Source organism: Malus sylvestris, chromosome 10 (assembly GCF_916048215.2).
Source record: "Malus sylvestris chromosome 10, drMalSylv7.2, whole genome shotgun sequence".
NCBI classification, from domain to species: domain Eukaryota; kingdom Viridiplantae; phylum Streptophyta; class Magnoliopsida; order Rosales; family Rosaceae; genus Malus; species Malus sylvestris.
In genome coordinates this window covers 16,904,234-17,048,412 of record NC_062269.1, presented here as the reverse complement: position 1 = coordinate 17,048,412, position 144,179 = coordinate 16,904,234, and the positions used below count along the sequence as shown (strand labels likewise).

Here is a 144,179-nt window from a genome sequence, read left to right as displayed (position 1 = left end):
AGAAGAACAACTTCTTAGTCTCACTAGAGTTGTGCTTTTAATTGAAGTTTATCATCATATGAGAAACTTCCTAGCATCTTTTGTCTATTATTAGGGATTGATATAATCCAATTATATCTTGAAATCTATCATTGTAGATTTCCATCCCACATATATAGACTATGTCTCCCATATACATTCTATCATTATAGAATGTTTAAAGTCATAACTTTAACGAAGAAGTATGCTTTTCATTTCCAAAATTAATATATCATACATATATTCAAATTTAGGAATATGATTAACTCCCACTAATCTTTTGTAAACCTAGTAAACAAAAGATTCATTTACATCTTTATGAGAAATCAAACAATTTGATCTTTCTCTCATAAGACGCTTATAGCTCCCACTAGCTTGCAGAGATCCATGATGGATGGATCTCTACAACTTACATGTCATGTGATTCATGATTTTAGACATATATTATCAAGACTATCTTAATAATGGTTTCGGAAACCCATATAATGTTCAAACATTGAATCACCATTTAGTTGTAGCTAGCAATCTTCGAATTAATTGAAACCAAGACTACGTCAAAGATGGTTTCTTCAAAGTCAACCAATCTCTTTGATTGTAGTCACCTTAAGCTACCAATTAGCTATAAAGATTTCATTATTTCGGGTCAAATGGTACTTTACCATTTCCTTGAGTATATATCGTATATACACTCAATGTAATCATAAGGATTTTCATTCTTATTTCTTTCGAATTAAGAGGTCAAACTCTATGACATAGTCATAAAGTTCAAACCATTCAACTGAGACGGTTTATAAATCCTTCTCGACTACCTTGGAGCTTGTGGTGTAGGAACTAGGTTGTTATATTTGTTGATTATCATCTTGTCTCTCAAAGAACCCATTCTTTGAGTTCTATCTCTTGTTCATTTGTGCTATCTTAGGCAAATCCTAGTGTAGGATTACAATGAACTACCCAACAAACAACATTTGTTAGTTGGTTTATAGAAGTGATATCCAAATGTTAATTTAAGGATACCCACAAGATAATTTTTATACAAATATTGCTTATTAGCACACAACCCCAAATCTTAACATGATTAAGATTTGTCTTTCTTTCCAACTACATCTTATGGAGTCATGAAAAATTTTGGAAGATCTTCTAATTGACAATCATATTGTCTTAGAAGTATATATCCTATATATGGGTAATTGATAATATCCAATGAACTAAATCTTATTCAAGTTCGTTCTTCTCCTAATGGAGAAATCCATTATCTTATGATGCTTCTTTCCTTGATATCTCTCAAGGAAACTGTTCTAAAGTGTTACCTTTCCTTGGATCAAATCTGAGGAGGTAAATACTTTAGACATCTTACTCATCAACTTACATTTCTTGAATTTTTTGAAACCTTTTGCAAAGTATTCGGATTTGTGTTTATTCAAAATAAACTATAGTCCAACCGAGAGTGATCTTCGGTGAATGTCAAACAACATGAGTTAGTATTATGTTGTGGACAAGTGCCACTAACATCTAAGTGAATTAACCTCAACAACTTTGTGATTCTTTCTTCTTTCCAAAAGAATAAAGATTCGAACATTTCGCCTCTATACAATTTTAACAAGAAGGTATTGGATCCGGATCTAACGATCCAAAGCATCCATCTATGACCAACTCGTAATTTATGTTTTAGCGGTATCACAACTCAGTTGGGATTAGTCACTACCTTGCAACCTTTTGGGTTTTAAGCATCATTACATTCTAAACAGTTAACACTACCATATCATCTCTACTATAGAGACAATCAGTTAGATTACAATAATCTAATCATTCATTAATAAAGAACAATGTTTTGTCAAACAAAACATTCATCCATGCCCTATAGTGATGGAATTAAGTTCCTTAAAATTGGAATGTAAAGACAATCTTTGGTTTTTCCAATTTCTTTGGTAGTTCATATGGGGAAGTAAGTACCATCTGCTTTCGCAGAGATCTACATTTGATTCACGTTCCGTATGTGAAGTACTTTCTCTTCTCTCATTAATCTTCTACTTTTTATTAGCCATACTTTTACAACGATTATAAAACATAGTTACTAATACGGAATCAAGCATTCAAGTAGAAGAACCAACTGTTTTGAACTTTTCAAGAACAATTTACAACACCTTCGAAAGGTGTGTTCTTGACACTTGCAAGACATTTCTTGCAAATACCCCTTCCAATGTCCATCATTTCATAAAGAAAGTTTGTTCCCTTGGAGTTATTTCGCTAAACTCCCACTATCTCTCTTGAAACTTATTTCAACTGTGTTATATGTTGGAAATGTGCCTAAAACCAATCATATGATGATACTTTACGGACATTTCACATGTTAAACTAATCTAGTTTAATATCAAGGGCAAAGATTATTGTTTGAGCCGTCTCATATAAATGTTATATGCTTAAACGATAAGTCCAAGGAATATGTGATTAGGAGAATGCGATCTAAAGAAGTTAGATTCATGAGACCATTCTTTCATAGACACATCCTAAACGTTCCTGATCATAGGATTGCCAATTGGGCATTGACAGTCCGTTAAGATCAGTACATGCTGTGTCTTCTCTCAGGGAAAGTGACTAGTCTCGAGTCATTGGTGTGTGTGACATCAAGACAAGTACGTAGGTGCTCAATAGAGAATGAGTTCACTGAACACGATCAACGAAGAGTTCTCATATTCATGTCACATGAGAACTCATGGTTGGGATAATGCAAAGTAGTCATTTGACCTGAGGCATCACGTTTGTCTTGTGGTTAAGTACTTGATCTTTGATTATGTCAAAGTCACTCCATCAGGAGGGTGTCCATGGTATCGTTGGGGTTAAGCCACTTAGCTATGGAGGCAAGTGAATGTGCAACAAGGGATCTCTAACCTTCAAACCGTTTGGGGGAGAATACTCTATGATATGATTAAGAATCTCTGGCCAGAGTATGAATGAGATTTAGAAAAGTCGTTCTAAATCACATTCAAGTTAATCATATAAGCACACAAATCACATTGGATAGTAGACATGAATAAGCTATCAAACCAAACAATGTGGTCAAGAGTATTGTATTAGAGAAAGACCGTATTGCATTTGTAATCCTAAACTGAATAGGTTCTCTACCTCTTCTGATTAGCTTGGGTAACCATGATATGCTGCTAGGTGTCACTCTTGGTTTGTGGAAGCCCTAAACGTGTATAAACACTACAGGGAGAATTGAAAGTAAGTTTCAATTCACAATCGATTTCAAAGAGTTTTAATCGCCCACTACCTCGCTAAAAGGAACCTAATGGATTGTACACCGTGTAAGGTGGAGATTGAAGAAACAAAGGAGATGAGTAAGAATAATTAAATGGTTTAATTATTTATGGCAAGGATTAATTAATATGTTAAATAATCAAACGAATAAGTTCGTTAAAGACCTCGGGATAGTTTTGGACTCTAAGGCCCAATGGGCTTCGAACGTCAAGCCCATTGATTTAAGTTGTATGACAATTTAATGAATAAAGATTAACAAAGGCCCAGAAGCCGAAATCCCTTATGTGGCCGGCCATGTGTGATTGAATTAGGGTTTTTTGGTTCTTAAGTCATTTAAAGAAGTGACTATATAAAGAACTTTATAGCCTAAAATTCATTAAGGGTTCTTTTTGGAGAAAATTGGAGAGAACATGTCTCTCCTTTTCTCTCTAAAGAGGCCGGCCCCCTTGGAGGGTGAAGGATTATTTTGTGAAAACATGTTCATTTAAGCAACATCAATAACCATGCAATTAACAATTAAAGGCGGAATATGCTTGCATGCACTTAAAAACAAAACATTAACCATGAAATTCAAAGCCTAGTAGATTGGTGAAGCAAAACTCAACTCAAAACAAAGTGAGTTGAAATTTATACCTTTGTAGATTCCTCTTTGCATAAGCAAAGGCTAATCACCCAAAGAGAGGGCCTTCATTCCTTGCATCTTAAATCTATAGATTTGGATGGATGAATAGGTTTCTCCAAGTTCCCAAAATTGAGAACCTCTAAGTCTCTTCACCAAGGAGAGATTGGAGAAGAAATGAGTGACCTTGGAGTAGTGGGATTGCAAGATGCACCCCTCAAGGTGGCCGGCCTCTTTAGAGAGAAATGGAGAGACAAGTTCTCACCAATTTTCTCCAAAACAAAACCTTAATGAATTTTGGCTATAAAGTCATATTTATACCTTTATTCATTTGAGTGGCAAACTTGTAAATAAGTCCAAGTTCACTACCCTAAACAATATGGCCGGCCATTAGGATATTTTGGACTAATTGGGCCTTTGTGAATCATTATTCATTAAGTTGTCATACAACTTAAGTTAATGGGCTTGACGTTCGAAGCCCATTGGGCCTTATGGTCCAAAACTATCCCGAGGGCTTTAACGAACTTATTCGTTTGATTAATTAACATATTAATTAATCTTTGCCATAAATAAATGATTAAACCATTTAATCATTCTTACTCATCTCCATTGTTTCTTCAATCTCCTCCTTACACGGTGTGCGATCCATTAGGTGCCTTTTAGCGAGGCAGTGGGCGATTAAAACCATTTTACATTGATTGTGAATTGAAACTTACTTTCAATTCTCCCTTTAGTGATTACACACGTTTAGGGCTTCCACAAACAATGAGTGACACCTTGTAGCATATCATGGTTACCCAAGCTAATCAGAAGAGGTAGAGAAAACCTATTCAGTCTGGGATTTCAAATGCAATACGGTCTTTCTCTAATCTAATACTCCTGACCACATTGTTTGGTTTGATAGTTTATTTATTCATGTCTACTATCCAATGTGATTCGTGTGCTTATATGATTTCCTTGAATGTGATTCGGAACGCATTCCCGAATCTCATTCATACTCTGGCCAGAGATTCTAAATCATATCATAGAGTATTCTCCCTCAAACGGTTTGAAGGTTAGAGATCCCTTGTTGCGCATTCACTTGCCTCCATGACTAAGTAGCTTAACCCCAACGATGCCGTGGACACCCCGAGGGGGAGACTTTGACATAATCAAAGATCAAGTACTTAACCACAAGACAACTATGATGCCTCAGGTCAAAGGACTAATTTGCATTATCCCAACCATGAGTTCTCATGTGACATGAGTATGAGAACTCTTCGTTGATCGCGTTCAGTGAACTTATTCTCTACTGAGCACCTACGTACTTGTCTTGATGTCACACACTCCAATGACTCGAGACTAGTCACTCTCCCTAAGAGAAGACATAGCACGTACCGATCTTGACGGACTGTCAATGCCCAATTGGCAATCCTATGATCAGGAACATTTAGGATGTGTCTACGAAAGAATGGTCTCATGAATCTAACTTCATTAGATTACATTCTCCCAATCACATATTCCTTGGACTTTATTGTTTAAGCATATAACATTTATATGAGACGGCTCAAACAATAATCTTTGCCCTTTATAGTTAAACTAGATTAGTTTAACATGTGAAATGTCCGTAAAGTATCATCATATGATTGGCTTTAGGGCACATTTCCAACAATCTCCCACTTGCACTAGAGCCAATCAGCTTGTTCATCAGTGATCATACCTCTTCTGTAGTCATTTCATAAATGGCTGAGTAGTAGGCGTAGACAATGGATATCTATATGTTATCCATAGAAGCAACCTTGAGAATAACGACGTCACCATTATACATGATTCTTAATCATGTGGTTCAGTCTTTCATATGAGTTCGGATCTTGATGAGACCTTGATTCCCTGGCTTGAGCTATCGCCCCATTAGTGTCATACACTTTCTGGTTGGAATCGAATAGAGAGTTCATAAATGAACTTTCCCATCCAAACAACATTGTTGTAAGCTTCTTTATGGCAATATATTTTGCATTCACAATGGAACACACTAAAGTCATTACTTTAATGTTTCCATCCAAATATCTCTTTAGTCATAATAAAGAGATATCCGTTTATCTCTTCATTCATAATGAAGAAACATCCAATGATGGATTAGATTCATAATCTAATACATTTACGCTTCCTTTACGTTACTCTAATTCTTCCTCATTCTTTGAGGAATTTATCCTTTAGTATTTCTTAAATACTTAAAGACTCACTTGACAGTTGCCATGGTTCTGATCCTGGGCTTGCACTGATATCGTCTTGTACCGTTCTAGGTACAACTCATATCAATGTTTTTCATACAATATGAAATACATAAATCACCTTTGTGCGTATGCATAAAGGATTCTATTTACGCATTATTTCTTTGGGAGTCAAAGGGGGACGTTCCCTTTGAGAAGGGCAACTTGCTAGTCACACTAGAGTCGTCCTTCTAATTGAAGTTTATCATCATATGAGAAACTTCCTAGCATCTTTTGTCTATTATTAGGGATTGATATAATCAAATTATATCTTGAGATCTATCAATATAGATTTCCATCCCATGTATATAGACTATGTCTCCCATATACATTCTATCTTCATATAATGTTTAAAGTCATAACTTTAACGAAGAATTATTCTTTTCATTTCCAAAATTAATATATCATATGTACATTCATATATATCACATATATATTTATATATATATATATATACAAATTTAGGAATATGATTAACTCCCACTAATCTTTTGTAAACCTAGTAAACAAAAGATTCATTTACATCTTTATGAGAAATCAAACGATTTGACCTTTCTCTCATAAGACGCTTATAGCTCCCACTAGCTTGCTACGATCCATGATGGATGGATCTTTACAATTTATATGTCTTGTGATTCATAGTTTTAGACATATATTACTAAGACTATCTTAATAATGGTTTCAGAAACCCATATTATGTCCAAACATTGAATCACCATTTAGTTGTAGCTAGCTATCTTCGAATTAATTGAAACCAAGACTACGTCAAAGATGGTTTCTTCAAAGTCAACCATCCTTTTGATTGTAGTTATCTTAAGCTACCAATTAGCTTATGAAGGTTTCATTATTTCGGGTCAAATGGTACTTTACCATTTTCTTGAGTATATATCGTATATACACTCAATGTAGTCATAAGGATTTTCATTTTTATTTCTTTCGAATTAAGAGGCGCAACTCTATGACATAGTCATAAAGTTCAAACCATTCAACTTTGACGGTTTATAAATCCTTCTCGACTACCTTGGAGCTTTTGGTATAGGAACTAGGTTGTTTATATTTGTTGATTACTTTCTTGTCTCTCGAAGAACCCATTCTTTGAGTTCTATCTCTCGTTCATTTGCTTTTAGGCAAATCACATTGTAGGATTACAATGAACTATCCAACAAAACAACATTTGTTAGTTGGTTTATAGAAGCGATATCCAAAAGTTAATTTAAGGATATCCTACAAGATTGTTATCAAACAAATATTGCTTATTTGCTCACAACCCCAAATCTTAACATGCTTAAGATTTGTCTTTCTTTCCAACTACATCTTATGGAGTCATGAAAAATTTGGAAGATCTTCTAATTGACAATCATATTGTCTTAGAAGTATATATCCTATATATGGGTAATAGATAACATCTAACGAACTAAATCTTATTCGAGTTCGTTCTTCTCCTAATGGAGAAATACATTATCTTATGATGCTATTTTCCTTGATATCTTTCAAGGAAACTCATCTAAAATGTTACCTTTCCTTGGATCAAATCTAAGGAGGTAAATACTTTAGATGTCTTACTCATCTACTTTCATTTCTTGAATTCTTTGAAACATTTTGCAAAGTATTCGGACTTGTGTTTATTCAAAATAAACTATAGTCCAACCGAGAGTGATCTTCGGTGAATGTTATCCAACATGAGTAGTATTATGTTGTGGACAAGTGCCACTAACATCTAAGTGAATTAACCTCAACAACTTTGTGATTCTTTCTTCTTTCCAAAAGAATAAAGATTCAAACATTTCGCCTCTATACAATTTTAACAAGAAGGTATTGGATCCGGATCTAACGATCCAAAGCGTCCATCTATGACCAACTCGTAATTTATGTTTTAGAGGTATCACAACTTTAGTTGGGATTAGTCACTACCTTGCAACCTTTTGGGTTTTAAGCATCATTATTTTCTAAACAGTTAACACTACCATATTATCTCTACTATAGAGATAATTAATTAGATTACAATAATCTAATCATTCATTAATAAAGAACAATGTTTTGTCAAATAAAACATTTATCCATTTCACATAGTGACGGAATTTAGTTCCTTAAAATTGGAATATAAAGACAATCTACGTTTTTCCAATTTCTTTGGTAGTTCATATGAGGAAGTAAGTACCATCTGCTTTCGCAGAGATTTACATTTGATTCACGTTTCGAATATGAAGTACTTTCTCTTCTCTCATTAATCTTCTACTTCTTATTAGCCACACTTTTACAACGATTGTAAAACATAGTTACTAATACGGAATCAAGCATTCAAGTAGAAGAACCAACTGTTTTGAACTTTTCAAGAACAATTTACAACACCTTCGAAAGGTGTGTTCTTGACACTTGCAAGACATTTCTTGCAAATACCCCTTCCAATGTCCATCCTTTCATAAAGAAAGTTTGTTCCCTTGGAGTTATTTTATCTTCTTCATTTGACTTCTCCTTTGACTACAATAGTCATGGTCCCTAAACTCCCACTATCTCTCTTGAAACTTATTTCAATTGTGTTGTACACATCAAACATTTTGGAGAGCATGTGGTTATTGTTCACTACATAGTTTACAATAAACTTAGTGAACCATAAGGATAGGGACACAAAGGTGAAGTCCTTGCCTAGTTTCCGTCTCGTTAAGTGGTTTATCACTTCAACACTCAATGATTCAAAATCATCATAAGTCCATGTTAATGGCCTATTTTTGTCAACCAACCATTATGTTCTAAGCATAATTACAAACCTTCAAGAGTTGTACAAGGCAACTCTCATTTCTTCATACAACAATTTGTAAGTGAAGAATCATGGCACATAAAGTGTCCATGCCTTTGTGCTTTCTTCTAAAGTTCCTTGTTCATGTAACAAAGAAACAAGCACTAATGTTTGCATTGATTAAGGGTTGTTCAAAACAACTCTTATTTCTTTATACAACATTTTGTAATTGAAGAATTATGACATTAAAAGTGTTGTCCTCTTTATGCTAGACTTTTTCTAACATATTCTTCTAATGATACATTATCAAATAGGAAGATTGTGAGGATAAGACTACTTGGGTATATTTACAAGCCATTAAAGACAATCTATGGTTTTGTAGTACCAAGTCCGGAAACTAAAGCTTTCGTCTTTTATTTGTCAAGTGTTGGATAGCGTTTGCAAATATATTGGTAAACAAATACATAACGAATATAAATTGATTGATTTTAAGCCATTTGATTCGGGTCTTTAAATCAAATAGCACCACCCACTATTTTTGGCAAATTACATATCCCTCATTGGAATTCGAGAGTTTTGGAGGAAACTCTTAGTAGGTTATGGGAGGCTCACTATTACCAAGCCCACCTCACAATGATATGATGTTGGCTAGCATTAATAATAATGAGAGAGTACGCTTACTCATTTGCAACTAATGCAAGTACCCATCTTATTTGGCCTCTAGAGAATGTCACCTCACAATGATATGATGTTGGCTCCATTGCACTTAGTTAAGTCATTCCCACCATGCTTAGTTCGTGAAGGGGTTCAAGAATAGCCTCACGATGATACGATGTCGGCCATCCTCGTTGCCTACACTCACCTCATCGTATGTTTATGGATTCCTCCTGAGTATAAGCATGCACTTTGTACTCCCCCATGATAGGGTGAAGCCGGTGTACAAGTCATAAACGATTGGATCCCACCATGGTGGAAGGCCTACGAAAGAGTGTTTTAAGCACTCTCACGCTTATCAACTTAATAATGGTTTGGTTGAGGGTTTTAGGTCTCATCACATATAAACATACATTTTAATCTCTATTAAAACAATTTTGGTCCTATTACAACTATTGGTCCATTTGATTGTTTTAGTTGTATTTAATACTCCCACTATGCTTATAAAACGGTTTTTAAAGCAAGAGTATATGATACTACTAACATAAACTTTGCATTCATTTGATGGACTATATAGTTGCCTTAGGGCCTTAGGATGACTATGAACCTTTGTTTAGATTCAACACGAGCCTTGTGTTGAATCTCGGTCTAGGAATGGTGATTGATTTTAGTTACGCGTTTAATCACATTAAGGCGTGTTGTCTTAGGGGCGTTGGACCCAACTACTTCATTTTCATGCATATCAAATAAAGCAAGAAAGAAGTACTTCAAAGTAAAGGTGAGCTTATGCTCATTACAACATTTGCATAAAACAAATTACTTTAAAGTAAAGAAGAGCTTAAGCCCTTTTACAACATTTGATCAAATCAAATTACAACCAAAATCTAATCTACACATTCCCATAGTTCAAACAAATTTGAAACGGCCTATCACATAGCTCAATTATATTACGCTTAGGTTCATAATCACCCTTTAATTAATTAACACTTTAACTAATTAAATTGAATGCAACATTTTCATTTGGTTTTTGTATCCATAAAATTGATTTAAATGGAGCTAAACAAAATGAAAATCCAATTCTCATTTAAAGAGACAAAACAATTTTGTTCTCTACTTAATTTGGGCCATAAAGCAATTAACCTCAACTTTTGGGCTATATTGCAAAACTTTTGGGGTCACTTTGTAAAGACACAAAAGTCCACTACTTCATGTAATTACAATAGAACCCAAAATTTAATCAATGCAAAAACTTCATTAAAGGAGCAAAACAATTTGTCCTTTAGCGTTTTTGGACCTAAACGTAAAAACGTAAACTTTTGGGCCAAAGTGCAAATACACAAAAGTATCAAAACTTTATGTAATTGTATAAAAGGCCCCAAAAGTACCCCCACTAGGGGGTGGCCGGTTTTGGAAGAGGATAGAGTGATGTGTGTGTTGATTTGTGAGTTTTAGACATAAAGCAACAAGTGGTGCAAGTGATGTGTGTGAAAGGAAATTAATCCTTACACACCCATCACCATTTCCATCACCATTTCCATCACCATTCAAATAAATATCTAATGAAATAAATCATTTGAAAAACATAAAACATAAACTTTATGAAATAAATCAAAACTTTGAATCAAAACACAAACCTTTTTGTTCTTGGCAAAAATGTCAAGAACAATGAAGAATATTCATGAAAAACCCAAAATTTTTCCATGAACTTTTTCCACCCAAAAACATTCCAAAACCATTCAAACTTTAGGGAAATAACATCTAACCAAACTAGGGTACATAGGGGTTCCAAAAGCCACTTGAAAACACTTTTAACAAGTCAAACAAGAACCCAAAAATCCACCCTTTGGATTTGGCCGAATTTTCCCAAAGTCATGGCACCAAATTTTAGCTCCAATATTCATGCTCATATGAACTACATCTACAACATTTGAGATGGCAAATTTTCTAACAAAATTTACATTCAAAGAAACAAGAATAAAGCTTGTAACAATTACAACTTTTAAATCACAAACTATGAACTACAAAACACAAAAGGATTCACCAACTACTAGACCTAGGCTCTGATACCACTTGAAGGATTATTTTGTGAAAACATGTTCATTTAAGCAACATCAATAAGCATGCAATTAACAATTAAAGGCGGAATCATGCTTGCATGCACTTAAAAACAAAACATTAACCATGAAATTCAAAGCCTAGTAGATTGGTGAAGCAAAACTCAACTCAAAACAAAGTGAGTTGAAATTTATACCTTTGTAGATTCCTCTTTGCATAAGCAAAGGCTAATCACCCAAAGAGAGGGCCTTCATTCCTTGCATCTTAAATCTATAGATTTGGATGGATGAATAGGTTTCTCCAAGTTCCCAAAATTGAGAACCTCTAAGTCTCTTCACCAAGGAGAGATTGGAGAAGAAATGAGTGACCTTGGAGTAGTGGGATTGCAAGATGCACCCCCCAAGGTGGCCGGCCTCTTTAGAGAGAAATGGAGAGACAAGTTCTCACCAATTTTCTCCAAAACAAAACCTTAATGAATTTTGGCTATAAAGTCATATTTATACCTTTATTCATTTGAGTGGCAAACTTGTAAATAAGTCCAAGTTCACTACCCTAAACAATATGGCCGGCCATTAGGATATTTTGGACTAATTGGGCCTTTGTGAATCATTATTCATTAAGTTGTCATACAACTTAAGTTAATGGGCTTGACGTTCGAAGCCCATTGGGCCTTATGGTCCAAAACTATCCCGAGGGCTTTAACGAACTTATTCGTTTGATTAATTAACATATTAATTAATCCTTGCCATAAATAAATGATTAAACCATTTAATCATTCTTACTCATCTCCATTGTTTCTTCAATCTCCTCCTTACACGGTGTGCGATCCATTAGGTTCCTTTTAGCGAGGCAGTGGGCGATTAAAACCATTTTACATTGATTGTGAATTGAAACTTACTTTCAATTCTCCCTTTAGTGATTACACACGTTTAGGGCTTCCACAAACCATGAGTGACACCTTGCAGCATATCATGGTTACCCAAGCTAATCAGAAGAGGTAGAGAAAACCTATTCAGTCTGGGATTACAAATGCAATACGGTCTTTCTCTAATCTAATACTCCTGACCACATTGTTTGGTTTGATAGTTTATTTATTCATGTCTACTATCCAATGTGATTCGTGAGCTTATATGATTTCCTTGAATGTGATTCGGAACGCATTCCCGAATCTCATTCATACTCTGGCCAGAGATTCTAAATCATATCATAGAGTATTCTCCCTCAAACGGTTTGAAGGTTAGAGATCCCTTGTTGCGCATTCACTTGCCTCCATGACTAAGTGGCTTAACCCTAACGATGCCGTGGACACCCCGAGGGGGAGACTTTGACATAATCAAAGATCAAGTACTTAACCACAAGACAACTGTGATGCCTCAGGTCAAAGGACTAATTTGCATTATCCCAACCATGAGTTCTCATGTGACATGAGTATGAGAACTCTTCGTTGATCGCGTTCAGTGAACTCATTCTCTACTGAGCACCTACGTACTTGTCTTGATGTCACACACACCAATGACTCGAGACTAGTCACTCTCCCTGAAAGAAGACATAGCACATACCGATCTTGACGGACTGTCAATGCCCAATTGGCAATCCTATGATCAAGAACATTTAGGATGTGTCTACGAAAGAATGGTCTCATGAATCTAACTTCATTAGATTACATTCTCCCAATCACATATTCCTTGGACTTTATCGTTTAAGCATATAACATTTATATGAGACGGCTCAAACAATAATCTTTGCCCTTTATAGTTAAACTAGATTAGTTTAACATATGAAATGTCCGTAAAGTATCATCATATGATTGGCTTTAGGGCACATTTCCAACAGAGGGTGTATCTAGCAATCCCACTACTCCAAGGTCACTTATTTCTTCATCAATCTTACCTTGGTGTGGAGACTTAGAGGTTCTCAATTTTGGGAACTTGGAGAACCATATTCTTCCATCCAAATCCATGGATCTAAGAAGCAAGGAATGAAGGCCCTCTCCTTGGGTGATTAGCCTTTGGTTATGCAAAGAGGAATCTACAAAGGTATATATTTCTCAACTCACTTTGATTTTAGTTGAGTCTTGGTTCACCAATCTACTAGGCTTTGAATTTCTTGGTTAATGTTTTGTTTTTTGAATGCACGCAAGCATGATTCCGCCTTTTAATTGTTAAATGCATGCTATAGATGTTATTCAAATGAACATGTTTTCACAAAATCATCCTTCAAGTGGTATCAGAGCCTAGGTCTAGTAGTTGGTGAATCCTTTTGGGTTTTGTGGTTCATAGTTTGTGATTTAAAAGTTGTAATATGTTACAAGCTTTATTCTTGTTTCTTTGAATGTAAATTTTGTTAGAAAATTTGCCATCTCAAATGTTGTTGATGTAGTTCTTATGGACATGAATATTGGAGCTAAAATTTGGTGCCATGCTTTTGGGAATTTTCGGCCAAATCCAAAGGGTGGATTTTTGGGTTCTTGTTTGACTTGTTAAAAGTGTTTTCATGTAACTTTTGGAACCCCTATGTACCCTAGTTTGGTTATATGTTATTTCCCTAAAGTTTGAATGGTTTTGGGATGTTTTTGGAGTAAAAATGTTCTTGGAAATTTTTTGGGTTTTTCATGAATGTTCTTCATTGTTCTTGACAATTTTGCCAAGAACAAAAATGTTTTGTGTTTTGATTCAAAGTTTTGATTTATTTCATAAAGTTTATGTTTTATGTTTTTCAAATGATTTAACGTGTTAGATATTTGTTTAAATGGTGGTAGAATTAATGGTGGGTGTGAAAGGATTAATTCCCTTTCACACACACCATTTGCACCACTTGCATGCTTTATGTCTAACTTAGCAATCAACACACACATCACTCATTTCTCCTATCCAAAACCGGCCCTCCCTCAAGTGGGAGTACTTTTGGGGCTTTTATGCAATTACATAAAGTTTTGATACTTTTGTGTATTTGCACTTTGGCCCAAAAGTTTACGTTTTTACGTTTACGTCCAAAAACGCTAAAGGACAAATTGTTTTGTTCCTTTAATGAAGTTTTTGCATTGTTTAAATTTTGAGTTCTAGTTGTAATTACATGAAGTAGTGGACTTTTGTGTTTTTACAAAGTGACCCCAAAAGTTGAGGTTAATTGCTTTATAGCCCAAAAGGTTGTGGTTATTGCATGATGGCCCAAATTAGGTTGAGAACAAAATTGTTTTGTCTCTTTAAATGAGAATTTGATTTTCATTTTGTTTAGCTCCATTTAAATCAATTTTATGGATACAAAAACCAAATGAAAATGTTGCATTCAATTTAATTAGTTAAAGTGTTAATTAATTAAAGGGTGATTATGAACCTAAGCCTACGATAATAGAGCTATGTGATAGGCCGTTTCAAATTTGTTTGAACCATGGGAATGTGTAGATTAGATTTTGGTTGTAATTTGATTTGATCAAATGTTGTAAAAGAGCTTAAGCTCTTATTTACTTTAAAGTAACTTGATTTATGCAAATGTTGTAATGAGCATAAGCTCACCTTTACTTTGAAGTACTTCTTTCTTGCTTTATTTGATATGCATGAAAATGAAGTAGTTGGGTCCAACGCCCTAAGACAACACGCCTTAATGTGATTAAACGCGTAACTAAAATCAATCACCATTCCTAGACCGAGATTCAACACAAGGCTCGTGTTGAATCTAAACAAAGGTTCATAGTCATCTTAAGGCCCTATGGCAACTATATAGTCCATCAAATGAATGCAAAGGTTATGTTAGTAGTATCATATACTCTTGCTTTAAAAACCGTTTTATAAGCATAGTGGGAGTATTATATACAACTAAAACAATCAAATGGACCAATAGTTGTAATAGGACCAAAATTGTTTTAATAGAGATTAAAATGTATGTTTATATGTGATGAGACCTAAAACCCTCAACCAAACCATTATTAAGTTGACAAGCGTGAGAGTGCTTTGAACACTCTTTCGTGGCCTTCCACCGTGGTAGCTCCGATCGTTTATGACTTGTACACCGCCTTCACCCTATCATGGGGGAGTGCAAAGTGCATGCTTATACTCAGGAGGAGTCTATATACATACTTGATGAGGTGAGTGTAGGCAACGAGGATGGCCAACATCATATCATTGTGAGGCTATTCTTGAACCCCTTCATGAACTAAGCATGGTGGGAATGACTTAACTAAGTGCAATGGAGCCAATATCATATCATTGTGAGGTTACATTCTCTAGAGGCCAAATAAGATGGGTACTTGCAAGAGATGCAAATGAGTAAGCGTACTCTCTCATTATTATTAATGCTAGCCAATATCATATCATTGTGAGGTGGGCTTGGTAATAGTGAGTCTCCCAGACCCTACTAAGAGTTTCATCCAAAACTCTCGAATTCCAATGAGGGATATGGAATTTGCCAAAAATAGTGGGTGGTGCTATTTGATTTAAAGACCCGAATCAAATGGCTTAAAATCAATCAATTTATATTCGTTATGTATTTGTTTACCAATATATTTGCAAACGCTATCCCACACTTGACAAATAAAAACCGAAAGCTTTAGTTTCCGAACTTGGTACTACAAAACCATAGATTGTCTTTAATGGCTTGTAAATGTACCTAAGTAGTCTCATCCTCACAATCTTCCTATTGATAATGTATCATTAGAAGAATATGTTAGAAAGGTCTATCATAAAGAGGACAACACTTTTAATGTCATAATTCTTCAATTACAATTTGTTGTATGAAGAAATATGAGTTGCTTTGAACAACTCTTAGTCAATGCAAACACTTAGTGCTTGTTTCTTTGTTACATGAACAAGGAACTTGAGAAGATAGCACAAAGGCATGGACACTTAATGTGCCATGATTCTTCACTTACAAATTGTTGTATGAAGAAATGAGAGTTGCCTTGTACAACTCTTGAAAGTTTGTAATTATGTTTAGAACATAATGGTTGGTTGACAAAAATAGTCCATTAACATGGACTTATGATGATTTTGAATCATTGAGTGTTGAAGTGATAAACCACTTAACGAGACGGAAACTAGGCTAGGACTTCACCTTTATGTCCCTATCCTAATGGTTCACTAAGTTTATTGTAAACCATATAGTGAACAATAAACACATGCTCTCCAAAATGTTTGATGTGTATAACACAATTGAAAAAGGTTTCAAGAGAGATAGTGGAAGTTTAGGGACCATGACTATTGTAGTCAAAGGAGAAGTCAAATGAAGAAAGCGAAATAAACTCCAAGGGAACAAACTTTCTTTATGAAAGGATGGACATTGGAAGGGGTATTTGCAAGAAATGTCTTGCAAGTGTCAAGAACACACCTTTCGAAGGTGTTGTAAATTGTTCTTGAATAGTTCAAAACAGTTGGTTCTTCTACTTGAATGCTTGATTCCGTATTAGCAACTATGTTTTACAATCGTTGTAAAAGTGTGACTAATAAGAAGTAGAAGATATATGAGAGAAGAAAAGGTACTTCACATTCGGAACGTGAATAAAATATAGATCTCTGCGAAAGCAGATAGTACTTACTTCCTCATATGAACTACCAAAGAAATTGGAAAAACCAAAGATTGTCTTTACATTCCAATTTTAAGGAACTTAATTCCGTCACTAGAGTAGAGATGGATGAATGTTTTGTTTGACAAAACATTGTTCTTTATTAATCAATGATTGGATTATAGTAATCTAATTGATTGTCTCTATAGTAGAGATGATATGGTAGTGTTAACTGTTTAGAATATAATGATGCTTAAAACCCAAAATGTTGCAAGGTAGTGACTAATCTCAACTAAATTGTGATACCTCTAAATCATAAATTACGAGTTGGTCATAGATGGATGCTTTGGATCGTTAGATCCGGATCCAATACCTTCTTGTTAAAATTGTATAGAGGCGAAATGTTCGAATCTTTATTCTTTTGGAAAGAATAAAGAATCACAAAGTTGTTGAGGTTGATTCACTTAGATGTTAGTGGCACTTATCCACAACATAATGCTACTCATGTTGTATGACATTCACCGAAGATCACCCTCGGTTGGACTATAGTTTACTTTAAATAAACACAAGTCCGAATACTTTGCAAAAGGTTTCAAAGAATTCAAGAAATGTAAGTTGATGAGTAAGACGTCTAAAGTATTTACATCCTTAGATTTGATCCAAGGAATGGTAACACTTTAGAATAGTTTTCTTGAAAGATATCAAGGAAAGAAGCATCATATGATAATGGATTTCTCCATAAGGAGAAGAACGAACTTGAATAAGATTTAGTTCATTGGATATTATCAATTACCCATATATAGGATATATACTTCTAAAACAATATGATTGTCAATTAGAAGATCTTCCAAATTTTTCATGACTCCATAGGATGTAGTTGGAAAGAAAGACAAATCTTAAGCATGTTAAGATTTGGGGTTGTGTGCTATTAAGCAATATTTGTTTGATAACAATCTTGTGGGATATCCTTAAATTAACTTTTGGATATCACTTCTATAAATCAACTAACAAATGTTGTTTTGTTGGGTAGTTCATTGTAATCCTACAATGTGATTTGCCTAAGAGCAAATGAACGAGGGATAGAACTCAAAGAATGGTTCTTTAAGAAACAAGATAGTGATCAACAAATATAACAACCTAGTTCCTATAACACAAGCTCCAAGGTAGTCGAGAAGGATTTATAAACCGTCTCAGTTGAATGGTTTGAACTTTATGACTACGTCATAGAGTTACACCTCTTAATTCGAAACAAATAAGAATGAAAATCCTTATGACTACATTGAGTGTATATATATGATATATACTCAAGGAAATGGTAAAGTACCATTTGACCCGAAATAATGAAACCTTCATAAGCTAATTGGTAGCTTAAGGTAACTACAATCAAAAGGATGGTTGACTTTGAAGAAACCATTTTTGACGTAGTCTTGGTTTCAATTAATTCGAAGATAGCTAGCTACAACTAAATGGTGATTCAATGTTTGGACATAATATGGGTTTCCGAAACCATTATTAAGATAGTCTTGATAATATATGTCTAAAACTATGAATCACAAGACATGTAAGTTGTGTAGATCCATCCATCATGGATCTTAGCAAGCTAGTGGGAGCTATAAGCGTCTTATGAGAGAAAGATCAAATCGTTTGATTTCTCATAAAGATGTAAATGAATCTTTTGTTTACTAGGTTTACAAAAGATTAGTGGGAGTTAATCATGTTCCTAAAATTTAAATATATATGATATATTAATTTTGGAAATGAAAAGAATACTTCTTCTTTAAAGTTATGACTTTGAAACATTATATGAAGATAGAATGTATATGGGAGATATAGTCTATATACATGGGATGGAAATCTATAATGATATATTTCATGATATAATTGGATTATATCAATCCCTAATAATAGACAATGGAAGCTAGGAAGTTTCTCATATGATGATAAACTTCAATTAGAAGGACAACTCTAGTGAGACTAAGAAGTTGCTCTTCTCAAAGAGAACATACTCTTTGACTCCCAAAGAAATAATGCGTAAATAGAATCCTTTATGCATACGCATAAAGGTGATTTATGTATTTCATATTGTATGAAAAACATTCATATGAGTTGTACCTAGAACGGTACAAGACGATATCAGTGCAGGCCCAGGATCAGAACCATGGCAACTGTCAAGTGAGTCCTTAAGTATTTAAGAAATACTAAAGGATAGATTCCTCAAAGAATGAGGAAGAATTAGAGTAACGTAAAGGAAGCGTAAATGTATTAGATTATGAATCTAAACCATCATTGGATGTTTCTTCATTATGAATGAAGAGATAATCAGATATCTCTTTATTATGACTAAAGAGATATTTGGATGGAAACATTAAAAGTAATGACTTTAGTGTGTTCCATTATGAATGCAAATTATATTGCCATATAGAAGCTTACAACAATGTTGTTTGGATGGGAAAGTTCATTTATGAACTCTCTATTCGGTTCCAACCAGAAAGTGTATCTAGTGTACTGACACTATGACACTAATGGGGCAATAGCTCAAGCCAGGGATTCAAGGTCTCATCAAGGTCCGAACTCAAATGACAGATTGAACCACATGATTGAGAATCATGTATAATGGTGACGTCGTTATTCTCATGGTTGCTTCTATGGATAACATATAGATATCCATTGTCTAGGCCTACTATTCAGCCATTTATGAAATGACTACAGAAGAGGTATCATCACTGATGACTAAGCTGATTGGCTCTAGTGCAAGTGGGAGATTGTTGGAAATGTGCCCTAAAACCAATCATATGATGATACTTTACGGACATTTCACATGTTAAACTAATCTAGTTTAATATCAAGGGCAGAGATTATTGCTTGAGCCGTCTCATATAAATGTTATATGCTTAAACGATAAGTCCAAGGAATATGTGATTAGGAGAATGCGATCTAAAGAAGTTAGATTCATGAGACCATTCTTTCATAGACACATCCTAAACGTTCCTGATAATAGGATTGCTAATTGGGCATTGACAGTCCGTTAAGATCAGTACATGCTGTGTCTTCTCTCAGGGAAAATGACTAGTCTCGAGTCATTGGTGTGTGTGACATCAAGACAGGTACGTAGGTGCTCAATAGAGAATGAGTTCACTGAACACGATCAACGAAGAGTTCTCATATTCATGTCACATGAGAACTCATGGTTGGGATAATGCAAAGTAGTCCTTTGACCAGAGGCATCACGTTTGTCTTGTGGTTAAGTACTTGATCTTTGATTATGTCAAAGTCACTCCATCAGGAGGGTGTCCATGACATCGTTGGGGTTAAGGCACTTAGCTATAGAGGCAAGTGAATGCGCAACAAGGGATCTCTAACCTTTAAACCGTTTGGGGGAGAATACTCTATGATATGATTAAGAATCTCTGGGCAGAGTATGAATGAGATTTAGAAAAGTAATCATATAAGCACACGAATCACATTGGATAGTAGACATGAATAAACTATCAAACCAAACAATGTGGTCAAGAGTATTGTATTAGAGAAAGACCGTATTGCATTTGTAATCCTAAACTGAATAGGTTCTCTACCTCTTCTGATTAGCTTGGGTAACCATGATATGCTGCTAGGTGTCACTCTTGGTTTGTGGAAGCCCTAAACGTGTATAAACACTAAAGGGAGAATTGAAAGTAAGTTTCAATTCACAATCGATTTGAAAGAGTTTTAATCGCCCACTACCTCGCTAAAAGGAACCTAATGGATCGTACACCGTGTAAGGTGGAGATTGAAGAAACAATGGAGATGAGTAAGAATAATTAAATGGTTTAATTATTTATGGCAAGGATTAATTAATATGTTAATTAGTCAAACGAATAAGTTCGTTAAAGACCTCGGGATAGTTTTGGACCTTAAGGCCCAATGGGCTTCGAACGTCAAGCCCATTGACTTAAGTTGTATGACAATTTAATGAATAAAGATTCACAAAGGCCCAAAAGCCCAAATCCCTTATGTGGTCGGCCATGTGTGATTGAATTAGGGTTTTTTGGTTCTTAAGTCATTTAAAGAAGTGACTATATAAAGAACTTTATAGCCTTAAATTCATTAAGGGTTCTTTTTGGAGAAAATTGGAGAGAACATGTCTCTCCTTTTCTCTCTAAAGAGGCCGGCCCCCTTGGAGGGTGTATCTAGCAATCCCACTACTCCAAGGTCACTCATTTCTTCATCAATCTTACCTTGGTGTGGAGACTTAGAGGTTCTCAATTTTGGGAACTTGGAGAACCATATTCTTCCATCCAAATCCATGGATCTAAGAAGCAAGGAATGAAGGCCCTCTCCTTGGGTGATTAGCCTTTGCTTATGCAAAGAGGAATCTACAAAGGTATATATTTCTCAACTCACTTTGATTTGAGTTGAGTCTTGGTTCACCAATCTACTAGGCCTTGAATTTCTTGGTTAATGTTTTGTTTTTTGAATGCATGCAAGCATGATTCCGCCTTTTAATTGTTAAATGCATGCTATAGATGTTATTCAAATGAACATGTTTTCACAAAATCATCCTTCATAAATGGCCGGCCATAGGGTTCCATTGGGCTTTTTGGGCCTTTGTGAATTAAGTTGTCATACAACTTAAGTTAATGGGCTTGACGTTCGAAGCCCATTGAGCCTTGAGGCCCAAAACTAACCCGTGGTCTTTTAACGAACTTTATTCGTTTGATTAATTAACATATTAATTAATCCTTTCCATAAATAAATAATCAAACCATTTAATTATTCTTACTCATCTCCTTTGTTTCTTCAATCTCTACCTTACACAGTGTATGATCCATTAGGTTCCTTTTAGCGAGGCAGTGGGCGATTAGAACTTTTTCAAATCGATTGTGAATTGAAACTTACTTTCAATTCTCCCTTTAGTGATTATACACGTTTAGGGCTTCCACAAACCATGAGTGACACCTAGCAGTATGTCATGGTTACCCAAGCTAATAAGAAGAGGTGGAGAACCTATTCAGTTTAGGATTACAATGCAATACGGTCCTTCTCTAATATAATACTCTTGATCACATTGTTTGGTTTGATAGTTTATTCATGTCTACTATCCAATGTGATTCATTTACTTATATGATTACCTTGAATGTGATTTGGAACGACTTCCTAAATCTCATTCATACTCTGGCTAGAGATTCTTAATCATATCATAGAGTATTCTCCCTCAAACGGTTTGAAGGTTGGAGATCCCTTGTTGCGCATTCACTTGCCTCCATGGCTAAGTAGCTTAGCCCCAACTATGCCGTGGACACCCTCTGACGGGGTGACTTTGACATAGTCAAAGATCAAGGACCTAACCACAAGACAACTATGATGCCTCAGGTCAAAGGACTACTTTGCATTATCCCAACCATGAGTTCTCATGTGACATGAGTATGAGAACTCCTCGTTGATCGTGTTCAGTAGACTCATTCGTTATTGAGCACCTACATGCTTGTCTTGATGTCACACACACCAGTGACTCGAGACTAGTCACTCTCCTTGGGAGAAGACACAGCACGTACTGATCTTAACGGACTGTCAATGCCCAATTGGCAATCCCATGATCAGGAACGTTTAGGATGTGTCTACGAAAGAATGGTCTCATAAATCTAACTTCTTTAGATCGCATTCTCCCAATCACATATTCCTTGGACTTATTGTTTAAGCGTATAACACTTATATGAGACGGCTCAAACAATAATCTTTGCCCTTGATATTAAACTAGATTAGTTTAACATGTGAAATGTCTGTAAAGTATCATCATATGATTGGTTTTAGGGCACATTTCCAACAACATTTCCAACATTCAAGGTTTGGATGATGGAAACATGACTTTCTAGAGGCTATCAAGATAATAGGGAGAACCTTTGACATCACAGTTAATAATTATCCAAAGATAATCCCAAAAATATCATGAAAGTATGACAATTAAGATAAGCATATAGAGAGACAAAACGTAAGTATCTGATGAGCATGCTGACAAGACAAATCGAACCTGGAAGTGTAGCTATTTAAACAATTTAGTTCATAGTAGAAAATACCAATAAACCGCTGAAGATCTTCATACCTTGGATTATCTAGGGCTTTAGTGAATATGTTAGCTAGTTGTTTTTTAGTTGGCACAAAGTTTGGGGTAAGTATCTTACCTTCCACTAGACCTTTAATGAAGTGATGCCTGATGTTAATATGTTTGGTTCTTAAATGTTGGACTGGGTTCTTAGAAATATCAATTGCATTCATGTTATCACAATAAACAAGAAAAATAGATTGAGATATACCATAGTCACTGAGCATTTGTTTCATCCACATCAGTTTAGTTCAACATCTCCCATAACCACATATTCTGCCTCGACAGTGACAAAGAGACACATTTTTGCTTCTTGTTGTGCCAAGCAACCAAATTGTTCCCAACATAAAAGGCTCCCCTGAGGTACTTTTTCGATCATCAATTCACTTAGCCCAATCAGCATCACTGAACCCAACCAAGTTTCTGTTGGTGTCATAAGTATATTGAAGTCCATAACCAATGGCGCAATACACATACTTGATAATCGTTTTGACTGCTTGTAAATAAGACTCCTTGAGATAGTTTTGAAATCGTGCACATACCTTAATAGCAAATGTGATGTCAGGTCTGCTGGCAGTCAGGTAGAGTAAGCTTCTAATCATGCTTCTATATAGAGTTTGATCAACATCCTTGCCACTTGAGTCCTTGTGAATTTTGGCACATGTGCTCATTGGAGCTCTAGCAGCTTTTGAACCCTCGAGACCAAACTTCTTCACTAAATTCTTGGCATACTTTGTTTGAGAGATGAAGATGCCATCATTTTCTTGTTTCACTTGAAGTCCAAGGAAGTAGTTTAACTCACCAACCAAGCTCATCTCAAATTAACTTATCATCATGTCGATAAATTATTTCACTAGAGAATCAGAAGCAGATCCAACTACTATGTCATCAACATACACTTGAGCAATCACAACATGAGATTTAACCTTCTTAATAAAAAAGGTTTTATCAACAGAGCCTCAAGTATGACCATGAGTAAGAAGATGAAAAGACAAACTATCATACCAAGCACGTGAGGCTTATTAAAGACCATAGAAAGCCTTCCTCAGTTGTACACCTCATCTAGCTTGTGCGGATCCTCAAAGCCCTTAAGTTGTTCAATGTAGACCTCCTCATTAAGGTATCCATTAAGGAATGAGGTTTTGACGTCCATTTGAAAAAGCTTGAACTTTAAATAACATGCAATAGCATAAAGAAGTTTAACTAATTCAAGACGAGCAACATGAGCGAAGGTTTTATCAAAATCAACACCTTCAAGTTGAGAGTATCTTTGAGCAACAAGCCTAGCCTTATTTCTGATTACATTTCCTGACTTATCAGACTTGTTCTTGTAAACCCATTTTCTGCCAATAACATTAGTGTTCGATGGATGATCAACAAGGGACTAGACTTCAGTTTTCTCAAATTGATTTAGCTCGTCTTGCATAGCTAAGATCCATTTTTCATTAGTTAAAGCATCTTTCATATTCTTGGGCTCAATCTGAGAGACATGGCAAACATTTGCAACTTCATTAGCTATTTGTCTTCGAGTTATAATGCCTTTGTCAATCGGACCCACAATTTCCTCATCATGATGATCATTGGCCCACTTCGGTTTGTCCTTGAATATGACTCGAGAAACTTGAACAGTGCTTGATTCACTCTTATTGTCACTTTCTGATACCACACTTTACTCACTAGAAGCATCACTGTTATCATTAGAAGAGGGAAATAACACATCATCATTTTTATTTGCCAAAGAGGGAGGGACATTAATGTCATCAATCTTGACATGTATGGACTCCATGATGGTTTTTGTTCTTAGATTTAAAACCCTTTAAGCCCGACTTGTGTTGGAGTACCCTAAGAAGATTCCTTCATCACTCTTAGTATCAAACTTTGCTAGATGTTCACGATCACGCATAATTTAGCAAACACTCCCAAAAACTTTGAAATACTTTGACATTGGCCTCTTACCATGCTAGAGTTCATAACTTGTCACATTAGTGCCAGGATGGAGAAACACTTAATTTGACATATAGCAAGCAGTGTTCATGGCCTCTACCCAAAAATGCTTTGCCAAGTTTTTGCTGTTAAGTAGCACCCTAGTCATCTCTATCAAAACACAAATTTTCCTTTCCATTACACCATTTTGTTAAGGGGTGATTAGAGCAGAAAACTCATGCTTGATGCCATTGGTTGAACATAAATCATCAAAGTGAGTATTCTCAAATTCAGTTCCATGATCAATTCTGATTCTAACTAGAGCAGAATGGCTAGACAGAAATTCATTCAACATTACTTTGTACACAGTGAGGAACTGTTGAAAGGTATAAGGATTTTCCCTTAAAAAGCATACCCAAGTGAATCTAGAGTAGTCATCCACATTTACCAAGATGTACTTCTTGCCACCAAGAGATAAAGATTGAATTGGTCCAACAAGATCCATATGAATCAATTGAAGAGACTTAGTTGTTCTAATGTCAATCACTTTCTTGTGTGCCACCCTAGATTGCTTTCCTAATTGAAATGATCCACAAACATAAGAGTCAGAAACAAAAAGAAGTGGCATCCCTCTCACTACCTTATGTTTGGACAACTTCTTGAGGTCTTTGAAGTTCACATGCCCAAGTCTCTTATGCCACAATACACTAGTTTCATCAATAGCTATGTGGCATATGGAGTATTTAGCAAGTTTAGAGACATCAAGAATGTAGCAATTGTCCTCAGATCTCGAGAGTACAAGTAAGTTATTTCCCATGTTCATCCATAATTTGACACCTTTTTCTTTTAGAAGCACACTTTATCAGCCACATCATTACACAGCTGGCTAATGCTAATGAAATTTGAATTCAACCCATCAACATATCTAACATTTTCAAGCTTAGGTAATCTAGGGATCTTGACCATCAACTGTGATCTAAGACTTGTCTCCACCACCAAACACAAACCACGACCAATAAAAGGAGCAAGAGATGTGAAAGCTTCCTTGTCTCTAGTCATGTGACGAGAGCACCCACTATTAAGATACCACACATTTGGTTTGGTAGTAGATATAGCATTTAGAACAACAAGGCACTTTTTTGAGTCTTTCCGAACCCACTTCAAACTTTGCATAATATTTTTAGATGACGAAGAATGAAAAAGTTGAGCAATTATGTTGACTTTGATGACCGGACGATCCACCTAATCCGTCAACAAATTAGTCTTTCCTAAGTACAATTTTCTACATTTTGGACAAATGTGCCCAACTTCACCACAGTAATGACACGTAGGAATAGATCTTGTCTTTGGACATGGTTTGATTTTCTGAGATACAAGCCTAGATTTTCTCACAAATTTTGTTTTGGTGGGGATAGAACTTGAGCCACTTTCTACAATACCAAAACCACTTTTGTCACCGTGTAATTTCAAATACTTAGCATCTTGTCAATTTTTCAGCCCCAATAGTAAGGCAAATAACTTTATCATTTACCTCATTCAGCTCAAGTAGTTGTTTCCTATTAGCCTCATGATACATCACATTATTATTCTTCAACACATGAATTTGATTCGTCAAGTTTTCTTGAGATTCTAGCAAGTTTTGAACCTAAGTTTCAAGAGTAGTGATGACATCATTATCTTCAACTTTGTCATTGCAATTAGGAGCCTTCTCATTTAGCTCCTCAACATGGGCCTCAAGATAACCAATCTTTTCATCCAATTCAATTCTGACTAGACGAAGAGACTTGTTTTCCTTCTGTAAATCAACAACTTTCATAGTTAGTTCAATCTTCTCCACTTTTGTAGAGCAAGTCTCATTAAAGAGTGTATCATACTTAATGCACAATTCATCATCAGTCATCTCCTCATTGCCATTCAGAACATAATCATCATCACCTAGAGACATTTCCTCAATTGGAGCAACAAAAGCAACAACCTTTGCTTCATCATTCCATGACTCATCAGAATGCATAGAACCTTGATCATTGTTATCACTCCAAGCAACCATCATTGCCTTTCTTCCACTTTTGACCAAAGAGTTTGGTGTTAGCACAATCAGCAGCACGGTGCCCATTTCCACCACATGCAAAGCAGGGAAAAGTACCTTTTAACAAACCTTTGTCTCCTTTTCTAGTGAACCCTTTATGCTTCACTCCATTAGATTGTTTCCCCCTGCTATTTGATGACTCGCTAAACCATTTAGAATCATTTCCTTTATTTTTGAGAATTATTGTAAATTGTTTGACGAATAGGGCAAGATCATCTTCTAAGGCATGTTTACACATATCATTAACACTCTCACAGTACTCAACACTTTGAAGGGCTACTTCTTTTCTCTTCTTGGAGTCAATTTCATCCATGTCAAGCTTCATCTCATAGGTAAGGAGTTTCCCAACCAATTTTCCAAGCTTGATCTCATTTAGGTCCTGAAGCTCTTGAATGGCAACCTTCCTTGCTTGAAATCTTTTAGGCAAGCATCTCAAAATCTTTTGAACAACTATTGTTTCATCAATAGGCTTCCCTAACCCCAAGGCTTCATTTGTTAACATTTCAACTTTCTCAAAGAAGACCGAGAAAGTCTCAAACTCGAGCATTCTCAAGTCCTCAAATTTGGAAAAGGTCATTTGGAACTTTAAATCTCTTACTTGTTTATCACCTTCATGAAGAATTCAGAGTTTGCCCCAAGCTTGCTTGGTAATTCTGCAATATCAAACATGAGCAAACTGATTAAACGAAATGGCAAAACAATAGCATTTTTTGTTTTCCCATTAGCCATGGCCGCATCAATTTCTCCTTGAGTCCAGTCACCTTTTGGCTTAATCATAGACTCTTCATTGACTAGCCTTGATGGAGCCTTCTACTCAAGAGTGAGATAATTAATAATTATAAGATCTTGAGCCTTAAGGAATATCTAAAACTTCTCGTTCCAAGCGGTATAATTTGTACCATCAAAGAATAGAGGTGTATTACATGAGCTACCGACACGATTATGGTCCATGGTGAGATTGCACCCTATACCAGCAAATCCCAGAGATCACTCTATGTATATTCAGAGTAAGGCTTTGATACCAATTAAAATTAGTACCAGGTGGAATATCCTGTATATAGAAATTATAATCAACTGGACTGGCTTGTTAAACCCAATAGTCAACTAAGATAGATTTGTTAGTCAATAAATCGAAGATTAAAATACCAATTTTAATTCTCAAAAACTATCCTAGTTAACAAGGCTGTAGTTCATTGCAAGTTGTTAATGTGTTAAGTGAGCATGGCTATGAGCACATACCATTTATATGTTCAACAAATATATGTATCATGTATGTGTACGTGAGATGTGTGACACAATAAAAATAACTGGAACACAAGATATTTTTGGCCAGAAAAACCCACCTCTAGGTTGAAAAACCAAGGACTCTCCACTGAGTCCAATCCACTAGTCTAAACAAAGGTTCATACAAAGATCACACAAGCTCAATTCCTAGATCCATATCTACATAACAGCTTTACCTTTGTGCAACCTTACCTTACATGAGATGGACTCCTTCGATCTTCACAAAGTGGTAGGTCCTCCTGAGCTCATCACCTTGTGGCACTGAGATCAACACAATCAATGATATGATATGATTTTATGATATGCATATGAAATCTAGAATCAAATGACCAGTCAGATTCTCCAATCAAACTGTTGAAGGAATAATCTAACTTGAATCCCAAAGCTTGGTCTAAAAACTGGATTTAAAGCTTAAAACTAGACCAAAACTTTAATGCAAAACTTTAAAAAAATGCAACCGTAATGCACAATGATTAGGTGTTTAATGCATGACGAAGGTTTGGTAGTTAGGGTTTCATAAATGGAGATGATGCAAGCTCAAGGCCTTTAAGGCAACTTTCTCTGTCTAAAAATAAATTCTAAACCCCCAAGTTCAAATATACCCAAGGAAATCAAATTTTGCATTAGCCAAATTGTCCAAGACACTTGTTGACTACAAAAGAGATCTAGGCAGATCAATGGCTAGAAACTGACTACCAATAGAAAGGTGTCAGTTGTCTTAATTTGTGTGCCTGGACAGCTGGAAGTCAGCTCTCAAAACTGACTAGACAATCAAACTAGACAGAATGCAACACAAATATAGATATGAAATGCACACGCATGAACAAACCTTTGAAGTGATGTGAGGCACGTCCTTGAACGTTTAATCCCAGTAGCAACATCCCATAATCAGAGAATGTAGTCTAAAACTAAATTGAGTATGTGGTACACAAACACAATATTTGACAAGGAAAAGCAAACACTTAAGACTAGACTTTACAATTTGCAAGTATTTTTTAGTGTTTTTATCCCTACTTTTTTTCAGGTGGTAAAAATCCTATCACCTTTCCTTCTCCTAAACCATTTTAGATTAAAATATGTGGTACACAAACAAAATATTTGACAAGGAAAACCAAACACTTAAGACTAGACTTTACAATTTGCAAGTATTTTTTAGTGTTTTTATCCCTACTTTTTTGCAGGTGGTAAAAATCCTATCACCTTCCCTTCTCCTAAACCATTTTAGATTAAAAAGGTATTAAATCTAAATTTGGGCATTTGATCAATTAGGCATTGAAGGTAAAACAAGAAAACTTGAACCAACTACTAGATTTGGATAAAAAAATAATAGTTTTAGGTACAAGAATATAATTTTTCCAAAGAAGATAGCATTTAATAATCCCTCATTTTAAGGGTAATCAGAAAACCGAGGAGAACAAGGTATTGATCTAGCAAGTGTTTGGTCCTTGGTATTTGGCATAACAGTCTTAACAAATCCCACTTCTTTGTGAGTCTTTGTTTTTGTATTTTGTTTTTATCTATCTATCTATATATATAAAGTGAGAAGTCCAAATAGGTGGAACATTCTAAAATCCCTAAAATGCCCTTTTATTTCCTTCACACTCAAAACCCAAAAATTTAAATAATAAGGACAAACTGGTAAAAAACTATAACTGATATAAAACTACATTGAAAAAAACCAAATTAAAAAAAAATATAATAATTATCTTCTTAAACTTAGTTATGCGATTAAAACTCAGTTATGCGGTTAACCACTCCGCAGACACACGTATAATAACAATGCAGCGGTTGTATAGAGTGGAGGACGATGGAAACCGCCTTCCACACGTTATGGAGAGGAGAATGGGCAGCACATACACTCATCCCGACTGCTTGCATACCCACTTTCCTTCTTAATATTCACTCTCTCTCACTCTATCTTGACATCCTCCCGAGCATATTGTTCTTCATAATTGCCGTTGGATCAGTTTATGCTATTTGATTTCGACTCAACCCTAAAGTACGAAGAAGTGGAGATTTAAGGTAGCCTGATGCGTAAAATAAGTTAACACACAAATTAAACCCTCTTTTTGACAATTGTAGTATAGATGTAAGTAGGGTATCGTTCTAGGCCGGGGATTAGGAGGGATTGCTAATCTATTAAAAATATTAAATAATACTCAAGGACACAAAACTAGGCTAAAAACTCTAATAACTCGAAACACACTTAGAATGACTCAACATAATGAAAACAATCAATTTAGACACTAGGAATTGAAATGGACGGAAATTGAATTAAAAGACTAACAACAATGAAAACTAACTAAATAATATAATTTAATAATGGGGGGGGTTTGGTTTTGACGAGAAGTAAATTAAACTTAAATAAATTACAGAATTGACAAAAGCATGAAATTAAGGTGAAAGGATAGGTGATGGACTAGCTAGAGGGTTCTTCTCCACACATGACACATATGCAACCTAAATTGATTTTCAGTTGTTCTTTCAATAAATTGTGAATGACAATGTTCCAAGTTAATTAGGTCCGCTTAAATTAACTCTTAGATTTCCCTAGATTCATTGGATTGAATGGAATACGCATTACAACCAAATTATTCCTCATCAAAGTCCCTAACTATGGAATACGCATGATAGAGACATTCAACAAAGATCATTAAGTTCAACGGAAATCATAAACATTGACTAGGCATTCATAACTATGGAATACGCATGTTAATCCAGCCTAGAATTCACTTAACACGATTGTGGATAACAACCTTCACTACTTGTGAATATAAGTTCATAACGATTAGGTGAAATTCACTTATATTCTAGCATCAAATTCATGCATGTAAATTAAGTATGCATTCTTAATCAACATACAAAAATAAGTTATCAATCAAGCAGTTAAGCAAATTAAATCACAACTCAGAAATCACAACTGAAGGTAATCAATTCATATTACAAATATATTCATGGCTTTGAGTTAACCTCTAGCCAAAATAAATTTAGTTACACATTATTAAAACAGAAATAAAATATAAGTTTGGAAAGATTTAACCGAGAGAAGAAGATCTGCCTAGCTCCTGACTTCCCTGCACCTGCTGCTGTGCTCTGCTGCGCTGCTCCCGCCTTCTCTCTGATGCGAAATAGATAAGCACACAAATTAAACCCTCTTTTTGTCAAATTGTAGTAAAGATGTAAGTAGGGATCGTTCTAGACCGGGGATTAGGAGGGATTGCTAAACACTTGAAAACTGACTTAAAAACATAAAAACAAAGTTTAAAACACTAAACTAGACTCAAAGAATGCAAAACTAAAGGTTAAAACACTTAAACAAACCTAAAACTCAAAACAGCAACTAGAAGGCTCAAAACTGCCTAAAAACCACTTTCTGGGCAGTTTTGAGCACCTACACTAATTTGGACGAAATTTGATGAAAACTTGAGTCAAAATACTTAGAACACAAATCAAAACACTTTCTAACTAATCTAAGACTTCAAATTAAAGGGGGATTTGTTTTGGACGAAAATTTAACAGAAAACAGAAACTTAAAACTAAACAGGTTGTAAAAACGATTTTGGTGAAAAAGGATGGATAAAAGGCTAGTTAAGAGGTTCTTCTCCACACATGTCACACTTGCAAACAAAACGATTTTCAGTTGTTCTTCCGATAAACTATGAATACTCAACGCCCCAAGTTAACCGTGAATTGCACTAATTAACCCTCAGTTTTTCCACAAGTTATTAAGTTGGATGATTGCATACGACAACCCAAAACATTCCCTACAAGTTCCCTACATGAATTGCATAATAGAGATACAAGCAAGAATCATTACGTTCTATGAAAAACATAAGCATTGACGAAGCATTTGTTACTATGAATTGCATGAAACTTATGCTAAGAATTCATTCAACGCGATCGTTTTCAAGCGATCTTCACTACTTGTGATTATAAGATTGTAACTATTAGGTGAAACTCCCTCATAATCTAACATCATATTCTTGCATGAAAACTAAGCGTGCACTCTCAATCAACATACACAAATAAGTTATCAATCAAATAGATGAACGAATTGAATCCCTAACTTATGAAATAACAACTGAATGTAATCGAATCAAATTGCAAGCATGTACATGGTTTCGAATCACCCCCCAACTAAGGGGGTTTAGTTCCTCATACTCACAACACAAAGTTTATTGAATTGAAACATCGAAGACATAAGAAAGATTACACCTAAAATGCCAAAGAAGTCCACTTTGAAATCTGCACAGAAAGCTCCTCTTTCTTCTTCTCCTTGCTGCGGCAGTGAGGGTTTAAGGGCTGTTTGGATGTGATTTCGGTTTAGGGATGGATTTGGGATGATATGGTGGTTCGGCAAAGGGTAAGGGAGGTGTATGGTGGTGCGGCAAAGGGCAAGGGAGGTGTATGGTGGTGCGGCAAAGTGGGGTAGGTTGCTGGAATGGATGAGTGGCGGCTGGAATGGATGGATTTTGGGTGATGGTGGCTGCGGCAAAAGGTGGGGAAAAGGAGAGATGATTTTCTGATTTTTTTGGAGAGGGGAAGATGTTTGCGGCTAGGGTGTAAGGGTGGTATATATAGGCACTTAGAAACCCTAATGAAATCAGATTTTTAACAATGGGCTAGGGTTAGGTGCGGCACTTAAGTGGACTAGGGTTTAGGGTTTGTAAAATAGGGCTTCTAGGTGGAAAGGTGCGGCTTGGGTTTAGGAGAAATGGACTAGGGTTTAACATGGCAGATTTTAGATGATTAGGCCCTAGGGTTTGGCATGGGTTGAAGGTCCACAAGGAAATTTGGGTTTAGGTCATCTAAAAGCCCAACGCCAAGAATAGAAACTCTCGAAAATGGAAACCTCCAAGAATAGAAACTTCCAACTTTTAGAAACTTTGGTTGCCAATTCCGATTTAGGAAAGATTGACCCAAAATGGAAACTTTTAGGCTTAGCTTTCCTACTTCAAGTAGGAAACCTCAAATCTTCAACTCTTCAATTCCATCCCAACCTTGCGTTCCAAGCATGTCCTTTTCAATTCAAGCTCACTTTTTGCTCCAAAAGCTCCAAATTGTATCATTTCATGTAATACGTCCGCTAAACCTGAAAACACAAGAAAGTAGCTTAAAAGACTACTTTAACAAAGAAAACATAACAAAAATGCATAAGAACTAGCTAACTAAGGCGCATAAATATGCTCCTATCACTCTCTCTCTGTTTTCGCACTCTAACCTCTCACCCCTCCTGACCTCTCCTTTATTTTCTGCTTTCTGTTTTTCAAGGCTGCAAGGGCAACCTTTTCTTTCCGCTGGCAGCTTTGCTGCTTTTCAAATGGCGCTGCCTTTCAAGGCAGCTTGGCTGCTTCTTTCCGTCCCTATCTCTCTCTCCCTTTCTCACGCTGCCAAGGGCAGCTTCCTCCTGCTGTCTCTCACGCTGCCAAAGGCAGCTTCCTGTCAGTTCTCTCTTCTCCCTCCCCCCAGCTGCAAAGGCAGCTTTCTTTTATTCCTTTCCCCCGCTGCCAAAAGCAGCCCTTTGGACTCTGTGCTTTTTCTGCTGTCCAGTCGTCCCCGCCTTGTGCGCACTGATCTCCCGCACTCCTCTCTCTTTTTTTATTCAATTTCTGTTATGCCTTTCTTCCTGCCATAAAACATGAATCATGATGATGTTTCAAACATAATCATGATTTATCATTATTATTTCTTTTATTAATTTTATTTAAAAGCTGATCTACACAGACAGTTTTGACGAAGTTATTACATAAAATTTCACTTGTTCTATTTTTATTTTCTTTGCATAACAAATCCTATAAACACAAAAATGACGTAAATAGCTCAAAAATATAAGGAACTAACTAAGAAAAGACGAGTGAATTCGAAGTAAAAATATATATAAATATGATCCGATCATAGCCAACCTTCAAATTCCTCAGAATCTCCTCCAGTCCAAGTAAATTTACTATTCCTCAGAATCTCCTCTCCATATCACTTGCACTAACGCATTCGTGGAGTTTTTGTGCTAATCATTTATCTTCCCTATAAATTTATTCAAAAAGTTGACATTAATTTTGTTTTTGTATTGCAGTTAAACACGCGTACATGCTTATCGATGATGACTAAGCTAATTTTGATACAATTAGCATAATTAGGAGACATGGAAAGTGCTATGCCGATATTTCTTCCTCTCCCTGTTATTACTTTTCCTTCGTCAATGTTAGTTTCTCAATTCAGTTGTTAGTTTTAGTCTTACTAACATTAGTTTGTAGTTTGCAGTTTGTGCATACTGAATTGACATTTTATTCCAGATTTTGAGTTCTTTCTTCTCTAATTAGCGATCATTTTGTATCACGCACAGAGCATTAAGGAATTCGGGTCTCCCTAACAGATTATTTGGGACTTGCAAAACTCATCGGTATGCAACCTCAGTTATAGACTTATAGTATTTGTCCATAACAAAAGAATTAAATTTTATTGCATAAACCTGATTTTTGGTTGCGTTACTTAGGATGGATTGCTTCTTGGAATTTTTCCTGATACAATACAATGCTCTGAGGGGTGAAAATACAATGCAATTACCATTTATAGGTAATCTCGGCCTAATTTTCACCAGTTTCTCTGTAGCCATATGGACCATTCTCTCTCTCTCTGAGTTTTTTTCTTCTCTAGGTTCCATTAATAAATGGGTGATTCAATCACCATTTTAAAATTTACATTTCCTATCACAGTTCATACCATTACCCCGATACCAATAAGAGATAAAGCCAATTGGAGGAGTTAAGGCCTCTTAATTTAGATGATTTTATTCAATCAAAAGCCAAGGTAAAGAATTTAAGATTGCTAAATTTGTTATCTTTACTTTTTGTAGTACGCATACCCCTGATGCAACTCACACTACTGTTCGCTGCATTGCTACAAGGTACGTATGCAAATATGTACATATTTATTTTATTTTATTTATTTTTGTTGTGATTTTGGTGTTTGATTGTTTTGTGATTTCATTTGATTGAGTAGTCTCCGATGCACCGAATTGTTTATGCGCGAGAATGTGGTGGGGAGCTGGGGCAATTGGGGCCCCATGATGAAACGAAACAAAAAATGCTTGACATTCTGAAATGATTTCATTTTGGAGAAGAAGAAACTGATGACATGGATGATGATGATGATGCCGGTATGTTTTTATTTTATTGTTTTTTTTTTTTTTCCCGATGAAGTTTATGGATTTGAAGTTTAATGATGCTTTTGGTGAGTTTTTGGTAGCTGGGATTTTGTATGTGCATTGTGAGATATATGAGAAGTTTGTTATCGATGGATTCCTAGAGCTATATATGAGAAGTTTGTTATTGATGAATTCCTAGAGCTTATGCGCATTGTGAGATATATGAGAAGTTTGTTATCGATGGATTCCTAGAGCTATATATGAGAAGTTTGTTATTGATGAATTCCTAGAGCTTTGGACTAGGAATTAGATTTACCTGTAGAGAAAGCATGAGGTGTTCACTGCAGTTTTTCTAACAAAAGAAACCAATGGAGCGTTGTTCAGCTCATTCGTTGGGGCATGTTGGCAATCAAGACAATCAAACCCAAATTTATTTTGGTAGGTTGTGGTTTAGTTAAAAGTGCAAGGAAAAGAGGAATATGTAAAATTGGACTACCACATATTTGTGTACTCCATAGGTTATTCCTGAACTACAACATATGAGTTATTACATACTGATTGCAACCTCATGATATTTCATTTAATGTTGTTTGTTTGTAAACCCTGCAGAAGAAATCCCTTCATTTGAACTGACTTGCCTTTTTTTCCTAACATTTAGTTTCATTTTTTGTTTTTCTCAGTACTAAACTTTTAATGAAACTTACAGTTTCTTTAATTGATTGTAGAATGTTAATTATGTTGTTTTCTTAATTTCTCAGTTATAGACTTTGGTAATCTCATTGCATTTAGGTGTTGAAATTTCCAAAAAAAATAAAATAAAACAAACCAATGATGAATTATATGAGGCTATCGAAGAAAAGGACTATAGTTTTGAAGCAACACTATAAAACAAATGGTTAGAGTTGTTTGTTTTTATTTGATTTTTAAGGTGTTGATAGCCATTTTAATCAAATTTAAAACGTTTTTGCTTTGGTTAGAGTATTAGTGTTAGGTGCTTTTTTAATGATTCCATTTACTTATCTTTACATTAATTGTTTTGGATTTCTACCTTAATTGTATTACTGAAAGTTTATTACTAAATTACTTTTCAGATAGAGATTTCACAAAAGCCAAGAGAGTACGAAGGAGCAAAGACTTACGACATACATGACTTAAAACAATCTTACTATTATTGTCTTTTGTTTCTCTTCCATGTTTTGTTGCATGTATTCAACTATTATTTTGTGTTAGTAATTTGTCTAGATGCACGCACATGTAGGTACTAAGAGATTGTAGACATTGAAATTTCGGTGAAATAAATGTGGACCAATAATTACAATTTCAATGCTTACGTGTCACATAAATTTTACACGTAGCGTGTGACTAAACGAAAATCAAAATAAATCGGAAAAGTCATCAAATAAGGACACGTGTTAACACTTGGCAGAAATGATTTATTTCATCTGAATATTATATTCAAAATTAGGCCTTGAAAAATTTCTATAAATACAAGGCCATTTCATTCACTTTAGGACACCAATTCATCACCAATTCATTTTAGGACACCTGAACCCTAAGCTCCCAAGCAAATCCCAAATGATCAAGAAAGCTCCCTCCGTTCTTCGTCAAATCCTCCTTCAAGATCAGGCCCTAACGGCCCTTGAACAAAGTATTCATCGTTCATCATCCGTTCATCTTAAGATCAAGCCCCAACGACCCTTAAGATCAACAACATCAACAAATCCACACATCCGTTCTTCAAGATCAAGCCCAAAAGCCCTTGAAGATCCGTTCATCCGTTCGTCAAGATCAAGCCCAACGGCCCTTGAAGAAACCATCCGTACATCACTGTTCATCCTAAAGATCAAGCCCTGATGGCCCTATGGATTAGCAGCTCATCCATAAATCTACACAACTATACATCCTAAAGATCAAGCCCCGATGGCCCTATGGATCAGCAGCTCATCCATAAATCTACACAACTATACATCCTAAAGATCAAGCCTCGACGACCTTTTGAATCAACAACCATCCACAAATCAAGACCTTACAAAGATCAAATCAGAGGCTAAATTTGTAGAAGAGATTGTAACCACAAAATCATTAATACAAATACTATTTTGTACATGTGTTCTTGTGTCATTCATCACAGGAAAATTCGTGTTTACAAATTTGGCACGCCCAGTGGGACAATCTCTACCTCTCATCTCTTTCTCCATTCAAGGAAATCAAAGCACATCTTCGAAAATCAAATGGCATCAAGGAAGGTTCAAGCGGTTCCCGCAACCAACGTGAAAAATAAGAGCGTCATCGCCGCAAGTGGTGTCACTTCGAGCATCATAACTCAAAGCAAGGCAAGAGCTCTTTCTGCCGCTTCTTCCACCTCTGCATCAACTTTACCAAAGGAACAAAAGCACCTGAGGCACAAGCCTGTGATCACCTTGGCCTCGCTAAGGGTACCAAGGGAGGAAAGCCCAATGAAGTACTTTGATTCCATGTTTTCCGATGTCGACTCAAGCCGCAGTTCAACCATGTAAGTCATGACCACCGGAGCGACTTTAATCGATGAGCAGCTGGCTCAAATGAATAAAGTGATCACAAGGCTAACACGGATTGTGGAAGAAAAAGACTTGCAAATCGCTAAACTCATAAATCGACTAGAAGCATAGGATGACGAGAAACACGACCCAAAGTATAATCCACTAAAGAGAGAAGCTGGCGAAGAAGATAAGCCTCTGGTGGAGAAAGTCGATGTGAAGCCGGAGCTAGACCAAGAAGCGGCACTCATAGGATCTCTTTCTATGCAGCAGCTGCAGGAGATGATTGCCAGCACTATTAAGGAGCAGTACGAGGAAACCTCACACGACTCCGCACTATACTCAAAGCCCTACACCAAGAAGATTGATGCTTTGAAAATGCCAAGGGGTTATCAGCCGCCAAAATTCATGCAATTCAATGGAAAAGGAAACCCAAAGCAACATGTCGCCCATTTCATTGAAACCTGCAACAATGCTGGAACAGAGGGAGACTACCTTGTCAAGCAGTTTGTGCGCTTGCTAAAAGGTAACGCCTTTGATTGGTACATCAACCTCGAGCCCGAATATATCAATAATTGAGATCAGCTAGAAAGAGAGTTCATCAACCGCTTCTATAACACTCGCCGCACCATAAGCATGCTAAAGCTGACTAGTACAAAACAGTGTAAGGATGAACCTGTCGTCAACTACATCAATAGATGGCGTTCATTAAGTCTGGATTACAAAGATCGGCTTTTTGAAACCTCCACCATTGAGATGTGCGTTCAAAGCATGCACTGGGGGTTACATTACATCCTTCAAGGCATAAAACTGAGAACATTTGAAAAGCTGGCAACTCGTTCCCATGACATGGAGTTGAGTATCGCCAACCACGGAAAGAGGGAGCCGATCACCGACTTCAAGAAGGATAAAGCGTTCGCCCTAAATGTAGACAAGACCGGGAAGAAGCTCGCCAATGAAGCTTTTACCGTCAACACTACCCCCATCAAAACCTCATCTACGTCTATCAAGATCTTCTCCAAGAACAAAGCAAATGAGGTAAAGAGAGGTGAGCCTTCTCGAACCCAAGACAGGTACAAAAACACATTGAGGGAGCTGGAGCAAAAGACGTACTGTTTTCCTGACTCAGATATAGCTGCAATGTTAGATGACTTGCTGGAAAATAAGGTGATCGAGCTATCTGAATGTAAGCGTCCCGAAGAGATGAATCTTGTAAATGATCTTAAGTACTGCAAGTACCATCGTATCATGAGCCATCGTGTTGGCAAATGCTTATCCTCAAAGAACTCATCATGAAGCTAGCACAATAAGGGCAAATCGAGCTTGACCTTGAAGACACGACCGCAACACATACGACTACAATTATATTTGGATCCTTCGATCCCATGCTTTTCCAAGTGACACCCGACCATTCCCGTCAATGCTCAAGTTGCACGACACCTTCTGCATAACCATCACTGAGGGCAAGCAACCAAGATGCACATACCGATGATGAAGAAGAATGGACATTGGTGACCTAGAAAAAGACAAGGAAACCAAAACCACAAGCCACAAGGCCAAAGGTGGAACAAGGGAGAAAACATCGTCGTCGTAACAGTAGGAATCCCAAAAGAAACTTAAAAGCTGCTAAGTCAACGTACGATGGGGAACCTGTGGAGCAAGAGCCACGCATTCCTATCTTTTTACACGAGTACTTCCTGAAAGACTTCTTCCAACAGTGCACTATCACTGCATGTCACATGGTTGAAATAGAAATGGACAAACTTTCAAAAGGCAAAGTCATCGCCATCGAGGGAGAAATTACCCTCACACCCAAAGAAGGTCTGCCGACACACTTTAGAATCGAGGAAGCGCTACGATTGCCAAAGAAGATACGAAGAGCACTAGCAGCGATTTTGGCAAGTCCCGAAGACCATGAAGTGCAAGAAAGCAAGGACAAAGGCTTGAAACTTCAACCACATGAGTACGCCACTTGTTGTGCTACCCAGGACGCAATCCACTTCACCGACGAAGACTTGCTGCTAGGATCCAAGCCTCACAACTGTCATCTCTTCGTCTCTGGGTACGTAAGGGAGCATAAAGTCAACCGGCTTATGGATGGTGGATCGGCCATAAACATCATGCCGAAGTCAACAATGACCATAATCGATTTCAAGGTGGATGAACTATCCCTAAGCCGTCTACTAACCCAAGGTTTTAATCAAGGAGGACAAATAGTGATAGGCATGATTCAAGTAGAGATGACCATTGGTGAACTTAAATCAAGCACGATCTTTCACGTGATTGATGCAAGAACTTCCTTCAGCTTGCTCCTAGAAGGGCCTTAGATCCACGGGAATGGAGTAGTGCCATCCACCCCTCCACCAATGCTTAAAATTCTACCGGGAAGGAGTAAAGGTGATCCAAGGTGATACCAAGCCATTCACCGAAGTGGAATTACACTTTGCAGACGCCAAGTTATACACAGATGAAGACATAGTGCCTGAAGCTCTTCTAGAAGAGATCAAATCCATGGGCAAAAAAGCACCTAAAAAGCAAGAATGGCAAGCCGTGCCATTTTTAGGCAAAAACAATGATGAGCCTATTAAACCTGCAACAACCAAAGGGAGTATGATGCCTCTAGACGGATCGAACACACCCATATTCCGATACATCCCGATGTCAAGAAGAAAGAATGGTCAATCCTCGTTCGAAACAGGAGCATGCAAAGCTAACACACAGTGGCACAAGGATAATGTGAAGTTGCTCAAAACGAATGCAATTTTGCCTCTGACATAGCTAGGCGATGCTAAGGTTGCAAGACTACCATAAGGCTTCATAAAAGCTCTGCCAAAAAGGGTGGAACCAAGCTTTCTTCCAACCAGGAGGACTGAAGAAGGTTTTGATCCAAACGCCTACAAGCTCATGTCGAAAGCTGGGTACGACTTCGCTTCCTCTTCGAATCCTGGAAAAAAGGCTTCAAACACCGTCAATGACAAAGAACACAAACTCACCAAGACTCAAAAGAAGTTGAACGAGCATGGTTACAGAGTTGACAACAACAAAGCTGAGCTCGGCTTCACACCAAATGCACCCGTGAAGATTTCAAGAAAGTGAAAAACGCTAGCACTCAACACATCAGCGTGAGCGTTGAACAAAATAAAGAGGAGCCTAAGTTCACTCCTCAGATGTCAATCTTCGATAAGATGAATCGTTCAAGGCCTAGAATTTTGGCAATTGATCGTATTGGTGGTCAAGACCAAACCTCCGTTTTCAAGAGGCTTAACACACTAACATCCGAAAGCTCTTTTTTTTAAAGGTTGTCAAAACCCAAGCAACGAAGCAACACGGCTAGCTCTCCTCCATGATGGTCAGCTTTGGAAAAACTTGAAGACAACAAAAAGCCTTCTAGAAAGAGGGAAATGACGCTAAAGGAAGAAAAGCTTGACGGTCTGGCAAGAAAAGATGATGTTCGAAGCTTTATTCCTTTAATGATGAAATGCCAAGCAATCTTGGAGGTTGACACAATTGGATCACTGAAAGTGAGAAGGCGCACCATCATTCTCACCGGCCAATCTTCACGCCAACAAGTAAAAAAGGACGGCACTGAAGAGAAAGTCTAAGAAGTCTTCCACATCATGATCCAATCAGGCAGAGAAGATGAAATCCTCAAGGAAGACGTCACTGCCGCACCACCACAACTTAAGGATGAGAGGCAAACCACGGTTGATGATCTCAAGGAGCTCAACTTAGGCACAAAAGATGAGTCAAAGCCTATCTTTGTAAGTGCCCTGCTAAGTGCGGATGAGACAGAAGAGTGTTACCAACTACTACTAGAGTACAGAGACATCTTTGCTTTGACCTACAAGGAAATACCTGGCCTTGAACCTGTCATCGTTGTGCATCATCTTGCAGTCAAGCCTGGAACATGACCGATAAAGCAAACTTAAAGGCGATATCGATCGGAGCTCATCCCATAAATTGAGGCTGAGATTGACAAGCTAATTGAAGCAAGCTTCATTCGAAAAGTGCAATACTCTAAGTGGATCTCTAACATTGTCATCGTTTTTAAGAAATTTGGACAAATACGTGTTTACGTAGACTTTCAGGATCTCAACGATGCTTGCCCGAATGACGACTTCCCCTTGCCAATCATCGAAATCATGGTGGATGCAACCATTGGCCATAAAGCACTGTCATTCATGGACGACTCTTTTGGATACAATCAAATTCGCATGGCTCTCGAAGACGAGGAACTAACAGTCTTCCGCACTCCAAAAGGTATCTACTTCTACAAGGTGTGCCCTTTGGTATAAAAAACGCTGGAGCCACATATCAACGCGCAATGCAAAAAATCTTCAATGACATGCTACATAAAAACATAGAATGTTACGTAGATGATGTGGTGGTCAAGACAAAGAAAAGATCAGATCACTTGAATGATTTGCAAACAGTGTTCGAAAGGTTGCGAAAATACAAACTTAAGATGAACCCGTTAAAGTGCCCATTTTAAGTCACCTTTGGAAAGTTCCTCGACTTCATTATCAAGCATCGTGGCATTGAAGTGAACCAATCAAATATTAAGGCCATTCAAAGCATGCATGAACCAAGAAACTTGCATGAGCTGAAGAGTCTACATGGACGACTAGCCTATCGGGCATTTCATCTCCAACCTTGCAGGGTGTTGTCAACCGTTTAGTCGACTCATGAAAATGGATGTTCTGTTCGTATAGGATGAAGCATGCCACAATGCTTTTGCAAGCATAAAAAAGTATTTATCAAGTCCACCTGTCCTGGGGGCGCCTGTGCCCAAAAAACCGCTCATATTGTACATCGCCGCTCAGGAAAGTTCCGTTGGAGCACTCTTGGCACAAAAGAATGAATCCCAGAAAGAAGAAGCGCTCTACTACCTGAGCCGAACTCTCAATGGCACCGAGTTGAACTACTCCCCAATAGAAAAGATGTGCCTCGCCTTGGTGTTCACCATCCAAAAGCTCAGGCATTACATGCATGCTTACACCGTCCACCTGGTTACTAAAGCTGACCCAGTCAAATACATCATATCCAAACCAGTTTTGACAGGGCGACTAGCTAAATCGGCGTTGCTTCTCAATCAATATGAGATCATCTACGTCCCAGCTAAAGCCATCAAGGGACAAGCGCTAGTAGATTTCCGACTGGCAACTCAACTGCTACAAAAGTTCGAGACTGTGACACTAGAACATGTGCGAAGAATAGAAAATCAAATGGCAGACGCTCTTGCCAACCTAGCCTCGAATATGACACTAGGAGAAGACAAAGCTGTAGACGTGCCAGTTTGCCAAAGATGGGTGATCCCGCTCGTCACTGAAATGCTACTGGATGATACAAATGTCATCTCAGTACTTCCAGTCGATGTTAAAGAGTGCAGATTGTCGTTGATCGACTACTTGGAGCATGGAAAGCTTCCAGATGATCCTAAACACCACTTTGAAATACGTCGACGAGCACCAACCTTCCTCTACTCCAAAGGAACACTCTATCGACATTCTTTTGAAGGAGTACTTCTGAGATGCTTCTATGGAAGAATCACACTCAAGCGTATGTGGGGTGCATCAGTCTAGAACGAAGCAACATTTTCAGCTTAAAAGGATGGGTTACTACTGGCCAAGCATGGTGAAAGACTGCCTAAAACATGCTAAAAGGTGCCAAGCCTGCCAATTCCATGCCAACTTCATACATCAACCGCCTAAACCATTACACCCTACAGCTGCTTCCTGGCCATTCGATGAATGGGGATTGGACGTCGTAGGACCAATTATGCCAAAGTCATATGTAGGAGAAGCTTACATCCTAGCTGCAATAGATTACTTCTCCAAGTGGGCTGAAGGCACACAGCTAAGGGAAGTCAAGAAAGAAACTGTCGTCCGTTTCATCAAGGAGCATATCATCCATCGATATGGTGTGCCTCGCTACATTATCACTGACAACGGAAAACAGTTCTCCAACCGACTCATGGACGAGCTCTGTGAGAAATACATGTTCAAGCAGCACAAGTCCTCCATGTATCATGCTCCAGCCAACGGTCTTGCAGAAGCATTCAGTAAAACATTGTGCAACCTCCTAAAGAAGGTGATCGGCCGAGCAAAGAGAGACTAGCATGAAAGAATAAGCGAAGCACTTTGGGCATAAAGGACGACACATAGGACTCCTATCCAAGCTACGCCTTATTCTCTCGTATATGGCGTGGAAGCTATTCTACCGCTCGAGAGTCAAATCCCCTCACTAAGGATGGCTATACAAGAAGGCTTGACTGATGAAGAGAATGCAAAGTTACGCTTTCAAGAGCTGGAAGCGCTGGATGAGATAAGGCTCGAAGCTCAGCAACACTTGGAGTGATATCAAGCACGACTCTCCAAGGCCTTTAACAAGAAAGTTCGCCATCGTTCTTTTCAAATAGGAGATCTTGTCCTTACATTGCGTAGGCCTATCATCACAACTTACAAAACAAAAAGCAAGTTCACATCAAAGTGGGATGGACTTTATGTAATACAAGAAGTCTACACCAACGGTGCATACTTAATCATGGCAGAAGACAGCTTGAAGATCGACCCCATGAATGGCAGATTCTTGAAGCGCTACTACCCCTAAAACAAACAGACCATGTTCCTGCCTCGCAAGAGCATAAAATGCGTATAGTACAAAAAAAATCTAAAAAAATATGCATTTGAACTACGTTAGGACTTGATCCCTCTTCAACTAAGGGTAAGTAGGCAACTTGAAACTTCAAAACTTCAAGTATAGTCACATCATCAAGAAAAACACAAACATTTTGAGGAATAAAGAGCAAGTTCAATATGTGAATACTTTATTTCTTTAAAGGAAGGATTTGGCTACAAAGCTTTATTTACAAAAAAAAAAAATGATCAGAAGCAAAGAAGGCTTAAAGAAGACATCACTTGAGAACTATGTCCCTAAAACTACGGCAACGATCCTCAAGTAGGCCTTCCAAAGTCTTCAAAGTCTCCACATCGGTAGGAGACAAGGTGGGCGACTCCATTACCATACATGTCTCTTGTTCTAGGTGTGACATCTCGTTTTGGTATTGAGAAATTGTAGCTTCCTGCTCCGAAAGAACACCTTCAAGTCGTGATGCTTCGATTCCCAATTGCTCTCTCTCTTTCTCGCACCAACACTTCCAGATGCACTTGGACGGAAACTAAAGAGGTTCATGTGAATTGATAATCTTCTGAAGCAGCTTGCTGAGAATACCAGACTTGGGCAATTGATAAGTCTATTCCCACAAGTTGTTGAGCTCTAATATCTGGACTCAATTTTTTCAAGGAAATAGCACGCAAGGAAGAATACTTAGCCGAGGTGGCCATAAGTTCAGCAATCTGAACTCTCAAGGGTGAGGAATCAACTTTAAGGTCATCAATCGCAGAAACAAACTCCAATAAATTCTCCTTGAGCAACACAAGGTCTTTCAATGGGCACTTTGAAATCCTCTCCTCAATATGGCTTTTGACATCTATAGTCGTATGAAGTCTGATGCGACGGATAAGCTGCTCAGTTCCATGAATGTTTGGCACTCTTAAAGAGATCTCAGAGCTAGCTAGCAAAGGTATCGAATGCATGACGGGGTTAAGAGGTATCGAAAATTAACTTAACACACAAATTAAACCCTCTTTTGACAATTGTAGTAGATAAGTAAGTAGGGATCATTCTTAAATCGGGGATTAGGAGGGATTGCTAAACACTCTAAACTGACTCAAAGATACAAAAGACAAACTTAAAATGTTTGGCTAGACTAAAAAGACTCAAAACAAGCTAAAAACACTCAAAACTGCCTAAAAACATCAACTAGGCAGTTTCTTACTCTAACACAATTTTTGGACGAATTTTTGTTTTATATTGACTCAAAACACTTAAAACACAATCTAAAACAAGTTCTAACTAATATGACTGAACAAAGTAAAGGGGGATTTGGTTTTGGACGAAAATAAAGTAAAATAAAGCAAGAAAGACTTAAACAGAATTATGATGAAATTGGTTGAATTAGATGGATGATGGGCTACCTTGAGGGTTCTTCTCCACACATGACACACTTGCATTCAAATTGATTTCCAATTGTTTCTTTCAATAGCCCATGGAACTCAATACCCTAGGTTAACTGTGACAGCACTTTTTTTAACCTTTAAGTTCTCCTTAAGTTATTGAATTGGATGGGAAAGCACATACAATAATTCAAAACATTCTCTAAAAGTCCCCTACGTGAAAAGCACAATAAAGGTACAATCAAAGATCATTAAGCTTCATGAAAACTATAAGCATTGACGAGGCATTCGTAACTATGATGAGCATGATACTCTTGCCAAGAATTCACTTAACGCGATCGTTTATAAGTGACCTCCACTACTTGTAAATATAAGTTTGTAACTATTAGGTGAAACTCCCTTATATTTTAGCTTCAAATCCTTGCATGAAAACAAAGTGTGCACTCTTAATAAACATACAAGAATAAGTTATCAATCAAATGGTTAAGCAAATTGAATTCACAACTTATGAAATAACAACTGAAGGTAATCAAACATTCATAATGCAAGTATAATCATGTTATTGAATAGTCCCCTAGCCAAAAAAGGCTTAGTTCCTCATAATCGCAAAACAAAGATAAACAGATTTATATATTGGAAAAAAAGAAAGAAAACACCTAAACACTCCAATGATCCAAATTGGACAGCAAGCATGTCCAGGCACTTTCCTTCCTTTCCTTTGCTACGGCACAAGGTGTTGGTGATGGTTTGAAAGGTTGTTCGTATGGAAGAATGGATGTGAAAAGGTATGTTGGTGTTAAGAAACTTAGCTATGGAGGCAAGTGAATGCGCAACAAAGGATCTCTAACCTTCAAACTGTTTGAGGGAGAATACTCTATGATATGATTAAGAATCTCTGGCCAGAGTATGAATGAGATTTAGGAAGTCGTTCCAAATCACATTCAAGGTAATCATATAAGCACACGAATCACATTGGATAGTAGACATGAATAAACTATCAAACCAAACAATGTGGTCAAGAGTATTGTATTAGAGAAAGACCGTATTGCATTTGTAAACCTAAATTGAATAGGTTCTCCACCTCTTCTGATTAGCTTGGGTAACCATGATATGCTGCTAGGTGTCACTCATGGTTTGTGGAAGCCCTAAACGTGTATAATCACTAAAGGGAGAATTGAAAGTAAGTTTCAATTCACAATCGATTTGAAAGAGTTTTAATCGCCCACTGCCTCGCTAAAAGGAACCTAATGGATCGTACACCGTGTAAGGTGGAGATTGAAGAAACAATGGAGATGAGTAAGAATAATTAAATGGTTTAATTATTTATGCAATTACATAAAGTTTTGATACTTTTGTGTATTTGCACTTTGGCCCAAAAGTTTACGTTTTTACGTTTAGGTCCAAAAATGCTAAAGGACAAATTGTTTTGCTCCTTTAATGAAGTTTTTGAATTGTTTAAATTTTGGGTTCTAGTTGTAATTACAAGAAGTAGTGGACTTTTGTGTTTTTACAAAGTGACCCCAAAAGTTTATGTTTTTGCAATATAGCCCAAAGGTTGTGGTAATTGCATATTGGCCCAAATTAGGTAGAGAACAAAATTGTTTTGTCTCTTTAAATGAGAATTGGATTTTCATTTCATTTAGCTCCATTTAAATCAATTTTATGGATACAAAAACCAAATGAAAATTGACACACCCCATCTCGAAGGAGGGCATGCTGGCCGTCACATGAGAGTGACGTAACCATTTACACAGTTCGGAAGCTTTTAAAATACAATTATTAAAATGGAAACCCTCGAGGATGAGTCCTACTTTTGTGAATTCTGTCAGAATACCGTTGGATTCCTCGTGGCCACCAAAACTCTGCTATCAAGAACCTGGAGGGGCGAAAAACAAAATTGAGTGGGTCAGTAAAACAAATCTTTTCAAAAACATTTCGCCAAAAATAATTCTAACCCCTCACTGTAAAACCTGTATACTTTTCCCAGAAAATAATATAATAACATAATACTTTTCATAAATCTCGAATCATCAATTTTTCTTTAAAACTCGAAAGTATGCCATGTTTTAATTTCGAAAACAAAATAAATGATGCATCAATGTAACAGGTGAAAAGTTGAATTAACCGGAGACCCTGCAGTTGGTCCTGTACGGTTAATTCCATAGCTCAACATCCAATCCAACCGGAGTCACCTCGATGACCTGTACGACACTACACTGCAGATAAGTCGGAACTACCTGAAGTAGTCTGTACGACATGGATGGTGTAATAATACGCTCTAGTGCTTCTCTCATCAATCATCTGTGCACATAATCTAAGGTCACCCACTAGTCGGAATCACATCTAGTAATCTATACGACTAGCATGTCGGAACCCTCACTTGGTCTGTACGACATCCACCTACTTGGATCCAAGACGAGCGTGCGGTGTGGTGAATAATATAAGCACTAACACCATGATTGCAGGTTATGAGCTATCCACAATATACACATCAACAATGCACATGAATAATATAAAACTCACCTGATACTTACCTGTGCGTCCACAGCACCAATTCACATATATATATGCATCATATATCAATTCATGCTTTTCATATACTTCTATGCATGGCATTCCAAATCATACTTTTCATATAATTCTATCCATGGCATTTTAAATCATGCTTTCATTTAAATTCAATTTCTGGGAAAACTCAATAGTATATAGGTAATACGAAAACAAAACTGCCCACTCACCTGGAGTTCGCCCTACAACTCCCTAGCACAACACATCAAGGCGTCATGACGATCGCCGCCTAGAACAATAATCAAATCCAACCTCAGAAATCATCTCGATAGAATATAACTTATATAAAACACATCACTACGCAGTTCGATCCGAAAGATCTGCAACTCAGATTTTAAATCCATAACTTCCAGAGGCCCACAATATATCTCTAGGACAACATCCTGAAATTTCATTACCATCCAACGGTCGAATCTCCGTCAATTTCCAAAACTAAGTGACGGTTAACATTTTATTTCATGAACTTACAACTCCAATTCCGGAAGATCCGTAACTCGGATTCCCAATCCGTAAGTTCCAATAATCCTCAAATATTACGTATTACAACGTATCAAAGTTTGGTAACGATCCAACGGTCGGATCATCAATTCACATTTTCACCTAATGCGAAAACTATAAAACGTTAATCGAACACCTAACCAACAATCCTTAATAACTTTCTCATACGGTGCTCAATTTGGGTATATGAATATGCCACAGTGATCTACTCGACGTCACGGACGTTGACATATTTTTAAAATAATTTTTTGATGTGGCACGCGCCCCCACGCGCCAGGGCAAGCACGGGGACACGCGCCCCCACGCGCATCATCTTCCTCAGCCAGTCGCCGGACTGGTTTTTTCCCGGTGGCCGGTTTCCGGCCAAACTTCAAATGCCCTATTCTCCTTCGTTTTTCACCCATTTTCTTCGTATAATATATCAAATTGAAGCCCCAAACATGTAGAATCACAATACACTACTTTAAGGCTCTAAAAATCAAGAAATCTCACCGGAAAATTCCCAAGAAATTCGGCCAAAATGGAACCACGTGATCCCGACGTCCAAATCCTTCAAACGAAGTACTCCGAGCCTCCTTAGGACTTCCCTAAGCTCACTACAAGCTTAGAATTCCCTGAAACACGACATTTTACGTGCGCATGAACAGTAACTCAAAAATGGAGGTTCGGGTTCAGGGGTTTTTCGAAGGTTCTACGTCCTAAAACTAACACCAATCAACTCAGAACTTCAAGAGGGTGAAGATTCTTACCTTATTTGCTTCGATCCACGAAGTTTTGGGTGGTTTTGGTTGCCGTCCGTACGATGTGGGTGAGAGAGGGGAAGAATCGTGAGGGAGGAGAGAGAGAGTGATACGGGAAGAGGAAGAGAGAGAATAGGGAGTTTTAGGTGTGGGTGGTCCACTCAATCTCCACCATCCATTTCATCCTAACCATACAAAAATGAAAAACCCAAATTTTTTAATCCATATACAACTTTCCAAACTTTAGGAAAATATGCATAATCCATAATGTGTCACACACATACCTTAGCACCCACTAAGGGCAAACCCGTCAATTCACATTCCCGTCAAATGTACCTTCGGGACGGGTTGTGACAAAAATGTTGCATTCAATTTAATTAGTTAAAGTGTTAATTAATTAAAGGGTGATTATGAACCTAAGCCTACGATAATTCAGCTATGTGAAAGGCCGTTTCAAATTTGTTTGAACCATGGGAATGTGTAGATTAGATTTTGGTTGTAATTTGTTTGATCAAATGTTGTAAAAGAGCATAAGCTCTTCTTTACTTTAAAGTAATTTGATTTATGCAAATGTTGTAATGAGCATAAGCTCACCTTTACTTTGAAGTACTTCTTTCTTGCTTTATTTGATATGCATGAAAATGAACTAGTTGGGTCCAACGCCCCTAAGACAACACGCCTTAATGTGATTAAACGCGTAACTAAAATCAATCACCATCCCTAGACCGAGATTCAACACTAGGCTCGTGTTGAATCTAAACAAAGGTTCATAGTCATCCTAAGGCCCTAAGGCAACTATATAGTCCATCAATGAATGCAAACCTTATGTTAGTAGTATCATATACTCTTGCTTTAAAAACCGTTTTATAAGCATAGTGGGAGTATTATATACAACTAAAACAATCATATGGACCAATAGTTGTAATAGGACCAAAATTGTTTTAATATAGATTAAAATGAATGTTTATATGTGATGAGACCTAAACCCTCAACCAAACCATTATTAAGTTGATAAGCGTGAGAGTGCTTTGAACACTCTTTCGTGGCCTTCCACCGTGGTAGGCGCCAATCGTTTATGACTTGTACACCGCCTTCACCCTATCATGGGGGAGTGCAAAGTGCATGCTTACACTCAGGAGGAGTCTATATTGATGCGAAATATATAAGCACACAAATTAAACCCTCTTTTTATCAATTGTAGTAAAGTATGTAAGTAGGGATCGTTCTAGGCCGGGGATTAGGAGGGATTGCTAAATCACTTGGAAACTGACTTGAAAACATAAAAACAAAGTTTAAAACACTAACTAGACTCAAAGAATGCAAAACTATACTTTAAAACACTAAAACAAACCAAAAGACTCAAAACAGCCCCTAAACACTCAAAACTACCTTAAACACACAATCTGGGCAGTTTTGGGACTCTAACACAAACTTGGACGAATTTTGGTTTTCTAATGAACTAAAACACTTAAAAACATAATCTAAGACAAGTTCTAATTAATATGACTCAAAGAAATAAGATGGGGTTGATTTTGGACGAAAATAATTAAATTAAGACAAGAACAAAGTAAACAAATTCTTAGACAAATTTAAGTGAATCAAAACAGATTGTAAAATGAATTTGAATGAAACTTATGAATGGAAGGCTAGCTAGGAGGTTCTTCTCCACACATGTCACACTTGCATACAAAACGATTTCCAGTTGCTTTTCGATAAGTTATGAATACTCAACGCCCCAAATTAACCGTGAATTGCACTAATTAACCCTCAGTTTTTCCACAAGTTATTGGATAGGATGATTGCATACGACAACCCAAAACATTCCCTACAAGTTCCCTACATGAATTGCATAATAGAGATACAAGCAAGAATCATTAAGTTCTATGAAAAACATAAGCATTGACGAGGCACTCGTTACTATGATTTGCATGAAACTTATGCCAAGAATTTACTTAACGTGATTGTGACTAGCAACCTTCACTACTTGTGAATATAAGTTCATAACGATTAGGTGAAACTCCCTTATATTCTAGCGTTAAATTCATGCATGAAAATTAAGCGTGCACTGTCAACCAACATACACAAATCATTTTTTATACGATCGGATAAGTAAATTGAATTCACAACTTATGAATCACAACTGGATGTAATCAAATCATATTGCAAGTATGAACATGGTTTCGAATCACCCCCTAACTAAGAGGGGTTTAGTTCCTCATACTCACAAAGCAAAGATACATAAAATTAGACATTAAAATCAAAGGAAAGAAAACACCTAAAATGCTCCAACTTGGGTAGCAAGTGCATCCAAGAATTCTCCTTTGCTTGCTTGCGGCAGATTGCTTTGTGGACGGATTTTTGGGTAGTTTTATGATGTAGAATGGATGGGGAATGGTATGGAAAGGTTTAGGGTAAGTGTGGAGGAGTGTTTGAGGGTTGGAGGGTGGTGGAGAACTAGGCAAAGAGGGTGGAAGAAGGTGGAGTGGCTGTTATGTTTTCTAGGCACTAGAATGGTGTTTTTGGGGTATTTTGCTACCTAGGGTGAGTATGGACGAATTTCTGTGATGAATGGTGAATATGAGAGTGTGAACCCTTTGCCAAGGGGTGTAAACATGTATATATAGGCCCCAAAAACCTTAGAGAATCAAGTTAGGCTAGGGAGAATGCACGGCAAAGAGTGTATGTGGTGTGTAATGGTCCAAGGGTGAAAATGAAGTGATGATGCAAAGTGTGAAGGGTAAAATGGAGTGGTCTTGTAGCTAGGGAGCATGAATGATTGTGTACATTGCATAGAGATGGAAAGGGAGGTGAAAATGTGTCAATAAATGGTTCAAAGGTGCAGCAACATGTGGTACACAAGGCATGGGATTCCAAATGTGAATGATGGAGCATCAATTGGTGCATGTTATGGTTGTGAAAGTTGTATAAAATTTTGTGGGTGAAGGGAACAAGAGGTATCAAGCAATTAAGTGTAATAATTAAATGAATTGAAGCATGAAATCAGAAATTATGTAGGGGCCAAGAGTGATCAAGCATGGCATGGGAATCCAAAGGGAATTCTATGTTGTTTTGCATGGCAATGAAGGCAAGTTGGGGTGACAAATTTTTGGGCTGAGTTCTTCATCTTTTGGACCATAATTCTTCACACTCTTGGCCTCTTTAGTTCTCAAATTCGTCCATCCACTTTGGCCCAAATATGTGACATGCATTCCAAGCTCCATTTTGCTCCAAAATGCTCCAAAATGCATCTTCTTGCCTACTTTGTCCATAAAATCTGAAAACACACGAAAATGACTTTAAACATTAAAATAACTAAGGAAACACGACATAAATGCACAAGAACAAGCGAACTAAGTCGCATAAATATGCTCCTATCAAATTCCCCCACACTTAGCTTTTGCTAGTCCTCGAGCAAAACAAAGAGATAAAACAAAACAAAGTAAAAAAAAACACAACCTAAACCTTCCAACATTTGCCTCAGGTATTTCCAATGCACATGACATGTTAAAAATTATTATCCCCAAAGATTTGAGTCATCTTCACACTTAAGCACGTACTTAATCATAGTCACCACTTACTTGTTCACAATTAATCGATTAAAATAATGTTTTTGATGTAGTAACATGCCTTAGAGAAATCACTCAATTCCTTACAAGATATGCACTCAATTTTCACTCAGATTTTCTAACTACACACCCTATACTAGTTATATGTGAGAAGATTGATGTAGATATGAAAACGAACGCTCACATATATGTATCATAAAGAAAGCAATTTCTGGAGTTAATAAGCATGTTTAGATATGATCTCATGAATGGAATGCTACTACTTAGATGTGAGAACCAGTGACACCATATGCTCATATCAATTTCAAACTCCACATATTGAAACGCATGACACTCAAGATGAAGTTAAGGGTTGTAACGGGGCTTGGGGTGATGGCTAACAAATGAAGGATAAGGATAACAATCGTTCTTAAAGCAATAGCAAGTAACGTAATGAAATTGAAACTTAGAATTCACTTAGATTGCAGAAATCAGCTTTTAGAAACGAAGGGAAAATTCAAACAATATTTACGGCCGAATTCTATGTTTTGGACCCTTTCTTCAACAAGTAGCACTTTAAAACTCTTTTTCGCATATTTTATTTTTTTAATTTTTTTATTTTTTTTTATTTTTTTTTTAATTTTTTTTCTTTTCAACAAGCATAATAACTCACACTTCCCCCACACTTGTTTTCTGCCATACATTAATCAAAAGAAATTCAATTTGAATCATGCTTTACTATGCTTCAAGAAGAAGGGTATGGATGGTCCTAAACTAGGCTAGGTAAGGATAATGTGGTTTAACAAAGAATGTAGGCTATTAAGGCTCAATGGGGTTAACTTAAACATATAACGATATGGGATACATGGCAGTTTGGCTTTGGTGGTGGTAACTACACAACTTCATCTTGAATATGTGTTATGCAAATCAATATCATGCTTTGAATGAAATGGGCATGAGTTCTAGCATTTGGAACTAAATGATGAAACGCCTTCTAAGTAGTAACCAAGCAAAGAAAAATGAGATCATGCAACGACTTTAGAAAACAATAATGCACAGATTATCAACTCTCCAAATAACGTTTAGGCTCAAGTCTCACAAGGTTGTAGCGTTAGTTTGAGTTCTTTCCTTCAAGCATGTTACAAAAACTAATTTTTTTCTTTTATGATTACATGTGATTTCATAAGTTATAACCACAACCACGCATAAATAAAGAGTAAATCAAACTTTCATCCATGTTTATAACTCTCTTTAACAGTCATGCAATTACAAACCGAATCCTCATCATTGTGTTGGAAGGTACCCTAAGACACAAATAAGCACACAAAAACAACTCTTTTTTGGATTTTCAAAAACAATTTTTCAAATTTTTATGAAGTTTCGGATTTTTATGTCAAAACACACTGAAACACTCCAAAACAGCTTAAAAATACTTAAAACAACAAGGAACAACACTAGAAGTAATGGGTGATAATTTTCTACGAATTTCATGCAAAACAATGGTTACCCCCCCACACTTAAATCAAACATTGTCCTCAATGTTTCAAGCATATACTCACACCAAAAACAAGCAAATAACAAACGACAAATAAACATGACAAATATGGCAAAGTAAAAACCAGACAGAGTAGAATTTAAGAACGCAAATCTGGTTTTGGAGATAGTTGATCTTGTTGACTTTCCACAGCTTTGATCTTGAACTGGATTGGAATTGTACAGCGAAGCTTTGCTCTTTGGTGATGTTGCAGTTCCTTATTTGTTCTCCAAGCAGATGTGGCAGTTTCTCTAGTTCTTCATCTTAGACTCCTTCTGCTGGGTTGATTGTGCAAGCTGCATTCTTCTCTGCTTGTTTCTTCTGCATGACGGGCAGGTACGAGGTAAAGGTGTTGGTCTGTTTCTTTCTTCAATCTTTCCAAGTGCCCACCTCTTGCTTTCTTTCTTCTTGTCCCTAGTTGAGGATGAATCAGCACGTTGTCTCCACATGCTTCGAGGTATCATCTTCACTTCCCTTATACGTGAGAGACGAAGAGAAAACACAAGATGATGAGTACTCGAGAGCATGTGCTGGCTGGAGAAAGGACAGGGAGAAAGCATGATATGAGATACTCTTGCTCTCAACCTTTATGATATGAAATACTTGTGCTCTGGATGGGTTGTTTGCAGGGGTATCCAGGGGATGAAAAATACAGAGTGACTCGAGAGGGTTTGTTGACAAGCCATTTCAGAGAGGATGAAGGGTTAAGTGAGGCTGAAAGTTGGGTGAGACTGCTTCACTTTGAAGTTCAACATTTATAGAATTTTCTTAATGGCTGGGAAGGTATTGTTCCATTACTCGTGTCGGCAAGCCTGGGATAATTTAACAGTAGTTTTCACGTGCATTCCGCTTCTCCAAAAATTTTCGACAGATTGCGCGTGATTTACGCAACGCAGATGTGCAAATTGACAGATGCTGACACGTCTCGATAAAGCAGAGGCCTCTTTAATATCCGGAATTTACGCTTCGAGTTATGAGCTTTGTTGAGGGCAGAGATTGCATGTGACAAGTGCTGACGAGGCTGAGAGAGACAGATGGTTGAAATCGATGCTTCGACAGACTGCCCGTGATTTTCGCAAAGCTGAGTTGCGTGTGATGGGTGCTAACGAGGCTGAGACAGTTGACGCTCTTCGGTATCCCGAATTGGTGGTTTGTGAGCAAGCCCAACTTTTGAGAAAGCTGGCGCCTCTTCGATCTCCGAATGGCTTCTTTGATTTCTGAGCTCACCTCTTCGATCTCTGAAATCCCATCGCGTGCTGATTTTTATAGAGGTATGCAGGACGTTCAAAGCACTCTTGAATTTCTGCCTGTAAAAACTCCCATTTTGCACTTCTACGATCTTAACTTGTCCGATCTCCTATTTCTTTAACACCTCTGAAAAATGTCTGGCCCTTCCGACCGTCGTTTTGACTTGAACCTTGGTGAAGGAGCAGCCCCTCCTTCTCCAGACAACATATGCGCCCATCCCTCATATCCCCTACTGGTCCTCTTACCGTTGGGGATTCGGTGATGAAAAATGACATGACCGCTGCGGTGGTGGCCCGGAACCTTGTCACCCCCAGAGATAACAGACTGCTCGCTAGACGGTCTGATGAATTGGCGGTTAAGGAGTCTCTGGCTCTTAGCGTGCAGTGTGCTGGTTCTGTGTCCAACATGGCCCAACGCCTATTTGCTCGAACCCGTCACGTTGAATCGTTGGCGGCTGAAATACAGAGTCTCAAAGAGGAGATTAGAGGACTCAAGCATGAAAATAAACAATTGCACAAGCTTGCACACAATTATGCCACAAACATGAAGAGGAAAATTGACCAGCTGCAGGAAACTGATGGTCAGATTTTACTTGATCACCGGAGGTTTGTGGGTTTGTTCCAACAGCATCTGCCTTCGTTTTCTGGGGCGGCATCGCGTAGTGAAGCTTCAACTGATCAACCTCCGATACCTCATCCTTCCGTGGCCCCACTGACTGCTAAGACTCCGCCGACTACTGCGGCCTCTCCCAAGCAGCCTTTGTGAAGGCTCCCTCTTGTATTATGCTATGTGTCTTTATTTCCCAGTTTGCTGTTCATTTCCACGAAGTTTAATGTTAAAATCCTTTGCATATTTGTTAATGTTTCAAAATAGAAAGTCACAACCAAAAATAATTAAACAAGTAATAAAATTGACAATCAAGCAGAATAAATGGGTTGCCTCCCTTAAAGTGCTTGCTTTAACGTCTTCCAGCCGGACGATGAACACCTTGATCAACCTTCATGGGAACCCATGGCATAGTGGGTTGTCTCCTCCATATCTTGTTCTACAAAGCTCTCGTACATTGCATCCTTGAACGGAAATGGATAGTGATGTTTGTTGATGGGTGTGTTATGTTGCCTAAGGTTCACGTTCCTGTGCCCACCTTCGGGGATCTTCTTGGGTATCTGCACCAAAGAAGGGAACCACCTATCAACTTTAATGGGAATTGGATTTGGATTAGGTGGCTTACCTATGTGATGTGATGAAGTGGTAGCAATGTGAACATTCTTCCCCATGGTGCTTTCGGCCAATTTGAGCACTGTGAGGGCAGTGGCCGTATGGTCCTTGTACTCCACTCCAATTCCCTCGTCTTGCATGGTTATTGATGCATCCTTTGTGCTTGGTGCTGAACGGTCCAGTCCTATCTTTTCAATTTTATCAATGGCACAACAAGAATGAACAACATTAGGAGTCTCAATGGATTCAGAAATTTTAAAACTAATCATGTCACCACCAAATGCCATAGTGACTAATCATTTGGCCATATCAATCTTCGTTTGAGCCATTTTCATGAATGGCCTTCCAAGGAGGATGGGCAATGAAGGGGCATGGTCCGATTCATCCATTTCGAGGACATAGAAATCCGCCGGGAAGATAAAATAATCAACCTGCACTAAAACGTCTTCCAAAACTCCCTTTGGATAAGCGTTAGATCTATCGGCCAATTGTATGATTACACCATCATTTTTCAATGCTCCTAAGTTCATAGATGCATAAATGGAATATGGCATAACATTTATAGAAGCACCTAAATCAAGCATGGCAGATTTGAAACGGGTATTACCAATGACACACAGAATTGTAAAACTCCCCAGATCTTTGCATTTGGGGGGTAGTTTATGTTGCAAGATGGCGGAGACATTCTCACTTACATGTACCACCTCTTTCTCCCGGACACGTTTCTTTGTTGTACAAAGCTTCTTTAAACACTTGGCATACTTCGGGATTTGCTTTATGGCATCAAGGAGGGGAATGTTGACATGCACCTTTCTAAATGTTTCTAGAACATCTTTTTCCTCCTCTTCGTTCTTTGATTGCAAAAATCTGCTAGGAAAGGGGACATTCAAAGGAAAAACATTAGTCGGAATTGAATTTAACACATTCTTACCCTTATTGGATGAATTGGACAGATTTGGAGCCATGGGGGCTTGCGGCATAGGTGTGTCCACCTTTGCCGTGGGTGGGCATGCTTCCTCCTCCTTAAATTGAAGTTTTTCATCCTCTTTGTGACCTGTTTTTTATGAAGAACCTGCCCCAATCTCTTTTCCACTTCTCAAGAGTATGGCCTTTGCACTTTCAAAGCCTCCATTCAGGTTTGGAATGGTAGAACTAGGAAGCCTTCCTTGGTCTCTAATCTGCCCAACAACGTCGGCAATCTGCCCCATTTGTTTCTCTAGTTGGTCCACTCTTTTGTTTTGATTTTCCTGCCCATTAGTCAAAGTGGTTAGTAACTTAACAAGTGTATCATTATCCAAAGCATTACCTGAATTATTTGGGGCAGATTGTGGTTGGACTTGAGGGGGTGTGTATGGTTTGTTGTAGAAGCCCGGGGGTTGTTGCCTAAAGCCTCCTTGTGGTTAGGCTTGTTGTGGCTCTCTCCATTTGAAGTTTGGATGGTCTCTCCACCCCGGATTATACGTGTTGGAATATGGATCATGTCTTGGCTGATTTTGGCTTTGAAACCCAATGGCATTAGCGCTCTCCCATCCACCATTCTCAATGAGTTGAGGACACTTTTCGGATGCATGTCCTTGGATAGAACATACGCCACACACCATGGGTCCTTGAATCTTCATTCCCTCGGTCATCTGTGAAACAAGAGAAGTAAGATTAGCTAACTGAGATTGAATATTGGAAGTGGAACTTACCTCATGCACTTGTTGCCGTGGGGGTCCTCTTTGGCCTACACCCTCGTATTGTTGAGCGTTCAATGCTCGATTAGTAATCAAGATTTTTGCAGCCGTGGGCGTTTTGTCTACCAATGCTCCACCCGCCGAGGCATCGAGCATTTGACGTTCTAGTGGTAGGAGCCCTTCGTAGAAGTATTGCAAAAGCAATTCCTCCTTCATCTGATGTTGTGGACAAGAAGCAACAAGTGATTTAAATCGTTCATAATATGTAGGAAAAGACTCACCTTCATCTTGTTGAATTCCACTTATTTTTTTACGAAGAAGAATGATGCGAGAAGTTGGGAAAAACTTCTCCAGAAACGCCCTCTTCATACTCTCCCAAGATGTAACTGTACCGGGAGCCAACTCGTATAACCAATCCTTGGCTTTGTCCATTAAAGAGAATGGAAAAGCCTTCATCTTTAAAATACTTCCGTCAACGGTAACCGGAGTCATACTTGAGCACACCACTTCAAATTCTTTCAAATGTTTGTTCGGATCCTCCATGGACAGCCCATGGAACTTTGGAATGTGGTGGAGCAAACTTGACTTTAACTCGAACTCTTCGGTTTTACCTTGAGCAGCCATGGGATATTGGATACACAATGGTGCGGCATTATCCAAACCCGAGGCGGCAAGCTCCTTGAGCGTACGGTTGTCCATGGCTATACCTTGCTCTTCTCCACCCACTTGTGCCGTGGCCTTCTCTTCAACCTCAACTTCTTGCTCTTCTAATTCAGGCTCAGGACTAGGAGGATTAGACTCTTGCAATTTCTTTTTCCTTCTCAAAGTCCTCTCAAAATCACCGTCAAAGTCAGAGATATGCTCATGAACAGGTTGTGAGCTACGGGTCATAAACTAGTACATAAAAACAAAGAAAACAAAACAAATCAGCAACTTAAACAGAAACTTAAACAAAATACAATAATTCGAAAGAAAACAATCCAAGAGATTAGCAAAGTTGCTAATCCCCGGCAACGGCGCCAAAAATTTGCTGCGAAATATATAAGCACACAAATTAAACCCTCTTTTTATCAATTGTAGTAAAGTATGTAAGTAGGGATCGTTCTAGGCCGGGGATTAGGAGGGATTGCTAAATCACTTGGAAACTGACTTGAAAACGTAAAAACAAAGTTTAAAACACTAACTAGACTCAAAGAATGCAAAACTATACTTTAAAACACTAAAACAAACCAAAAGACTCAAACCAACCCCTAAACACTCAAAACTACCTTAAACACACAATCTGGGCAGTTTTGGGACTCTAACACAAACTTGGACGAATTTTGGTTTTCTAATGAACTAAAACACTTAAAAACATAATCTAAGACAAGTTCTAATTAATATGACTCAAAGAAATAAGATGGGGTTGATTTTGGACGAAAATAATTAAATTAAGACAAGAACAAAGTAAACAAATTCTTAGACAAATTTAAGTGAATCAAAACAGATTGTAAAATGAATTTGAATGAAATTTATGAATGGAAGGCTAGCTAGGAGGTTCTTCTCCACACATGTCACACTTGCATACAAAACGATTTCCAGTTGCTTTTCGATAAGTTATGAATACTCAACGCCCCAAATTAACCGTGAATTGCACTAATTAACCCTCAGTTTTTCCACAAGTTATTGGATAGGATGATTGCATACGACAACCCAAAACATTCCCTACAAGTTCCCTACATGAATTGCATAATAGAGATACAAGCAAGAATCATTAAGTTCTATGAAAAACATAAGCATTGACGAGGCACTCGTTACTATGATTTGCATGAAACTTATGCCAAGAATTTACTTAACGTGATTGTGACTAGCAACCTTCACTACTTGTGAATATAAGTTCATAACGATTAGGTGAAACTCCCTTATATTCTAGCATTAAATTCATGCATGAAAATTAAGCGTGAACTCTTAACCAACATACACAAATCATTTTTTATACGATCGGATAAGTGAATTGAATTCACAACTTATGAATCACAACTGGATGTAATCAAATCATATTGCAAGTATGAACATGGTTTCGAATCACCCCCTAACTAAGAGGGGTTTAGTTCCTCATACTCACAAAGCAAAGATACATAAAATTAGACATTAAAATCAAAGGAAAGAAAACACCTAAAATGCTCCAACTTGGGTAGCAAGTGCATCCAAGAATTCTCCTTTGCTTGCTTGCGGCAGATTGCTTTGTGGACGGATTTTTGGGTAGTTTTATGATGTAGAATGGATGGGGAACGGTATGAAAAGGTTTAGGGTAAGTGTGGAGGAGTGTTTGAGGGTTGGAGGGTGGTGGAGAACTAGGCAAAGAGGGTGGAAGAAGGTGGAGTGGCTGTTATGTTTTCTAGGCACTAGAATGGTGTTTTTGGGGTGTTTTGCTACCTAGGGTGAGTATGGACGAATTTCTGTGATGAATGGTGAATATGAGAGTGTGAACCCTTTGCCAAGGGTTGTAAACATGTATATATAGGCCCCAAAAACCTTAGAGAATCAGGTTAGGCTAGGGAGAATGCACGGCAAAGAGTGTATGTGGTGTGCAATGGTAAGGGTGAAAATGAAGTGATGATGCAAAGTGTGAAGGGTAAAATGGAGTGGTCTTGTAGCTAGGGAGCATGAATGATTGTGTACATTGCATAGAGATGGAAAGGGAGGTGAAAATGTGTCAATAAATGGGTCAAAGGTGCAGCAACATGTGGTACACAAGGCATGGGATTCCAAATGTGAATGATGGAGCATCAATTGGTGCATGTTATGGTTGTGAAAGTTGTATAAAATTTTGTGGGTGAAGGGAACAAGAGGTATCAAGCAATTAAGTGTAATAATTAAATGAATTGAAGCATGAAATCAGAAATTATGTAGGGGACAAGAGTGATCAAGCATGGCATGGGAATCCAAAGGGAATTCTATGTTGTTTTGCATGGCAATGAAGGCAAGTTAGGGTGACAAATTTTTGGGCTGAGTTCTTCATCTTTTGGACCATAATTCTTCACATTCTTGGCCTCTTTAGTTCTCAAATTCGTCCATCCACTTTGGCCCAAATATGTGACATGCATTCCAAGCTCCATTTTGCTCCAAAATGCTCCAAAATGCATCTTCTTGCCTACTTTGTCCATAAAATCTGAAAACACACGAAAATGACTTTAAACATTAAAATAACTAAGGAAACACGACATAAATGCACAAGAACAAGCCAACTAAGTCGCATAAATATTCTCCTATCATATATACATACTTGATAAGGTGAGTGTATGCAACGAGGATGGCCGATATCATATCATTGTGAGGCTATTCTTGAACCCCTTCACAAACTAAGCATGGTGGGAATGACTTAACTAAGTGCAATGGAGCCAACATCATATCATTGTGAGGTGACATTCTCTAGAGGCCAAATAAGATGGGTACTTGCAAGAGATGCAAATGAGTAAGCGTACTCTCTCATTATTATTAATGCTAGCCAATATCATATCATTGTGAGGTGGGCTTGGTAGTAGTGAGTCTCCCATACCCTACTAAGAGTTTCATCCAAAACTCTCGAATTCCAATAAGGGATATGGAATTTGCCAAAAATAGTGGGTGGTGCTATTTGATTTAAAGACCCGAATAAAATGGCTTAAAATCAATCAATTTATATTCGTTATGTATTTACTTACCATTATATTTGCAAACGCTATCCCACACTTGACAAATAAAAGCCGAAAGTTTAGTTTCCGGACTTGGTACTACAAAACCATAGATTGTCTTTAAATGGCTTGTAAATGTACCTAAGTAGTCTCATCCTCACAATCTTCCTATTGATAATGTATCATTGGAAGAACATGTTAGGTAAAGTCTATCATAAAGAGGACAACACTTTTAAATGTCATAATTCTTCAATTACAATTTGTTGTATGAAGAAATAAGAGTTGCTTTGAACAACCCTTAATCAATGCAAACATTAGTGCTTGTTTCTTTGTTACATGAACAAGGAACTTTAGAAGAAAGCACAAAGGCATGGACACTTAATGTGCCATGATTCTTCACTTACAAATTGTTGTATGAAGAAATGAGAGTTGCCTTGTACAACTCTTGAAAGTTTGTAATTATGTTTAGAACATAATGGTTGGTTGACAAAAATAGTCCATTAACATGGACTTATGATGATGTTGAATCATTGAGTGTTGAAGTGATAAACCACTTAACAAGACGGAAACTAGGCTAGGACTTCACCTTTATGTCCCTATCCTAATGGTTCACTAAGTTTATTGTAAACTATGTAGTGAACAATAAACACATACTCTCCAAAATGTTTGATGTGTATAACACAATTGAAAAAGGTTTCAAGAGAGATAGTGGGAGTTTAGGGACCATGACTATTGTAGTCAAAGGAGAAGTCAAATGAAGACGAAAAAATTAACTCCAAGGGAACAAACTTTCTTTATGAAAGGATGGACATTGGAAGGGGTATTTGCAAGAAATGTCTTGCAAGTGTCAAGAACACACCTTTCGAAGGTGCTGTAAATTGTTCTTGAATAGTTCAAAACAGTTGGTTCTTCTACTTGAATGCTTGATTCCGTATTAGTAACTATGTTTTACAATCGTTGTAAAAGTTTGACTAATAAGAAGTAGAAGATATATGAGAGAACAAAAGGTACTTCGCATTCGGAACGTGAATAAAATATAGATCTCTGCGAAGACAGATAGTACTCACTTCGTCATATGAACTACCAAAGAAATTGGAAAAACCAAAGATTGTCTTTACATTCCAATTTTAAGGAATTTAATTCCGTCACTATAGTAGAGATGGATGAATGTTTTGTTTGACAAAACATTGTTCTTTATTAATCAATGATTGGATTATAGTAATCTAATTGATTGTCTCTATAGTAGAGATGATATGGTAGTGTTAACTGTTTAGAATATAATGATGCTTAAAACCCAAAAGGTTGTAAGGTAGTGACTAATCTCAACTGAGTTGTGATACCTCTAAAACATAAATTACGAGTTAGTCATAGATGGATGCTTTGGATCGTTAGATCCGGATCCAATACCTTCTTGTTAAAATTGTATAGAGGCGAAATGTTCGAATCTTTATTCTTTTGGAAAGAAGAAAGAATCAGAAAGTTGTTGAGGTTAATTCACTTAGATGTTAGTGGCACTTGTCCACAAACATAATACTACTCATGTTGTATGACATTCATCGAAGAGCACTCTCGGTTGGACTATAGTTTATTTTGAATAAACACAAATCTGAATACTTTGCAAAAGGTTTCAAAGAATTCAAGAAATGTAAGTTGATGAGTAAGACGTCTAAAGTATTTACCTCCTTTGATTTGATCCAAGGAAAAGAAACACTTTAGACGAGTCTCCTTGAAAGATATCAAGGAAAGAAGCATCATAAGATAATAAATTTCTCCATTAAGGAGAAGAACGAACTCGAATAAGATATATACTTCTAAGACAAATCTTTCATGACTCCATAAGATGTAGTTGGAAAGAAAGACAAATCTCAAGCATGTTAAGATTTGGGGTTGTGAGCTAATAAGCAATATTTGTTTGATAACAATCTTGTGGGATATCCTTAAATTAACTTTTGGATATCGCTTCTATAAACCAATTAACAAATATTGTTTTGTTGGGTAGTTCATTGTAATCCTACAATGTGATTTGCCTAAAAGCAAATGAACAAGAGATAGAACTCAAAGAATGGGTTCTTTGAGAGACAAGAAAGTAATCAACAAATATAAACAACCTAGTTCCTATACCAAAAGCTCCAAGGTAGTCAAGAAGGATTTATAAACCGTCTCTGTAGAATGGTTTGAACTTTATGACTATGTCATAGAGTTGCACCTCTTAATTCGAAAGAAATAAGAATGAAAATCCTTATGACTACATTGAGTGTATATATGATATATACTCAAGGAAATGGTAAAGTACCATTTGACCCGAAATAATGAAACCTTCATAAGCTAATTGGTAGCTTAAGGTGACTACAATAAAAGAGAATGGTTGACTTTGAAGAAACCATCTTTGAGATAGTCTTGGTTTCAATTAATTCGAAGATTGCTAGCTACAACTAAATGGTGATTCAATGTTTGGACATAATATGGGTTTCCGAAACCATTATTAAGATAGTCTTGATAATATATGTCTAAAACTATAAATCACAAGACATGTAAGTTGTAGAGATCCATCCATCATGAATCTTAGCAAGCTAGTGGGAGCTATATGCATCTTATGAGAGAAAGGTCAAATTGTTTGATTTCTCATAAAGATGTAAATGAATCTTTTGTTTACTAAGTTTACAAAAGATTAGTGGGAGTTAATCATATTCCTAAATATAATATATATTTGATATATTAATTTTGGAAATGAAAAGAATGCTTCTTCGTTAAGTTATGACTTTAAAACATTATATGAAGATAGAATGTATATGGGAGACATAGTCTATATACATGGGATGGAAATCTATATTGATAGATTTTAGGATATAATTGGATTATATCAAGCCCTAAATATAGACAAAAGATGATAGGAAGTTTCTCATATGATGATGAACTTCAAATCAAAAGGACAACTCTAGTGAGACTAAGAAGTTGCTCTTCTCAAAGAGAACGTACTCTTTGACTCCCAAAGAAATAATGCGTAAATAGAATCCTTTATGCGTGCATAAAGGGGATTTATGTATTTCATATTGTATGAAAAACATTGATATGAGTTGTACCTAGAACGGTACAAGACGATATCAGTGCAAGCCCAGGATCAGAACCATGGCAACTGTCAAGTGAGTCCTTAAGTATTTAAGAAATACTAAAGGATAGATTCCTCAAAGAATGAGGAAGAATTAGAGTAACGTAAAGGAAGCGTAAATGTATTAGATTATGAATCTAATCCATCATTGGATGTTTCTTCATTATGAATGAAGAGATAATCAAATATCTCTTTATTATGATTAAAGAGATATTTGGATGGAAACATTAAAAGTAATGACTTTAGTGTGTTCCATTATGAATGCAAAATATATTGCCATATAGAAGCTTACAACAATGTTGTTTGAATGGGAAAGTTCATTTATGAACTCTCTATTCGGTTCCAACCAGAAAGTGTATCTAGTGTACTGACACTATGACACTAATGGGGCGATAGCTCAAGCCAGGGAATCAAGGTCTCATCAAGGTCCGAACTCAAATGAGAGACTGAACCACATGATTGAGAATCATGTATAATGGTGACGTCGTTATTCTCAAGGTTGCTTCTATGGATAACATATAGATATCCATTGTCTAGGCCTACTATTCAGCCATTTATGAAATGACTACAGAAGAGGTATCATCACTGATGACCAAGCTGATTGGCTCTAGTGCAAGTGGGAGATTGTTGGAAATGTGCCCCAAAACCAATCATATGATGATACTTTACGGACATTTCACATGTTAAACTAATCTAGTTTAATATCAAGGGCAAAGATTATTGTTTGAGCCGTCCCTTTAAAATGTTATATGCTTAAACGATAAGTCCAAGGAATATGTGATTGGGAGAATGCAATCTAAAGAAGTTAGATTCATGAGACCATTCTTTCGAAGACACATCTTAAACGTTCCTGATCATAGGATTGCCAATTGGGCATTGACACTCCGTTAAGATCAGTACGTGTTGTGTTTTCTCTTAGGGAGAGTGACTAGTCTCGAGTCATTGGTGTGTGTGACATCAAGACAAGTACGTAGGTGCTCAATAGAGAATGAGTTCACTGAACACGATCAACGAAGAGTTCTCATATTCATGTCACATGAGAACTCATGGTTGGGATAATGCAAAGTAGTCCTTTGACCTGAGGCATCATAGTTGTCTTGTGGTTAAGTCCTTGATCTTTGATTATGTCAAAAGTCACTCCAAAAGGAGGGTGTCCACGGCATAGTTGGGGTTAAGAAACTTAGCTATGGAGGCAAGTGAATGCGCAACAAAGGATCTCTAACCTTCAAACTGTTTGAGGGAGAATACTCTATGATATGATTAAGAATCTCTGGCCAGAGTATGAATGAGATTTAGGAAGTCGTTCCAAATCACATTCAAGGTAATCATATAAGCACACGAATCACATTGGATAGTAGACATGAATAAACTATCAAACCAAACAATGTGGTCAAGAGTATTGTATTAGAGAAAGACCGTATTGCATTTGTAAACCTAAATTGAATAGGTTCTCCACCTCTTCTGATTAGCTTGGGTAACCATGATATGCTGCTAGGTGTCACTCATGGTTTGTGGAAGCCCTAAACGTGTATAATCACTAAAGGGAGAATTGAAAGTAAGTTTCAATTCACAATCGATTTGAAAGAGTTTTAATCGCCCACTGCCTCGCTAAAAGGAACCTAATGGATCGTACACCGTGTAAGGTGGAGATTGAAGAAACAATGGAGATGAGTAAGAATAATTAAATGGTTTAATTATTTATGGCAAGGATTAATTAATATGTTAATTAATCAAACGAATAAATTCGTTAAAGACCTCGGGATAGTTTTGGACCTTAAGGCCCAATGGGCTTCGAACGTCAAGCCCATTGACTTAAGTTGTATGACAATTTAATGAATAAAGATTCACAAAGGCCCAAAAGCCCAAATCCCTTATATGGCCGGCCATGTGTGTTGAATTAGGGTTTTTGGTTCCTTAGGTCATTTAAAGAAGTGACTATATAAAGAACTTTATAGCCTAAAGTGGCCGGCCCCCTTGGAGGGATTAGCTAGCAATCCCACTCCTCCAAGGTCACTCATTTCTTCTCCAATCTAACCTTGGTGTAGACACTTAGAGGTTCTCAATTTTGGGAACTTGGAGAACCATATTCTTCCATCCAATTCCATGGATCTAAGAAGCAAGGAATGAAGGCCCTCTCTTTGGGTGATTAGCCTTTGCTTATGCAAAGAGGAATCTACAAAGGTATAAATTTCAACTCACTTTGTTTTGAGTTGAGTCTTGGTTCACCAATCTACTAGGCTTTGAATTTCATGGTTAATGTTTTGTTTTTAAGTGCATGCAAGCATGATTCCGCCTTTAATTGTTAATTGCATGCTTATAGATGTTGCTTAAATGAACATGTTTTTCACAAATCATCCTTCAGTTCCTACACCACAAGCTCCAAGGTAGTCGAGAAGGATTTATAAACTGTCTCAACTGAATGGTTTGAACTTTATGACTATGTCATAGATTTACACCTTCTAATTTGAAAGAAATAAGAATGAAAAATCCTTATGACTACATTGAGTGTATATACGACATATACTCAAGGAAATGGTAAAGTACCATTTGACCCGAAATAATGAAACCTTTATAGCTAACTGGTAGCTTAAGGTGACTACAATCAAAGAGAATGGTTGACTTTGAAGAAACCATCTTTGACGTAGTCTTAGTTTCAATTAATTCGAAGATTGCTAGCTACAACTAAATGGTGATTCAATGTTTGGACATTATATGGGTTTCCGAAACCATTATTAAGATAGTCTTGATAATATATATGTCTAAAACTATGAATCACAAGACATGTAAGTTGTAGAGATCCATCCATCATGGATCTTAGCAAGCTAGTGGGAGCTATAAACGTCTCATGAGAGAAAAATCAAATTGTTTGATTTCTCATAAAGATGTAAATGAATCTTTTGTTTACTAGGTTTACAAAAGATTAATGGGAGTTAATCATGTTCCTAAATTTAAATATATATATATATATATATATATATACACATATATGATATATTAATTTTGGAAATGAAAAGAATACTTCTTCGTTAAAGTTATGACTTTAAACATTCTATAACGATAGAATGGATATGGGAGACATAGTCTATATACATGGGGTGGAAATCTACAATAATAGATTTCAAGATATCATTGGATTATATCAATCCCTAATGATAGACAAAAGATGCTAGGAAGTTTCTCATATGATGATAAACTTCAATCAGAAGAACAACTCTAGTAAGACTAGGAGGTCGCTCTTCTCAAACGTACCCTTTTGACTCCTAAAGAAACATAATGCATGAATAGAATCCTTTATGCATACGCAGAAAGGTGATCTACGTATTTCATATTGTATGAAAAACATTGATATGAGTTGTACCTAGAACGGTACAAGACGATATCAGTGCAAGCCCAGGATCAGAACCATGGCAACTGTCAAGTGAATCCTTCAGTATTTAAGAAATACTAAAGGATGGATTCCTCAAAGAATGAGGAAGAATTAGAGTAACGTAAAGGAAGCGTAAATATATTAGATTATGAATCTAATCCATCATTGGATGTTTCTTCATTATGAATGAAGAGATAATCAGATATCTCTTTATTATGACTAAAGAGATATTTGGATGGAAACATTAAAAGTAATGACTTTAGTGTGTTCCATTGTGAATGCAAAATATATTGCTATATAGAAGCTTACAACAATGTTGTTTGGATGGGAAAGTTCATTTATGAACTCTCTATTCGGTTCCAACCAGAAAGTTTCTCTAGTGTACCGACACTACGACACTAATGGGGTGATAGCTCAAGCCAGGGAATCAAGGTCTCATCAAGATCCGAACTCAATTGAGAGACTGAACCACATGATTAAGAATCATGTATAATGGTGACGTCGTGATTCTCAAGGTTGCTTCTATGGATAACATATATATATCCATTGTCTAGGCCTACTATTCAGCCATATTTGAAATGACTACGGAAGAGGTATCATCACTGATGACCACGCTGATTGGCTCTAGTGCAAGTGGGAGATTGTTGGGAATGTGCCCTAAAACCAATCATATGATGATACTTTACGGACATTTCACATGTTAAACTAATGTAGTTTAATATCAAGGGCAAAGATTATTATTTTAAGTCATCTCATATAAATATTATATGCTTAAATGATAAGTCCAAGGAATATGTAATTTGGAAAATGTAATTTAAAGAAGTTAGATTCATGAGACCATTCTCTTTCGTATACATATCCTAAACGTTCCTAATCATAGGATTGCCAATTGGGCATTGACAGTCCGTTAAGATCAGTATGTTCTATGTCTTCTCTTAGTGAGAGTGACTGGTCTCGAGTTATTGGTGTGACTGACACCAAGACAAGTACGTAGGTGCTCAATAAGGAATGAGTTCACTGAACATGATCAACGAAGCATACTCATGTCACATGAAAACTCATGGTTGGGATAATGCAAAGTAGTCCTTTGACCTGAGGCATCATAGTTGTCTTGTGGTTAGGTCCTTGATCTTTGATTATGTCAAAGTCACTCCATTCGCAGGTGTCCACGGCATAGTTGGGGTTAAGCCACTTAGCCATGGAGGCAAGTGAATGCGCAACAAGGGATCTCTAACCTTCAAACCGTTTGAGGGAGAATACTCTATGATATGATTAAGAATCTCTGGCCATAGTATGAATGAGATTTAGGAAGTCATTCTAAATCACATTCAAGGTAATCATATAAGTAAATGAATCACATTGGATAGTCGACATGAATAAACTATCAAACCAAACAATGTGGTCAAGAGTATTGTATTAGAGAAAGACCGTATTGCATTGTAATCCTAAACTGAATTGGTTATCCACCTCTTCTGATTAGCTTGGGTAACCATGACATACTGCTAGGTGTCACTCATGGTTTGTGGAAGCCCTAAACGTGTATAATCACTAAAGGGAGAATTGAAAGTAAGTTTCAATTCACAATCGATTTGAAAGAGTTCTAATCACCCACTGCCTCGCTAAAAGGAACCAAATGGATCGTAGACCGTGTAAGGCAAAGATTGAAGAAACAACGGAGATGAGTAAGGATAATTAAATGGTTTAATTATTTATGGCAAGGATTAATTAATATGATTAATTAATCAAACGAATAAAGTTCGTTAAAGACCTTGGGTTAGTTTTGGGCCTTAAGGCCCAATGGGCTTCGAACGTCAAGCCCATTGACTTAAGTTGTATGACAACTTAATGACTAAATATTCACAAAGGCCCAAATAGCCCAATAACACCCTATGGCCGGCCATATTGTTAAAGGAGTGGGTTTTGGACTTAATTACAAGTTTGCCACTCAAATGAATGTAGGTATAAATATGACTTTATAGCCAAAATTCATGTAGGGTTTCTTTTGGAGAAAAGATGAGAACACAAACTCCTTTTTTCTCTCTAAAGAGGCCGGCCACCCTAAAGGAAAATAGCTAGTAATCTTACTTCCTCTAGGTCACTCATTTCTTCCTAAAATCTTACCTTGGTGTGGAGACTTAGAGGTTCTCAATTTTGAGAACTTGGAGAAACCTATTCTTCCATCCAAATCCATGGATCTAAGAAGCAAGGAATGATGGCCCTATCTCTTGGGTGATTATCCTTTGCTTATGCAAAGAGGAATCAACAAAGGTATAATTTCTCAACTCACTTTGTTTTGAGTTGAGTCTTGGTTCACCTAACTACTAGGCTTTGAATTTAATGGGTAATGTTTTGTTTTAAGTGCATGCAAGCATGATTCCGCCTTTAATTTGTTAATTGCATGCTATAGATGTTGCTCAAATGAACATGTTTTTCACAAAATTTCCTTCAGCCTTGCCATACCGAGCCCACTCTTGCCAGATGATCCATCCTCAAGCCTTCATAACTTCTAAATAGTGCTTGGGCCTGCAAATCATCAAGGCCCTTCACAGAAAACACGCCAGAATACTTCGTCATCAAAGGCCCCATCTTAACTGAAGTCGGTGAAGAAGGCCCTGACTTGTCTAAAGTTGACGAAGAAAAATGAGTGCCAAAGTACTCACCCAACCAACCATACAGGTAGTGGTAGGGAAGTACCGCACCACGATCTTCAGTGCTAGCCGAGTTTGAAACAACACCCAAGCCATTGTAAATGTTGGCTAAGACTAAAATAGCAAGGCTAAAGGATTCTCCTGCGGCCATCTTGCTAGCAACTTTGAAAACTCCGGGACGGATGAAATTGACGTCGTCTTTGGGGAAAAGGAATTTACAAAGCCAACAAGCTAAGAAAGCGGCTAGGTAAAATTCTTCCAAGTGCTCTGACGCCACGCCAAGATCCTCAAATCCCTTTAACTCGGTAGGGGTACGGTGCCCAGCTTGACCAATAACACATGACAGATTCGAGTCTCCTTTAGGCCCAGTTGTCTTGTTATGACACTTTTCTTCGAACGCCTCTGGTACTTCATGACATCCCAATACCAAAACTGAATCCATGAAGAAATCTTCATGCCTGACTTACCCGGGGCCTCTTGGGAAAGCTTATGGTATACTCAAAACAAATAGTGGCAACTCGCAGGCAATCCTCGACTGTTGCAATAAGAAAACTCCTCCATATTAGGAACAAGCTTGTCATAAAATTTTCCTTGGATCGGCAAGCCTCCTATCTTGTGAAGATCCTTACGTGAAATCGACATCTCCCCTTGAGTCGCGTGAAGTGTGTTGGTTGTTGAACACCAATGCTCAAAGAATGCATGAAGAATAGAAGGATGGCAATCATAACTGAACAAATCGTCACCACTTCTTCGAAGGCAAGAGTATCTCATATTATGCTTTCTCCCTTTCCTTTTCCTTGTCCTTATTCTTACCTGTAGGACAAGAAGAAAGAGAGCAATCAGTCAGAACTTGAAGTTAAACTCCCAGTCAGGAACCGACTGCCTAAAACCCTTCCCTGATTGCTTACCTAGCATTGCTCTGCTGGGGAAATAGACAAGGCAGCAGAAGATAACACATCTGGCTAAAGAACAAATAAGGCAAGTGAAAATGATACATTGAAGCATGTGGAAACAACCATAACAAAACACGTGTCAATTCATCTACTACTTCTTCAAAAGCAAAAGTATCTCATATCATCAAGGTTGCAATTACTCTAAATTTTGCGGACTTGTTTTAACCCTCAAATTCTTGAGTCGACTTGCTAGGCGTTGTGAGCTACACATGTCGACTCACCACCCTTGAATCAAATCCTTAAAGATCAAGTCACCAACATGAAGAAATCACGTCCGATTCAAGAACAACTGTCCACCATCCTTGAACCAAATTCAGCTCCAGATGAAAGGAGTAAATCCAGACATTTTGGTGCAAGTCTAGCAGAAGAAACCCCTCAGCCAAGTTCAAGAATAAGCTTGTAGAAAGTCAACAATTGGAGGAAATCAGAAAATCCTCCAACCCGGTTCAAGATCAAAGCTGTAAAAAGTCAACAAGCGCAACAAAATACGTGCTGATTCATCCACTACCAAAGCCAAAGATCATCTACCACGTGAAGCTCTTTGTGGTCCAATTTAATTCAAGATCAAGCGTCGACGACCCTTGAAGAAACTTTCAGCCCAATTCAAGATAAAGCCTCAACGACCCTTGAAGAAATCTCCACCCCAATTCAAGATCAAGCCTCGATGGCCCATGGATCGACATCTACAGTAAGGGACTTCAAAACGCATCTCCTACATGTGATAAGCACATGTATACGACACGCCTTGAAGTGGGGGCATTTGTAGGCATCGAAATTTCGATGAAATAAATGTTGGCCAATAATTGCAATTTCAACACTCACATGTCACATAAATTTTACATGTAGCATGTGACTAAACAAAAAATCAAAATAAATCGGAAAAGTCATCAAATAAGGACATGTGTCAACACCTGGCATAAATGATTTATTTCATCTGAATATTATATTCAAAATTAGGCCTTGAAAAAATTCTATATATACAAGGCCATTTCATTCATTTTAGAACACCAATTAATCTCCAATTCACATCACACCAAAACCTTGAAACTTTGAAACTCTAAAGCTCCCAAGCAAATCCCAAAGGATCAAGAAAGCTCCCTCCGTTCTTTGTCAAATCCTCATTCAAGATCAAGCCCCAACGGCCCTTGAAGAACATCCACCAATTCAAGATCAAGCCCCGACGGCCCTTGAACAAAGTATTCATCGTTCATCATCCGTTCATCTGAAGATCAAGCCCCAACGGCCCTTTGGATCAACAACATCAACAAATCCACACATCCGTTGATGCGAAATATATAAGCACACAAATTAAACCCTCTTTTTATCAAATGTAGTGAAGTATGTAAGTAGGGATCGTTCTAGGCCGGGGATTAGGAGGGATTGCTAAATCACTTGGAAACTGACTTGAAAACGTAAAAACAAAGTTTAAAACACTAAACTAGACTCAAAGAATGCAAAACTATACTTTAAAATACTAAGATAAACAAAAAGATTCAAAACAGCAAATAAACACTCAAAACTGCCTTAAAAACACTTTCTGGGCAGTTTTGAACACCTAACACAAACTTGGACGAATTTTGGTTTTCTAATGGACTAAAACACTTAAAAACATAATCTAAGACAAGTTCTAAGTAATATGACTCAAAGAAATAAGATGGGGTTGATTTTGGACGAAAATAATTAAATTAAGACAAGAACAAAGTAAACAGATTCTTAGACAAATTTGGGTGAATCAAAACAAATTGTAAATGAATTTGAATGAAACTTATGGATGGAAGGCTAGCTAGGAGGTTCTTCTCCACACATGTCACACTTGCATACAAAACGATTTCCAGTTGCTTTTCGATAAACTATGAATACTCAACGCCCCAAATTAACCGTGAATTGCACTAATTAACCCTCAGTTTTTCCACAAGTTATTAGGTTGGATGATTGCATACGACAACCCAAAACATTCCCTACAAGTTCCCTACATGAATTGCATAATAGAGATACAAGCAAGAATCATTAAGTTCTATGAAAAATATAAGCATTGACGAGGCACTCGTTACTATGATTTGCATGAAACTTATGCCAAGAATTTACTTAACGTGATTGTGACTAGCAACCTTCACTACTTGTGGATATAAGTTCATAACGATTAGGTGAAACTCCCTTATATTCTAGCGTCAAATTCATGCATGAAAATTAAGCGTGCACTCTCAACCAACATACATAAATCAGTTTTTATACGAACGGATAAGTAAATTGAATTCACAACTTATGAATCACAACTGGATGTAATCAAATCATATTGCAAGCATGAACATAGTTTCGAATCACCCCCTAACTAAGAGGGGTTTAGTTCCTCGTACTTACAAAGCAAAGATGTATAAATTTAGACATTAAAAACAAAGATAGAAAACACCTAGAAACACTCCAACACTCCCAAGGCTTGGGCATAGGCACGGCACAAGATGTTCCTTCTCTTTCCTTCCTTGCAAGCAGCGGCACTAGAGGTTTTGGACGGTTTTGGGTGGTTTTTATGGTGTAGAATGGATGGGGAATGGTATGGAAAGGTTTAGGATTGATGGGTGGTGTGGCTAGGGGTGGTTTTTGGCTGAATTTGGAGAGAACGGAGGTGGGAATTTTCGGCCAAACAAGGATCAAAATCTGTTGTGTTGATGAATATGAGAGGTGGTATTTATAGGCTTGAGAGAGGACCACTCCATTTCCTTTGCATGTGCATCTTGTGTGGGTGTGAGTTGTCATGTTTCCCCTTTACATTTACACACACATGCTTCATCATTTCAACCACCAAACACACACATTTTCTGCCATGTTTTCCTTTACATTTACACACACATGCTTCATCATTTCAACCACCAAACACCCACAATTCCTACCCATGTGTGTGTGTTTCCTTTGCCCATGTGTGTGTGTTTTTCCTTTGCATTTGTAGACACATGTTCTTCATTATTTCAGCCAACAATCCACCCATTTTCTGCCCATGTGTGTGTGTTTCCTTTGCCCATGTGTTGCCTTTCTCTTTTTATTAGCCAAATCTGCTTAGCCCTTTTCTGACCTTTCAGTGTTACAATGCCCATAACTTCTTCTAGAAAAATGAGATTAACAATCCGTAAATTGCTCCAGAAAATAGACATCCGTAGCTTTCTACGTATATAAGGATCATTCTCCCATTCATTCTGAGCTGTTTGTAACATGCTTCCAAAGTCAGATAATCTGCACAGGCAGTTTTGACGAATTTGTTACTTAATAATTCACTTGTGCTACTTTTCTTTTCTTTGCTTGATAAATCACACAAAACACAAAAACATAGTAAATAGGTCAAAAATATAAGGAACTAACTAAGAAAAGACAAGTGAATTTTATGTAAAATATATATAAATATGAGCTTATCATCCGTTCTTCAAGATCAAGCCCAAAAGCCCTTGAAGATCCGTTCATCCGTTCGTCAAGATCAAGCCCAACGGCCCTTGAAGAAACCATCCATACATCACTGTTCATCCTAAAGATCAAGCCCCGACGGCCTTTTGGATCAGCAGCTCATCCATAAATCTACACAACTATACATCCTAAAGATCAAGCCCCGACGACCCTTTGAATCAATAGCCTATCTAAAAATCAACACTTTACGAAGATCGAATCAGAGGCTAAATTTGTAGAAGAGATTGTAACCACAAAATCATTAATGCAAATACTATTTTGTACACGTGTTCTTGTCTTATTCATTATAGGAAAATTCGTGTTTACAGAGATACTATCTCCACTTTACCACTTGCCCAATCCGACAGGAGTAGGGTTTTATCACAAAAGGTCTTAGTGTTAATTAAAGAGGTGTATTTCTATTTAAACTGCTTTCTCTTTGGCCCTCTAGCCGATGTGGGACAATGGGTTCCAACAAATATCAAGGAAGCTTGTCTATTAGTGAGATGAAACAAAAAACTTCTTTTAAAATCGGCTGGATGTTCACGATTTTCTAGAAGTAGATCACTGGGCGGTTCTTTTAGGAATGACCATATTCCTTTTTGTACAACTTGTTTCACTTATCATGAAGGCAAATGTAGGTTAGAATTTGGATTGTTTTTTAATTGCGGTCTGCCATGACATAGGCATTAACCTAATGTGAAAGCCCGTATTTTAATCTGTATTCAGGTGTATTACTTTTTTTTTTACTACGATAAACCCGAGATGCTTAGTAAGCATTTCATTTACCAAGTTGTGGACCATTATGACTAGGATTTTGAATTGAAGGATTAAAAGTGTAGGTATCATTAATTTTACCAACTTGACACGGGCGTGTGTGACTATTGAAACCGGTTTGTATAAGATCACAAAGGATCGGTTGTATGTATGGGTTGTCATCCTTACTTTAGCTAAGTCATAGGCTAAAATGATGGTCTTAGCTTACTTTCATGACTTCCCATAACTTGGCATTCACCTTACCTTTCTTTTGTCAACCTTTCTTAGTTGCTTGTAAAAGCCGCTTTCCTTGTAATTTGGTTTTGGCTTTTCCACTTGTTAGGGCAAATTTTAGGGATTGTGTTGGGGGTAGTTAGCCTATAATCTCTTGTAGATTTCTTTTTGGCTCTCTATAAGAGTTGCCTTCACTCTCTTGTAATCTTCATAATGAAATATACAACAAATATTGAAACCAAAACTCAACATGTATCAGAGCAGGAACCATAGGGTCTTAACTATGTTCATTTTTTTTTACTTTTTTATTTGCTTATCATCGATAGAGATGGCTGAAGAAAATGCGTCCAATGCCGACAGTGCCTCATCCTCCTCCCTAAACTTAACCTAGGAGGGTGAAAACAATCCAAATCAATGACTCTGCGCGGTGCTACTGAACGAGTCCAAGTACCTTCCTTAGTCAAGAGCTGTGTCACTTGCTCTAGAAGGAAGATCGAAGCTAGGGTTTATCAATGGAAGCTTTGAGTCCCCAGAATCCACTTTACCAACCTATGATGCATGGCACGCTATTGATCAGCTGGTCATGTCCTAGATACTTAACTCCATGGAGCCAAAACTGTCTGAGCTTTTCAGCTACTTAAAGTCTTCCCTTCTCCTATAGGATTATGTCAAAGACATGTATGGCAACCAAAACAACTCAGTTCACATCTTTCAACTGAAGAATAGTGTGGCTAGTTTAAAGCAAGGTGATCAATCATTTGTTCCATACCTTGGAAGTATGAAATCCATGTGGAATGAACTCCATATGTATCGTCCACACACGAATGATTCTGCTATGCTACTGAAGAGGGCTGATGAAGACAAGGTGTTTCAACTCTTAGCAAGCTTGGGAGCTAAGTATGAAGACCTGCGTAATCATTTGTTAATGACTCAAGAGCTGCCCTCTTTTACCAGTGTGTGTCATGCAGTCCAAAGAGAGGAAACTCGACGAAGAGTGATGAAAGTTGAGCCTAAATCCAACTCTAAGGCTAGGGTTTTCACGACAAATCACAAAGCAACTGGTGATATGGTGCTCAGGAAGAAAGTAGACTAGAAATGTTCTTATTGCAACATGAAAGGACATTTAAGAGAAAAATGTTGGATTCTTCATCCAGAGCTAAAGCCTAAGTTTGATAAGGAAGGCAGGATGATCAAAGATAGGAAGGGATGAGTCACTCCAAAAACATTTCACTCAACTTGTTCCTCAACCGATGGGATGGCCAATTTCTCAACAAATCATGTGTCCTTTATCAACGAGTTTGCTGTTTTTCTTCAAAAGAAGCAAGGAAGCATTGAGCCTGATGAAATGATGCCTGAAAACCCTACTGCAATGCTAGGGAAATTTGCTGGATTCTTGGATGATTCAGAGAACACATCGAAAGACAATATTTCAGGTATTATTAATGGCATTTCCACTGCTCTTCATGCAAATGTTACACATGATTTTTGGATTATTGACTCTGGTGCCATTGATCATATAACTAATAAACCCTCTAGTCTCCATGAATTTCAAAGAACTATTGATCCAATTCATGTATCTGTTGCAAATGGGAAAGGGGAACCTATTCTTGAGAAAGGAAAGGTTAAATTGCTAAGTGAGCATACTGATTCCACTGCTCTTTATGTACCTTCTTGTCCTTTTCAGCTCTTGTCCATAGGAAAAATCACAAAAACGTTAGATTATCTTGCTATATTTTCCCCTCACAATGTTGTGTTTCTGGACAGAGTTACTCAGAAGAAGATTAGTGAAGGGTTCTTCTTGAACGGACTCTACTATCTCTCAAAGGAGTCCAATTGTGTCAAGAAGCTCAGTGTCAACTTAAGTCAAGTTCAGGAACACCAACTCTGGCATCAATGCCTTGCCCATCCCTACGAACCTGTGATGACTAAGTTGTTTCCCGTTTTTTGTAGAAACACACTTGATGTGAAACTTGTCAAATGTCAAAAGCCACTACATTTCCCTTTGTTTCCTCTAATTCTACAACTAGTAAACTTTTTGAGCTTGTTCACTTAGATATCTGGGGTCCTTCTCATGTAGAATCCTTTGATGGTATAGATATTATGTTACATTTGTTGATGACTATTCTATAGTGACCTGGTTGTATTTTTTAAAACGTAAAAGTGATTTGTTTGATGCTTTTAAGGACTTTCACAACCTAATCACCAATCAATTTTCGTCTAAGTTATATATGATATGATCAAATAATAGCACCGAGTACACTTCCAATAACATGAGTAATTACTTGATCAATCATGGAATTTTGCATCGAACTAGCTGTGTTGGTACACCATAACAAAATGGTGTGGCAGAGAGAAAGAATCGAGACTTATTGGAGAAGACTCGAACGCTTATGATCCAAATGAATATTCCTAAGAAATTTTGGTCTCAAGCTCTACTCACTGCCACTAAAATCATTAATAGACTGCCAACTCGGGTGTTGAATACTAAATCTCCTTTTGAAGTCATGAAAGGCATGCCTATAGACTTGTCTTACCTCAGAACCTTTGGTTGTACTTGTATGTGCACATTCAAGCTCTCCATCGTGACAAACTCGACCCTTGAGCTGTCAAATGTGTGTTTATGGGATATGCCAGTTCTCAAAAGGGTTACAAAATGTACAACCCTAACATGGGGAAGCTGGCAGTCTTTAGAGATGTGCGATTTGATGAATATTCACCTTATTTCCACAAAGGGTTGGAGAATAATGCTAATATGGAAGATCTTATGGACCTATTTCCACTACCTATTCCAACATAAATTCATGAAGCCATTCCTGCTCATATCAGCATTGATAGTTCTCAACTTATTGAGAGTGTAATTGATGCAGTGCTAAGCTTCTCTGGACCATCAGAAGCTCAACCAAATCAGCAAGCAATAAATGCACCAAGAAGAAATCCTACACAAGATAGACATCCACCGGTGAGATTACAAGAGTACGTTACTTACACTGCAAGGCATCCTATCTCTGCAGCCATTTCTTATCACAGATTCTTATCTTCTCATGCTTCTTTCCTTAACAAATTGTCCTATACTTTCAAACCAAGAAATTTTCATGAAGCCACATGCATGAGCGGTAAGATGCTATGACTAAAGAGCTTCAAGCTTTGAATGACAACCAGACATGGAGTCTGGTGGACCTTCCAAATGGCAAGAAGGTAGTGGGAAGTAGGTGGATATATAAGACCAATTTCAACTCCAATGGAAGCATTGAGAGACATAAGGCATGGTTAGTAGCTCAAGGCTTTACTCAAACCTATGGCATTAACTACAAGGAGACCTTTGCTCCTGTTGCCAAAATGGACACAGTGAGGGTATTGTTGTCTGTGGCAATCAATAATGCATGGCCCTTATTCCAAATGGATGTGAAGAATAGATTTCTTTATGAGGATCTTGAAGAAGAAGTGTACATGAAGTTGCCTAGCAGCATATCATGGTTACCCAAGATAATCAGAAGAGGTTAGAGAACCTATTCAGTTCGGAATTACAAATGCAATACGGTCTTTCTCTAATCTAATACTCTTGACCACATTGTTTGGTTTGATAGTTTATTTTCTCATGTCTACTATCCAATGTGTGTCTTGTGCTTATATGATTACCTTGAATGTGATTCGGAACGCATTCCCTAATCTCATTCATACTCTGGCCAGAGATTCAAATCATATCAGAGAGTATTCTCCCTCAAACGGTTTGAAGGTTAGAGATCCCTTGTTGCGCATTCACTCGTCTCCATAGCTAAGTGGCTTGACCCCAACGATGCCGTGGACACCCTCTTGATGGAGTGACTTTGACATAATCAAAGATCAAGGACTTAACCACAAGACAACTATGATGCCTCAGGTCAAAGGACTACTTTGCATTATCCCAACCATGAGTTCTCATGTGACATGGAATATGAGAACCCTTCGTTGATCGCGTTCAGTGAACTCATTCTCTATTGAGCACCTACCGTACTTGTCTTGATGTCACACACACCAATGACTCGAGACTAATCACTCTCCCTGAGAGAAGACATAGTACGTACTGATCTTAACGGACTGTCAATGCCCAATTGGCAATCCTATGATCAGGAACGTTTAGGATGTGTCTACGAAAGAATGGTCTCATGAATCTAACTTCATTAGATTACATTCTCCCAATCACATATTCATTGGACTTTATCGTTTAAGCATATAACATTTATATGAGACGGCTCAAACAATAATCTTTGCCCTTTATATGTAAAACTAAATTAGTTTAACATGTGAAATGTCCGTAAAGTATCATCACATGATTGGCTTTAGGGCACATTTCCAACAGATTGTATGTATTCAAGAATGGATCTTTCTTTGGTTGGTTTTGACTCTCAAAACCCACGGCGTTGGCAGATTACCACCCTCCGTTCTCGATCAATTGAGGGCACTTATCCGTGAGATGTCCATTCATTGAGCACACGCCACAAGCGGCTACACTTTGTTCTTTTGGTTTTTCAACCACCTGTGAAAGAAGAGTAGTAAGGTTAGCCATTTGATTTTGAAGTTCAGAAATAACACTTACCTCATTAACTTGTTGCTGCCATGGGTTGTCTCTTTGACCAACACCTTCATATTGTTGGGCATTCAATGCTCGATTAGCAATTAAAGTCTTGGCAGTCATGGGTGTTTTGTCCACCAAAGCTCCTCCACTGAGGCGTCTAACATTTGGCGTTCAATTGGTAGAAGCCCTTCGTAGAAATATTGAAGAAGAAGCTCCTCCTTCATCTGGTGATGTGGACATGAAGCAACAAGGGTTTTAAAACACTCATAGTAAGTGGGAAAGGATTCACCCTGGTTTTGCTAAATGCCACAAATGTTGGAAATGTGCCCTAAAACCAATCATGTGATGATGCTTTACGGACATTTCACATGTTAAACTAATCTAGTTTAATATAAAGGGCAAAGATTATTGTTTGAGCCGTCTCATATAAATGTTATATGCTTAAACGATAAAGTCCAAGGAATATGTGATTGGGAGAATGTAATCTAATGAAGTTAGATTCATGAGACCATTCTTTTGTAGACACATCCTAAATGTTCCTGATCATAGGATTGCCAATTGGGCATTGACAGTCCGTCAAGATCGGTACGTGCTATGTCTTCTCTCAGGGAGAGTGACTAGTCTCGAGTCGTTGGTGTGTGTGACATCAAGACAAGTACGTAGGTGCTTAGTAGAGAATGAGTTCACTGAACGCGATCAACGAAGAGTTCTCATACTCATGTCACATGAGAACTCATGGTTGGGATAATGCAAAGTAGTCCTTTGACCTGAGGCATCACAGGTGTCTTGTGGTTAAGTCCTTGATCTTTGATTATGTCAAAGTCACCCCATCGGGGTGTCCATGGCATCGTTGAGGTTAAGCCACTTAGCCATGGAGGCAAGTGAATGCGCAACAAGGGATCTCTAACCTTCAAACTGTTTGAGGGAGAATACTCTATGATATGATTTAGAATCTCTGGCCAGAGTATGAATGAGATTTAGAAAAGTCGTTCTAAATCACATTCAAAGAAATCATATAAGCACACGAATCACATTGGATAGTAGACATGAATAAATAAACTATCAAACCAAACAATGTGGTCAAGAGTATTGTATTAGAGAAATACCGTATTGCATTTGTAATCCCAAACTGAATAGGTTTTCTCTACCTCTTCTGATTAGCTTGGGTAACCATGATATGCTGCAAGGTGTCACTCATGGTTTGTGGAAGCCCTAAACGTGTGTAATCACTAAAGGGAGAATTGAAAGTAAGTTTCAATTCACAATCGATATAAAATGGTTTTAATCGCCCACTGCCTCGCTAAAAGGAACCTAATGGATCGCACACCGTGTAAGGTGGAGATTGAAGACACAATGGAGATGAGTAAGAATGATTAAATGGTTTAATCATTTATTTATGGCAAGGATTAATTAATATGTTAATTAATCAAACGAATAAGTTCGTTAAAGACCTCGGGATAGTTTTGGACATTAAGGCCCAATGGGATTCGAACGTCAAGCCCATTGACTTAAGTTGTATGACAACTTAATGAATAATGATTCACAAAGGCCTAATTAGCCCAAAAATACCGTAGGGCCGCCCATGATGCTAAGGGTAGTGAACTTGGACTTATTTACAAGTTTGCCACTCAAATGAATAAAGGTATAAATATGACTTTATAGCCTAAAATTCATAAGGGTTTGTTTTGGAGAAAATTGGTGAGAACTTGTCTCTCCATTTCTCTCTAAAGAGGCCGGCCACCTTGGCGGTGCATCTTGCAATCCCACTACTCCAAGGTCACTCATTTCTTCTCCAATCTCTCCTTGGTGAAGAGACTTAGAGGTTCTCAATTTTGGGAACTTGGAGAAACCTATTCTTCCATCCAAATCCATAGATTTTAGATGCAAGGAATGAAGGCCCTATCTCTTGGGTGATTAGCCTTTGCTTATGCAAAGAGGAATCTACAAAGGTATAAATTTCAACTCACTTTGTTTTGAGTTGATTCATGGTTCACCTAACTACTAGGCTTTGAATTTCATGGTTAATGTTTTGTTTTTTAAGTGCATGCAAGCATGATTCCGCCTTTAATTGTTAATTGCATGCTATAGATGTTGCTCAAATGAACATGTTTTCACAAAATATTCCTTCAAGTGGTATCAGAGCCTAGGTCTAGTAGTTGGTGAATCCTTTTGGGTTTTGTGGTTCATAGTTTGTGATTTAAAAGTTGTAATTGTTACAAGCTTTATTCTTGTTTCTTTGAATGTAAATTTTGTTAGAAAATTTGCCATCTCAAATGTTGTAGATGTAGTTCATATGAGCATGAATATTGGAGCTAAAATTTGGTGCCATGACTTTGGGGATTTTCGGCCAAATCCAAAGGGTGGATTTTTGGGTTCTTGTTTGACTTGTTAAAAGTGTTTTCAAGTGACTTTTGGAACCCCTATGTACCCTAGTTTGGTTATATGTTATTTCCCTAAAGTTTAAATGGTTTTGGGATGTTTTTGGGTGAAAAAAGTTCATGGAAAAATTTTGGGTTTTTTCATGAATGTTCTTCATTGTTCTTGACATTTTTGCCAAGAACAAAAAGTTTGGTGTTTTGATTCAAAGTTTTGATTAATTTCATAAAGTCTTTGTTTTGTGTTGATTGGTGTGAAATATCTATCATCAAAACATTTATATTTTATGAAAGGTGATAGAAATTGTGAACCGGCCCTCCCTCAATGGGAGTACTTTTGGGTCTTTTATGCAATTACATAAAGTTTTGATACTTTTGTGTATTTGCACTTTGGCCCAAAAGTTTACGTTTTTACGTTAAGGTCCAAAAACGCTAAAGGACAAATTGTTTTGATCCTTTAATGAAGTTTTTGAATTGATTAAATTTTGGGTTCTATTGTAATTACATGAAGTAGTGGACTTTTGTGTCTTTACAAAGTGACCCCAAAAGTTTTGCAACATAGCCCAAAAGTTGAGGTTAATTGCTTTATGGCCCAAATAAGGTAGAGAACAAAATTGTTTTGTCTCTTTAAATGAGAATTGGATTTTCATTTTGTTTAGCTCCATTTAAATCAATTTTATGGATACAAAAACCAAATGAAAATGTTGCATTCAATTTAATTAGTTAAAGTGTTAATTAATTAAAGGGTGATTATGAACCTAAGCCTAATATAATTGAGCTATGTGATAGGCCGTTTCAAATTTGTTTGAACCATGGGAATGTGTAGATTAATTTTGGTTGTAATTTGATTTGATCAAATGTTGTAAAAGGGCTTAAGCTCTTCTTTACTTTAAAGTAATTTGTATTATGCAAATGTTGTAATGAGCATAAGCTCACCTTTACTTTGAAGTACTTCTTTCTTGCTTTATTTGATATGCATGAAAATGAAGTAGTTGGGTCCAACGCCCCTAAGACAACACACCTTAATGTGATTAAACGCGTAACTAAAATCAATCACCATCCCTAGACCGAGATTCAACACAAGGCTCGTGTTGAATCTAAACAAAGGTTCATAATCATCCTAAGGCCCTAAGGCAACTATATAGTCCATCAAATGAATGCAAAGGTTATGTTAGTAGTATCATATACTCTTGCTTTAAAAACCGTTTTATAAGCATAGTGGGAGTATTATATACAACTAAAACAATCATATGGACCAATAGTTGTAATAGGACCAAAATAGTTTTAATAGAGATTAAAATGTATGTTTATGTGTGATGAGACCTAAAACCCTCAACCAAACCCTTATTAAGTTGATAAGCGTGAGAGTGCTTTGATCACTCTTTCGTGGCCTTCCATCGTGGTAGGCTTCAATCGTTTGTGACTCATACACCGTATTCGTCCAGTTCTGGGGTTGCAAAGTATGTGCTTACATTCAGGAGAAGCCTATACACATATGATGAAGTGAAAGGTAGGCAACGAGTGTGGTCAATATGATATTCTTCTGAGGCCATTCTTGATCCCCTACTTGAACTAGCATGGTGGGAATGACTTAACTAAGTGCAATGGTGCCAATATGATATTCTTCTGAGGCATCATTCTCTAGAGGCCAAACTAGATGGGTACTTGCAAGAGGTTGTTGCAAATGAGTAAGCGTACTCTCTCATTATTATTAACGCTAGCCAATATGATTTTCTTCTGAGGTGGGCTTGGTAATAGTGAGCCTCCCATACCCTACTAGGAGTTTCATCCAAAACTCTCGAATTCCAATGAGGGATATGGAATTTGCCAAAAATAGTGGGTGGTGCTTTTTGATTTAAAGACCCGAATCAAATGGCTTAAAATCAATCAATTTATATTCGTTATGTATTTGTTTACCAATATATTTGCAAACGCTATCCAAAACTTGACAAATAAAAACCGAATGTTTTAGTTTCCGGACTTGGTACCACAATCCCAAAGAATGTCTTAAAAGGATTGCATATGTATCTAAGTAGTCTCATTGGAAGAACATGTTAGAAAAGTCTATCATGAAGAGGACAACACAAACAACCAATGCTTATTCCTTCGTTATATGAACAAAGGAACTTACGAAGATTAGCATAAAGAAAAGGACACTTTTAGTGTTATTAGTTCTTCACTTACAAATCGTTGTATGAAGAAATAATGAGTTGCTTTGAACAACCCTTAGTCAATGCAAACACTTAGTGCTTGTTTCTTTGTTATATGAACAAAGAACTTGAGAAGAAAGCACAAAGGCATGGACACTTTACGTGCCATGATTCTTCACTTACAAATTGTTGTATGAAGAAATGAGAGTTGCCTTGTACAACTCTTGAAAGTTAGTAATTATGTTTAGAACATAATGGTTGGTTGACAAAAATAGTCCATTAACATGGACTTATGATGATTTTGAATCATTAAGTGTTGAAGTGATAAACCACTTAACGAGACGGAAACTAGGCAAGGACTTCACCTATGTGTCCCTATCCTAATGGTTCACTAAGTTTATTGTAAACTATGTATTGAACAATAAACACATGCTCTCCAAAATGTTTGATGTGTATAACACAATTGAAATAAGTTTCAAGAGAGATAGTGGGAGTTTAGGGACCATGACTATTGTAGTCAAAGGAGAAGTCAAATGAAGAAGATAAAATTAACTCCAAGGGAACAAACTTTCTTTATGAAATGATGGACATTGGAAAGGGTATTTGCAAGAAATGTCTTGTAAGTGTCAAGAACACACCTTTCGAAGGTGTTGTAAATTGTTCTTGAAAAGTTCAAAACAGTTGGTTCTTCTACTTGAATGCTTGATTCCGTATTAGTAACTATGTTTTACAATCGTTGTAAAAGTGTGGCTAATAAGAAGTAGAAGATTAATGAGAGAAGAGAAAGTACTTCACATTCGAAACGTGAATCAAATGTAGATCTCTGCGAAAGCAGATGGTACTTACTTCCTCATATGAACTACCAAAGAAATTGGAAAAACCAAAGATTGTCTTTACATTCCAATTTTAAGGAACTTAATTCCGTCACTATGTGAAATGGATAAATGTTTTGTTTGACAAAACATTGTTCTTTATTAATCGATGATTGGATTATGGTAATCTAATTGATTGTCTCTATAGTAGAGATGATATGGTAGTGTTAACTGTTTAGAATATAATGATGCTTAAAACCCAAAAGGTTGCAAGGTAGTGACTAATCCCAACTAAAGTTGTGATACCTCTAAAACATAAATTACGAGTTGGTCATAGATGGACGCTTTGGATCGTTAGATCCGGATCCAATACCTTCTTGTTAAAATTGTATAGAGGCGAAATGTTCTAATCTTTATTCTTTTGGAAAGAAGAAAGAATCACAAAGTTGTTGAGGTTAATTCACTTAGATGTTAGTGGCACTTGTCCACAAACATAATACTACTCATGTTATATGACATTCACCGAAGATCACTCTCGGTTGAACTATAGTTTATTTTGAATAAACACAAGTCCGAATACTTTGCAAAATGTTTCAAAGAATTCAAGTAATGTAAGTTGATGAGTAAGACGTCTAAAGTATTTACCTCCTTAGATTTGATCCAAGATAAGGTAACACTTTAGAACAGTTTCCTTGAAAGATATCAAGGAAATAAGCATCATAAGATAATGTATTTCTCCATTAGGAGAAGAAGAAAGAACTCGAATAAGATTTAGTTCGTTAGATGTTATCTATTACCCATATATAGGATATATACTTCTAAAAACAATATGATTGTCAATTAGAAGATCTTCCAAATTGTTGGGTAGTTCATTGTAATCTTACAATGTGATTGTTGGGTAGTTCATTGTAATCTTACAATGTGATTTGCCTAAGAGCAAATGAACGAGAGATAGAACTCAAAGAATGGGTTCTTTGAGAGACAAGAAAGTGATCAATAAATATAACAACCTAGTTCCTATACCAAAAGCTCCAAGGTAGTCGAGAAGGATTTATAAACCGTCTAAGTTGAATGGTTTGAACTTTATGACTATGTCATAGAGTTGCACCTCTTAATTCGAAAGAAATAAGAATGAAAATCCTTATGACTACATTGAGTGTATATATGATATATACTCAAGGAAATGGTAAAGTACCATTTGGCCCGAAATAATGAAACCTTCATAAGCTAATTGGTAGCTTAAGGTAACTACAATCAAAAGGATGGTTGACTTTGAAGAAACCATTTTTGACGTAGTCTTGGTTTCAATTAATTCGAAGATAGCTAGCTACAACTAAATGGTGATTCAATGTTTCGACATAATATGGGTTTTCGAAACCATTATTAAGATAGTCTTGATAATATATGTCTAAAACTATGAATCACAAGACATGTAAGTTGTAGAGATCCATCCATCATGAATCTTAGCAAGCTAGTGAGAGCTATAAGCGTCTTATGAGAGAAAGGTCAAATCGTTTGATTTCTCATAAAGATGTAAATGAATCTTTTGTTTACTAGGTTTACAAAAGATTAGTGGGAGTTAATCATATTCCTAAATTTGTATATATATATATATATATATATATATAAATATATATGTGATATATATGAATGTATATATGATATATTAATTTTGGAAATGAAAAGAATATTTCTTCGTTAAAGTTATGACTTTAAACATTCTATAAAGATAGAATGTATATGGGAGACATAGTCTATATACATGGGATGGAAATCTATAATGATATATTTCATGATATAATTGGATTATATCAATCCCTGAAAATAGACAATGGATGCAAGGAAGTTTCTCATATGATGATAAGCTTCAATTAGAAGGACAACTCTAGTGAGACTAAGAAGTTGCTCTTCTCAAAGGGAACGTGCCCTTTGACTCCCAAAGAAATAATGCGTAAATAGAATCCTTTATGCATACGCACAAAGGTGATTTATGCATTTCATATTGTATGAAAAACATTGATATGAGTTGTACCTAGAACGGTACAAGACGATATCAGTGCAAGCCCAGGATCAGAACCATGGCAACTGTCAAGTGAGTCCTTAAGTATTTAAGAAATACTAAAGGATAGATTCCTCAAAGAATGAGGAAGAATTAGAGTAACGTAAAGGAAGCGTAAATGTATTAGATTATGAATCTAATCCATCATTGGATGTTTCTTCATTATGAATGAAGAGATAAACGGATATCTCTTTATTATGACTAAAGAGATATTTGGATGGAAACATTAAAGTAATGACTTTAGTGTGTTCCATTATGAATGCAAGGTATATTGCCATATAGAAGTTTGCAACAATGTTGTTTGGATGGGAAAGTTCATTTATGAACTCTCTATTCGGTTCCAACCAGAAAGTGTATCTAGTGTATCAACACTATGACACTAATGGGGCGATAGCTCAAGCCAGGGAATCAAGGTCTCATCAAGGTCCGAACTCAAATGAGAGATTGAACCACATGATTGAGAATCATGTATAATGGTGACGTTGATATTCTCAAGGTTGCTTCTATGGATAACATATAGATATCCATTGTCTAGGCCTACTACTCAGCCATTTATGAAATGACTACAGAAGAGGTATCATCACTGATGACCAAGCTGATTGGCTCTAGTGCAAGTGGGAGATTGTTGGAAATGTGCCCTAAAACCAATCATGTGATGATGCTTTACGGACATTTCACATGTTAAACTAATCTAGTTTAATATAAAGGGCAAAGATTATTGTTTGAGCCGTCTCATATAAATGTTATATGCTTAAACGATAAAGTCCAAGGAATATGTGATTGGGAGAATGTAATCTAATAAAGTTAGATTCATGAGACCATTCTTTCGTAGACACATCCTAAATGTTCCTGATCATAGGATTGCCAATTGGGCATTGACAGTCCGTCAAGATCGGTACGTGCTATGTCTTCTCTCAGGGAGAGTGACTAGTCTCGAGTCGTTGGTGTGTGTGACATCAAGACAAGTACGTAGGTGCTCAGTAGAGAATGAGTTCACTGAACGCGATCAACGAAGAGTTCTCATACTCATGTCACATGAGAACTCATGGTTGGGATAATGCAAAGTAGTCCTTTGACCTGAGGCATCACAGTTGTCTTGTGGTTAAGTCCTTAATCTTTGATTATGCCAAAGTCACCCCATCGGGGTGTCCATGGCATCGTTGGGGTTAAGCCACTTAGCCATGGAGGCAAGTGAATGCGCAACAAGGGATCTCTAACCTTCAAACTGTTTGAGGGAGAATAATCTATGATATGATTTAGAATCTCTGGCCAGAGTATGAATGAGATTTAGAAAAGTCGTTCTAAATCACTGATGCGAAATATATAAGCACACAAATTTAACCCTCTTTTTGACAATTGTAGTATAGATGTAAGTAGGGATCGTTCTAAACCGGGGATTAGGAGGGATTGCTAAATCACTTGAAAACTAATTTAAAAACATAAAAACAAAGTTAAAAATGTAAACAAAAGATTTTAAAACAAGAAAGTAAAAGGGGGATTTGAGTTTGGTGAAGTTGAAAGTAAAAACGAATAAACTAAAAACTTAAATAGATTTTAAACAAATTTGGGTTGAATGGATAATGGAAGGCTAGCTAAGGGGTTCTTCTCCACACATGTCTTGCTTGCATACAAAATGATTTCCAATTGCATTTCAATAACTTATTAATTCTCAACGCCCCAAATTAACCGTGAATTGCACTAATTAACCCTCAGTTTTTCCACAAGTTATTGGGTTGGATGATTGCATACGACAACCCAAAACATTCCCTACAAGTTCCCTACATGAATTGCATAATAGAGATACAAGCAAGAATCATTAAGTTCTATGAAAAACATAAGCATTGACGAGGCACTCGTTACTATGATTTGCATGAAACTTATGCCAAGGATTTACTTAACACAATCGTGACTAGCGACTTTTACTACTCATGAATATAAGTTCATAACGATTAGGTGAAATTCCCTTATACTCTAGCATCATATTTATGCATGCAAACTAAGTATGCATCCCTAATCAACATACATAAACATGTTATCAATCAAATAGATAAGTAAATCGAATTCATAACTTATGAAACGCAATTAAAAGTAATCAAATCATATTGCAAGCATTAACATGGTTTCGAATCCCCCCCTAGCCAAGGGGGGTTTAGTTCCTCATTATTACAAAACAAAGATAAACAAATTTAAACATTGAAAAACAAAGGAAAGAAAGCACCTAAACGTTCTAACGATCCATGTTGGATAGCAAGTGCGTCTAAGGACTTTTCTCCTTCTCTTTGCCGCAACAACAAGGTTGGAATGATGTTGAAGGGTTGGTTATTTGGAGGAATGGATGGGAAGGGGTTTAGATATGTAGGAGAGGCAAGGAAAGGCTTGGAGAATGGTTAATTTCTGGATTATTTGAATGAGGTTGATGCCATGGTATTTATAGGAAGAGGATGGACTTGTTTAACACAAAATGTTGGTGGAATTGAGTAGGTGAGCATGGCAAAGAGTGGGAATTGTTGGTGGGCTAGGTATTGAGTCATCCACTCACATTTCATGGTTAGCTAAGCATTGCATCATCCACTCACATGTCATGGTGAGCTAAGCATTGCATCATCCACTCACATGTCATGGTGAGTTAAGCATTGCATCATTACTCAAATTTCTGGTGGAGGTGGAAGTAAAAGCCACGGCATTGATGTGTTTTGAGTGAAGTTTTGGCCAATCCTTCTAGAAATTTATCCCTTCTTGCAACTTGTATTTGTTTCACCAGATTTTTAGCATGTTCTTAGCCTCTTTTGTCTTCAAATTCGTCCATCCATCTTGCTCATATCATATGTAATCCATTACAAGCTCAAAACTGCTCCAAAATGCACCAAAATGCACTTTCTTGCTACCTTAGCCCTTTGGACCTACAAACACACGAAAATGGCTTAAAGTACTAAAATAACTAAGAACTAATAACGTAAATGCAAGAAAACTAGTTAACTAAGTCGCATAAATATGCGTCTATCAAATTCCCCCACACTTAGCTTTTGCTAGTCCTCGAGCAAAACAAAGAAACAAAACATAAGAACAAAACAAAACCTAAACCTTCCAACAATTACCTTAGGGATTTTCAATGCAACATGACATGCAAAAGATCATCATAACCACAGATTTTTTTTTTCCTACCCTTGAGCACATACTTAATCAAAGTCACCACATACTAGTTCACATATAACCAATTAAAACGATGTTTTGAATGTAGTAACATGCCTTAGAGAATTTGCTCAATTCCTTACAAGATACACTCTTATTTTCACTCTGATTTTCTGACTACTTACCCTACACTAGATGTATGTGAGAAGATTGATGTAAACATGAAAACGAACACTCACATATGTTTATAGCAAAGAAAGCAATTTCTGGAGTTATTAAGCATGTATAGATATGATCTCATGACTGGAATGCTACTACTTAGATGCGAGAACCAGGGACACCATATGCTCGTACCAATCCCAAACTCCACATATTGAAACCCATAACACTCAAGATTGAAGTTAAGGGTTGTAACGGGGTTAGGGGTGATTGGCTAACAATGAAAGGTAAGGAAACAAACGTTTTTAAAGCATAATAAGCAAAGTAATGAAATTGATGCTTAGAATTCCCTTTGAATGCAGCAACTAACTTTAAACACAATGGGGTTATTCATTCAACTTTTTAGGGCCGATTTCAACTACAAACAACACTTGTGAGCCTTTCCTCACTTATTACAAACTCTTTTTCTTTTTTTTTTCTTTTTTTTTTCTTTTTCTTTTCTAACCCGTGCCTTATTATTTTCTTTTGGCACACAAAACACAAAAATCTCATTCCCCCACACTTTGTTTTCTGCATAAGGACAATCAAAAGGAATTCATTTTAAGTCATGCTTCATTATGCTTTAAAAACAAGGGTATGGATAGTCCTAATCTAGGCTAGGTAAGGGAAATGTGGTTTAACAAAGAAAACAGGCTAAACAAGGCTCAACGGGGTTAAACTTAAACAAATATGCACGGGATAAGCTTTTTGGCTCTAGTTCACTACACAACTTCATCTTGAATATGTGTTATGCAAATCAATGTCATGCTTTGAATGGAACGGGCATAAGTTCTAGTATTTGGAACTAAATGATGAAACGCCTTCTAAGTAGCAACCAAGCAAAGAATGATGAGATCATGCAACGACTTTAGAAAACAAAAATGCACAGATTAATAACTCTCCAAAAAACGTATTAGGCTCAAGTCTCTCAAGGTTGTAGTGTTAGTTTGAGTTCCTTCCTTCAAGCATGTTACAAAAACTGATTTTTTTCTTTGTGATTACATGTGAATTCGTAAACTATAACTATAACCAAGCATAAATCAAGAGCATATCAAACTTCCATCCATGTTTATAACTTTCTTTAACAGTCATGCAATTAAAAACCAAATCCTCATTATTTGTGTTGGAAGGTACCCTAAGACACAAACAAACACACAAAAACAACTCTTTTTGGCTTTTTCAAAACAATTTTTTTTTCAAATTTTTGTCAAATTTTCGGATTTTTATGTCAAAACATACTAACATGCTTAAAAACACACTAAAAACACTTAAAACAGCAAGAAACAACATTGTAAGTGATAGGTGAATAAAATCCCACGAAAATCATGCAACAGCAACTTGTTTACCCCCCCACACTTAAATATAACATTGTCCTCAATGTTTCAAACATAAACTCACACAAAAGTAAACAAACAAACAACGAGGAAACATGATAAACATGGCAAAGTAAAAGCAACAGATAGGAGGGTTAAAGAACGCAAACACCTGGTTTTGGAGTCGGAAATTCCTAGGTCTTCTTTATTTCCATGGGCTGCCTCCATCACTAATGAGAACTCTAGGCATGCCAAACCTAGCAAAGATATTAGTTTTCACAAAATCTGCAACAACCTTTGAATCGTTAGTCCGGGTGGCTTTGGCTTCCACCCATTTGGAAACATAATCAACAGCTAGCAAGATATAAGTGAAACCAAAAGATGGAGGGAAAGGACCCATGAAATCTATACCCCAATGTCAGAAAACACTATAATGCAAATAAAAATAAAATAAATAAATAATAAGAAACAAAATAAAGCAATTGGACTGAAAACTTCCCTAGTTTGCAGTAAAACCAAGCGATGACCCCCCAAGCTAAAATTCTGCAATCAACTTCAAGGGTGGAAATAACCAAAAGTTCCTGCAAAGAAAAGAAATAAATCAGTTTAGTAACACAAGAAAATATATAAAAAAATTGCAAACGAAAAATTGAAAATCACGATAAAAGACAATGAATAGAACTAATAAGTGATCATTGGTCGTGCTTGTTGACTTTCCACAGCTTTCCTCTTGAACAGGGTGACACTTAGCTTTTTACTTGCAAGTGATGATTTGATGATATTGTACGGCGAAGCTTTGCTCTTTGGTGATGTTGCAGTTCCTTATTTGTTCTCCAAGCAGATGTGGCAGCTTCTCTAGTTCTTCAGCTCGGACTCCTTCCGCTGGGATGATTGTACGAGCTGCATTCTTCTCTGCTTGTTTCCTCTGCATGGCGGGCAGGCACGAGGTAGAGGTATTGGTCTGTTTCTTTCTTCAATCTTTCCAAGTGCCCACCTCTTGCTCTCTTTCTCCTTGTCCCTAGCTGAGGATGAATCAGCACGTTGTCTCCACATGCTTCGAGGTATCATCTTCACTTCCCTTATACGTGAGAGACGAAGAGGAAACATAAGATGATGAGTACTCGAGAGCAAGTGCTGGCTGGAGAAAGGACAGGGAGAAAGCATGATATGAGATACTCTTGCCTTCAACCTTCATGATATGAAATACTTTTGCTTTGGATGGGTTGTTTGCAGGGGTATCCCAGGGGATGAAAAATACAGAGTGACTTGAGAGGGTTTGTTGGAAAGCCATTTCAGAGAGGAAGAAGTGCTGAGAGGGTGTGCCTTTGCTGTGGAAGGCGAAGGTAGATACTTATGGGACTTTTCTTCACAACCGGAACTATTCCCTCACTCATTGTCGGCAGCCGGTGGATGGATGAATAGTACAAATTACGCGCTTTCTGACAAAGCTGCCCGTAATTTCCGCAAAGCAGATTCCTCATTGATATCTGGAATCGGCGCTTCGAGCTCTGAGCATCGTCGATTGTAGAGGTAGCATGTGACACGTGCGGATAAATCTGGAAAAGAAGATTTGCCCGTGGGTTGAAGCCCAGCTTTTGAGAAAGCTAGCGTGTCTTTGACTGTTGAATTTCCCTCTTCGATTTCTGAATTGGTGCTTCGACAAACTGCCCGAGATTTTCGCAAAGCAATTTGCGTGTGACAAGTGACGACACGTCTGGACAAATTGATCTTTTGAAATCCGGGGTTCGGCTCGTGGTTTCTGAGCAAGCCCAGCCTTTAAGAAATGAAACGCCTCTTTTGAAAAAAGAATCCGGCTTTTGAGAAAGGAAACTCCTCTTTTGAGAAAAGAATCAGGCGTTTGAGAACGGAGCCCCGACTCTTCGATTTGCGAGAGGACGCCTCTTCAATTTCTGAGGAGCGCCTCTTTGATTTCTTCTTTTTATAGAGGCGCTAATTTTGTTCCACAACACACTTGAGCTCCCTCCTGTAAACACTCCCTTCTTACACTTGTTTAATCTTGATCAGTCCTCCTCTCTTCTTTCTTCACCACCTCTGAAAATGTCTGGCCCTTCCGATCGTCGTTTTGACTTGAACCTTGGTGAAGAGGCAGCTCCGCCTTCACCAGACAACATATGGCGCCCATCCTTCATATCCCCTACCGGTCCCCTTACCGTGGGGGATTCGGTGATGAAAAATGATATGACAGCTGCGGTGGTGGCCCGGAACCTTGTCACCCCTAGAGATAACAGACTGCTCGCTAGACGATCTGATGAATTGGCGGTTAAGGAGTCTCTGGCTCTTAGCGTGCAGTGTGCGAGTTCTGTGTCCAACATGGCCCAACGCCTATATGCTCGAACCCGTCACGTTGAATCGTTGGTGGCTGAAATACAGAGTCTCAAAGAGGAGATTAGAGGACTTAAGCATGAAAATAAACAATTGCATAAGCTTGCACACAACTATGCCACAACCATGAAGAGGAAAATTGACCAGATACATGAATCTGATGGTCAGATTTTACTTGATCATCGGAGGTTTGTGGGTTTGTTCCAACAGCATCTGCCTTCGTCTTCTGGAGCAGCATCGCGTAGTGAAGCTCCAACTGATCAACCTCTGTTGCCTCCTCCTTCTGTGGCCCCGCCGACTGTTGAAGCACCGCCGACTACTGAAGCACCACCTGACCAATGAATGCTATTAGTTTACACATCATTGTAAAATATTTTTACTTTAATGTTTTTTTTTTTTTATTTTTTTTTTTTTTATATTTTTTTTTATTATTTTTTTTTTTTATTTTTTTTTTTTTTTTTTTTTTTTTTTTTTTTTTTTTTTTTTTTTTTAATAATTTAATATATTTTTTTTTTTTTTTTTTTTTTTTTTTTTAAAATCAATGTAAAATATGTAAATCAATGTAAAAAAAACTTTGTTTAATTATTATTATTATTATTTTTTTTTTGTGTTTTTTATTTATTTATTTATTTTTTTAAATGTAAATTAATGTAAAAAGACTTTGGTTAACCTTCCCCCACACTTAAACCAAATAACACAAACTCACATAAATCAACCAAATAACACAACTAACTAAACAAAACAAAATGAAAGCAGTAAAGATAAGGGTGTAAGAATGCAAATCTGATTGGGTTAGCGATTCCAAAGTCTCCCTTCGTTGAATGCTTGGGTTGCCTCCCAAGAAGCGCTTGATTTAACGTCTTTAGCCGGACGAATCTTTCCTTTAAACTCCACTCGGCTCCAAAGCATGGAATTTATCTTTTAATGGGAGGTGATACTTGAAATGATTCGGCAATGGTTTAAATTCAAGAGTGGGTGCCTGAATCATCAAAATCAGAAAAATGTTAGTATAAATAAAAATTAAAATTGGAGAAGATGGCTTACTTTCTTTTTCCGACACAAACTCAATGACAAACACCACATCTTTGAACATTTCTGGGATTTTGAACTTGGCCAGGTTTACTATGATGGTTGTGGCTTGTCCCGTGTCATCAAACTCAACTGCTTTGGGCTTGATTGTCTCATGCACAGCCTCTTGGATGTATTCTTGATATGCTTCAACCACTTCATTCTCTTGAATCCCTTTTCTTGGTGTGCAAGGTTCTTTGAACGTTTCAATACCATCGGGAACTTGTTTTGGTGCACCAAGAATTGGGATATCACTTTGCACCTTTGGAAGAGCTTCCACAATGTCTTTTTCACTCTCTTTGATATTTGGAATCAAAAACCTACAAGGAAAAAGGACATTTGGTGGAATAATGTTAGAATGAAGTGAATTTAGAACTTCCTCACCTGAGTTGGATGACATAGGGATTTGAGGAGCTTGCAGCAAGAATTCTTCTAAATTGCCCAGGTCGTCCTCCTCCTCTTCTGCTTGCAGCAGCAATTCATCCATGTTCGGGCTGTGTTTGGATGGTTCTGGGACAGCTTCATCCTTCATAGCACTTCCCAAAGTGATAGCATCGTGGATTTCAAAATCTTCCTTCGAATTTTCAACAATTGAGTTGGAAAGTTCACTTTGCTCTTGAATTTGTACCATGAATTCCATAATCTCTCCCATTTGACTCTTCAATTTATCCAACTTCTTGTCTTGATTTTGTTGGTCCTGCGTCAAAGAGGTTAGTACTTGAAGAATTTGATCACTATCCATGGACATACTTGAATTTGATTGGAATTGTTGTGGGGTATGCGGTGGTGGCTGTATAGGTGTGGTGTAGAACTCCTCATATGGCTGCCAATATGCATCTTGTTGAGCCTCCTTGGCTTGATTTTGTGAGCCCTGCACCAAACAATTTAATTCATTAAGAATTTGATTATAATTTATTGACGAACCTGAGTTTGATTGAGCATATTGCATAGGTTTTGAATAGAACTTCTCCTCTTGCTGCCAATATCCCTCTTGTTTGAATTGTTGAGGTTCCCCCCACATATAATTTGAATGATCTCTCCAAGCCGAATTGTAAGCGTTGGAAAACATGTTGTTGCTTGGTTGATCATAGCCTTGATAACCCCAAGCATCTTCGTTCACAGTGAATTGAGGATGTTGATATCCTTGCCCATAGGGCACATCAAATGTAGGGACACTTGGCATTGTAGTCCGTTCGGCATTATGAGTCAATTGAGCAGTGAGTTGTGCCAATTGAGCTTGAATGGTCGCAAGTGCCATGTCTTGCTCCATTTGTACCTAAAATCAAAGAAAAAAATAACTCAAATATCAAAAGTAACACAAAACAAGGAAAACAAAACTAAGTCAGAAACTAAAACAAAAACAAACTAAACAAAAAGAAAAGAACCAAGGGATTAGCAAAGTTGCTAATCCCCGGCAACGGCGCCAAAAATTTGATGCGAAATATATAAGCACACAAATTTAACCCTCTTTTTGACAATTGTAGTATAGATGTAAGTAGGGATCGTTCTAAACCGGGGATTAGGAGGGATTGCTAAATCACTTGAAAACTAATTTAAAAACATAAAAACAAAGTTAAAAATGTAAACAAAAGATTTTAAAACAAGAAAGTAAAAGGGGGATTTGAGTTTGGTGAAGTTGAAAGTAAAAACGAATAAACTAAAAACTTAAATAGATTTTAAACAAATTTGGGTTGAATGGATAATGGAAGGCTAGCTAAGGGGTTCTTCTCCACACATGTCTTGCTTGCATACAAAATGATTTCCAATTGCATTTCAATAACTTATTAATTCTCAACGCCCCAAATTAACCGTGAATTGCACTAATTAACCCTCAGTTTTTCCACAAGTTATTGGGTTGGATGATTGCATACGACAACCCAAAACATTCCCTACAAGTTCCCTACATGAATTGCATAATAGAGATACAAGCAAGAATCATTAAGTTCTATGAAAAACATAAGCATTGACGAGACACTCGCTACTATGATTTGCATGAAACTTATGCCAAGGATTTACTTAACACAATCGTGACTAGCGACTTTTACTACTCATGAATATAAGTTCATAACGATTAGGTGAAATTCCCTTATACTCTAGCATCATATTTATGCATGCAAACTAAGTATGCATCCCTAATCAACATACATAAACATGTTATCAATCAAATAGATAAGTAAATCGAATTCATAACTTATGAAACGCAATTAAAAGTAATCAAATCATATTGCAAGCATTAACATGGTTTCGAATCCCCCCTAGCCAAGGGGGGTTTAGTTCCTCATTATTACAAAACAAAGATAAACAAATTTAAACATTGAAAAACAAAGGAAAGAAAGCACCTAAACGTTCCAACGATCCATGTTGGATAGCAAGTGCGTCTAAGGACTTTTCTCCTTCTCTTTGCCGCAACAACAAGGTTGGAATGATGTTGAAGGGTTGGTTATTTGGAGGAATGGATGGGAAGGGGTTTAGATATGTAGGAGAGGCAAGGAAAGGCTTGGAGAATGGTTAATTTCTGGATTATTTGAATGAGGTTGATGCCATGGTATTTATAGGAAGAGGATGGACTTGTTTAACACAAAATGTTGGTGGAATTGAGTAGGTGAGCATGGCAAAGAGTGGGAATTGTTGGTGGGTTAGGTATTGAGTCATCCACTCACATGTCATGGTTAGCTAAGCATTGCATCATCCACTCACATGTCATGGTGAGCTAAGCATTGCATCATCCACTCACATGTCATGGTGAGTTAAGCATTGCATCATTACTCAAATTTCTGGTGGAGGTGGAAGTAAAAACCACGGCATTGATGTGTTTTGAGTGAAGTTTTGGCCAATCCTTCTAGAAATTTATCCCTTCTTGCAACTTGTATTTGTTTCACCAGATTTTTAGCATGTTCTTAGCCTCTTTTGTCTTCAAATTCGGCCATCCATCTTGCTCATATCATATGTAATCCATTACAAGCTCAAAACTGCTCCAAAATGCACCAAAATGCACTTTCTTGCTACCTTAGCCCTTTGGACCTACAAACACACGAAAATGGCTTAAAGTACTAAAATAACTAAGAACTAATAACGTAAATGCAAGAAAACTAGTTAACTAAGTCGCATAAATATGCGTCTATCAATCACATTCAAGGAAATCATATAAGCACACGAATCACATTGGATAGTAGACATGAATAAATAAACTATCAAACCAAACAATGTGGTCAAGAGTATTGTATTAGAGAAAGACCGTATTGCATTTGTAATCCCAAACTGAATAGGTTTTCTCTACCTCTTCTGATTAGCTTGGGTAACCATGATATGCTGCAAGGTGTCACTCATGGTTTGTGGAAGCCCTAAACGTGTGTAATCACTAAAGGGAGAATTGAAAGTAAGTTTCAATTCACAATCGATATAAAATGGTTTTAATCGCCCACTGCCTCGCTAAAAGGAACCTAATGGATCGCACACCGTGTAAGGTGGAGATTGAAGAAACAATGGAGATGAGTAAGAATGATTAAACGGTTTAATCATTTATTTATGGCAAGGATTAATTAATATGTTAATTAATCAAACGAATAAGTTCGTTAAAGACCTCGGGATAGTTTTGGACATTAAGGCCCAATGGGCTTCGAACGTCTAGCCCATTGACTTAAGTTGTATGACAACTTAATGAATAATGATTCACAAAGGCCTAATTAGCCCAAAAATACCCTAGGGCCGCCCATGATGCTAAGGGTAGTGAACTTGGACTTATTTACAAGTTTGCCACTCAAATGAATAAAGGTATAAATATGACTTTATAGCCTAAAATTCATAAGGGTTTGTTTTGGAGAAAATTGGTGGGAACTTGTCTCTCCATTTCTCTCACCTTGGGGGTGCATCTTGCAATCCCACTACTCCAAGGTCACTCATTTCTTCTCCAATCTCTCCTTGGTGAAGAGACTTAGAGGTTCTCAATTTTGGGAACTTGGAGAAACCTATTCTTCCATCCAAATCCATAGATTTGAGATGCAAGGAATGAAGGCCCTCTCTTTGGGTGATTAGCCTTTGCTTATGCAAAGAGGAATCTACAAAGGTATAAATTTCAACTCACTTTGTTTTGAGTTGATTCATGGTTCACCAATCTACTAGGCTTTGAATTTCATGGTTAATGTTTTGTTTTTTAAGTGCATGCAAGCATGATTCCGCCTTTAATTGTTAATTGCATGCTTATTGATGTTGCTTAAATGAACATGTTTTCACAAAATATTCCTTCAACTAATCCTTTTGCGTAGTAGAATGACTTGAGAAGTTGGGAAAAACTTCTCCAAAAATGCCCATTTCATACTCTCTCATGATGTGACAGTTCCGGGGGCTAGCTCATACAACCAATCTTTAGCCTTTTCCAAGAGAGAAAAGGGAAAAGCCTTCATTTTCAGAATGCTCCCATTAACATTCACAAGGGTCATGCTCGAACAAACAACCTCGAACTCCTTCAAATGTTTATTAGGATCTTCCATGGACAACCCATGGAACTTAGGAATATGGTGCAATAAACTGGACTTTAATTCAAACTCGTCTGTCTTGTTTTGGGCCGCCCTTGGATATTGAATGCATAAAGGCAGAGCATTGTCCAATCCCAAAGCGGAAAGCTCCTTGATTGTTCGATTGTCTACTGCCATATCTTGGACTTCTTCAAAAGTCCTTGCCGTGGCCTCCTCTTGCTCTTCTACTTTGTCTTCTTCAAGATCTAGTGCAGGTTGAGATGGTTGGGGATCTTGTTGATTCCTTGCTCGTCTCAAAGTTCGTTCAAAATCGTCGTCAAAGTCAAAGATGTACTTATGAACAGGTGGAGAACTTCGAGTCATAAACCACCTAAAACAAGAAAATAAGTAAAATCAGCAACTAGGAACAAAAACACATGAAAATAAACAAAAAGAAATAACAAGGGATTAGCAAAGTTGCTAATCCCTGGCAACGGCGCCAAAAACTTGGTGCGAAAATTATCTTAACACATAAATTTAACCCTCTTTTGACAATTGTAGTACAACTATAAGTAGGGATTGTTCTGGACCAGGGATTAGGAGGGCTTGCTAATAACCTTTGTACTAACTCAAAAACATAAAACTAAACTTAAAAACGCTTAACAAGACTCACAAGACTCAAAGCAAACTTAAAATACTCAAAACAGCTTAAAACAACCAAATAAACTTAAACTAGATACTAGGAATGACTTTGGACGAAAATTGACTTTTACTTGAATCAAAACACTTAAAAACACAAACTAAAACAGATTTGAAACACTTTGAAACAAGAAACTAAAAGACGGGTTTTGATTTGGATGAAGTTGAAACAAACAAACAAGTATGAAAAACTAGACCGACTGTAAAACTAATGTGAGAAATAAGATGATGGATGGGATAGCTAGAGGATTTTTCTCCACACATGACATGTATGCAAATAACTCGATTTCCAGTTACTAATTCATTGAATTATGAACGACAATGCTCCAAATTAACCGTGACATCACTAGTTAACTCTCAGATTTTCATTGTTTTATTGGATTGGATGACATCATTCGACAACCCAAAACATTCTTCTAAAGTTCCCTACATGACATCATAATAGAGATACAATCAAAGATCATTACATTTAATGAAAATCATAAGCATTGACAAAGCACTTGCAACTATGACATCATGTCACTCATGCTAGGAATTGAACTTAACACGATCGTTTATAAGCGACCTTCACTACATGTGAATATAAGTTTATAACGATTATGTGAAACTTCCTTATATTCTAGCAACAGATTTATGCATGCCAATTAAGTGTCGACCCTTAATTAACAAATACAAATAAGTTATCAATCAAATAGTTAAGCCAATTGCATTCACGATTCAAGAGTTCATAACTGGAATTTATCAAATTCTATTGCACACATAATCATGGCTTTGAAATCACCCCTAGCCAAGAGGGGTTTAACCACTCATATTTACAACAAAACGAAAGGAAATGAATTTAAACATTAGAAAAAAAAGAAAGAAAACACCTAAATGCTCCAACGATCCAAGTTGGACAGCAAGCACGTCCAAGCACTTTCCTTCCCTTCCTTTGCTACGGCACAAGGTGTTGGTAAGTGTTTGAAGGTTTGTTTGTATGGAGGAATGGATGTGAAGATGAATGGATGTGTTTGGATGAAGGTTGTGTTGAAATGGGAGTGAATGATCTAACCAAGTATGAACTAAATTTATGTTACACACACTTCCTTTTATGGAGGAAGTGCATGGCAATGGAGGGGAACATGGAGTGGTGTAGCAATTGAGTGCAATGATGCATGAAATCTGAAATGGTGGAGGGAACAAGGAATGGTGTAGCAATTGAGTGCAATGATTCAATGTAATGATGCATGAAATCTGAAATGATGGAGGGAACAAAGAATGGTGTAGCAATTGAGTGCAATGATTCAATGTAATGATGCATGAATTTGAAATGATGGAGGGACAAGGAATGATGTAGCAATTGAGTGCAATGATTCAATGTAATGATGCATGAAATCTGAAATGATGGAGGGAACAAGGAATGGTGTAGCAATTGAGTGCAATGAGTGGTATTTGAAATGATTCAAAGGTGAAAGTGAAGTGATGATGCAAAGCATGGGGGTAAAATTGAGTGGTGTTGCAGCTAGTGAACATGAATAATTGTGCACATGGTAGAGAAAGGAAAGGGAGGTGGAATGATGTAACAAATGAGTCAATGGAGGGAACATGGATGATGATGCACGGCATAGGAATCCAAAGGGAGTGCAATGATGGTGCATGACAATGATGGAAAGGTGAATGGTGGAGTGACACTCCTTTGTTGCTGAGCTCTTTGTTCTTTTTACATTAATTCTTCTTTCTCTTTAACACATTCCTAGCCTCTTTAGTCTTCAATTTCGTCCATCCACCTTGCTGCATGCATGTGCCATTCATTCCAAGCCCAAAACTGCTTCAAAATGCACCAAAATGCATCTTATTGCTTCATAAGGCCTATGGACCTACAAACACACGAAAATAGCTTAAAATACATAATTAACTAAGAAATAACAACATAAATGCATGAGAACAAGCTAACTCAGTCGCATAAACATGCTCTTATCAGTTAGCCTATAATCTCTTATAGCTTTCTTTTTTGCTCTCTATAAGAGTTGCCTTCATTCTCTTGTAATCTTCATAATGAAATATACAACAAATATTGAAACCAAAACTCAACAGTGGCTGGTGTTTTTGATGTAGGAGCTATCATTTGCTTATCATGCAAGCAGGAGGTGTTATTATGAGTCATCCTTTATATAGTAGAAGGGGTTGAATTGGGAAATGCATCAGGATTCTTTGATTGGTGGCGTTAATAGTCGAGTATGAGGCGACTCATGCCATACCGACTTTGGACACCTATAAATAGCATTCCACGTCTCTATTTCATTCACATATTTAGTCACACTTTCCCTTTCTTTTTACGTTGCATGCAAGTAGCACGCGGAAAGCCATGCATGTCCATATATATGTGTATATATATTATATATACAGACAGAGAGAGAGAGAGAGAGATGTTGAGGTTTGTTGAGATGTTAGTAAGGTTGTCTTGTCAAAGCTCGAATTGTCGAGGTGAGGGGTTTATGTAATGTGTTGTCAAAATGTTTTTATTTTCTAATAACTGAAAACCATGAGTTATTATGTGATTTTACACTATTTCAAATATCTCTTTATTTTAAGTCAATAATGTTGGATCTTGTGTAAATGTTTTATGATAGATATATTTACAATTTATGTGGAATTACTTAAGATTGTTCATGGAGCATGTGAACTCTAGTGTTGCATTAATCCGAGGATAAATGCATTTCTAATCCCTAAACCCTCAATCCTCTTTTCTCTATTTCCTTTCCAATCCCTTCCCGCTTATATCCACCATAGCCACCACATCTATCCTTCTCCCTCCGGCCAAGACAAATCGATCTCTCCCGCCTCTTCAATCCTCTCTTCTCTGTTGCCTCTTCAATCTTATCTCTTCTCACTTGCATCCACCATAGCACCATAGCCACCACATCTTTCCTATGGTCATTGGTTGGTTTGAGACCGCCAATGTCAACGCGAGTTTGGAGTAAGGAGTTGGTAAATATCCAAAGGAGTCACCGATAGGGAAGTGAGGGATGCGGTGGTCGGGAAATTGGTCTTTCGCCGCTGGGGATAGGAGGGATGCAGTGGTCGGGTAATTGCTTGGGCTGGGCATTTGACTTTTTCTGTTTGGATTAGTTTTGAGAAAATGCATGCCAAACAAGGTTTTGAATTTAAAATTTTTAAATCAAAACATTTTTTTCTTAAAAAAATAAAAATTTTTAGTTTTGTTCTCAAGTTACATACCAAACAGGCCCTTACTTTTTTGTATTTATTTTTCCTTTCACTAGTGCGCCAAGTCCAGGGCGTTACACCTAAGCAGAATTTGGGTATGTCTTTTAGCATGACCCAGCAACCAGATTATGGTATGACAAATTTGCAACCTACTTATCAGCACTATAAGCCAATTTATTAGCATCGCAAACAACTTTATCAGCCTAGTCATCCGACTTACATGTCAGTCGACTTATCAGCCTAATCAGCAGACTTATCCCTAGGCTCAACAGATTTATCAACAGAGACGGGCAAATAGTGCAGCCTGTTGTCGTGAGGGGTTTTTGTAAAAAGGGCATATAAATATATTGTAAATATTAGGAATCCTTTATTAGGAAGGATTTGTGAGTCCTTTATTATTACTTTGTAGATCAGGGGTTGTCTCTTGTAAATATTTTCCCTTTATGCAATACAATGGAAATTAAGCCGTAAAATTCTATTTGGCATGAGATCCAGATTTCCTGTAACCCTAGAAATTGTAAATGATATTTACTGATGCTGTGCTCGGCCGACCTATTCCTGCTTCTTCTTCTTGCAGCAATAAGTCAGGCCGTGTGTGTGGTCTTGCTATGTGTGCATTATGCAGTGTCATACTGCTGTGTGTTTAGCAGTACCGTGTGTGTGGAGTTCAATTGCAAGGCCATGAAGAATGTGCTTAAGCAATTAAAGGAATATTCTATCTAAAAGTAGGTCCCGTGTGGGTATAATTGTGTTATTGCCGTCTGCATCCCGGGTAAGAGAGTTATTTGCAGTGCGGCTACTGCTGCTGTCCGTGTGTGGTTTGACATTCTGTCTGCCAAAACAACAAGGGAAAAAAAATAGGGATTGGCTGCTACTGGAGCTGCATCCAGTATTTTTTTCCCGCCTTTTATTACTGCTGTTTGTGTTTTTTGCAGTGTGGAAAGTCGTGTACAATTGTTGTGGTTCTGCAATTGACCCTGTAAGTGTGGTTTTTCGCTGTTGCCTTGGATTGCAGCGTGAGATATTGAGTTATCAACTAGTTGATTGGTTACTTGTCGTGCAAGAGGATTGTACCACTGTTTGTGCTACAATTGTTGTGTATTGGTGTGATTTCATGTATCACTGTCTCGTATGTTGTTATAATGGCAAACTCAGGGTGGATTTTGGATTCCGATGCAACAGATCATATGACGTATGATAAAACCTTATTTCAATTTATGACATGTCCTCATAGAAAGTGTGTGGCAACTGCCAATGGTTCCACTGCTGCTGTTGTTGGAGCGAGAACAGTGTCTTTTACACCCTCTCTTCTCTTACATAATTGTTTATTGGTTCCATCATTGTCCTATCACTTATTGTCGGTACCTCAAGTCACTAAACAATTGGATTGTGTTGTATTAATGTATCCTTCATTTTGCTTGCTTCAGGATATTCAGACAAATGAGATCATTAGGCGTGGCACTAAGAGAGAAAGGCTATTTATGTGGATGATGTGGTTCCTGGAAGAGCTAATTTGGTTCATGCGTCACGTAATAGTAGTCTACAGAAGGTATTGTTATTGCATCGTCGTTTGGGGCATGCATCGTTTGGTTATTTGAAACATATATTACCTGATTTGTTTAGTGGTATTGAAGACTCAGAATTGAAATGTGAAGTATGTATTTTAGCCAAAAGTCATCGTGCTTCATTCCCTCCAAGTATGAATAGAACATCTTCTCCATTTGCACTAGTACACTCTAATGTGTGGGGGCCTTCCCCTATTAGTACTACTTCGGGAATTAAATGGTTTATTTCATTTGTTGATGATTGCACTCGTATGACGTGGGTTTATCTGTTGAAACATACAAGTGATGTTAGTATGATCATTCAATCTTTCTCTCAAATGGTGGCTATGATGCGTAAAATAAGTTAACACACAAAATTAAACCCTCTTTTTATCAAATGTAGTAAAGTATGTAAGTAGGGATCGTTCTAGGCCGGGGATTAGGAGGGATTGCTAAACACTTGAAAACTGACTTAAAAACATAAAAACAAAATTTAAAACACTAAACTAGACTCAAAGAATGCAAAACTATACTTTAAAATACTTAAACAAACATAAAACTCAAAACAGCAACCTAATGACTCAAAACTGCCTAAAAACCACTTTCTGGGCAGTTTTGAGAACCTAACAAGAACTTGGACGAAGTTGGATGAAAACTTGAATCAAAACACTTAGAAACACAAATAAAAAAACTTTCTAACTAATCTAAGACTTCAAAATAAAGGGGGATTTGTTTTGGACGAAAATTGAAAACAAAACAGAAACTTTAAAACAAAACAGATTGTAAAACGTTTTTGGATGAAAAGGATGGATAAAAGGCTAGTTAGGAGGTTCTTCTCCACACATGACACACTTGCAAACAAAATGATTTTCAGTTGTTCTTTCAATAAATTATGAAACTCAACACCCCAAGTTAATTAGATACGCTTAAATTAACCTTCAAGTTCTCCTTAAGTTAATGAATTGGATGGAAAAGCGCATACAACAATTCAAAGCATTCCTCAAAGGTTCCTTACGTGATGAGCACAATAAAGATACAATCAAGAATCATGAAGCACAATGAGAACTATAAGTGTTGACGAGGCATTCGTTACTATGATGAGCATGAAACTAGTGCCAAGAATTCATTCAACGCGATCGTTTTCAAGCGACCTTGACTACTTGTGATTATAAGATTGTAACTATTAGGTGAAACTCCCTCATAATCTAGCATTATATTCATGCATGAAAACTAAGCGTGCACTCTCAATCAACATACACAAATAAGTTATCAATCAAGTAGATGAACGAATTGAATCCGCAACTTTTTAAATAACAACTGAATGTAATCAAATCATATTGCAAGCATGTACATGGTTTCGAATCACCCCCCAACTAAGGGGGTTTAGTTCCTCATTCTTGCAATACAAAGATACATAAAATTAGACATTAAAATCAAAGGAAAGAAAACACCTAAAATGCTCCAACTTGGAAAGCAAGTGCATCAATGGATCTCCCTTCCTCCTTGTTACGGCATGAAGCTTGTGGACAGATTTTTGGGTGGATTTATGGTGTAGAATGGATGGGGAATGATATGGAGGGGTTTAGGGTGAGTGTGGAAGAGTGTTTGATGGTTGGAAGGTGGTGGAGAACTAGGCAAAGAGGGTGGAAGAAGGTGGAGTGGCTGTTATGTTTTCTAGGCACTAGAATGGTGTTTTTGGGGTGTTTTGCTTCCTAGGGTGTGTATGGACGAATTTCTGTGATAAAATGATGAATATGGGGGATTATTCTTTGGCCAAGGGGTGTAAACATGTATTTATAGGCCCCAAAAACCTTAGAAAATCAGGTTAGGTTAAGGATGAAATGCATGGCAATTTGTGTGTGTGGTGTGCAATGGTCCAAGGGTGAAAATGAAGTGATGATGCAAAGTGTGAAGGGTAAAATGGAGTGGTCTTGTAGCTAGGGGGCATGAATGATTGTGTACATTGCATAGAGATGGAAAGGGAGGTGAAAATGTGTCAATAAATGGGTCAAAGGTGCAGCAACATGTGGTACACAAGGCATGGGATTCCAAATGTGAATGATGGAGCATCAATTGGTGCATGTAATGGATGTAAATGTTGTCTAAAATCTAATGAGTGAAGGGAACAAGAGGTATCAAGCAATTGAGTGTAATAATTAAATGAATTGAAGCATGAAATTAGAAATTATGTAGGGGACAAGAGTGATCAAGCATGGCATGGAATCCAAAGGGAATTCTATGTGGTTTGCATGGCAAGGAATGCAAGTTGGGGTGACAGATTTTTGGGCTGTTTTCTTCATCTTTTGGACCATAATTCTTCATATTCTTGGCCTCTTTAGTTCTCAAATTCGTCCATCCACTTGGCCCATGCATTTGCTATCCATTCCAAGCCCGAAACATGCTCCAAAGGCCTCCAAAATGCATCTTCTTGCATACTTTGTACTTAGAGTCTGAAAACACACGAAAATGACTTTAAACATTAAAATAACTAAGGAAACACGACATAAATGCACAAGAACAAGCCAACTAAGTCGCATAAATATGCTCCTATCAGGCTACACAATATTCCTCCATTATTAAGGTTCTTCGTACTGATAATGGGGGAGAATATGTTAACTCTGAGCTATCTACTTTTTTTCGTGATCAAGGAATTCTTCATGAGACAACGTGTTCGTATACCCCACAACAGAATGGGGTAGCTGAGCGAAAAAAACGTCATATTTTGGAAACTGCTCGTGCATTGCTTATTGGTGGATCCGTGCCTAAAAGTTTTTGGCCAGACGCCATCACCTATGCCATGTATGTTATAAATCGCATGCCATCCCGAGTTGTAGAATTTCGTACTCCACTCCAAGTGTTGACAGAACATGTTCCGGTTGTTTCTACCAATATTCTCACTCTCGAGTGTTTAGATGCGTTGCTTATGTTCATATTCACAAGATTAATCGTAGTAAATTGGATCCTTTTGCTCTTCCGTATGTCTTTGTGGGTTTTTCATCTCACCAGAAAGGGTACAAGTGTTACCACCCTGCAACTCGCCACATGTATATAACCATGGATGTAACTTTCTCTGAGTCAGAATATTTTTATACTCCCGTATCACCACCCTTCGATCACAAGGGGGAGAGTTCTAGTTGTGATCTTGATGGTGTTTTTGAATGGTTAGATGTACAAGAGGTAATGGTTTCAGGGGGAGTGCAAGGTGCCATGCCGAGTGATGCAGTTGATGCTCAGTCTCCTCCTGTCGAATAGCCTGTTGTGAATGGTCAGCAGCTTTTCACCGAAGAAGAGGCTACCAGTCCGTGTGTTGGTGTTGCCGAAGAGGAGTGTACTGATGGTCAGCCAGCTGTTACCGAAGCAGCTTTCTCTCCTCTCTCTAGCCCAATAGTGCCGTTGTCCAATACATCTTCTCTGGATATCCCTAAGGTAAGCACTAGTGATACTCATGTAACTAATGATGTTATAAGTACATATAAATTGCCACTAAGGCAAAATCGTGGTGTACCTCTTGACAGGTTCTCTCTGGAGGGAAAAGTAAAGTATCCCATAACCAATTATGTGTCCTGTAAAAACCTTTAATCTGAACGCCAGGCTTGGGTGAATAATGTGGATTCGATTCAAGTACCAACTCGAGTAGAAGACGTTTTGAAGAATCTAGAATGGATCGAAGCAATGGATGAAGAGATGAGGGCAGTGCAGAAAAATAATACATGGGAAGTAGTTGAGCTACCAAAAGGAAAAAAGCCAATTGGGTGCCGATGGGTTTTTACAGTTAAATACAAGGCTAATGGATCACTCGATAGGTATAAAGCAAGGTTGGTGGCGAAAGGGTATACTCAAACATACGGAGTTGATTATCAGGAAACTTTCTCTCCCGTGGCTAAGATGAATACGGTACGAGTGAAGGAATTATTTTGGGAAAACATGTTCATTTGAGCAACATCATATAGCATGCAATTAACAATTAAAGGCGGAATCATGCTTGTATGCACTCAAAAACAAAACATTACCATGAAATTCAAAGCCTAGTAGATTGGTGAACCAATAATCAACTCAAAACAAAGTGAGTTGAAATTAATACCTTTGTAGATTCCTCTTTGCATAAGCAAAGGCTAATCACCCAAAGAGATAGGGCCTTCATTCCTTGCTTCTTAGATCCATGGATTTGGATGGAAGAATAGGTTCTCCAAGTTCCCAAAATTGAGAACCTCTAAGTCTCTTCACCAAGGTTAGATTGTAGAAGAAATGAGTGACCTTGGAGTAGTAGGATTGCTAGATGTACCCTCCAAGGTGTTGGCCTCTTTAGAGAGAAAATGGAGAGACAATTCTCACCAATTTTCCCCAAAAATAAACCCTTTTAATCCTTAATGAATATTTGGCTATAAAGTCATTTATATAGTCACTTCTTTAAGTGACCTAAATAACCAAAACCCTAATTCATTCCATATGGCCGCCCATTTAGGGATTTTTGGGCTTTTGGGCTTTAATGAATCTTTATTCATTAAATTGTCATACAACTTAAGTTAATGGGCTTGACGTTCGAAGCCCATTGGGCCTTAAGGTCCAAAACTATCCCGAAGTCATTTAACGAACTTATTCGTTTGATTAATTAACATATTAATTAATCCTTGCCATAAATAAATGATTAAACCATTTAATCATTCTTACTCATTTCCGTTTAATCTCCAATCTCTACCTTTTATGGTGTGCGATCCATTAGGTTCCTTTTAGCGAGGTAGTGGGCGATTAAAACCATTTTACATCGATTGTGAATTGAAACTATTTTCAATTCTCCCTTTAGTGATTACACACGTTTAGGGCTTCCACAAACCATGAGTGACACCTAGCAGCATATCATGGTTACCCAAGCTAATCAGAAGAGGTTAGAGAACCTATTCAGTTCGGGATTACAAATGCAATACGGTCTTTCTCTAATCTAATACTCTTGACCACATTGTTTGGTTTGATAGTTTATTTGCTCATGTCTACTATCCAATGTGTGTCTTGTGCTTATATGATTACCTTGAATGTGATTTGGAACGCATTCCCCAATCTCATTCATACTCTGGCCAGAGATTCAAATCATATCATAGAGTATTCTCCCTCAAACGGTTTGAAGGTTAGAGATCCCTTGTTGCGCATTCACTTGTCTCCATAGCTAAGTGGCTTGACCCCAACGATGCCGTGGACACCCTCCTGATGGAGTGACTTTGACATAATCAAAGATCAAGGACTTAACCACAAGACAACTATGATGCCTCAGGTCAAAGGACTACTTTGCATTATCCCAACCATGAGTTCTCATGTGACATGGAATATGAGAACTCTTCGTTAATCGCGTTCAGTGAACTCATTCTCTATTGAGCACCTACCGTACTTGTCTTGATGTCACACACACCAATGACTCGAGACTAATCACTCTCCCTGAGAGAAGACATAGTACGTACCGATCTTAACGGACTGTCAATGCCCAATTGGCAATCCTATGATCAGGAACATTTAGGATGTGTCTACGAAAGAATGGTCTCATGAATCTAACTTCATTAGATTACATTCTCCCAATCACATATTCCTTGGACTTTATCGTTTAAGCATATAACATTTATATGAGACGGCTCAAACAATAATCTTTGCCCTTTATATGTAAAACTAGATTAGTTTAACATGTGAAATGTCCGTAAAGTATCATCACATGATTGGCTTTAGGGCACATTTCCAACAACGAGTCCTTATCTCACTAGCTGCAAATTTGAATTGGCCACTGAAACAGTTTGATGTAAAAAATGTGTTTCTTCATGGACATCTAGAAGAAGAAGTGTATATGGATTTTCCTCCAGGGTATAGCAATGGAGGAAAAATAGGAGTGTGCCGACTACGGAAGTCCCTTTATGGGCTTAAACAGTCACCATGTGCATGGTTTGGGAGGTTCACTCAGGCCATGAGAAAAAATTGGTATTTTTAGAGTCATTCTGATCATACTTTATTTGTGAAGCGGAGGAACGGTAAAGTAATAGCCTTGATTATTTATGTAGATGATATGATAAAAACAGGTGATGATTCAGATAAAATTATCAAGCTGGAGAAGAACCTTTCTGCTGAGTTTGAGATGAAAAATTTGTGTGACTTAAAGTATTTCCTTGGTGTTGAAGTTGCTCGTTCGTCCATAGGTATTTTCTTGTCTCAACGAAAATATGTTATAGATTTATTGAAGGAAACGGGTATGCTTGGGTGTAAACCAGTGGATACTCCTATTGTGGAGAAACATTACTTGGGAATTTATCCGGATCAAGAACCAGTGGATAAAGGCAGATATCAGAGACTGGTAGGAAGACTAATTTATTTAGCTCATACTCGTCCAGATATAGCCTATGCAGTAAGTGTGGTGAGTTAGTTTATGCACTCACCGAGTGTGGATCATATGGCAACTGTTATGTAAATTTTGGCTTATTTGAAGTCGGTTCCAGGAAAAGAAATTTTGTATAAAAATTCAGGTCATCTGAGGGTTGAGGGATTTACTGACGCTGATTGGGCAGATGATGTGACTGATAGGCGCTTTACTTCTGGATACTTTACGTTTGTTGGTGGAAATCTAGTTACTTGGAGAAGTAAGAAGCAAAATGTGGTGTCAAGGTCTTCAACCGAGGCCGAATTCAGAGGTATGGCACATGGGATATGTGAAGTTCTTTGGTTACGTAAGTTACTTGGCGGTCTAGGTTTCAAAGCAAAGGAGGCAATAAGCTTGTATTGTGATAATAAGTCCGCACGGGAGATTGCAGAGAACCCGGTACAACATGATAGAACAAAACATATGGAGGTTGACCGTCACTTTATTAAGGAAAAGCTTGAGAAGAAAATTGTGTCAATACCGTTTGTGAACTCAGAAGAGCAACTCATAGATATCCTCACTCATGCCGTGTGTTGTAGGTTGTTTGGTGACTTACTTGTCAATTTGGGCATGTGTGATATCTATGCTCCAACTTGAGGGGGAGTGTTGTCGTGAGGGGTTTTTGTAAAAAGGGCATATAAATATATTGTAAATATTAGGAATCCTTTATTAGGAAGGATTTGTGAGTCCTTTATTGTTACCTTGTAGAACAGGGGTTGTCTCTTGTATATATTTTCCCTTTATGCAATACAATGGAAATTAAGCCGTAAAATTCTATTCAGCCTCGGGAGGTCGTCGCCAGGGTAACAACCAAGGTAGAGGAAACAAAAGTTAGCGTAACCAAGGTGGTCGTAGTAGTGATAGAGCTAGTACTTCTGGAAGAGCAGCCCAAGGTTGTGTTTTTGCTATGAATCAGCAGCATGCAAATGAGGATCCAAATGTCATTATTGGTACGTTAAATGCTTTTGGTTATTTAGCTAGAGTATTAATTGATCTTGGAGCTATACATTCTTGTACTTCACTACATTCTCACAAATGGAAAATACCTATCCTACACCGCTTGATCAAGAATTTGGGTTAGCTATTCCCATTGTGATGTTTTTAGTATCCAATGGGAGTACGAGAATTGTCCAGTCCTTATGGTTGAAGAACTTATGGAAGCAGATATTCTTCCCTTACTTCTTGTTGATTTTGACATAATTTTGGTAATGAATTGGCTTTCGAAATATCATGTTGTTATCAATTGTCATGTGATGTGAAAATTACTTGACACACAAATTAAACTCTCTTTTTGACAATTGTAGTATAGATGTAAGTAGGGTATCGTTCTAGGCCGGGGATTAGGAGGGATTGCTAATCTATTCAAAATATTAAATAAGACTCAAGGACACAAAACTAGGCTAAAAACTCTAATAACTCGAAACACACTTAGAATGACTCAAAATAATGAAAACAATCAAATTAGACACTAGGAACTGAAATGGACGGAAATTGAATTAAAAGACTAACAACAATGAAAACTAACTAAATAATATAATTTAATAATGGGGGGGGGTTTGGTTTTGACGAGAAGTAAATTAAACTTAAATAAATTACAGAATTGACAAAAGCATGAAATTAAGGTGAAAGGATAGGTGACGGACTAGCTAGAGGGTTCTTCTCCACACATGATACATATGCAACCTAAATTGATTTTCAGTTGTTCTTTCAATAAATTGTGAATGACAATGTTCCAAGTTAATTAGGTCCGCTTAAATTAACTCTTAGATTTCCCTAGATTCATTGGATTGAATGGAATACGCATTACAACCAAATTATTCCTCATCAAAGTCCCTAACTATGGGATACGCATGATAGAGACATTCAACAAAGATCATTAAGTTCAACGGAAATCATAAACATTGACTAGGCATTCATAACTATGAAATACGCATGTTAATCCAGCCTAGAATTCACTTAACACGATTGTGGATAACAACTTTCACTACTTGTGAATATAAGTTCATAACGATTAGGTGAAATTCACTTATATTCTAGCATCAAATTCATGCATGTAAATTAAGTATGCATTCTTAATCGACATACAAAAATAAGTTATCAATCAAGCAGTTAAGCAAATTAAATCACAACTCAGAAATCACAACTGAAGGTAATCAATTCATATTACAAATATATTCATGGCTTTGAATTAACCTCTAGCCAAAATAAATTTAGTTACACATTATTTTCAAATTAAACCAAAAGTAAAACATAGGTTTGAGAAGATAAAACCAAGAAAAGAAGATCTGCCAAAATTTGATGCGTCTGCCCTCCTGCTCCGCGTCTATCTCCCCTGCTTCTCCTCGTCACCCTGCTGCGTCTCTCTGCCTTCTGACAGTCTCTCTTCTCTCTTCCCGTTCTCACGCTGCCAAAGGCAGCTTCCTATCAGTTCTCTCCGCCCTTGACTTCTGCTAATCTCTGCCTTGCTCACGCTGCTAGGCAGCTTTTTGCTTCCAGTCTCTCACGCTGCCAAAGGCAGCCTGTATTCCCCCCCCCCCGTGTCATGCCTTATGTTTCTTCTTTTATTTATTTTTTATTTCCTTTTCCCTGGTCTCTTCCCTCTCCCCGCTTCTATGCTATATCCCTCTCTCTTTATTTTTCTGTTTTCTTTTTGGCAGCCTCGCTGCCTTCCACTTCTCCCCCATTATTTTATATTCTTTTTCTGCTGTCCAGTCCTCTCCCTTAAACAACTCTGCACGTCCTCCTCTCTCTAGTGCACCATCCACTTCTTCTTATTCTTCTTTTCTTGCTTTTATGCCACTCCTCGTGTCTCTTGCCTGTCACAACATGAATTATGATGATGTTTCAAACATCATCATGACTTATCATTATTATTTTTTTTAATTTAATTTAAAAGCTGATCTACACAGACAGTTTTGACGAATTTATTACATAAAATTTCACTTGTTCTATTTTTATTTTCTTTGCATAACAAATCCTATAAACACAAAAATAACGTAAATAGCTCAAAAATATAAGGAACTAACTAAGAAAAGACGAGTGAATTCGACGTAAAAATATATATAAATATGATCCGATCAAATACCCCCACACTTAACTTTTGCTAGTCCTCGAGCAAAACAAAGAAAACAAGAACAAAAAGTAACAAGAAAAACATTAGCTTCCCCCTATGTGACCCTCATAGAATTTCATTCGAGAACACAAATCAACAAGAACCATAGCTAGCACCAAACAAACTAATCCAAGTTCATCTTCCTTATTCAAATATTAGCAGTAATCTTTGAATCATCCTTGAAGTGTAGTGTGTGAGATAGCCATGCTAATGCAATTTCAAAATTTTTATATTTTTAAAATCATCATATGCAAACTAGCAACCTTCTCACGGGATATACACTCAATCACACATGTGTTTAGTTTAAATGTGTTTCGCTCAAAGAATCAAATGTGAAAGTTCTACCATAAGCTTGCATAAAGATCACTTCTCCACAGTCATAATTGCAAAACTTAAATCAAGAGGACTTTTATTGGATGTAATGAGGTTTAGGGAGAGGGTTATTGAAATAAAAGAATAGGTAAACACAAGTTCCAAGCTACATTGCAAGCAATTCTTTTGTTTAGATTTATAAGAACTCAATCTTTCCAGCGATTCTTCTAGCACCTCCAACCACACCCTTAAACTGAAACTTTAAAAACTTTTTATTTCATTTGTATACAATCTTTCTTTTTCTTCTCTTTTCTCTCTTTTTTTTTTTTTTTTTTTTTTTAATACAAACATGAAATACCCCCACACTTATTCTTTTGCCAAACACCTTCAAAGTACTTCATAAACGTTTCTCATAAGACAATCTCGCATTGCTCGCTTGGAAAGGGTAAGGAAAAATGTTTCAGGTATAAGGGTAGACATATCTGGTGATAAGAAATAAAAGGCTCAACATACACGGCTCAAATTGGCAATCTAATGATATCATTTTTCTTTGGGAAACATGGTTATTTGGGCCATAGTGGTAAACCTAATGCCTCTATCATTTCCAAATTCATGCAATCAATGACAAACATTTCGAAAGATCGTTACGCAAGTTCTAGAGATGTATCTCACATAAGTTCATCACACATGAAAGAATAGGAGTGTATGAAAAATGCACACACTTTCAATAGGCTCAAAAACTCACATAGGATATATATGGTCACTAAATTCACATATGAAGCTTTAATTCATACTTTAGTTTCACATTAACAAGGCTATGTGCATTTGGTTTTTCAAAGATGGTCAAACATGTACAAAACTAACAAGAGAATTAGGAATTTCACAAAACACATGTTAACTAAGTTCTTGATAATCATGATTCAAATTTGATCTTAATTATATCATTGGGTCGGGAAACTAACAAAAATCTAAATCAAAACAATAAGGGAAACAAGACAATATTTTTGGATTTTTTTTTTTTTTTTTTTTAAATTTCCGATTTTTTTTTTTTTTTTAATTTTTAAGGAAAACAAAACTAATAGAGAAAACAAAAAGCAACAACACGGAAACAAATGAAATTCTAGAGATAACTACCCCCACACTTAAACTGGACATTGTCCCCAATGTCAGAAAACACTATAATGCAAATAAAAATGAAATAAATAAATAATAAGAAACAAAATAAAGCAATTGGACTGAAAACTTCCCTAGTTTGCAGTAAAATCAAGCGATGACCCCCCCAAGCTAAAATTCTGCAATCAACTTCAAGGGTGGAAATAACCAAAAATTCCTGCAAAGAAAAGAAATAATTCAGTTAAGTAACGCAAGAAAATGTAAAAAAAATTGCAAACGAAAAATTGAAAATCACGAAAAAAGACAATGAATAGAACTAATAAGTGATCATTGGTCGTGCTTGTTGACTTTCCACAGCTTTCCTCTTGAACGGGGTGATACTTAGCTTTTTACTTGCAAGTGATGATTTGATGATATTGTACGGCGAAGCTTTGCTCTTTGGTGATGTTGCAGTTCCTTATTTGTTCTCCAAGCTGATGTGGCAGCTTCTCTAGTTCTTCATCTCAGACTCCTTCTGCTGGGATGATTGTGCAAGCTGCATTCTTCTCTGCTTGTTTCTTCTGCACGACGGGCGGGCACGAGGGAGAGGTGTTGGTCTGTTTCTTTCTTCAATCTTTCCAAGTGCCCACCTCTTGCTCTCTTTCTCCTTGTCCTTAGTTGAGGATGAATCAGCACGTTGTCTCCACATGCTTCGAGGTATCATCTTCACTTCCCTTATACGTGAGAGACGAAGCGAAAGCATAAGATGATGAGTACTCGAGAGCAGGTGCTGACTGGAGAAAGGACAGGGAGAAAGCATGATATGAGATACTCGTGCTCTCAACCTTTATGATATGAAATACTTGTGCTCTGGATGGGTTGTTTGCAGGGGTATCCCAGGGGATGAAAAATACAGAGTGACTTGAGAGGGTTTGTTGGAAAGCCATTTTCGGAGATGAAGAAGCGCTGAGAGGGTGTGCCTTTGCTGTAGAAGGCGAAGGTAGACACTTATAGGACTTTTCTTCACAACCGGAACTATTCTCTCACTCATTATCGGCAGCCGGTGGATGGATGAATAGTACAAATTACGCGCTTTCTGACAAAGCTGCCCGTAATTTCCGCAAAGCTGCCAGTTGCATGTGACGAGTGACGACACGTCTGGACAACTTGATCTTTTGAAATCCGGGGTTCGGCTCGTGGTTTCTGAGCAAGCCCAGCCTTTAAGAAATGAAACGCCTCTTTTGAGAAAAGAATCCGACTTTTGAGAAAGGAGCCCCGACTCTTCGATTTGCGAGAGGACGCTTCTTCGATTTCTGAGGAGCGCCTCTTTGATTTCTTCTTTTTATAGAGGCGTTAATTTTGTTCCACAACACACTTGAGCTCTCTCCTGTAAACACTCTCTTCTTGCACTTCCAAAATCTTAATCTGTCCGATCTCTTCTTTCTTTACCATTCTGAAAAATGTCTGGCCCTTCCGATCGTCGTTTTGACTTGAACATTGGTGAAGAGGCAGCTCCGCCTTCACCAGACAACATATGGCGCCCATCCTTCATATCCCCTACCGGTCCCCTTACCGTGGGGAATTTGGTGATGAAAAATGAAATGACAGCTGCGGTGGTGGCCCAGAACCTTGTCACCCCAAGAGATAACAGACTGTTTGCTAGACGGTCTGATGAATTGGCGGTTAAGGATTCTCTGGCTCTTAGCGTACAGTGTGCGGGTTCTGTGTCCAACATGGCCCAACGCCTATTTGCTCGAACCCGTCACGTTGAATCGTTGGTGGCTGAAATACAGAGTCTCAAAGAGGAGATTAGAGGACTCAAGCATGAAAATAAACAATTGCACAAGCTTGCACACAATTATGCCACAAACATGAAGAGGAAAATTGACCAGCTGCAGGAAAATGATGGTCAGATTTTACTTGATCACCGGAGGTTTGTGGGTTTGTTTCAACCGCATCTACCTTCGTCTCCTGGGGCGGCACCGCGTAGTGAAGCTCCAACTGATCAACCTCCGATACCTCCTCCTTCCGTGGCCCCGCCGACTGCTGAAGCTTCGCCGACTACTGAAGCACCACCTGACCAATGAATGCTATTAGTTTACACATCATTGTAAAATATTTTTACTTTTATGTTTTTTTTTTATTTATTTATTTATTTATTTATTTTATTTATTTATTTATTTATTTATTATTATTTTTTTTTTTTAGGTGTGTTTTGTTTTGTTTTTTTTTTTTTTTTTTTTTTTTAAATCAATGTAAAAAGACTTTGTTTAACCTTCCCCCACACTTAAACTAAATAACACAAACTCACAGAAATCAACCAAATAACACAACTAACTGAACAAAACAAAATGAAAGCAGTAAAGATAAGGGTGTAAGAATGCAAATCTGATTTGGTTAGCGATTCCAAAGTCTCCCTTCGTTGAATGCTTGGGTTGCCTCCCAAGAAGCGCTTGATTTAACGTCTTTAGCGGGACGAATCTTTCCTTTAAATTCCCCTCGGCTCCAAAGCATGGAATTTATCTTTTAATGGGAGGTGATACTTGAAATGATTCGGCAATGGTTTAAATTCAAGAGTGGGTGCCTGAATCATCAAAATCAGATTTTTTCTTGGAGTTGTTAGGGATACACTACTAAATTCAACACTTTGCACGACGAGGGACATTTTGTCGTACAAAGCATTCTTAGGTCACACAAAAACTATGGTGACCAAAAAAACTGTCGCGCAGATTTTGTCGCGCAAAAGGTCATGAAAAAAGACATTGCGCAACGAAAAGTTCAAATTCGTCGCACGTCTAAACAATTGCACGACGCTTTAGTACTCGTCGTGCAAAAGTTATACGAACGAAGGTTTCCGTCGTATGATATAAAAGGGTACAAGTGCGCTTTGGACTAGTTTGTCTCGAAATTGTTTGCGCGACAAAAAATTAAGAGTCGCGTCGTGATGCGCAACAAAGTGATAAGACACGCTTAATTTTGCACGACGATTGGTCGGCGTCGCGCAAGTGTAATTTTTAATAAATAAATAATAAATAGAATAAAAGGAAAATGAAAAAAAAAATCATACTAATGACAAAAAAAAAGCAAATTAATGAATAAAACAACAATTTTTATTTATAATATAAATAAAAATGTACGTACAAATATAAAGTTTTAAAAGAAAGTGGAACAATACTATGAAAAAAAAGCAGAGGTGCTTGGTAATCTTGTTGTTGGTTGGGGACGGGGTCAGAGGTCGACGGGCCTGATTGCTATGTGGAAGGGCTCTGAGGGCGATGGTGCAGAAAAATCGGGGAGACGTATTCTGGAGGAACTGAGGGTTTGTACAAGCATTAACATTTGAGACTTGTACGATGCTAGCTCACTCCTCAAGCCAGTGCCTTCTTGCGTCAAAGCCTTAACCTAGCCCTTTGACTCCGAGGATGACGAGGCTCCACGCTCCCATCACCAGGCATTTCCCATCCCCTAACAATATGTCCCTAGCCTTCGACCGAAAGTCTGGTCCAACGTCTCTATCACGATGTGAAACCCTGCTTCCTTGGGGAGATCCATAGACTCAATCGGCGTGTCCAAGGGAAGCTGGGAGGCGGACTCCTGAAGCACGGACTTGTTGGAAATGTGCCCTAAAGCCAATCATATGATGATACTTTACGGACATTTCACATGTTAAACTAATCTAGTTTACATATAAAGGGCATAGATTATTGTTTGAGCAGTCTCATATAAATGTTATATGCTTAAACGATAAAGTCCAAGGAATATGTGATTGGGAGAATGTAATCTAACGAAGTTAGATTCATGAGACCATTCTTTCGTAGACACATCCTGAATGTTCCTGATCATAGGATTGCCAATTAGGCATTGACAGTCCGTCAAGATCGGTACGTGCTATGTTTTCTCTCAGGGAGAGTGACTAGTCTCGAGTCATTGGTGTGTGTGACATCAAGACAAGTACGTAGGTGCTCAGTAGAGAATGAGTTCACTGAACGCGATCAACGAAGAGTTCTCATACTCATGTCACATGAGAACTCATGTTTGGGATAATGCAAATTAGTCCTTTGACCTGAGGCATCACAGTTGTCTTGTGGTTAAGTCCTTGATCTTTGATTATGTCAAAGTCACCCCATCGGGGTGTCCACGGCATCGTTGGGGTTAAGTCACTTAGTCATGGAGGCAAGTGAATGCGCAACAAGGGATCTCTAACCTTCAAACCGTTTGAGGGAGAATACTCTATGATATGATTTAGAATCTCTGGCCAGAGTATGAATGAGATTTAGAAAAGTCGTTCTAAATCACATTCAAGGAAATCATATAAGCACACGAATCACATTGGATAGTAGACATGAATAAATAAACTATCAAACCAAACAATGTGGTCAGGAGTATTAGATTAGAGAAAGACCATATTGCATTTGTAATCCCAAACTGAATAGGTTTTCTTTACCTCTTCTGATTAGCTTGGGTAACCATGATATGCTGCAAGGTGTCACTCATGGTTTGTGGAAGCCCTAAACGTGTGTAATCACTAAAGGGAGAATTGAAAGTAAGTTTCAATTCACAGTCGATGTAAAATGGTTTTAATCGCCCACTGCCTCGCTAAAAGGAACCTAATGGATCGCACACCGTGTAAGGAGGAGATTGAAGAAACAATGGAGATGAGTAAGAATGATTAAATGGTTTAATCATTTATTTATGGCAAGGATAAATTAATATGTTAATTAATCAAACGAATAAGTTCGTTAAAGACCTCGGGATAGTTTTGGACCTTAAGGCCCAATGGGCTTCGAACGTCAAGCCCATTAACATAAGTTGTATGACAACTTAATGAATAATGATTCACAAAGGCCCAATTAGTCCAAAATATCCTAATGGCCGGCCATATTGGTTAGGGTAGTGAACTTGGACTTATTTACAAGTTTGCCACTCAAATGAATAAAGGTATAAATATCACTTTATAGCCAAAATTCATTAAGGGTTTGTTTTGGAGAAAATTGGTGAGAACTTGTCTCTCCATTTCTCTCTAAAGAGGCCGGCCACCTTGGGGGGTGCATCTTGCAATCCCACTACTCCAAGGTCACTCATTTCTTCTCCAATCTCTCCTTGGTGAAGAGACTTAGAGGATCTCAATTTTGGGAACTTGGAGAAACCTATTCATCCATCCAAATCCATAGATTTGAGATGCAAGGAATGAAGGCCCTCTCTTTGGGTGATTAGCCTTTGCTTATGCAAAGAGGAATCTACAGAGGTACAATTTCAACTCACTTTGTTTTGAGTTGAGTTTTGGTTCACCAATCTACTAGGCTTTGAATTTCATGGTTAATGTTTTGTTTTTAAGTGCATGCAAGCATGATTCCGCCTTTAATTGTTAATTGCATGCTTATTGATGTTGCTTAAATGAACATGTTTTCACAAAATATTCCTTCAAGTGGTATCAGAGCCTAGGTCTAGTAGTTGGTGAATCCTTTTGGGTTTTGTAGTTCATAGTTTGTGATTTAAAAGTTGTAATTGTTACAAGCTTTATTCTTGTTTCTTTGAATGTAAATTTTGTTAGAAAATTTGCCATCTCAAATGTTGTAGATGTAGTTCATATGAGCATGAATATTGGAGCTAAAATTTGGTGCCATGACTTTGGGGATTTTCGGCCAAATCCAAAGGGTGGATTTTTGGGTTCTTGTTTGACTTGTTAAAAGTGTTTTCAAGTGACTTTTGGAACCTCTATGTACCCTAGTTTGGTTAGATGTTATTTCCCTAAAGTTTGAATGGTTTTGGAATGTTTTTGGGTGGAAAAAGTTCATGGAAAAATTTTGGGTTTTTCATGAATGTTCTTCATTGTTCTTGACATTTTTGCCAAGAACAAAAAGGTTTGTGTTTTGATTCAAAGTTTTGATTTATTTCATAAAGTTTATGTTTTATGTTTTTCAAATGTTTTAATGCATTAAACATTTATTTGAAAGGTGATGGAAATGGTGATGGGTGTGTAAGGATTAATTCCCTTTCACACACACCACTTGCACCACTTGTTGCTTTATGTCTAAAACTCACAAATCAACACACACATCACTCTATCCTCTTCCAAAACCGGCCACCCCCTAGTGGGGGTACTTTTGGGGCCTTTTATGCAATTACATAAAGTTTTGATACTTTTGTGTATTTGCACTTTGGCCCAAAAGTTTACGTTTTTACGTTTAGGTCCAAAAACGCTAAAGGACAAATTGTTTTGCTCCTTTAATGAAGTTTTTGCATTGATTAAATTTTGGGTTCTATTGTAATTACATGAAGTAGTGGACTTTTGTGTCTTTACAAAGTGAACCCAAAAGTTTTGCAATATAGCCCAAAAGTTGAGGTTAATTGCTTTATAGCCCAAATTAGGTAGAGAACAAAATTGTTTTGTCTCTTTAAATGAGAATTGGATTTTCATTTTGTTTAGCTCCATTTAAATCAATTTTATGGATACAAAAACCAAATGAAAATGTTGCATTCAATTTAATTAGTTAAAGTGTTAATTAATTAAAGGGTGATTATGAACCTAAGCCTAATATAATTGAGCTATGTGAAAGGCCGTTTCAAATTTGTTTGAACCATGGGAATGTGTAGATTAGATTTTGGTTGTAATTTGATTTGATCAAATGTTGTAAAAGGGCTTAAGCTCTTCTTTACTTTAAAGTAATTTGTAATATGCAAATGTTGTAATGAGCATAAGCTCACCTTTACTTTGAAGTACTTCTTTCTTGCTTTATTTGGTATGCATGAAAATGAAGTAGTTGGGTCCAACGCCCCTAAGACAACACGCCTTAATGTGATTAAACGCGTAACTAAAATCAATCACCATTCCTAGACCGAGATTCAACACAAGGCTCGTGTTGAATCTAAACAAAGGTTCATAATCATCCTAAGGCCCTAAGGCAACTATATAGTCCATCAAATGAATGCAAAGGTTATGTTAGTAGTATCATATACTCTTGCTTTAAAAACCGTTTTATAAGCATAGTGGGAGTATTATATACAACTAAAAACAATCATATGGACCAATAGTTGTAATAGGACTAAAATGGGTTTAATAGAGATTAAAATGTATGTTTATATGTGATGAGACCTAAAACCCTCAACCAAACCATTATTAAGTTGATAAGCGTGAGAGTGCTTAGAACACTCTTTCGTTGGCCTTCCACCGTGGTGGGATCCAATCGTTTATGACTTGTACACCGGCTTCACCCTATCATGGGGGAGTACAAAGTGCATGCTTATACTCAGGAGGAATCCATACACATATGATGAGGTGAGTGTAGGCAACGAGGATGGCCGACATCGTATCATCGTGAGGCTATTCTTGAACCCCTTCACGCACTAAGCATGGTGGGAATGACTTAACTAAGTGCAATGGAGCCAACATCATATCATTGTGAGGTTACATTCTCTAGAGGCCAAATAAGATGGGTACTTGCATTAGTTGCAAATGAGTAAGCGTACTCTCTCATTATTATTGTTGCTAGCCAAACATCGTATCATCGTGAGGTGGGCTTGGTAATAGTGAGCCTCCCATAACCTACTAGGAGTTTCATCCAAAACTCTCGAATTCGTTTGAGGGATATGGAATTTGCCAAAAATAGTGGGTGGTGCTATTTGATTTAAAGACCCGGATCAAATGGCTTAAAATCAATCAACTTATATTCGTTATGTATTTGTTTACCAATATATTTGCAAACGCTATCCAACACTTGACAAATAAAACCAAATGTTTTAGTTTCCGGACTTAGTACCACAATCCCAAAGAATGTCTTATAAAGATTGCTTATGTATCTAAGTAGTCTCATCCTCACAATCTTCCTAATGATAATGTATCATTGGAAGAACATGTTAGAAAAGTCTATCATGAAGAGGACAACACAAACAACCAATGCTTAATCCTTTGTTAAATGAACAAAGGAACTTACGAAGATTAGCATAATGACAAGGACACTTTTAGTGTTATTAGTTCTTCACTTACAAATCGTTGTATGAAGAAATAATAGTTGCTTTGAACAACCCTTAGTCAATGCAAACACTAGTGCTTGTTTCTTTGTTAAATGAACAAAGAACTTGAGAAGAAAGCACAAAGGCATGGACACTTTATGTGCCATGATTCTTCACTTACAAATTGTTGTATGAAGAAATGAGAGTTGCCTTGTACAACTCTTGAAGGTTTGTAATTATGTTTAGAACATAATGGTTGGTTGACAAAAATAGTCCATTAACATGGACTTATGATGATTTTGAATCATTGAGTGTTGAAGTGATAAACCACTTAATGAGACGGAAACTAGGCAAGGACTTCACCTTTGTGTCCCTATCCTTATGGTTCACTTAGTTTATTGTAAACTATATAGTGAACAATAACCACATGCTCTCCAAAATGTTTGATGTGTATAACACAATTGAAATAAGTTTCAAGAGAGATAGTGGGAGTTTAGGGACCATGACTATTGTAGTCAAAGGAGAAGTCAAATGAAGAAGATTAAAATTAACTCCAAGGGAACAAACTTTCTTTATGAAATGATGGACATTGGAAGGGGTATTTGCAAGAAATGTCTTGCAAGTGTCAAGAACACACCTTTCAAAGGTGTTGTAAATTGTTCTTGAATAGTTCAAAACAGTTGGTTCTTCTACTTGAATGCTTGATTGCGTATTAGTAACTATGTTTTACAATCGTTGTAAAAGTGTGACTAATAAGAAGTAGAAGATTAATGAGAGAAGAGAAAGTACTTCACATTCGAAACGTGAATCGAATGTAGATCTCTGTGAAAGCAGATGGTACTTACTTCCTCATATGAACTACCAAAGAAATTGGAAAAACATAGATTGTCTTTATATTCCAATTTTAAGGAACTAAATTCCGTCACTATGTGAAATGGATAAATGTTTTGTTTGACAAAACATTGTTCTTTATTAATCAATGATTGGATTATGGTAATCTAATTGATTGTCTCTATAAGTAGAGATGATATGGTAGTGTTAACTGTTTAGAATATAATGATGCTTAAAACCCAAAAGGTTGCAAGGTAGTGACTAATCCCAACTAAGTTGTGATACCTCTAAAACATAAGTTACGAGTTGGTGATAGATGGACGCTTTGGATCGTTAGGTCCGGATCCAATACCTTCTTGTTAAAATTGTATAGAGGCGAAATGTTCGAATCTTTATTCTTTTGGAAAGAAGAAAGAATCACAAAGTTGTTGAGGTTAATTCACTTAGATGTTAGTGGCACTTGTCCACAACATAAATACTACTCATGTTGGATGACAGTCACCGAAGATCACTCTCGGTTGCACTATAGTTTATTTTGAATAAACACAGGTCCGAATACTTTGCAAAATGTTTCAAAGAATTCAAGTAATGTAAGTTGATGAGTAAGACGTCTAAAGTAATTACCTCCTTAGATTTGATCCAAGATAAGGTAACACTTTAAAACAGTTTCCTTGAAAGATATCAAGGAAATAAGCATCATAAGATAATAGATTTCTCCATAAGGAGAAGAACGAACTCGAATAAGATTTAGTTCGTTAGGTGTTATCTATTACCCATATATAGGATATATACTTCTAAAAACAATATGATTGTCAATTAGAAGATCTTCCAAATTTTTCATGACTCCATAAGATGTAGTTGGAAAGAAAGACAAATCTTAAGCATGTTAAGATTTGGGGTTGTGTGCTAATAAGCAATATTTGTTTGATAACAATCTTGTGGGATATCCTTAAATTAACTTTTGGATATCGCTTCTATAAACCAACTAACAAATGTTGTTTTGTTGGGTAGTTCATTGTAATCCTACAATGTGATTTGCCTAAAAGCAAATAAACGAAAGATAGAACTCAAAGAATGGGTTCTTTGAGAGACAAGATAGTAATCAACAAATATAACAACCTAGTTCCTATACCAAAAGCTCCAAGGTAGTCGAGAAGGATTTATAAACCGTCTAAGTTGAATGGTTTGAACTTTATGACTTTGTCATAGAGTTGCACCTCTTAATTCGAAAGAAATAAGAATGAAAATCCTTATGACTACATTGAGTGTATATATGATATATACTCAAGAAAATGGTAAAGTACCATTTGACCCGAAATAATGAAACCTTTATAAGCTAATTGGTAGCTTAAGGTGACTACAATCAAAGAGATTGGTTGACTTTGAAGGAACCAATTTTGACGTAGTCTTAGTTTCAATTAATTCGAACAATGCTATCTACAACTAAATGGTGATTCAATGTTTGGACATAATATAGGTTTCCGAAACCATTATTAAGATAGTCTTGATAATATATGTCTAAAACTATGAATCACAAGACATGTAAGTTGTAGAGATCCATCCATCATGGATCTTGGCAAGCTAGTGGGAGCTATAAGCGTCTTATGAGAGAAAGGTCAAATCGTTTGATTTCTCATAAAGATGTAAATGAATCTTTTGTTTACTAGGTTTACAAAAGATTAGTGGGAGTTAACCATATTCCTAAATTTGTATATATATATATAAATATATATGTGATATATATGAATATATATATGATACATTAATTTTGGAAATGAAAAGAATACTTCTTCGTTAAAGTTATGACTTTAAACGTTCTATAAAGATAGAATGTATATGGGAGACATAGTCTATATACATGGGATGGAAATCTATAATGATATATTTCATGATATAATTGGATTATATCAATCCCTGATAATAGACAATGGATGCAAGGAAGTTTCTCATATGATGATAAACTTCCATTAGAAGGACAACTATAGTGAGACTAAGAAGTTGCTCTTCTCAAAGAGAACGTTCTCTTTGACTCCCAATGAAATAATGCGTAAATAGAATCCTTTATGCATACGCATAAAGGGGATTTATGTATTTCATATTGTATGAAAAACATTGATATGAGTTGTACCTAGAACGGTACAAGACGATATCAGTGTAAGCCCAGGATCAGAACCTTGGCAACTGTCAAGTGAGTCCTTAAGTATTTAAGAGTTGGTGAAAGATGGATGCTTTGACTACATTGAGTGTATATATATGATATATACTCAAGGAAATGGTAAAGTACCATTTAACCCGAAATAATGAAACCTTCATAAGCTAATTGGTAGCTTAAGGTGACTGCAATCAAAGAGAATGGTTGACTTTGAAGAAACCATCTTTGAGGTAGTCTTGGTTTCAATTAATTCGAAGATAGCTAGCTACAACTAAATGGTGATTCAATGTTTGGACATAATATGGGTTTCCGAAACCATTATTAAGATAGTCTTAAATATATATGTCTAAAACTATGAATCACAAGATATGTAAGTTGTAGAGATCCATCCATCATGGATCTTAGCAAGCTAGTGGGAGCTATAAGCGTCTTATGAGAGAAAGGTCAAATCGTTTGATTTCTCATAAAGATGTAAATGAATCTTTTGTTTACTAGGTTTACAAAAGATTAGTGGGAGTTAATCATATTCCTAAATTTGTATATATATATATATATATATAAATATATATGTGATATATATGAATGTATCTATGATATATTAATTTTGGAATTGAAAAGAATATTTCTTCGTTAAAGTTATGACTTTAAACATTATATGAAGATAAAATGTATATGGGAGACATAGTCTATAAACATGGGATGGAAATCTATAATGATAGATTTTAGGATATAATTGGATTATATCAAGCCCTAAATAATAGACAAGAGATGCTAGGAAGTTTCTCATATGATGATAAACTTCAATCAAATGGACAACTCTAGTAAGACTAAGAAGTTGCTCTTCTCAAAGAGAACGTACTCTTTGACTCCCAAAGAAATAATGCGTAAATAGAATCCTTTATGCATACGCATAAAGGTGATTTATGTATTTCATATTGTATGAAAAACATTGATATGAGTTGTACCTAGAACGGTACAAGACGATATCAGTGCAAGCCCAGGATCAGAACCATGGCAACTGTCAAGTGAATCCTTAAGTATTTAAGAAATACTAAAGGATAGATTCCTCAAAGAATGAGGAAGAATTAGAGTAACGTAAAGGAAGCGTAAATGTATTAGATTATGAATCTAATCCATCATTGGATGTTTCTTCATTATGAATGAAGAGATAAACGGATATCTCTGTATTATGACTAAAGAGATATTTGGATGGAAACATTAAAGTAATGACTTTAGTGTGTTCCATTATGAATGCAAAATATATTGCCATATAGAAGTTTACAACAATGTTGTTTGGATGGGAAAGTTCATTTATGAACTTTCTATTCGGTTCCAACCAGAAAGTGTATCTAGTGTACTGACACTATGACACTAATGGGGCGATAGCTCAAGCCAGGGAATCAAGGTCTCATCAAGATCCGAACTCAAATGAGAGACTGAACCACATGATTGAGAATCATGTATAATGGTGACGTCGTTATTCTCAAGGTTGCTTCTATGGATAACATATAGATATCCATTGTCTAGGCCTACTACTCAGCCATTTATGAAATGACTACAGAAGAGGTATCATCACTGATGACCAAGCTGATTGGCTCTAGTGCAAGTGGGAGATTGTTGGAAATGTGCCCTAAAACCAATCATATGATGATACTTTACGGACATTTCACATGTTAAACTAATCTAGTTTAACTATAAAGGGCAAAGATTATTGTTTGAGCCGTCTCATATATATGTTATATGCTTAAACGATAAAGTCCAAGGAATATATGATTGGGAGAATGCAATCTAATGAAGTTAGATTCATGAAACCATTCTTTCGTAGACACATCCTAAATGTTCCTGATCATAGGATTGTCAATAAGGCATTGACAGTCCGTTAAGATCGGTACGTACTGTGTCTTCTCTCAGGGAGAGTGACTAGTCTCGAGTCATTGGTGTGTGTGACATCAAGACAAGTACGTAGGTGCTCAATAGAGAATGAGTTCACTGAACGCGATCAACGAAGAGTTCTCATATTCATGTCACATGAGAACTCATGGTTGGCATAATGCAAAGTAGTCATTTGACCTGAGGCATCATACTTGTCTTATGGTTAAGTCCTTGATCTTTGATTATGTCAAACGTCATTCCATTGGAGTGTCCACGGCATCGTTGGGGTTAAGCCACTTAGCCATGGAGGCAAGTGAATGCGCAACAAGGGATCTCTAACCTTCAAACTGTTTGAGGGAGAATACTCTATGATATGATTTAGAATCTCTGGCCAGAGTATGAATGAGACTTGGGAATGCGTTCCGAATCACATTCAAGGAAATCATATAAGCACACGAATCACATTGGATAGTAGACATGAATAAATAAACTATCAAACCAAACAATGTGGTCAGGAGTATTTGATTAGAGAAAGACCGTATTGCATTTGTAATCCCAAACTGAATAGGTTTTCTCTACCTCTTCTGATTAGCTTGGGTAACCATGATATGCTGCAAGGTGTCACTCATGGTTTGTGGAAGCCCTAAACGTGTGTAATCACTAAAGGGAGAATTGAAAGTAAGTTTCAATTCACAATCGATGTAAAATGGTTTTAATCGCCCACTGCCTCGCTAAAAGGAACCTAATGGATCGCACACCGTGTAAGGTGGAGATTGAAGAAACAATGGAGATGAGTAAGAATGATTAAATGGTTTAATCATTTATTTATGGCAAGGATTAATTAATATGTTAATTAATCAAACGAATAAGTTCGTTAAAGACCTCGGGATAGTTTTGGACCTTAAGGCCCAATGGGCTTCGAACGTCAAGCCCATTAACTTAAGTTGTATGACAACTTAATGAATAATGATTCACAAAAGCCCAATTAGTCCAAAATATCCTAATGGCCGGCCATATGGTTAAGGGTAGTGAACTTGGACTTATTTACAAGTTTGCCACTCAAATGAATAAAGGTATAAATATCACTTTATAGCCAAAATTCATTAAGGGTTTTGTTTTGGAGAAAATTGGTGAGAACTTGTCTCTCCATTTCTCTCTAAAGAGGCCGGCCACCTTGGGGGGTGCATCTTGCAATCCCACTACTCCAAGGTCATTCATTTCTTCTCCAATCTAACCTTGGTGAAGATACTTAGAGGTTCTCAATTTTGGGAACTTGGAGAAACCTATTCTTCCATCCAAATCCATAGATTTAAGATGCAAGGAATGAAGGCCCTCTCTTTGGGTGATTAGCCTTTGCTTATGCAAAGAGGAATCTACAAAGGTACAATTACAACTCACTTTGTTTTGAGTTGAGTTTTGGTTCACCAATCTACTAGGCTTTGAATTTCATGGTTAATGTTTTGTTTTTAAGTGCATGCAAGCATGATTCCGCCTTTAATTGTTAATTGCATGCTTATAGATGTTGCTTAAATGAACATGTTTTCACAAAATAATCCTTCACCCGAATGGTGGAGAAGAGTCTTCTTCTCCCGATTGATCTTGTTCGCCTTCGCTTTCTTCTGTTATACAAAAAATGAACATATTAGTTGTAATACTTAAAGAAGATTTAAAAAATAATAACAAACAGTAGTAAAAATTAAAAAAAAAGTAAAATGAAAAAAGTCGGAATTAAAAATGCACCCCATAGCCTTGCTTTTGAAAATCACCGCAAAGCCAAACCTAACTATCTTGTTTGTCCTTCAAGTCCTTCAGACAACCCTCCTTGAGAGTGACCTACGAATCATCAAACTGTTGGAAACATTGGTGCATGTCACTTTTCCATTGCTTGTAGCGTTCGGAGAAGAGCCGATTGAGGTACGCGAAGATGTCCTCATCCATGTCCTCCAAATTGTAGTTTGTCTGGAATATAACAAATATTATGAAAGTATTAGTAATAAAAGACACTAATAAATATAAATATATAAATTTTACATGAAAAGCATTAAAAATGCAACTCTACTTACTGACAATTGATTGCGCACCATGTTCTTCTTCTCCTCCCGCATCACCTTCCAAGACTTCCACCGCATAGGGCAAAAGGTCCTCACGACATGCCCAATGTCGTGGGCCAATGCACTATGCTGCTCCGCCATTGGTGTTGCCCAATGTCGCTCATCATATCCGATTAGGATATGACTGTTGGTCACCCGGGTAACCTTCATCGTCTTTAATTGTTGACAAGGTCCCCTAGAGTTTTTCTTCGCTACAAAGAGATGAAAAAAACAATCCGGCATAACCTCCCCTATAATTAAAACATTTACCAAAACCCTGAAAGTAACATAAACAATATTCGTAAACAACACATTGATCAAAATAGTTTAAGAAATGGTTTGGAACAATGATAACTTTTTAATCCTTACATGACATAACTTATCAAATTGAACCTAAAATAACAAAACTCAGTCAACATGGGAATGAGGGAGTGAATTAGGATTGTATACCTAATTGTGTACCCGAGGCTTCGGTTGTGGATCCTGATGGCGACATTTGGGCCGTAGTGCGGGGGTGCCAGTGAGTACGTCTGGCGCTAATAGGTAACGCCACCGAAGAAGTCGACGATGCTTGCATCTGTGGGATTTGAGGACCACCTAGGTCAACCGGATGAATGTGCCCATGGTCCATCTCTACCAAAGTAGTAGCAGTACCAGTAGGTGTAGTCGTTGAACTACGTGTGGCCATCGGACTAGGTGTAGAAGTCATCGCCCACCAGGTTCTAATGAGGTGTGTCATCTACAAAATTGGAAATCAATTTGTTTTGTACATAAAGATTTAACTTACCGTACACATGCTAATACTTTGAACTTCAATTTAAAACGAAATTTAAAAACCCTAATTCCAAAACCCAATTCAAGTTTGGCAGAAACAAAACTTAAAACTAATATAAATTACACAAACTAATCAATTCATATAGGATATAGACCCATCAATTATAACTTATAAGAAGAAACGAGCATAAAGGACAACCTTACAAGTTTACTACCTAAAACCAAACAAATGTGAGGTGCCCTGGATATCCTTACTACCATATGTTTAAATAAAGACTTCACAACAAACTAATAATGTGAGAGAAAGCATATCATTATTTACTAGTAAAATCCAGATTTGCTTATATCATGTGGGTTCCCATATCTTTGAATAATAATAATAATGGAGTTCACAAACAGATTTCATTTGGTTTAATATGTTCTTATTGGTTTGTTATACCTAATCACCATGACATTGCCCTATCTAGCTGAAAATATATATTACATATAAATTTCCCATTTTTTGTCCTTCTTAGTGAAGTAAGTATAGCCAGACCCAGGAGAGAATCCATTCATGATATTCCTAAAAATGTAACTTCAAAATTGGGAGGCCGAATTCAACAAGCAACACAATCAAGTCTATCACATTAATAAGGCAAAAACAAAGGCTGATACCCCATTATATATCAAGAAATCGTGGCAGTCAACAATGCCAATCTCTAAAAACTTATTCCACAAAAGTACTATGAATTCAATTTTTTTCTTTCAAACCTAAAATAGAGAACACATCCTACAATATCTTAAATTCCAACATAAAAACCACAAACATAAATATATTTCATCTAATCGTAATAAAAGAGAATTAAAAAAGTGAATTATACGATATAAAGATAAATAAATAAAAGGATTGTTGCATATCGAAAAGTGTAAGTGCAATGTGAAGGAAATCTTTTGGGAAAACATGTTCATTTGAGCAACATCATATAGCATGCAATTAACAATTAAAGGCGGAATCATGCTTGTATGCACTCAAAAACAAAACATTACCATGAAATTCAAAGCCTAGTAGATTGGTGAACCAATAATCAACTCAAAACAAAGTGAGTTGAAATTAATACCTTTGTAGATTCCTCTTTGCATAAGCAAAGGCTAATCACCCAAAGAGATAGGGCCTTCATTCCTTGCTTCTTAGATCCATGGATTTGGATGGAAGAATAGGTTCTCTAAGTTCCCAAAATTGAGAACCTCTAAGTCTCTTCACCAAGGTTAGATTGTAGAAGAAATGAGTGACCTTGGAGTAGTAGGATTGCTAGATGTACCCTCCAAGGTGTTGGCCTCTTTAGAGAGAAATGGAGAGACAATTCTCACCAATTTTCCCCAAAATAAAACCCTTTTAATCCTTAATGAATATTTGGCTATAAAGTCCTTTATATAGTCACTTCTTTAAGTGACCTAAAGAACCAAAACCCTAATTCATCACACTATGGCCGGCCATTTAGGGAGTTTTGGGCTTTTGGGCTTCAATGAATCTTTATTCATTAAATTGTCATACAACTTAAGTTAATGGGCTTGACGTTCGAAGCCCATTGGGCCTTAAGGTCCAATACTATCCCGAAGTCTTTAACGAACTTATTCGTTTGATTAATTAACATATTAATTAATCCTTGCCATAAATAAATGATTAAACCATTTAAGCATTCTTACTCATTTCCGTTTAATCTCCAATCTCTACCTTTTATGGTGTGCGATCCATTAGGTTCCTTTTAGCGAGGTAGTGGGCGATTAAAACCATTTTACATCGATTGTGAATTGAAACTATTTTCAATTCTCCCCTTAGTGATTACACACGTTTAGGGCTTCCACAAACCATGAGTGACACCTAGCAGCGTATCATGGTTACCCAAGCTAATCAGAAGAGGTTAGAGAACCTATTCAGTTCGGAATTACAAATGCAATACGGTCTTTCTCTAATCTAATACTCTTGACCACATTGTTTGGTTTGATAGTTTATTTTCTCATGTCTACTATCCAATGTGTGTCTTGTGCTTATATGATTACCTTGAATGTGATTAGGAACGCATTCCCAAATCTCATTCATACTTTGGCCAGAGATTCAAATCATATCATAGAGTATTCTCCCTCAAACGGTTTGAAGGTTAGAGATCCCTTGTTGCGCATTCACTTGTCTCCATAGCTAAGTGGCTTGACCCCAACGATGCCGTGGACACCCTCCTGATGGAGTGACTTTGACATAATCAAAGATCAAGGACTTAACCACAAGACAACTATGATGCCTCAGGTCAAAGGACTACTTTGCATTATCCCAACCATGAGTTCTCATGTGACATGGAATATGAGAACTCTTCGTTAATCGCGTTCAGTGAACTCATTCTCTATTGAGCACCTACCGTACTTGTCTTGATGTCACACACACCAATGACTCGAGACTAATCACTCTCCCTGAGAGAAGACATAGTACGTACCGATCTTGACGGACTGTCAATGCCCAATTGGCAATCCTATGATCAGGAACGTTTAGGATGTGTCTACGAAAGAATGGTCTCATAAATCTAACTTCATTAGATTACATTCTCCCAATCACATATTCCTTGGACTTTATCGTTTAAGCATATAACATTTATATGAGACGGCTCAAACAATAATCTTTGCCCTTTATATGTAAAACTAGATTAGTTTAACATGTGAAATGTCCGTAAAGTATCATCACATGATTGGCTTTAGGGCACATTTCCAACACAATGTTGTGGATGCATAGAACACAAGAAAACATTAACAAATACCTAATTTAAGAACCCTATACTTAAATTTAAAAATGTGACAACCCGTCTCTAAAATTTCATTTTATTTATTTATTTTAATCGAGAGAATTGACAAAAATGCTTAGAGGCAAGGGTTTTGATTTCTGTTGACCATCATCTAGAGGAATGTATGACTTATTCTTTTGGTGTATTTAAATAGTACTCATTGGTACGAACACATAGACAAAAGCCGTTTGAGAATCCGGATTATAACAGTATAGTTACGAACTTTTGAAGTTGGTTATTCAAAGTTAATTAATTGGTTAAGGAGGACCAATTAGATAAAAGGTAGAAAAAGGGCAGCAACCCAATCAGAAATCAGAAAAAAAAAAAAAAAAAAGGAGAAAGCTCCTAGCTTTCCCGTGCATGCAACCACAGTGACCACCCAACTTCCAACGCCGATTTCGGCCAACTACAATGAAATTTTTCGACCCCACCACCACCATCTTGAAGCTCTCATTCACCTCTACAAAACCCACCCAAGAACCACCGTGATTAACCAATGTATGTGGCGGTTTGAGGCCACGAAAGTCGACGAAAATCAACAATGCTCCAGCTACCCTTTTCAATTTTCTGGCGAATTGGCAAAGTGATGAACGATGCCACCACTTGGGCTTTGTAGCCCATCATCCCAGGAGCAAAACCCAACCAACCTTGACCCCGTTGGACCACCGTAGACGACTAATTGACACCGGGAAGCTTTAGGCACCCGTCGGCTTCGTGAGCAAAATCGACCATCTTCCATCCACTTTTGGACTTCGTGGCAGGTATGAAAGTTGTTCCTCTCTTTGAGATTTTTATTCTTATAAATTTTGGTCATTTTTGGAAATAGTTGGATTTTCCAGCGAGTCAGGGCGGCCGACCGCCATCCTCGGCGACGCGTGGCTAGGGGGCCGTCGATGTTATTCATAGGCTAATTAGATGCCTTAAGTTCAGTTTTGGTAATTGTATGATATAGGTTGATTGTTGGAATCTAAATTCTCTACGTTACGTTAATGGGTCATTGTATGAATCGACGATCCGACCATTGGATCGTCACCAAACTTTAATACGTTATAGTACATAATATTTGAGGACCATAGGAACTTACGGATTGGGAATCCAATATACAGATCTTCCCAAATTGGATTTCTAAGTTCATAAAATAAAATGTTGACCACCACTTGGTTTTGGTAATTGGCGGAGATCTGACCGTTGGATCATAATGAAACTTTAGAATATTGTTCTAGAGGTATAATGTGGATCTTTGGAAGCAACGGATTAGAAATCCGTGATGCAAATCTTCCGAATTGAATTACGTAGGGATGTGTTTTATGTAAATTATGTATTCTATTGGTAAGAACTCTGAAATGTGATTTGGTAATTATTCTAGGCGACGATGGTTCGTGATGTCTTGATATGCATGCTAGGGAGTCGTAGCGCGGACCTCAGGTGAGTGGGTCTTTTCCTTTCTATCGTATATATATATATATATATATATATATATGATTGATAATTCCACAAACGGTTATAAATTGATTATTGCATATAATTACTGTGAATACTTAGAAGTACACATGTGAACTACGAATGGCTTGATTCCTATTTAGGGTACATAGGCAGTTTAACAAGACATTAGATGCTGCCATACAATATTTGAAACAAAAACCTTGTTTGGGAATTGAGTAATGTGAAGGAAATTGGTGAAAATATGAGATGTAACCTTATGTTTTTAGTGATTGGATGTTGGTCATAAATCAATGTGGAAGGAATCAAGAAACTGAAATAAGGAAACGTAAGTAATGATAGTTAATTAAACTAGTGTTTAGTTGGACTTATCCCCGATAATTATTTCCGAAAATAAATAATTAGGGAGTAGGGCGTTATAGATTGTGCATTTTACGCACATTATATATATATATATATATGTATGTATGTATGTATGTATTGGAAAAATACTATGATATGGTTGAGTTTTAGATTTGCATTATGGCATCTCCATGTGTATATTACCTGCACAAAATTATTATGAATGCTTTGAAGTGCGAAGATGAATGCGGAACACACAGGTAAGTTCAGGTGAGTTATGGTATTAGTTGAAATGATTGAGTTATGGCATGATCACATTATGTTTTAGGCAACTCCGACATTGTCGTACAAGTTGCTTATGAGTTGTATATGTCACATGAGATGCATTTAGAGCTCATAAACTTGCACCCCGGTGTTAGTGCTTTTTCCCGTGGCCAGGGCACAGTTCTTTACATGATGTTCACCTCCTGCACCTTACGCTCACCTTAGATACAAGGTAGGTGCACAGGCCTATCATACAGACCACTATAGATGGTTCCGACTCGTAGGTGACCCGCGATTATTCACATAGTCTTCACGTGATCGTAGCACTTGAGCGTACTTATTTTCACCTAGTTCAGGCGTACAAACCACTATAGGTGGTTCCGACTTCTGTGCAGGGATATATGATGAGCTATGGATAAGTCGTACAGGTCACTATAGGTGACTCCGACTTATGAGCTAGCATATGTGATGGAATATGTGATGAGCTAGCATATGTGATAAAATATGTGATGAGCTAGCATATGTGATGAGATATGTGATGAGCTAGCATATGAGATGAGATATGTGTTAAGCTAGCATATGTGATGAGATATGTGATGAGCTAGCATATGTGATGAAATATGTGACGAACTAGCATATGTGATGAGATATGTGATGAGATATGTGATGAAATATGTGACGAGCTAGCATATGTGATGAGATATGTGATGAGATATGTGATGAGCTAGCATATGTGATGAAATATGTGACGAACTAGCATATGTGATGAGATATGTGACGAGCTAGCACATGTGATGATTTATGTGACGAGCTAGCATATGTGATGATTTATGTGACGAGCTAGCATATGTGATGACATATGTGATGAGCTAACATATGTGATGACATATGTGATGAGCTAGCATATGTGATGAGATATGTGATGAACTAGCATATCTGATGAAATATGTGATGAGATAGCATATATGATGAGATATGGGTAAGTCGTACAGGTCACTATAGGTGACTCCAACTTATGAGTTAACATCGATTGATGAGATATAGGTGCAGACCTCTGACTTGCGTGCTAGTATGGGTTATAAATCACATGATTATTGATATTGCTAATAAGATGCTATGTTGTATTATATTTATGATTTTTCTGGAAACTATACAGGTGTCGTAGCAAGGGGTTATAATGTTTTATATGGTTTCTATTAAAATTTTAATTCCAGGACCACACACCCTTGTTTTGTTTTCACCCTCCAAGTTTTATGAGCTAAGCTTTCTTATCGTCGAAGATTCGTGGCGATTCTTAGTATTGGAGATTATTTCGAGGGTACGATTCTTAATTCACTCTACTGTATTTGCTTATGCTCTAACGTCACGTGTGAAGTGGGTTCATTCCCGCTCACCAGCGCATTCTGGTATTTAGGCACTTTTAGGTTTAAATTTATTCACATTTTTCCACATCATGATACTTTATGGCTTCGTCACCCTTCAGGTGTCAGCCAACACAGCTCGATTCAAAGTCCTAGTGGACATCCCGGGTCGAGGTGTGTCAAAAACCCCTAATTTGAACCCTGTACTTGAAATTAAAAAAACCCCTAATTTAAGAACCCTAATCTAACCCCAAGTGAAGCACCCTAAATCTAACCCCCAATTTAAGAAAACCTAATCTAACCTCACTGCCCAAAATCGTTCTCCTAATTTAAGACCTAAATCTAACCCCAATTAAGAACCCTAAAAACTCTAATTTAAGAACCTAAATGTAACTTCCAATTTATGAACCCTAAATCTAACCCCACCACCCCCAATTTGAAAAAATAAAAACCCTAATTCTAACCCCCCAATCAATAAACAAAATTGAAACTAAAAATTGAAGAGGAAATTACCTCTTGGAGAAGAAGTGGCGACAGCTTGAGAGAGGGATGGAGAGATGAGGTGAATGAAGGAGAGCCGACGGAGATAGAGAGGAAAGAAAGAGAGGGTATCACGCGGGGTTAATAATATTGAATCTTGCGCAATGCAGGCTTTGTCTCACAAGGCTAAACAATCGTCGCACAAGTTTTTTTAAATTTCCACGCAAAAAAAAGTGGTGCGATGAAATATATGTATTCGTTGCACAAGTGTCTAAAAATTCAATAATCCCGTGTAAAATAAAAATGCTTGCGCAACCAAAATTTTTTTATGCGTCACGCAGTTATGTTTTAAATTAGTTTTTTTTTATTTTTTATTATGTTTATAATTTATTATAAAATACAAATAAACAAATTTATTTACAAAGTAATTCACATATAAAATGGGAATCATTCATACCATTTGTTTTCATCACTCTACATAATGCATTAACCATTTCATGTGTTTTACAAAAAAAGTTACAAATAAATTGCCTTAATCTCCATCTGAACTATAATAACTTTCACTTTCGTCGCTATCATCATTTTCAGTGTCCCATTCCTCGTCATCGATAGGTACGTCACCATCGTTGTTTGTGTGCACTGGACCATCATACTGTGCAAGATGACCAAGGTCAATTGTGATCGACTGAATCGGTATTTTGATTGAAGATACTTCTTCTATCTGAAATGGTTCTTGGATAAGATTAGTATTTCATAGTGTTTCTGCACCACTTTCCATTGAAGATTCAAGACGTTGGTCAGCAACATTGTCAATGTCATCTTCAATACGGCCTTGCTCTGGTATAGCATACATGTTCCTATGATCCATCTTCTGAACAACTTTCCAACCCCTCCCAGCTTTAGGGTCATCTAGATACACAATTTGTTTTTCCATGGTTGCTAAGATGTAAGGGTCGTCATCATACCAAGTTTTGGTAGTGTTCACTGATAGTAATCCATGATCTCTTTTCACACTTCCCTGCCTATTAGGGTTTGTATCAAACCATCAACACTTAAATAAGATCACTTGGCACCGGTCTTTGTAAAGCAATTGCACGACACTTGTTAGTTTGCCATAGAATTCAATGTATGTACTTTTGCCATCCTTGAGGACATGAACACCGCTGTTTTGTGTACACAACTTGTCATTTCGTGCACTTCCTAAGAACTTGACGTTGTTGACATGGCAACCCGAGTACAATTCAATGTGAATCGGTCCAAACGCAAAGTTATATAACTCTTCACTTGACGCTGGGGAATTCGATGCTTTCAGTTGATTCACCTAATATTTGACAAACATTTAAATTTTTTAGTTCGAGCAAATTAATTGGTACAATATATATGTCCAATACAAAACACTCCAAACTTACATATTCGAGAAACCACTGCGGAAACAATTCACGGTGTTTCTTGGCATACAAATGTGAAGGATGTGCTTGCTTCATCATATTTTCATTAAAGGGTCTAGGTATGACAGTGTCTCGTCACAATTGTTGAGTATGAACTAATGTGCTACCTCTATGTCCTTCTTGGAAAACGACTCGCATCGAATCTCCGAATGGTCTAGCGATTTGGGCAAAAGCTAGAAGTTTCTCCTTTCTAACACCCCCGTCATTATTACGAGGAGGACAATTGAAAGTTTTCTCAACATCCTTTAAATACATTCCACAAAATGTAAGCACCTCATATGCCACCCAAGCTTGTATAATGGATCATTCTGGCTTCACTTTGTTTCGTACACTTTTCTTCAAGTCTCCGAGAAGCCTGCCAAAATAAAACGATCTGATACACATATTATTAATCGTAATATATTTAATATTGATTAATAAAAAAGATGAGGAATATATACCTTTCTATTGGATATATCCATTGAAAGTTGACTGGTCCAGCAAGCAATGCCTCCTCTGGTAAGTGAACCATCACGTGTATCATACTTGTGAAGAAAGATGGAGGAAATATCATCTCAAACTTGCAAAGAACTTGCACAATGTCATGGTGCAACTGATTAACATCCATTTTTCGCAATGTTCTTGACGTCAATTGCGAAGAAAAACTGGACAACAACATGATTGGTTTCATTACATCAGATGGCAAGAGATGTTGAATACCCACAGGAAGAAGGCATTGCAGAACCACATGCCAGTCATGACTGTTTAGGCCAGCTAATTTACCCTCGTCAACGTTCACGCAACGTGCGATATTTGAAGCATACCCATCAAGAAACTTTATAGATGATAAAAACTTTAAAAATTCTTTCTTGTCATTCGGTTTCATTGAAAAAAAACGCAAGATCCCTTCTGGCTTTATCATTGTCCCTATTCATCCATAAACCGCATCGTATTCCCATTCGTTCCAAATCAAGATGAGCTTTGATCGTGTCCTTTGTCTTGCCCTCAATATCTAGAATTGTGCCGACCAATGTGTCAAATACGTTTTTCTTAACATGCATAACATCAAGGTTGTGTCTCAATTTTAGTTTGGACCAATATGGAAGCTCAAAAAACATAGACATGTGCTTCCAATTCATATGTGTAGAAAGTTTGGTCCTATTAACATTGGTCCCGAAATGAGCAAAATCCAAATGGTCAAGCTGTTCCAAAATCTAATCACCGGACCATTTTCTGGGTCTGAGGCGATGCTCTTTCTCCCCGTCAAAGTCTTTATCCTTCTCTTACCACTCGTGGTTCCAAGGCAACCATCTCCGATGACCAAGGTAACACACTTTTCCGGCGTGCCAACTAGAAGTTACGTCTTCCTTGCATATAGGGCATGCCATATAACCCTTAGTATTCCACAAGGAAACCATTGCATATGCATGGAAATCATTCACAGTCCACATCACTACAGCCTGCAAAGTGAACATATTGCCAGTACATTTATTGTATGTGCGCACACCGTGGGTCTATCAATCTTTTAGCTCATCCACCAACAACTGTAAGTATATATCGATTGACTTACCAGGATCCTCAATTATCAATAAATTCATCATCATGTATTCTTTTTACATACATTTCCATGGCAGCAAATTATACGAAAATACAAAAATCGGCCAAGTACTATGGTGTTGGTTTAAAACCCCAAATGGATTAAATCCGTCAGTGGCAAGTCCCAATCTAACGTTACGAGAATCAGCATTAAAATTAAGGAACGTTCGATCGAACTCTTTCCATGCCTCTCCATCTACAGGATGCCTTAGGACATCTTCATCAACCCACTTTTCCTTATGCCATCTCATGTACATGGCAGTATGCGTTGACATATACAATCGTTGCAACCTAGGTTTCAGGGGCAGATAACGCATGACTTTTTGTGGGATCTTAGTCATTCTATTCTAAGATGTCATTTTGAACCTCGACTCATTGTATACAGGGCATTTATCCAATGCTTTATTCTCTTTGTAGAATAAAATATAATTGTTTTTGCAAGCATGAATTTTTTCATAACACAATCCAAGACCATTCAACACCTTTTGCACATGTCTATGGTCTTTTGGAAGCTTTCTGTTGAAAACCCCCAAAAAGTAATCGAAACACTGGTTCGACATACGATGCTTTATTTTTCCGTTCATTAGTTCCACAATGGTCGTGAGAACGGAAAAGCTCTCGCATCCCAGGTATAACTCTTGGTTGGCATTTTTAATAGTTTTTCATATTGTTCGAACTCTGCACTGTCCCTTGGTGTAAGCACGTCATC

The 144,179-nt window shown here is 37.2% G+C and overlaps 1 protein-coding gene and 4 long non-coding RNA genes across 5 annotated transcripts; 2 read left to right on the top strand and 3 right to left on the bottom strand.

Moving 5' to 3' along the window:
• Positions 1-23,537: 23,537 nt before the first annotated feature.
• LOC126584267 (uncharacterized mitochondrial protein AtMg00810-like) lies at positions 23,538-23,969 on the bottom strand. The gene has a single exon (XM_050248702.1). It carries the CDS (start codon positions 23,967-23,969, stop codon positions 23,538-23,540), a length of 432 nt encoding a protein of 143 aa, XP_050104659.1.
• Positions 23,970-47,797: 23,828 nt separating this feature from the next.
• LOC126585959 (uncharacterized) lies at positions 47,798-50,243 on the bottom strand. Its single transcript, XR_007610705.1, has 4 exons — positions 49,935-50,243; positions 49,678-49,799; positions 48,858-48,916; positions 47,798-47,995 (listed from the first exon to the last, which is right to left on the bottom strand). It is a non-coding gene; the product is annotated as an uncharacterized LOC126585959 (long non-coding RNA).
• Positions 50,244-60,825: 10,582 nt separating this feature from the next.
• LOC126585961 (uncharacterized) lies at positions 60,826-116,001 on the top strand. Its single transcript, XR_007610707.1, has 3 exons — positions 60,826-61,036; positions 75,018-75,152; positions 115,721-116,001. It is a non-coding gene; the product is annotated as an uncharacterized LOC126585961 (long non-coding RNA).
• LOC126585960 (uncharacterized) lies at positions 91,320-100,407 on the bottom strand. Its single transcript, XR_007610706.1, has 2 exons — positions 99,628-100,407; positions 91,320-91,455 (listed from the first exon to the last, which is right to left on the bottom strand). It is a non-coding gene; the product is annotated as an uncharacterized LOC126585960 (long non-coding RNA).
• Positions 94,027-94,314, top strand: LOC126585962 (uncharacterized). Its single transcript, XR_007610708.1, has 2 exons — positions 94,027-94,075; positions 94,139-94,314. It is a non-coding gene; the product is annotated as an uncharacterized LOC126585962 (long non-coding RNA).
• Positions 116,002-144,179: the final 28,178 nt, after the last annotated feature.

Bases quoted from the DNA above. Each gene is read 5' to 3' on its own strand.
- LOC126584267 (XM_050248702.1), bottom strand. From the start codon at position 23,969: ATGAGCTTGGTTGGTGAGTTAAACTACTTCCTTGGACTTCAAGTGAAA.